A 124,145-nucleotide genomic window follows, 5' to 3' on the forward strand; every position below is an offset into this window, starting at 1 on the left:
TGCTTTCTTCCCACAAATGCTGCCAGACTTGCTGAGTTTCGCCAGCAATTTTTGTTTTTGTTACAGATTTCTATCATCCACTGTCATGGTTTCTTTTAGAGCTCTTTTATAGCCAACTATGAGGGCACATGAAGCCTAGGTTTAATATGTTCTCTGAATTATTGGTGGTAGTCTCATGCATGTGTCAAATTTGTAAATCTTGAGGTTATTTTCTCTCTACATTGCTGGCTGGCGGGACTGTGGTGTCAGCAAAACTCAGTTTCATTTTAACTAGGACTTGTCCAGTTTCACCAGAGGGTCCAGCTGCCTGTTGGTAAAATGATAACCAGCAGCTCCATGCATTTATGATCTATAGGGGATGAAAGACCTGGGGCACATTGCTGTTCAAAGCATACTGTTCACTGTATCTTACTTCAGAAAACTTCATATAAATTTGTTTTATTTTTCACCACATGGAATGCTATAAATGTTACTTTGGATGTAATTCAAGTGCAGCGTATAATAGCTCTATAATGAGTGAAGTTGCTCTTGATCAATGTCATAAGGTATTAATGTTATATATTTTCAGTTTGTTATAAAAGCAAATTCTTATTAAGTGCATACTTTCCCTGGAGCCCATTAATACTTTTGCAATGCTGTTTTTGAATAATAGTCTTCTGGCTTCACCATATTAATCTGTGCAGCATGAATTATGATCCTTCTAATATACCTTTCCAATGTTGTCCTAATAATATTCATATTATTTCCAGATTTGTTCAGGTACTAAGCCTTGGAAATTTGGGTTATTTACTATTCCTATTCCCTTCCTGGCGTACAGCTGAATTCTCATGTAATGTTTTTGACCTGAAATATTAATTCTGTGTCTGTCTGGAGATGCTACAATACTAGTTGAATATTTCCAATATTTTCTGAAAAAGTGCAGTCTTGTGTTACTAATTGCGTAATTACTTTATTGCCTTAATAGAAGACTCATCCTTGTTCAGCTCTAAAGCTGTACCTTGTTGGAGAGAAATGTTAAAGTACAGGAGGTCAAAGAACATTCTGGGGAGTGAAATCATTAATAATCATTGAGCACTTACCATGCAATTTGGAAAACTTGCAATATTTTGCTGATGAACAGGAAGGTTCATATCAACCATCAGAAGATCCCACTGCAGATGTCAAAAAGATCAGCCAAATTACAAAGATGCTAGACCAATTGTCCTCCTAGAACTTCAACAGCCCATTGATTCTAGCCATGCTAGAATCTAGCCTTAGCACACAAAGACATGGTCAGATCATATGATGCACCATTGGGCTGAATATTAACGACAAATGATTGTGCTCTCATTCATGAGTTTGCCACACTTTTATGTACTCAGTCCTGTGCATTGCTGTCCCTGGAATGTTGCCATTCACTGAATTCTCCTGTAAAGGTTTGAAAGTTAGTAGGCCCTTCTGTAACTGAAATTACTTCTTCCTCTGAGGGCACCAGAGGAAGAAGTAAACCCTCCTTAAGCTCAGAAGCTCATTGTTTTAAACCTGCAAATAGATGTGCATTACTGAGAAGGTACTCTGAAATGGCCCAACAAACAAATTGTTACAAAAGGCCTTCTTAGAACAAATGGAGATGTGCAGAAAATGCTCAGTCAATGCAACCAGGCCTCATGAATGAAATAGAAAAAAAGACAATTTTGAGTCATGAGAGCTCAATCAAATTTATTGACATTTGGCTTTTTAAAATGCTTAACAGAGTAGTGGGTAGTGCCTCTGCTCTATGTAAACCCTTCCCATGCATGATGATGGTTGGCAATAAAACGGACATGGATAGAAAGTTGGAGCCTCTACCATCACTATCCATAACTCCAGACTACAATGTTACCACAATACTCTCTGCAGTCACTTGGATTCCCGGAGTGAAACTGTAACACACCGCCAACCTTTCTAAACTCACTACTTATCTCTTGTTCATGACGCTACATTATGTATTACAGACAGTGAATTGAAAATGTATTATTATTTGTACTTTGTGGTATTTTGCCTCAGACTGAAGTGGAGGTGACTAAGTATATTTGCATGCAAGCTTTTAAAGTCCAAATCAATATTTAATTTATCTGCTATATTATTCTCATTGTTGAATTGTTTGCTCATTTAAGTCTCCAATGCCATTTTTTTCCTTCTCTACTCCAGTCTTTCAATCCAAATTTATAAGTAATTACATTCTAGTTCACTGTTTTGTAACAGTTTCAGATTTCTTACTTTTCCTTATTATATTCTTATTCTTAATGTCAACATTATAATGACTAATACCAATTCCTACAAATATGGGAAATAGGGAAATTGCAGCTAAGTAGAGTTGAGGTCCAGCCCTGTGATTCCAGACAGAAGTAAAATGTGGTGGGTGTTAGCAATCCAGTATTGTTTGAGTTCGACAGAGTAGGAAATCTCCAACTGTGCAAAAGACCATAGGTCTCCAATAACAACATGTATTTTTATAATGCTTGTAAAACAGGAGAACCTCCCAAGGTGCTGAACAAGACCATTGTTATCCAAACTTTAAGACTTTAAGTCTTAAATACCCTCAATGACTTGGCCTCCACAGTCTCTGCAGCAATGAGTTCCACAGATTCACTATCCTTTGGTTGAAAAAATTTCTCCTCCCTCAGTTCTTAAGGGTCATCCCTTCACTCCAAGGCTATGTCCTTGGGTCCAAGTCTCTCCTTCTAGTGGAAACATCCTCTCCATGTCCACTCTATCCAGGTCGCTCAGTATTCTGCAAACCACCCCCTCACCTAATCCTTCTAAATTCCACCAACTACAGACCCAGAGTCCTCAACGGCTCCTCATCTGACAAGCTCTTCATACCTAGGATCATTGTTGTGAACTTCCTCTGGATGCTCTTCAAGGCCAGCAGATCCTTCCTTATATATAGGGCCTAAAACTGCTCATGACATCCCAAATTTGGTCTGGCCAAAGCTTTATACAGCCTCAGCAGTACATCCTTGATCATGTATTCTAGCCCATTTGAAATGAATGCTAACTTTGCATTTGCCTTCCTAACTGCCAACTGAACCTGCATGTTAATCTTAAAATTAAGAATTCCAGTTATGAAGAGAGATTAAACAGACTAGTGTTCTTTTTCTTAGAGCAGAGGAGATTGAGAAGGAACATGGTTGAGCTGTATAAAATTATATGGGCATAAATAGCGTAGATAGGTAAAAAATAATCCTGAACTAGAGGTCCCAAGTTCCTTTGTGTTTCAGACTTCCAATGCCTTTCCCTGCTTAGAAAACAGTCTATACCTCTATGCTTCCTACCAGCGTGCATAACAACATACTTTCCCACATTGTATTGCATCTGCCATTTCTGTCCCCTCTCCTAGCCTGTCCAAGTCCTCCTGCTGTCTCCAGACTTCTTTAACATTACCTGTCCTTCCACTTATCTTTGCGTCATTTTCAAACTTGGCAACAAAGCCCTCAGTTCGTTCATCCAGCTCATTAATGTATAATGTGACTAGTTGTGGTTTCAACTGAACCTTGTAGAACTCTACTTATCACCGGCTGTCATCCTGAGAAAGACCCCTTTGTCCCCGCTCTCTGCCTTCTGCCTGTCAGCCAATCCTATATGCATGCCAGTGCCTTGCCCCTAACATCATGGGCTTTTATTTTTTATTATGGCACCTTGTCAAAGGCCTTCTGGAAATCCAAATTAATCACTCTACCATCTTGAGATGTTAGGTCAGATAATCAAAAGCTTGACCAAAGATGTAGATTTTTAAGGAGTTTTTTCTAAAGGAGGTGACATGAGTTGGGAAACGGAGAGGTTTAGGGAGGGAATTTCAGCACTTACAGGCCCTAGGCAGTTGAAGACACATTGGCCATTGGTGAGTGATTAAAAAAGTGGGTGCCCAGGAGGCTAGAAATGAGAAGGGCAAAGAGCTCAGAGTGTTGCAGCTTAGAATTTGAATGGGACATGAGATCCCCATTTTAAAAATGTGGAGTGCAATTATTTTAAGAAATCTTTGGAGTTAACTTAAAAATTTACCACAGTTGGTTGTAGGTCAGGTGAATTAGCTGTCATGCTACAATCCTGAGTGTTTTGTGCTGATGTTCAGATTCTTTTGGACTTTAAGGAAGAACTCAATGTTTTCTCACAGGAACATCTGAAAATTGATGATAATCAACCCAGTTTACCCTTTCACCCTTCTTTGTGACTTTATAAAAATGGTATTGGCAAAGACATGGACCAGAATTCACACAACTTCTGTGTTTAGCAACATCATGCCACAACTGGGTCAAGGTAATTAAAATAAGAGATAAAAATAATTTAATATTGAAGAGAATAATTATATCTTTGAAATGTCTTTATTAGACAAGGCATAGAGTTTAAGATCAAGGAGATTACTGTTGGAACTGTATAAAATATTGGATAGGCCACAACTAGAGTATTGTGTGCAGTTCTGGAATCCTCATTATGGGAGGGATGTGAATGCACTGGAGAGGGTGCTGAGGATATTTAACAGGATGTTGCCTGGGCTGGAGAGTTCCAGTTATGAAGAGTGATTGGATAGACTACGGTTCTTTTCCTTAGAGCAGATGAGATTGAGAGGGAACATGATTGAGATGTATAAAATTATATGGGCATAGATAGCTTAGATAAGGAAAAAAATGTCTCCCCTTAATGGAGGAATCAATGACAAGGGGCATAGATTTAAGGTAAGTCACAGAAGATTTTGCTGGTATGTGAGGAAAACTTTTCACCCAGAGAGTGATAGGAATCTAGAACAAAAGCCCCTCATAACATTTAAGAGGTATTTAGATGTGCATTTGCAATGCCAAGGCATACAAGACTATGGGCTGGAAAATAGGACGAGAAAAGTTATTTTTGACAGTGTGATGTGATGGGCTGAAAGCTGCGCTGTAGATCTCTGAGATCCTATGAACTAAGTCCACAGAAAGGTTAATGTATGACATGAGGGAGAAGTTGATTCAGTGAACTTCTGGTAGTTACTTGCAGGGCTTTGGTGAAAGAGCAAGGTAAGTGGGACTATTGGGATAGCACCATTATGATGGGCTCAATTACATCTTTCTGTGCTGCATATTTCTATGATCCAAGTTCTGTACCTTGTGTGGATTATGGAAGAGGTAATTATCTATCAGCTTTTCAAATCAGCCCAACGCATGGCAGTCAGTGTACAGGCAATGTGATTTAGAGTGAACAAGATGAATTTCAAATAAACATTTGTAATATAACCTGACGAATTGAATTCCTTGAATGCATGCTGAATCTTTGACCCAAATATTGATTAAATCAATTGAGGTTTGTAGAAAGGTGACCATGTGTGACCTGACACTTGGAATGTATAATCAAGCAATCTGTACAACATTATAAGTCATGAGAGTTAAGCTTAAGTGGTTTATAGACATGGCCAGAACACTAAGGTTAATTTATAATCTGTGATTTATGATTTCCTGGTATTTTTAAGGCATATATATTTCTGAAGCTAATCATTTTTATTCAGCTTCAAGCATGAGCCCGTGCATTGTGTCCTTGACAAAAAACACAGGGCCCATGGGACTTCAACAAAGCCTTTAAGTGCCCTGGTGGCTTTGTTGTAAAATGAACTGTCAATGCACAAGTGAGGCAAACAGACCAAGGAGATTCTCAGTATGTGCACACTGAATTAGCTGATTGAACTTAATATGATGGTAGGGATGTTATGACTCTGTGACACTGGAGATTGTGGTGGATGGGAATTCAGCAATCAAGAAGAAAGGTGAATGGGAGATTGGCTAGCCAATGTGACACATTCTTTACAAGTGGACTTGACTGAAGCCAAGAATGTTACACCCAACTCGCTAGACCAGTATGTTGATTGGCAAAAGGTACTTTTTTCTCCCAACTACAGCTGGCACAGGTCATCTCGTGCTATCCATTCTTACACTGAAGGCCTTAAGCAAACTTGAGACCGCCCATTGATTCATCATGAACTGACTGCTGGATTTGAGGCCAGAATCTCTCTGAAGTCCTGAGGAAATGCAAAGATGCTGTTTCTGATTTTTGTCAGAATTCAGCTGCAGGAGATGTTTACCTCAGTTATACTATTTGAGAGTCGGGCAGTTACCTGGATGAGGCAATAAGGTGGAGCTAGATTCATTTTGATCATGGACTACTCAAGACCACTGTCCAGTTAGGACTCAGAGTCCAATTTGGAAAGGCTGAGACATGGAGATGAAGGCAGATGGTGTCTGGGCAGAATCCTACAGATCAGGGGTCTTGAATAGAAGCAAAATACTGCAGATGCCAAAAATCTGAAACAGAGAATGCTGGGGAGTCTCAGTAGGTGGTGGCAGCATTGTGGAGAAAGAAACAAAGTTAACATTTTTTGTTCGGTACAACTCTTCTTCAGAAGAGATTCTGAAGAATAGTCATAGTGCACCTAGAATATCAACTCTGTTTCTCTCTCCTCAATGCTGCCAGACCCGCTGAACCTCTCAAGCATTCTTTTGGTGTTTGTTTTCAGTGATGGGTCTTGTTTGCTGGCTGGAGAGCCAATGAACGACCTGTGCTGCTCCTTCAGGGAAGGCCTACCAAACCATACAGCAATCAGACAGTGTTGAGGCCACTGGCTGGTCTTCCCCAGAATCAATATCCTGGGGTAGATGAGAACAGAAGACCTACCTGGTCAAACAGAGGTCAGCAGCCCTTTCTCTCAGCAGCACCATGGAGTAGGCGATTACTGCTTGATGGAAGAGCAGCCTGGCATTCTAGTACAACAGAGCACCAAGGACACGGGTGAAAGGTTTGGAAGGTGGGGACGATTCTCAGTTTGGGAGTCAAGGAGAGAAGAGTAATCTGTGCTTAGAAGCAGGGAAGACCATGGAGCAGCAATGGCACGAGTTTCTAGGGTAATTCAGGAGGTAAAAACAATGACTGCAGATGCTGGAAACCAGATTCTGGATTAGAGTGGTGCTGGAAAAGCACAGCAGTTCAGGCAGCATCCGAGGAGCAGGAAAATCAATGTTTCGGGCAAAAGCCCTTTGTCAGGAATAAAGGCAGAGTGCCTGCAGGGTAGAGAGACAAATGAGAGGAGGGTGGGAGTGGGGAGAAAGTAGCATAGAATACAATAGGTGAATTGGAGTGGGGATGGAGGTCATAGGTCAGAGAGGAGGGTGGGGGGAGGGTAGCAAAGAGTACAATGGGTGAATGGTGGTGGGGATGAAGGTGATAGGTCAGAGAGCAGGGTGGAGTGGATAGGTGGAAAGGAAGATAGGCAGGTCGGAGAAGTCATGGGGACAGTGCTGAGCTGGAAGTTTGGAACTGGGGTGAGGTGGCGGAAGGGGAAATGAGGAAACTGGTGAAGTCCACACTGATGCCCTGGGGTTGAAGTGTTTCGAGATGGAAGATGAGGCGTTCTTCCTCCAGGTGTCGGGTGGTGAGGGAGCGGCGGTGAAGGAGGCCCAGGACCTACATGTCCTGGCTGAGTGGGAGGGTGAGTTGAAATGTTGGGCCACAGGGCGGTGTTGTTGACAGGTGCGGGTGTCCCAGAGATGTTCCCTAAAGCGCTCTGCTAGGAGGTGTCCAGTCTCCACAATGTAGAGGAGACCGCATCGGGAGCAACGGATTCAATAAATAACATTGGTGGATGTGCAGGTAAAACTTTGATGGATGTGGAAGGCTCCTTTGGGGCCTTGGATGGAGGTGAGGTGGAGTGGGGGGGAGATGTGGGCACAGGTTTTGCAATTCCTGCGGTGGCAGGAAAAGGTGCCAGGATGGGAGGGTGGGTTGTAGGAGGGCGTGGACATGACCAGGCAGTCATGGAGGGAACAGTCTTTGTGGAAGGTGGAAAGGGGTGGCGAGGGAAATATATCCCTGGTGGTGGGGTCCGTTTGGACTGGTGGCGGAAATGTCGGCGGATGATTTGGTTTATGCAAAGGTTGGTAGGGTGGAAGGTGAGCACCAGGGGCGTTCTGTCCTTGTTACGGTTGGAGGAGTGGGGGTCTGAGGTGGAGATGTGGGATGTGGACAAGATGCGTTGGAGGGCATCATTAACCACGTGAGAAGGAGGTCTTTAAAGAAGGAGGCCATCTGGTGTGTTCTGTGGTGGACCTGGTCCTCCTAGGAGCATATATGGCGGAGGCAGAGGAATTGGGAATATGGGATGTCATTTTTGCAGGAGGTAGGGTGGGAAAAGGTGTAATCCAGGTAGCTGTGGGAGTTGGTGGGTTTGTAAAAAATGTCGGTGTCAAGTCGCTCGTTATTAATGGAGATGGAGAGGTCCAGGAAGGGGAGGGAGGTGTCAGAGATGGTCTAAGTAAATTTAAGGTCAGGGTGGAATGTGTTGGTGAAGGTGATGAATTGCTCAACCTCCTCGCGGGAGCACGAGGTGGCACCAATGCAGTCATCAATGTAGTGAAGGAAGGGGTGGGGAATGGTGCCAGTGTAACTATGGAAGATGGACTGTTCTACGTAGCCAGCAAAGAGACAGGCATTGCTGGGGTCCATATGGGTGCCCATGGCTACCCGTTTGGTCTGGAGGAAGTGTGAGGATTCGAAGGAGAAATTGTTAAGGGTGAGGACCAGTTCAGCCAAACGAATGAGAGTGTCGGTGGAAGGGTACTCTTGGGAACATTGGGAGAGGAAGAAACGGAGGGCTTGAAGGCCCTGGTCATGGCGGATGGAGGTACAGGGATTGGATATCCATGGTGAAGATGAGGCATTGGGGACCGGAGAAACGGAAGTCTTGGAGGAGGTGCAGGGCATGGGTGGTGTCTCGAACGTATGTGGGGAGTTCCTGGACTAGGAGGGATAGGACAGTATCGAGGTAGGTAGAGATGAGTTCAGTGGGGCAGGAGCATGCTGAGACAATGGGTCAGCCAGGGTGGTCAGGCTTGTGGATCTTGGGAAGGAGGTAGAACCAGTGCTGGGTTCCCGAACAATGAGGTTGGATGCTGTGGGTGGGAGATCTCCTGAGGTGATGAGGATCTATATGGTCTGGGAGATGATGGTTTGGTGATGGGGGGGTGGGGTCATTATCGAGGGGGCGGTAGGAGGAGGTGTCTTTGAGTTGGCATCTGACTTCAGTGGTGTAGAGGTCAGTGTGCCAGACTACCACTGCGCCCCCTTTATCCGCTGGCTTGATGGTGAGGTCGGGATTGGAGCAGCGGGATTGGAGGGCTGCGCGTTGTGAGGGTGAGAAGTTGGAGTGGGGGAGGGGGGTAGACAGGTTGAGGTGGTTAATGTCCCAGTGGCAGTTGGAAATGACGAGGTCGAGGGTGGGTAATAGGCCAGCGCGGGGTGTCCAGGTGGATGGAGTGTGTTGGAGACGGGCGAAGGGGTCCTCGGGAGTCCTGACTGTAAAAGTGAGCTCGGAGGTGGAGGTGGCGGAAGAAGTGTTCAGCGTCACAGCGTGTATTAAATTCATTGATGCGTGGGCAGAGGGGGATGAAGGTGAGTCCTTTGCTGAGGACTGATCGTTCGTCCTCAGTGAGAGGGAGGTCAGGGGGGAATGGTAAAAACTCAGCACGGCTGGGAGCTGGGATCTGATGTGGGTGTGGAGCTGGGAGTGGGAGCGCAGCCAGTAACTGGAGTGGGTGTGATGGTGGGGGGAATGGGGGTAGAGTCATGAGCAGGGGTGGTGTTCCCCTCAAGGTTCTGTAGGGCAGGGATGGTGACAGTGGGATCTGTGGGGGTCATGTCAGCAGAATGCAGGTGAGTGGCGTTGGTGGGGGCGGATGTGGTGTCGACCACGGCAGTGGTGGGGGCAGGGGCGGAAGTCACTGAGTATGTGACATCAGCGATGATGTGAGGGGCGGAAGTGATGTCACGTGTGGTGCATGAGGAATTGTGAGGGGCGGAAGTGGCTGTGGAAGCAGCCATGATGGGGGCGGAAGTGGCGTCATCAATCACCGTGGGGATGGTAGCTGCACCAGCCGCATGGCTAATGGCGTCCAAGCAGTTCCAGAGGCTGGGGGAATCTATTGGAATGTTTGAAGAGTGCTGGTTATGGAGGGGGTAGATAAAAGTTTGTTGTACTTACAGTTTTTGATGTTTGCGACAGTGTTGAAATACTGTTTGTTGAGAGTATGAATTTTCCTGAGGATATAGTACAGAGTGGGTCCTTTGCAATTCTGAGAGGGTGTGGCCCTCAGCTGAGGCAGGACTGACTGTAGAGAGGTTAGGTGCCTGCGCATTGCTGCAAGCGTGGAGCGGAGGATCTTGAAGGAGAACCGTTGCTGGTGTTTTTGAATCTGTAGTCTGTACTGTTTGTCCTGTTTGGGTCCGAACTCTGCTGGTTTAAAGGTGGTCTGGAGTCTGTGTGGGATGAGTTGGTTACGGAGGCAGGCACTTAGGAAGCAAATTTGGCTGTAGTAGTGAGTTTCTTTCAGGACATGGTTGAAGAGCTTCAGGGCAGAGGAAATGACCTGGGAGTTGCAGTGGGAGAGGGACTTCCTGAGATTCTTGTAGAGAGAGGAGGAAAACTTCTTCAAGGTAGGCATCCTTGCAAGAGGATTTGCAGTAGGGTTACAATCAACTAGGTAAAAACAATGACTGCAGATGCTAGAAACCAGATTCTGGATTAGAGTGGTGCTGGAAGAGCACAGCAGTTCAGGCAGCATCCAAGGAGCAGTAAAATTGATGTTTCGGGCAAAAGCCCTTCATCAGGAATAAAGGCAGAGAGCCTGAAGGGTGGAGAGATAAATGGGTGGAGAGATAAATGAGAGGAGAGTGGGGATGGGGAGAAAGTAGCATAGAGTACAATAGGTGATTGGAGGTGGGGATGGAGGTGATAGGTCAGAGAGGAGGGTGGGAGAGGGTAGCAAAGAGTACAATGCATGAGTGGGGGTGGGGATGAAGGTGATAGGTCAGAGAGGAGGGTGGAGTGGATAGGTGGAAAGGAAAATAGGCAGGTACGACAAGTCATGGGGACAGTGCTGAGCTGGAAGTTTGGAACTGGGGTGAGGTGGCGGAAGGGGAAATGAGGAAATTGGTGAAGTCCACATTGATGCCCTGGGATTGAAGTGTTTCGAGGCGCAAGATGAGGCCTTCTTCCTCCAGGTGTCAGGTGGTGAGGGAGTGGCTGTGAAGGAGGCCCAGGACCTACATGTCCTGGCTGAGTGGGAGGGGGAGTTGAAATGTTGGGCCACAGGACGGTGTGGTTGATTGGTGCGGATGTCCCGGAGATGTTCCCTAAAGCACTTTGCCAGGAGGCGTCCAGTCTCCCCAATGTAGAGGTAATTCCGGTGGCATTGCAGAAATCCATTCCAAGAAAAAAGAAACATACTAAGGGGAGAACAAGGCAGCAATGGCTGCAAAGGAAAAAGCTTAAAATGCTTAAAAAGCTTAAAATGTTGTGAAGATTAAATAGGAAGCCAAAGGATTTGAGAAGCCTTTAAGAGCCAGCAGAAGATAACTGAAAAAGCGATAAAGATCAGAAGTAATATGAGAATAAGCTGTCTAGTAATATAAAAGAAGATTGCAGGATTTTTTTTAGGTAACTAAAAGATGAGAGAGGCAAGAGTGGATATTGGACTGCTGAAATAGTGGAGGAACCGAATAGGTACTTTGCATCTGTTTTCACTGTAGCAAATAGCAGCAGCATACCAGAACTTGAATAGAGCCCACGACCATCAGGAAGGCGCAGGTGCTGGGGAAGCTGAATGGTCTGAAGGTGGATAAATCACCCAGACCGGATGGACTACACACTAGAGTTCTGAAGCAGATAGCTGAGGGCATTGCAGAGGCTTTGGTGGTGATCTTTCAGAATCACTGGAGTCAGAGAGGGTTCCAGACTGGAAAATGGCGAATGTAACACCTCTGTTTAAGAAGGGAGGGAGACTGTAGGCCTGTTAGGCTGACCTCAGTCATTGGTAAGATTTTAGAGCACATTGTTAAGAATTAGATTGTGGAGTACTGAGAAGTGCATGATTAAATAGGGCTGAGTTAGCATGACTTTCTCAAGGGGAAGTCATGCCTGACAAATCTATTAGCATTCTTTGAGGAGGTTAGAAAAAGCTGAGCCAGTGGACGGGATCTATTTGGATTTGCACAGAGCCTTTGACAAGTTGCTGCACAGGAGACTGCTAAATACGATAAGAAACCATGGTATTAGGGACAAAGTATTTGAAAGTTTAGAGGATTGACTGAATGGCAGAACAGAGTGAGTGGTGATAAATGAGCCTTTTTCAGGATTGCAGCAGTGACTAGTATTGAGACCACAACTATTCACGTGATGCATTAACGATCTGGACGAAGGAACTGAGGGCATTGTTGCTAAATTTACAGCTGGCAAAAAAGATAGTTGGAGGGGCAGGTAGCGTTGAGGAAGGGGGTAGGCTACAGGAGGACTTGGCAAGGTTGGGGGAGTGACAAAAAAGGGACAGATGGAATATAATGTGGGGAAGTGTGAGGTTATGCACTTTGGTGGGAAGAGTTTCTACTTTCTAAACAGGAAAAGGCTTTGGAAATCTGAAGCACAAAAAGGACTTGGGAATCCAAGTTCACAATTCTCTTAAGGTTAACATGCAGGTTCAGTTGACAATTAGGAAGGCAATGCAGTGTTAGCATTCATTTCAAAACGGAAAGAATACTAGAACAGAGATGCACAGCTGAGGCTCTGATCAGATCACATTTGGAATATTGAGAACAGCTTTGGGCTACATATCTAAAGAAGGTTGGGTTGGCATTAGAGGGTCTCCAAAGGAGGTTTACAAGAATTATCCTGGGGATGAAGGGTTTATCATATGAGGAGTGGATGAGAACTCTGAATCTGTACTTGATGGAGTTTAGAAGGATGAGGGGGATCTAACTGAAACTTACAGAATACTGAGAGGCCCAGATAGAGTGGACATGGAGAAGATGTTTCCACGAGAGACTAGGACCCAAGGGCACAGTTTTAGCCTAAGGGGATGACTCTTTAGAACTGAGATGAGGAGGAATTACGTCAGCCAGAGGATGGTTTATCTGTGTAACCCATTGCTGCAGTGGGATGCGGAGGCCAAGACATCGTGTGTCTTTAAGGCAGAGATTGTTAGTGCCTGGATTTAGTATGGGAATCATGGCTTAGCGTGAGAGATAGGAGGACAGTTTTGAGAAACATGACAGTCATGATCAAATGGTAGAAAGTATTCGATGGGCCAAATGGCCTAATTTTGCTCCCATGACTTATGGTCTAATGGCCTAAGGGTAGGCTGCTGGCTCCCTGAACAGTGTTCAGTTCCTTGATCAGACAGTGATTGCCAATGACTGAGGAACCGTTCACCCAAAAATGACCAGCTGCCCACAGGGTGGTAAGCTATCGGGAAAATCACGTGTAGCTGGGTTAATCCTGGCAGTGGTGGGATGAGAGCATAAAGTGATCTTTAATTAGACACTTGAGGGCCTCCATTGATGGCAGTGTGGGAAGGTCGATCATGGCTTTACTCTTAACTCTGATAGAGGTTGGAAGGTGGCAGGGTGTGGGATGCAACTATTAACCCACTTCATTAATTGCATTTCCTTCGAAGCTCACAGATTCCAGGGATCAAAAAATTCTTTCTGATGTTTTTAAACCTCCAATTCAGCCAAGTAAGACAAAGGAAAAGAACGAGCACAACAATACTGGAGACGTTAATGTTAATCTAGCATTGGAAACATGTGGAAAGATGTTGGGTAAACCTTTTTCAGCACAGTGGAGCAGCAATACATTGAGTCAATGTTACTTCAAGATCCTGACAATGGACATATATGGCAATGCAAATATGAGTGTACAGGTGAGTGTTTGAAAACTCAACATCTATGTGTACATGTTCATATACGCTGTATGTAAAATCTATGTGTGCGTAAATTATTTATGGTGCCTATTATAAATTAATAATTTGTGGCAGAATACCATCATTAAATATGTATATATGTGTTTATAAAACACTTCTTCATCACTCACTGCGATAACTATATGAATTTCAAACCACCAGTTCACCCTGTCCTATTCGTTCTAATATTTTTAAGACAAATGAAGCACCTTACAGAAATGTGAAATAGCCTCCAGAAAAAGCTATTTACTTGATGAAAAGAAGCTCTCTTCCATTAATGAACAAGGAGGTTTTCAAAGGCAGCGTGAGGATTTTGAGGGCTGAGCAAACAGGTGTGCAGACCAAATGCTATGAACCACACTCATCTTAAAGTCTATGATTCATTACACTTGTCTCATTATAGTTCATAGCATGCTAATAAAATGCCTAAAATGAATAAAGTTAAAACTCGCACCTAAAATGAATAAAGTTAAAACCAGATTGTGGTCCAATCGGTTTATTTGGAAGTACTAGCTTTCGGAGTGCTGCTCCTTCATCAGGTGGTTGTCGAGCAGGATCATAAGACACAGAATTCATAGCAAAACATTTCAGTGTCGTGCAACTGAAACGATAGATTGAACAAACCTAGATTGCTGTTATGTCTTTCATCTTTTAGAATGGGTTGCAGGTTTTGGTTCATTAATATGTAAATCCCAGAATTCCTTTTAAATCACATTCTCGAGATAACTTGAGGTTTAATTTAAAAAATTGACATCTCAGCTTAAACAATGCATTAAAGGTGTGAGGTTAGTGTCTGTCTGGATCCCAATCTTATATCAGACTGGTTCTATTTCCAAAGTAGGAAATTATAAAATGTTAGATGGACGGACTGCCTGCATCGTATGCTTTTTGAGCAAAATAGAATGTCAATATACTGGCAGGGAGATTTGCTAAAGCTGCTCAGTGCTCAGGAGGACTTAAACTAGTAAGGTGGGGTGGGGGCGGGGGTAGATGGGACCCGGGGAGATAGTGAATAAAGAGATCAATCTGAGACTGGTACAGTTGAGAACACAAGCGAATCAAACAGCCAGGGCAGGCAGGGACAAAGCAGAGAACAAGATAGGACTGATAAATTAAACTACTTACTTCAACGCAAGAGGCCTAACAGGGAAGGCAGATGAACTCAGGGTATGGTTAGGAACATGAGACGAGGATATCATAGCAATTGCAGAAACATGGCTCAGGGATGGGCAGGACTGGCAGCTTAATGTTCCAAGATACAAATGCTACAGGAAGGATAGAAAGGGAAGCAAGATAGGAGGGGGAGTGGCATTTTTGATAAGGGATAGCATTACAGCTGTACTGAGGGAGGATATTCCCGGAAATACATCCACAGAAGTTATTTGGGTGGAGCTGAGAAATAAGAAAGGTGTGATCACCTTATTGGGATTGCATTAAAGAACCCCTAATACTCAGAGGGAAATTGAGAAACAAATTTGTAAGGAAATCTCAGTTATCTGTAAGAATAATAGGGTGGTTATGGTAGCGGACTTTAACTTTCCAAACATAGACTGGGACTGTCATAGTGTTAAGGGTTTAGATGGAGAGGAATTTGTTAAGTATGTACAAGAAAATTTCCTGATTCAATACATGGAATGACCAACTAGAGAAGGTGCAAAAGTTGACTTACTCTTGGGAAATAAGGCAGGGCAGGTGACTGAGGTTTCAGTTGGGGAGCACGTTGGGGCCAGCGACCATAATTCTATTGGTTTTAAAATAGTGATGGGAAAGGATAGACCAGATCTAAAAGTTGAAGTTCTAAATTGGAGGAAGGCTAATTTTGATGGTATTAGGCAAGAATTTTCAAAAGCTGATTGGGGGCAGATGTTTACAGGTAAAGGTATGGCTGTGAAATGGGAATCCTTCAGAAATGAGATAACGAGAATCCAGAGAAAGTATATTCCTGTTCGGGTGGAAGGGGAAGGCTAGTAGGTGTAAGGAATGCTGGATGACTAATGAAATTAAGGGTTTGATGAAGAAAAAGAAGGAAACATATGTCAGGTATAGACAGGAGAGATCGAGTGAATCCTTAGAAGAGTATAAAGGCAGTAGGAGTATATTTAAGAGGGAAATCAGGAGGGCAAAACGGGGACATGAGATAGCTTTGGCAAATTGAGTTAAAGAGAATCCAAAGGGGTTTTACAATACATGAAAGACAAAAGAGTAACTCGGGAGAGAAAAGGACCCCCTCAAAGATCAGCAAGGCAGCCTTTATGTGGAGCCACAGAAGATGGGGGAGATACTAAAAGAATATTTTGCATCTGTGTTTACTGTGGAAAAGGACGTGGAAGATATAGGATGTAGCGAAATACTGTAGATGGTGACATCTTGAAAAATGTCCATATTACAGAGGAGGAGAAACTGGATGTCCTGAAACTAATAAAAGTGGATAAATCTCCAGGACCTGATCAGGTGTGGCCTAGAACTCTGTGGGAAGCTAGGGAAGTGATTGCTGGGCCTCTTGCTGAGATATTTGTATCATCGATAATCACAGGTGAGGTGCCAGAGAACTGGAGGTTGGCTAATGTGGTGTCACCGTTTATGAAGGATGGTAAAGACAAGCCAGGGAACTATAGACCAGTGAGCCTGATGTCAGTAGTGGGCAAGTTGTTGGAAGAAATCCTGAGGGATAGGATGTACATGAATTTTGGAAGGGCAAGGACTGATTAGGGATAGTCAACATGGCTTTGTGCTTGGGAAACCATGTCTCACAAACTTGATTGAGTTTTTTGAAGAAGTAACAAAGAGGATTGACGAGGGCAGAGCGGTAGATGTGATCTGTATGGACTTCAGTAAGGCATTCGACAAGGTTCCCCAAGGAAGACTGATTAGCAAGGTTTAATCTCATGGAATACGAGTAGAATTAGCCATTTGGATACAGAACTGGCTCAAATATGGTGGGGGTTGTTTTTCAAACTGGGAGGTTTGTGACCAGTGGTGTGCCACAAGGATCGGTGCTGGGTCCATTACTTTTCATCATTTATATAAATGATTTGGATGCGAGCATAAGAGGTACAGTTAGTAAGTTTGCAGATGACACCAAAATTGGAGGTGTAGTGGACAGCGAAGAAGGTTACCTCAGATTACAATAGGATCTTGATCAGATGGGCCAATGGGCTAAGAAGCGGCAGATGGATTTTAATTCAGATAAATGCGAGGTGCTGCATTTTGGGAAAGCAAATCTTAGCAGGACTTATACACTTAATGGCAAGGTCCTAGGGAGTGTTGCTGAACAAAGAGACCTTGGAGTGCAGGTTCATAGCTCCTTGAAAGTGGAGTCACAAGTAGATAGAATAGTGAAGAAAGCGTTTGGTATGCTTTCCTTTATCGGTCAGAGTATTGAGTACAGGAGTTGGGATGTCATGTTGTGGCTGTACAGGACATTGGTTAGGCCACTGTTGGAATATTGCGTGCAATTCTGGTCTCCTTCCTATTGGAAAGATGTTGTGAAACTGAAAGGGTTCAGAAAAGATTTACAAGGATGTTGCCAGGATTGGAGGATTTGAGCTATAGGGAAAAGTTGAATAGGCTGGGGCTGTTTTCCCTGGAGCGTCAGAAGTTGAGGGTGACTTACAGAGGTTTACAAAATTATGAGGGGCATGGATAGGGTAAATAGACAAAGTCTTTTCCCTGGTGTGTGGGAGTCCAGAACCAGAGGGCATAGGTTTAGGGTGAGGAGGGGAAAGATATAAAAGGGACCTAAGGGGCAGAGGGTGGTATGTGTATGGAATGAGCTGCCAGAGGATGTGGTGGAGGCTGGTACAATTGCAACATTTAAAAGGCATTTGGATGGGTATATGAATAGGAAGGGTTTGGAGGGATATGGGCCAAGTGCTGGAAGGTGGGACTAGTTTGGGTGGGATAACTGGTCAGCATGGACGGGTTGGACCGAAGTGTCTGATTTGTGCTGTACATCTTTATGACTCTATGACTCTGTAAGTGGCAGATGGAGTTTAATTTAGATAAATACGAGGTGCTGCATTTTGGAAAAGTAAATCTTAGCAGGACTAATGCACTTAATGGTAAGGTCCTCGGGAGTGTTACTGAACAAAGAGACCTTGGATTGCAGGTTCATAGCTCCTTGAAAGTGGAGTCGCCGGTAGATAGGGTAATGAAGAAGGTGTTTGGTATGCTTTCCTTTATTGGTCAGAGTATTGATCACAAGAGTTGGGATGTCATGTTGTGGCTGTACAGGACATTGGTTCGGCCACTGTTGGAATATTGCATGCAATTCTAGTCTCCTTCCTATAGGAAAGATGTTATGAAACCTGAAAGGGTTCAGAAAAGATTTACAAGGATGTTGCCAGGGTTGGAGGATTTGAGCTATAGGGAGAGGTTGAATAGGCTAGGGCTGTTTTCCCTGGAGTGTCAGAGGGTGAGGGTGAGGGGTGACATTATAGAGGTTTATAAAATCATGAGGGGCATGGATAGGATGGGGTGGAGGAGTCCAGAACTAGAGGGCATAGATTTAGGGTGAGAGGGGAAAGATATAAAAGAAACCGAAGGGGCAACTTTCTCATGCAGAGGGTGGTACGTGTATGGAATGAGCTGCCGGAGGAAGTGGTGGAGGCTGGTACAATTGCAACATTTAAAAGGCATCTGGATGAGTATATGAATAGGAAGCGTTCAGAGGGATATGGGCCGGGTGTTGGCAGGTGGGACTAGATTAGGTTGGGATATCTGGGCAGCATGGAAAAGTTGGACCGAAGGGTCTGTTTCCGTGTTGTACATCTCTGTGACTCTATGACAACTCTGCAAATGCAAATGCAAACGTACACATTGAATGGTAGGGCCCTGGGAAGTTTTGTTTTATTTATTCTTGGGATGAGCACATCGCAGGCTAGGCCAGCATTTATTGCCCACCCCAAATTGCCCAGATGGCAGTTAAGTGCAAACACATTGCTGTGAGTTTAAAGTCACAAGTAGGCCTGATCAGGCACGGATGGCAGATTTCCTTCCCTGAAGGACATTGGAGAACCAGATGCATTTTTCTAACAATTGACGATGGAATTATGGTCACCATTAGCCTCTTAATTCCAGATTTTTTAAAATTAAATTCAAATTGCACAGTCTGCCATGGCGGGATTCAAACCCAGGTCCCCAGATCATTCCTTGGGTCTCTAGATTAATAGTCCAGTGATCATATCCCTGGGCCACTGCCTTCCCCAACAGTGTTGCTAAACAAAGAGATTTAGGGGTGCAGGAGCATAGTTCCTTGAAAGTGGAGTCACAGGTAGATAGGGTGGTGAAGAAGGCATTTGGCACACTTGCCTTCATTGGTCAGAACATTCAGTTTCAGAGTTGGGACATCATGTTTTGGCTGTACAGGACATTAGTCAGCCACTTTTAGAATACTCCATTGAATTTTGGTCTCCCTGCTATAGCAAATGTGTTGTTAAACTTGAAAGGATTCAGAAAAGATTTGCAAGGATGTTGTCAGGATTGGATGGTTTGAGCCAAAGGGAGAGGCTGAATAGGCTGGGACTTTTTTCCCTGGAGCATCAGAAGCTGAGGGGGATCCTTGCAGAGACTTATAAAAGCAGAAGGGGTGTCGATAGAGTGAAAGCCAAGGTATTTTTCCTAGGGTAGGGCCATCCTAGAGGACATAGGTTTAAGGTGAGAGGGGAAAGATTTGAAAGTGTATTTATCCGTCCACAGAGGGGCGGCACGGTGGCTGAGTGGTTACCACTGCTGCCTCACAGCGCCAGAGACCAGGTTTAATTCCCGCCTCGGGCGACTGTGTGGGGTTTGCACATTCTCCCCGTGTCTGCATGGGTTTCCTCCAGGTGCTCCAGTTCCCCCCCACAATCCAAAGATGTGCAGGTTAGGTGAATTGGCCATGCTAAATTGCCCATAGTATTAGGTGGATTACTCAGGGGTAAACTCAGGGGTGAGTTTCTCTTCGGAGGGTTGGTGTGGAGTAGTTGGGCCAAAGGGCCTGTTTTCACACTGTAGATAATCTAAAAAAAAGGTCTGAAGGGCAACTTTTTCATGCAGAGGGTGGTGTGTGTATGGAATGAGCTGCCAGAAGAAATGATGGAGGCTAGTACAATTACGATATTTAAAAGGCATCTGAATAGGCACATGAATGGGAAGGGTTTAGAGGGATATGGGCCAAACAGGAAAATGGGACGAGATCAGTTTAGGATATCTGGTGAGGTGGACGAGTTGGATTGAATGGCCTGTTTTTGTGCAGTATGACTCTATGTCTCTATTTAAGAATTTCCATATGCAATGTTGACATTCAATCAGTTTCAATACTTTTTTTTCTAGTCAGTAATGGTTCTTTTTCATTGCATTAACAAGTATCACATTGTTGAAATCATACTTTGGCTATTAGTTACTGGCTCTAACATCCTGCAATGAGTTCCACGTACAAGTCCATCATTTGAGAACTAATAAGGGATTTGCCATCTCTGAGAAGTTCCAGGGTGATGCAAATTGTCCAACAAATTGTGCTGGTCTGCAATTCACATGGTATATCTTCTCCATTAGAAGTTGCTGGTGATTACATGTTATAAATGGATATTAAACTCACTGCAATTTTGGCAGATAACTCTCGGCCAGTATCATTGCCTTAGGCTGTAAGGATCTAAAATGGTCCAAAGAGACTTTGTTTAAGTGTAGCTAAGAGTAGCAAGAAATCAAGCAAAACAGTGAACTGCTAAAAATTGGAAATGAATAGAAAACACTCAACTTCCAGATGGAATCTTAATATAATTGATTTTACTTATCTAAGCTAAATTGAAATAGGGAAATTGTGATGAGGATGGTATCGTGGTTTTGAATGAGATCAGTGGCATTTTTATGGTCAATATGCTAATGATCTAATGAAGAAGAAAGAATAACTGGACTCCGTTCTAGGTAACCAAATTGAATATGTCGATACTCCAAAGTAATGTTGCATGTGGTGAACAATGGTCAGAATATAATTACTTTCAGTTCCAGAATAGAAAGGTAAAAGAAAAGTCAAGGATAATACTGGGAAAAAATAAAATCACATTAGAATAAACTAAAAGGAGACCTTGCATGCATTTTCTGTCAAGATAATGTGTTAAACTAAGCTCTAAATCTTCCTGCATTCTCAGCCCGAAGATATGTACAACTCACAGTGTCAGGAAGCCTTGGAAGCAATTCCTGAATCCAGTTTAGCCGGATTAAACCCTGTGCTGTTGGCACCAATCTGATCTACGCTGACTATCCAACAAATTAAGCCAACCAGTCTTTCAAGGACTCTGAGTTTCCATGGCAATCTGCACTTTCAATACATGTTGTAGTTCAAAACTAGGATTTAGTGGTGGTAACAACTCTAGTTTTATTTTCCTCCATCACATAGCTGACCAAGCATCTCTCCCACCATCATCACCTGTCAATCGCGTGTATTACAAGAATTTCCAGGTTGATACCCTCTGTGATTGGCTACACCTTGATTAGTAGGGAGATCAAGGGTTATGGGGAGAAAGCAGGAGAATGGGTTGGAGACATATCAGCCATAATCAAATGACTGAATTGACTCAATTCCCTGCATGGCTTAATTCTGGTCCTATATTTTATGGTCTTCGGGTCTATGCTCAGCATAGAAATGAGGAGAGATCTTCTGAAAAGTATTATCAAAACAATGATTTACAATAACCAAAAAATAAATGTGGATGCTGTAAATTAGAAACAAAAACAGACATTGCTGGATAAGATCAGCATGGTCTGGCAACATCTGTGGACAGAAATCAGCATTAAATATTTCAGGTCAGAACCCCAGTTCTGAAAAGGGTTATTTTACCCGAAATGTTAACTCTGATTTCTTTCCACAGGTGCTGCCAGACCTGCTGAGCTTTTCCAGCAATTTCTGTTTTATTGTTTATGATTTACAATGTCTTGTTGCATGGGACTGAAATGTGGACCTTGTGAAAAGTGAAAATCAAGGATTGGCAAGTTGTGAAATGTAGTTTTGGAGAAGTTTGCATTGACTTGGTTGGTTGGAAAGAACACAAAAATAGTGAAGAACTTTGTTTCATGGTGAAGGAGAAAAGATTATTGATGATTATCATAAAGAAAAGGCAACAAGAATAGATTGGTCATATTCAAAAGTTTAAGAAGCTTTGTAGGGAGGTGCTGGAACGAAGATTAGAGGCATGGAGACCAAGAAAGGGAGAGCAAAATAATGTCAATTTGAAATTGAAAATGGGAGGATCCTACAAACAACTGAAGAGGAAAGTCTAAGACCATAAGATGTGCAGAAAAGAGCAGAGCATCCGCCTTTTGGCAGATCGCTACCATTATTATAATTTCTCTGGGAAAGTAGTGGCTATCTCCACATTTATTTTCAGGACCTAGAAGTGTTGACACAGTTTACTATTCTGCATTAGAATATACTTGATTTGTAAGATTTCCTCATCACAAATTTCTTTTGAAAGGAAAGTTGTGCCAGGGGACTGAATGTTGCCAGATCTGCATCCCTTCCTTAAAAAGGAGACAGCATTATTAGAGTCAGAGTCATAGAGATGTACAGCACGGAAACAGACCCTTCGGTCCAACTCGTCCATGCCGACCAGATATCCTAACCCAATCTACGCCCATTTTCCAGCATTTGGCCCATATCCCTCTAAACCCTTTCTATTCATATACCAATCCAAATGCCTTTTAAATGTTGTAATTCTACCAGTCTCCACCACTTCCTCTGATAGCTCATTCCATATATGCACCTCTGTGTGAAAAAGTTGCCCCTTAGGTCCCTTTTATATCTTTTCCCTCTCACCATAAACCTATGTCCTCTAGTTCTGGACTCACCCACCCCAGGGAAAATACTTTATCTATTTACCCTATCCATGCCCCTCATAATTTTGTAAACCTCTATAAAGGTCACCCCTCAGCCTCTGACGCTCCAGGGAAAAAAGCCCCAGCATGTTCAGCCTCTCCCTATAGCTCAAATCCTCCAACCCTGGCAACATCCTTGTGAATCTTTTCTGAACCCTTTCAAGTTTCACCACATCCTTCCGATAGGAAGGAGACCAGAATTGCACGTAATATTCCAAAGTGGCCTAACCAATGTCCAGTACAGATCTGAGTGGTGCTGGAAAAGCACAGCAAGTCAGGCAGCATCCGAGGAGCAGGAAAATCAACATTTCAGGCAAAAGCCCTTCATCAGGATTCCTAATCTTGACTCTTACCTCCAGCATCTGCAGTACCCACCTCTGCAATGTCCAGTACAGCTGCAACATGATGTCCCAACTCCTATACTGAATGCTCTGACCAATAAAGAAAAGCATACCAAAAGTCTTCTTCACTATCCTATCTACTTGTGACTCTACTTTCAAGGACATATGAACCTGCACTCTAAGATCTCTTTGTTCAGCAACACTCCCAGGACCTTGCCATTAAGTCTATAAGTCCTGCTAAGATTTGCTTTTCCAAAATGCAGCACCTAAATTAAACTCCATCTGGCACTACGCAACCCATTGGCCCATCTGATCAAAATCCTGTTGTACTCTGAGATAACCATCTTCGCTGTCCACTACACCTCCAATTTTGGTGTCATCTGCAAACCTTCTAACTATATCTCCTATGTTCACATCCAAATCATTTATATAAATGACAAAAAGCAGTGGATCCAGTACCAATCCTTGTGGCACAGCACTGCTCACAGGCCTCCAATCTGAAAAGCAACCCTCCACCACCATCCTCTGTCTTCTACCTTTGAGCCAATTCTGTGTCCAAATGGCTGGTTCCCCCTGTATTCCATGGGATCTAACTTTGTTAACCAGTCTCCCATGAGGAACCTTGTCGAACACCATACTTAAGTCCACGTATGATCACATCTTCCACTCTGCCCTCATCAATCCTCTTTGTTACTTCTTCAAAGAACTCAACCAAGTTCATGAAACATGATTTCCCATGCATAAAGCCATGCTGACTATCCCTAACCAGTCCTTGCCTTTCCAAATAAGTTGGACTATAATGGAATATTTAGTCTTACTGCCGAAGTCTAGAAAGTTAAGTGAGATACCAAAAGAAATATAACAGCCTATCATATCTGTACCCAGATAGAATGTGTGACTCACTATCACACAGAGCACCAGAAGTGAATAGCATTGTTGCATTTAGAGGAAAACTCGATAAATGCATGAGGAAATTGAAAAATGGGACACAGTTATAGCATGTTGCCAGAACTGGAGGGTTTGAGCGATAGGGAGAGGCTGAATACGCTGGGCTGTTTTCCCTGGAGCATCAGAGGCTGAGGGGTGACCTTATAGAGGTTTCTCAAATCATGAGGGGTTTGGATAGGATAAATAGACAAGGTCCTTTCATTGGGGTGGGGGAGTCCAGTATGAGAGGGCATAGGTGTAGGTTGAGAGGGGAAAGATTTAAAAGGGTCCTAAGGGACTATTTTTTCACACAAAGGGTGGTGGAATGAGCTGCCAGAGGAAGTGGTGGAGGCTGGTACAATTACAATATTTAAAGGCATCTGGACGGGTAGATGAATAAGAATTGGGCGGCACAGTGGCTCAGTGGTAAGCACTGCTGCCTCGCAGCACCAGAGACCCGGGTTTGGTTCCAGTTTCGGGCCACTGTCTGTGTGGAGTCTGCACATTCTCCCTGTGTCTGCATGGGTTTCCTCCCACAGCCCAAAGATGTGCAAGTCAGGTGAATTGGCCATGCTAAATTGCCCATAGTGATAGGTGCATGAGTGGGGGAATGGGTCTGGGTGGGTTAATCTTCGGAGGGTCAGTGTGGACTTGTTAGGCTGAAGAGTCTGTTTCCGCATGTAGGGAATCTAATCTAATCTAATCAAAGAAGGGTTTAGAGGGATATGAGCCAAGTGCTGGCAAATGGGACTAGATTAATCTAGGATATCTAGTCAGCATGGACAAGTTGAACTGAAGGATCTGTTTTCGTGCTGCACATCACTTTGACTCTATTAGATAAATAATGGGGGAATGGTCAGAGAATCACAGAGTGTCAGAATACAGAAACATTGTTCGTATTTCAAGTTCAAAGATTACTTGTTGTTAATCCATGCTTCAATTAGCCAATGTACACTGTCATTTAACTCAACAAAGTTTAATATTACCTCCTTTTTTTCTGATTAAGTGCTCATATGCTCAATCTTTCTTTTCCCTGCTCCCAGCTGTCTGTTACATCTACTGCTATTGTGATTACTACTTCATAAATGCTCTACTAGCTTTCGGTTACCTGCTAGCTCTATGTTATTACCAAAACTAAGTCAAAGTGCATCCTTCCACAATGGAGTCGCAACATATTGGCTGAGAAAACACATTAGATAACAACAACTTACATTTACATGGTGCCTTTCACACAATAAAATATCCTTAGACTCATCATTGCAACATAATATCACAAAACTTTACACCCAACTATATGAGACAATATTAAGTCAGATGACCAAAAGCTTTGTCAAAGAGGTAGGTTTTAAGGAGTGTCTTAAAACAGGAAAGCAAGGAGATGAGATTTAGAGAGAGATTACTCCAATCTTGAAGCCTAGGCACCTTGAAGGCATGGCCACCAATTGCTACTCAAATGCCAGAATGAGACTTGCACAGTTATCTTGGAGAGTTGTGGAACCTGGCAATGGCCACCTCCAACAAATAAGAACCTACAATGCCCACATCCCATGAGCTAATAAAAAAACTAATCATTTCCTCTCAACATTCAATGGCATTATCACTATTAAATCCACCATTATTAACATCCTGAGGGTTAGCAATGATGACAAGTTTAACTAGAACAGCCATAAAATTGTGTAGTTTCAAGAATTGGTCAGAACTCTGCAGTTGACTAATTCATCTCCTGATTCCCTAAAGCTTGTTCACTATGGTCAAAACACAAATCAGAACTGTGATGGAATGCATAATTTCAAACAGGGCAGTGATGTGATTTAAAGCCAACTACAGGGGCCAGCAGGAGATATTAACATATATGGCACTAGTCAGAGAAAGGGAGAGATCTAAAATAAAGGACTTTATAACCAACTGGCCAGTGCAGCCACGGGAGACTCAAATGGTCATCTGTCCATTTGATGTGACAAGAGATTGGTTGATGGATTGATTAAGGCAAGATCCTGGTCCACAAGATCACTAAGTAACTAGTGTTGCTGTAAATCTGTCCCATTGCTTAAGGACCAGAAAACTGAAAATAAACTTTTTTTTGAATTAACAAAAAAGATATATATCATATTCCATAAGGATTTATGAAATATTGAGTGACTCAGTGGTTAGCACTGCTGTCTCATGATGCCAGGGATGCAGGTCCAATTCCAGCCTTGGACGACTGTGTGGAGTTCGCACATTCTCCCCATATCTGTGTGAGTTTCTGCCAGGTACTCCAGTTTCCTCCCACTGTCCATAGATGTGCAGGTTAGGTGAGTTAGCCATGGTAAATGCAGGAATAGGGTGGAGTGCTGAGTCCAGGTGGCATGTTTTTTAAAGGTTTGTGCAGTCTGGATGGGCTGAGTGGTCTCTTAATGCACTGTAGGGATTCTATAATTCTGTCTTATAGGCATAAATGACTGGACTTTAGAATCGAGGGAACAATATACAAGTTTGCTAATGACAACATTAGCTGTGCCATATTAAAAGTTATGGTGTGAAAAGCTGCAGGATGGCAGAGGTAGGCTTGCTGGTGACTGTCACAAATGCATTTCAACGCAGAAAGTATGAACCAATACATATTCAAAGGCAGTCAATCTGGAATGGTAATGGAGTATAGAAGCACTTTTTGCACCATGCGCTGTAATTCTTAATTCAGACCTCGCATTCCATTGTTATCTCCTCCTGGGTAATACTGTCTAATTTTTTCAGGATAGGCCTTCAATAAAGTCTTCAGTTAACAAGGACTTTTTGAAAAACTTTCTCTCCAATTTGCATTATATTCATTTAAAGATTAGAATCAGACCCAAAGCAACATCACTGTAGATGGAATTACCACTTCCAACCAGTCAAGCTCACCTGTTTAATTATCTACTTCTTCATTTAAATTCACATCCGGAGGGAAATATATTCATTGTCTGATCTAATAAATTGTATTCAAGTATTATCATTCAAGACTGATCTAAATTTCCTGATGGTGAATTGATAAATAAAATTGTTACTCGAAATCCCATTGGCATAAACATTAAACTCTCCCAATTAACTTTACCAGTGGTCAAAAACTAGGTCTATAATATAGAGGTAAAACTTGAAATCTAAAATGTAGAAGTAAGGTTTATATTTTTGCCAATGGGACTTATAGTAATAATCATGTAAGTGAGCTGAGCAGAAGCACGGACAGATAGAGAATAAAAAAAGACATTTGCTTCCTATGAGATCTTAATTGTATATAGCTGTAAATAAAGAATTTAAAGAAAACCTCACTACATCCTATGTCCATGTTCAAAGTAAGTAATCTAGTTCTGCCACAATTCATATAATAATATGACAATGGTCCCTAAACATATAACTTTTTTAAAAATTTGGTGATGGTGCATCACATGACTAGGCCAGCCCATTTACTGCCCATCCTGAATTGCCCTTGAGAATGCAGTGGTGAGCCATTTTCTTGAATGATCCCACCCTAGTCCATGCAATGTAGATACAACCACAGTGTTGTTAAGAAGGGAGTTCCAGGATTTTGACCCAGCAGTAATAAAGGAACGACGAGATAGTTCCAAGTCAGGATGGTGTGTGGCTTGGAGGGGAACTTGCTGATGGTGGTGTTCCACTACATTTGTTGCCCTTGTCTTTCTTGGTTGTAGAGGTTGAGGGTTTGGAAAGTGCTGTCAATGGAATCTTGGTGAGATGATGCAGTTCATCTTGTAGATTACACACATTGCTGCCTTTGTACATCGGTGGTAAAGGACATGAAAATTGAAGGTTGTTGATGGGTTACCAATAAGTGGGTTGTTTTGTCTTGAATAGTGTTGACATTCTTGAATGTTGATGGAGCTGCAGTCTATCAGGCAAACAAGGGTATTCCAATACATTGTTCCCTATTGATGGTGGATAGGCTTTAGGAAGTAGGCATGTTAGTTACTTGCTGCAGAGTTTCCAGCCTCTAACCTGCTCTTGTAGCCAGAGTATTCATGTGGCCTGTGTAGTTCAGTTTCTGGTCAATGGTAACCTCAAGAATGTTGATAGTGGGGGAATTCATTGATGGTAATACAATTAAATTCCAAATGGAAATTGTTAGAGTCTCTCTTCTTGGCAATATTTATTGGTTCACAGTTATATGACACAAATATTACCTGTCACAATTAATCAAGCCTAAATTTGTTCACACCTTGCTACACATGCATAAGGGCTACCTCAGTGTCTGGAAACGTGTCATAAGTGATGCATCAGCAAACATCACCACTTTTGTCCTTATGTTGGAGGGAAAGCCATTGATGAAGCACCTGATCCAGGACACTAAACTCAGGAACTCCTTGGATTGAAATAATTAATCCTCAACAATACCAACCATCTTCTTTGTGTTGGCAAGATTCCAAGCAAAACAGAGTTCTTCTTTGGTGGTAATCAGCAGGATATTTCTTTGCCCATGCTTGATCTGATGCCATAAGAACTTATGAGGACTCTTAAGGGCAACTCCCTTCCAACTGTATCTCGCTATGCAGCTATTTCTGCTGGATCTTTCCTGCTAATGGGACAGGATGTTCGCAAAGCTGTTGGTCTTGATACCTGGGACGTGGTCTTTAAGGTTAGTATGACAACAGGTAGTTCTCAGATAACACGAGAACTGGCAGCACGATTTGCTTATTACATCACTCATCACTCTGTTCACAATATCACGATTCCAGCTTCATTCTGTGTATGCGCTAATGTCCGTGCTAAAGTCCCCATGCCATTCTGCGCATGCGCAAATGTCAGCTGCTGACAGCAGCTTTCTGTGAGAGAAACTGTACATAGAGCAGCTTTTTGAGAGCGATACATTGAGCAGTTTCCAGGGAAAGGTACATTACTCCTAGATTATGGCTCTTTTTTGATAAAAAAAATGGAGGGACATAGTGACAAGAATATTAGCAAGAAGCATCCTGTTGATAAAAATGCAGGTGGTGAACCCAAAAGAAAGGCTATAACACTGGAAGAGAAGCTAGATGTTATAAAACATTTTGAGCGTAAGGAGAGAATATGTGATATTGCTCACTAAACAGTGTGGGATCATGTTCAAATAACGACTGAAATTAGTGAGTGACAAAATAGCCTCCTTCATTCAGCAATCATAGCACAAATTTGAGGCAGCAATAGAATCCCAAAATACGTTCTTACATGAGCCCGCTTACACACAGTTCTTACATATCTTATAATTCTATTACTATGGTGTTACATTGTTTTATCTACGGTACACAAAGATTTGAAAGGCTTCTGTCCTGAGAGACAGAGGGTGGGTTAAAATGTGCTAAATGCTGACTGCTACTTCTGATAGGATTAAGAGGGTCTGTCTGGTCTGCTTGCATAATTAAGAGGTGTTAGTCCTTTTGTCTTTTAAATTAGTAAATGTTAGTGAAAATACTAGACCTATATGCTCTAAATAAGTTAAAAATTGTACCTATACTTAATAAAAGAATACAGGATATTAAACTGATTATCACAGCTGGATTGTGAGATTTGTTTATTATTTGCTGGTATGAGTTTCATTCATTCATGCAATTTCATGGAAGCGCTGTTTTGTCAGTGAGTTTCTTAAAGTGATAATGGCCCAGATAAAAGGTATTTAACAGGTACTTAATCTATTCAGGTCCAGGAAATGCTTGGTAAGGTCTGATAAATATTATAATATTTCATGGAGACTTGATGGGGATGGTATTGTTCTGTACGCTACACTTATTCAGAGGTAAACACTGCTTGTAGCAATTGCTTGATAAGGTGGGAAAATGTAGTAATGGGTTTTGAAAAGGTTGTTTTGATTAGAAAGGGTTGTTTTAAATTTGGATAGTAAAATATACTACAGAACTGCGGTTTTATGAATGAATGAATGAAACCATGTTATAGTAAATAACAGGTTAGTAAAGGATTATGAATGAATGAACAGAAACCTGGATTAATGAATATAGCAAGCTGGTGAGTAAATTAATAAAGATAACCTACAACAAAATATCTAATAACACAATATCTCACAACAGAAATGAGGAAGTCTACCTTATGCACCATGATGACTCTCTGTCCCTGCATTAACAATATTTTTAAAATGTACTATGTTAAATTTACTTTTGTTTTGTTGATAAATATGATTTACAGAGGAACTTCGATTATTGGAAGGACACAGGCTGGTGGTATTTTGTTCGGTTAATCGAATTCTGGATAATCAAATGCCGGATAACATAGTCGAGAATCGGGACCTTGTGATCTTGCTGGATAATCGAATGCTGGATAATCGAGGTTCCTCGATATATCTTGATTCAGGCTGTGCTATTTTTTGCATTAGATTTTTGGGGATATTTGAGCAATTGTGAGTGATATTATTTGCTAGACTGCCCCTAACCCCACTGTTCCCATAGGCCCCATTGTTTATGTTATGTGATTTTCTATTAAGCAAAGTTTCGCTGAATGCAACTATGGCATTATAGGAAAACTAATTGGTATGTCAGATTGTCATTTGATTAGTCTATAAGACAGCCCTTCTGAATTTGGTTAAAAGAATCACACAACACCAGGTTATTTTTTATTCGATTCCCTACAGTGTAGAAACAGGCCCTTTGGCCAACAAGTCCGCACTGATCCTCTGAAGAGTAACCCACCCAGATCCATTTCCCTCTGACTAATACGCCCAACACTATGGGCAATTTAGCATGACCAATTCACCTAACCTGCACTTCTTTGGATTGTGGGAGGAAACCCACACAGACACAGGGAGAATGCACAAACTCCACATAGACAGTTGCCTGAAGCTGGAATTGAACCGGGGTCCCTGGCACTGTGCTAGCCACTGAGTCACCATTATAGTCCAACAGGTTTATTTGGAAGGTAAAAACAATGACTGCAGATGCTGGAAACCAGATTCTGGATCAGTGGCGCTGGAAGAGCACAGCAATTCAGGCAGCATCCGAGGACAGGCTTTTGCCCGAGGTTTATTTGGAAGCACCAGCTTTTGAACCTGTTGGACCGCTAACTTCTGACTTTGATATAAGTCCCCAGATGTTAATAAAGAGATGTTTGCAAGGTCAACAAAGCTGGGCTTGCCTTTGTCATTTACACTGCTGCATAATCAATTTGGTTTTATTCCTTTTAGGCTTTAGAGTGGATACAATTAAGAGGCTTGCTCAGTCATTTCAGAGAGCATTTAAAATTCAACCACATTGAACTGGGTATGGAGTTACATTGAGGCTAGACCAGGTATGGACAGCATACATCCTTCCCAAAAGAACATAAGTGAATCAGAGGAGTTTTTACAACAAGTGACATTATTTTGAGCCACCATTACTAAAATTATTTTTTAATTCCAGAGTTATTAGTTGAATATAATAAATTAAAATAAAATAAATTGAACTTAACTTTCAGTAGCTGCCTCAGATGTGAAAGATCATCCCTAGAGCATGTGCTCTGTATTATTAGTTCATCAAAATTGCCACTGCCCTGCTGGCACCCTCTATTATTTTATGATTATTTCTAACAAACAACACTACTGTACTTCAGAATAGTGTCCATGCAGCCTCAGGCAAGTAATGCACATGCTGATATGTTGACTTCTACATGCAATAATCACTGCTGCACACAGACCTCAGATGTCCACACAGCAGAAAAAGAAAATAGAGAAAACATTGCTTCAAAACTATTTTTCTGTGTCTTCCTTAATAAAACTTTCATTCTTGTTTTCAAAGCCTCCATGTTGTCACTTATCCTTATCTCTATAATTTCCTTCAACCCAACAAATCTCTGAGAAATTGGCACTCTTTCTTTTCCTGCCTCTTCTACATCTTCAGTTTTAAATAAATTATCATTGAAGGCTAAACTATCAATTGTCTTTACCTTAAACTCTGGTTTACCTTCCCTACACCTCATTGTCTCTCTAATTATGTTTCCTCGTTAAGGCACTCCTTATTGCCTTTCTCTTATATCAAGCCTTTGGTTATCTAATCTAATATCTCATTATATTTTTGTGTTGCCTTTAAGTACCTTTGAACATTTTATAATGTTAAAGGGGCTATGTAAATTGCTCTTTTTATTGTGTGCAAAATGCTTGAAGGAATGATGAAGAGGAGATACATTTTAATTCTTTGGCTTTAAATTGTGCTGTGCCCATTCAGCCACTTCACAGTTGGAGATTATGTTGAGACCCCAGATCCACAAAATGGTTCTGAGGGAGACAGGCCTGTATGAAATGCAACTTGTGTCAGCACCATTTAGTTCCCTTTACAAAAAGTGTTAGGTCCTAGTGGTTAAACATGACTGCCTCTTCTGACCCATCCTCACACTAGTGGGCACCTCAAAGCCAGCCATAGTGGCTTAGTCTTCTGCTTAGTCTTCTTGTTCTGATGAAGGTTAATATGGACTATTAAATTTTAGCTTCCAATATCTAACCCTATTGCAGGTGAGACTTTCTCTGGAATAAAATGATTTTAAAAGATCGAAGATAGCAGCTAGAACCATCAGACCACAGTTTGCCGCAAGTCCAGGGGACTAAATGGAATAAACAAAACTATTTGTACTAAAATGACCATTTAATCTAAATACTTTGAAGCCAGTTGACAGAATTAGCATTAAAAGTTTACAACTCCAGTTTTAATTCACACTTGTATGATAATTTCACATGCCAGGAAACAAAACACTCACCTGCCAGTTAGTCATCTTGGAAAGACAATGACATCAGACTTGGAAATGTTCAAGTAAACCATATTTCAGCAGCTGTTTTTGAGCAGCAGAACAAGAGGAAAGAAAATATGAATCTGTGGCAACAAGTGCTATAACTCACTCTCCCTGTCTCTTTTAAGCCTACTTGCGGAGCGTTTCAGAGAACACCTCTGGGACACCCGGACCAACCAACCCAACCACCCTGTGGCTCAACACTTCAACTCCCCCTCCCACTCCACCAAGGATATGCAGGTCTTTGGACTCCTCCATCACCAGACCACAACAACACGACGGTTGGAGGAAGAGCGCCTCATCTTCCGCCGAGGAACCCTCCAACCACAAGGGATGAACTCGGATTTCACCAGTTTCCTCATTTCCCCTCCCCCCACCTTGTCTCAGTCAAATCCATCGAACTCAGCACCGCCTTCCTAACCTGCAATCTTCTTCCTGACCTCTCCGACCCCACCCCACTCCGGCCTATCACCCTCACCTTGACCTCTTTCCACCTATCGCATTTCCAACGCCCCTCCCCCAAGTCCCTCCTCCCTACCTTTTATCTTAGCCTGCTGGACACACATTCCTCATTCCTGAAGAAGGGCTTATGCCCGAAATGTCGATTCTCCTGTTCCCTGGATGCTGCCTGACCTGCTGCGCTGTTCCAGCAACACATTTTCAGCTCTTTTAAGACAACACCCAGTGAAACAGCAAATCTTGGAAATAACCAAAAGAACACAAAAATGCCTACACAATCTTTGTCGCTGCTGAAAACATCAGTCACAATGAAACAACTGTGGTCTCACATTAAAAACCAAACTCTTCAAGGATGCTATGGACCATTAAACTGCATAATCTTTATTCTTCTTGTCTGTACCACACACTCTATCATTTTTTCTAAACAGAAACAGAAATTGCTGGAAAAACTCAGCAGATCTGGCAGCATCTGTGGAGGTAAAGCAGAATTAATGTTTCAGTTCCAATGACCCTTCTTTCGAACAATTCAGTTCTGTTCAGAAGAAGGGTCACTGGACCTGAAAGGTTAACTTTCCGCAGATACCTATTGAGTCTTTCCAGCAATTTGTGTTTATGTTTCAGATTTCCAGCATCCGCAGTTTTTTTGATTTTCTATCTTTCTTAAAACATATTAACTGTGTGTATGTTTTTTGACATTGCATTTTTTTTTTGTTGAGGTTAGTAGATAATAAAATTCTTCTTTCTTCCACACAAGAAAATCTTGGTAGTTACCTTCTTCATTTGGATGTAGTTAGCTTTTTTTTTGCCATGTAGTGTAGATGCTAAAAAAGAATAAAATTGTTTGTTGCTACTGTCTGAGAAGGGGTTGAAAAGAGAGGAACTGAATTCCCACTCTCAACTGATCAGAACACTATTATTTAAATTATGGAACCTGATCCTTGTGAATCCATCAGATTCAGCAGGGGAGGTTTCTTATTGTTTCCTCTCTCCCTCCCTCAATCTCATTCCATAAGGTACTGTACAAAATATAACAGCCAGTCTAAGTATGTTTTACGAAACAATTAGAGTTGATTGACACTAAAAGTTTTGCCAGTTACTTTCACTTGTAATTGAAGAATCATTGTGACGATATGAATGATGCATGATGTCAGTATTTTTTCAAGTGATATGTTAGTCTGGTCTAACACTGAACGTTTATCTGTTAATATGACATTTTTTTAAATAGTGTGTTATTAGTGCTGACTTTTGTTATCAGTCAGAAGGATTTTTGTGCTATTATATACAAAGTCAATCTGTTTGAATCCTGAAGAGTTAATCTTTTGCGAAATTTTGGTTTAGTCTGAAGGGTTGTTGCGTAGTCATTACTTATGAGAAATCTGTGCTTGTATGAAGGATTAGTTAGGACTATATGCTATGTTACAACGATGTTTACTTGGAAAGCACCCTTTGCATGTGTTTTGGGAAGCACAAAAGATATCTCAGAACACTTAAAACTAAAATGGAAACTGAGCAGAAATAAACTCAATAATGTAAACTTGCTTTCAGAGGCTTTTCACAGTCTCAAAGCCTTTTAGATTGAATGAAGTGCTTTTTGAAGTGTAGTCATTGTTGTAATATACGAAACTTGATCAGCAATTTGTGCACAGCAGGTTCTACATGTGGTTGATGGAAAACTATTAGTCAGGACATTGGGGAAAACCTGTCTGCTCTTTTCCAAGATAGCACCAATGAAATGTGAAAGCCTAGGTTTAACATCACATCTGAAAGGCGGCATATCTGACTGTGCAGAACTCTCTTTGTCAAAGAGAGTAGTACTGGAAAAGCTCAGCCGGTCAGGCAGCATTCAAGGAGCAGGAGAGTCGACGTTTTGAGCATAAGTCCTTCATCAGGAACTGTCTTTGTGCCGCACTGAAGCATCTGCCTATAATATGTTCTCAAGTTTCTGACATGGGAACAGAATCCACAGCCTTAGATTCATCAGCAGAAGTGTTTTAGTACAACCAAGGCGGATATCTGGAAAAGTGAAATTTGAATAAAAGAAGGTCAGTATCATGGGCAAAGCAACATTTTGAGAGTTAGAGGAGAGGAAAGATATCAAGACAAGATGTTTTTAATAATGATCAGCTTTAAGAGTGAAGGGAATGGGAAATTGAACTGTAATCTAAAATTAGAAGAATGGGAAAAGCTAGTTTGAACGTCCATTAGAAAATAGTAGGAATGAGACACTTAAAAACAAAATTGGCCTGTAATTAATTTCAATTATTATTCAATTAAGGCACTGACTCCCACTCCCAGTTCCCAATCCATGCTCTTTGATGTGCTGGGCAGGATTTGAGTCTCCTGAAAATGTGTTGCAAACTCCATCCTCAGAAGCAGAAGTCAGGCTGTCAAGTCAGGTAGTTCTTCAGTCAGAAACATTCCCCGATCGTCCATTGTGCTTGTGTTTGAATTGAACATCAACATAGAACCGAGTTGGTCAAGAACACTAAGCTGGCAGCAGAAGAACCTGGCTCCAATTACTTCCAACTGGCAATAACACATGAGAACGACACAGTGCAGACAATGGATAGCCATTGCTAGTGATAGTACTCACTGATAATGTCATTGTGAGGCAACCAAACATGTATTACTGGTCATCTTCCATATTGCAGGATGTGTGACAAGTGGTAAACATGAGATATTAGAATGCGTATTTGTTTTAAAATTTCTAGGGCTGGATGCTTTACAAGAATGGTTGTTGGGAAAGGTGGGCTCCCTCTGCAACCACTCCCCCCCCCCCCCCCCCCCCACCCCGACTGAGGCTGAGTGTGGATGCAATGCAGTCAATATTTCCACAAAGTGTCACCAAGGACCAGACAGTAGGTGTTCTGAGCTTGAGGTTCTGATGCTGCAATTTGTCTCTGAGGTGCCTTGTAATACACCCGACCACATCGAGTGTACCTCAGAATCCTTGTATGTTGGCCTCTGTACAACTGGAGCAGACAGAAAGAGGATGTAATGGATGCTGATGAAATAGGAGAGTTGAGAATGACTATATGTTCATTGAACAGGAGGAAATTCAGCATTAAACAGTGCTGCTGCATTAAACAGCATAAGTCAAATAGGATTCAATTGACACCCAATTCCAACAGAAGCCAGTCGGGTGAAATCATCGTTTATTGACTGTAAACGTGTTACTGTTCAAACTGCAGGTAACACTGTTTATTCTCCCAAGCAAAAGCAGATTTTTTTAAAAAAAATTGCCATCAGTCAATAAAAGTTCACATATTTGACTGCTTGAAATTTTGATGCTCCCACAATGAAGAATGATAGGGAGCTAGGGAAAGCATAGAACTCCTTCAGACAGGGTTCGAACATGGTGTGGAGCTAAGGATGAATAGCCTCTATAGTTTGGACCCCTACTTGTGGAACACTTCAGAGAACATCTCCAGGATACATGCATGAAGCAAATCCATCACCCCGTGGCTGAACACTTTAATTCCCCCTTCCAGTGCCCCAAGGACATGCAGGTCCTGGGCCTCCTTCATCACCAAACTCTTACCACCCACTGCCTGGAGGAAGAACATCTCATCTTCTGCTTTGGCACTCTCCAACTACGTGGGATCAATGTGGATTTCACCAGTTTCCTCAATTCCCCTGCCCCCATCTTATTCCACATCCAACCTTCCAACTTGGCACTGACCTCTTGACTTGTCCTGCCTGTCCATCTTCCTTCCCATCTGTCTGCTGCACCCTCCTCTCTGATCTATCACCTTCACCCCCACCTTCATCTACCTATTGCAGCTACCTTCTCACCAGCCCCACTCCCTCCCATTTATCTCTCAACCCCCTGGCCCACAAAGCCTCATTCCTCATGCAGGGCTTATGCCCGAAACATTGATTCTCCTGCTCCTCGAATGCTGCCTGACCGGCTGTGCTTTTCCAGCACCACACTCTCGACTCTAACCTCCAGCATCTGCAGTCCTCATTTTCTCCTAGTTTCATTTAGCAGCTACTGTTACTATGACAGTTGATCAGACAGGTGATGATGTAGAGAAGCAAAACACTTATGAATGTAATATTCTGTTTGTATCAATGTGGCACCTACCTGCCCTCAGATGCTTTTCTTTTTCATTTTCCTTCCACTAGCAATAATCTGAAGAGCTACTCATGGCTGCCAGTATTTGACCTGGTGAATGGTTGGTCTTTAAATATGGCACCAGTGGTGGTAATCCCAGAAGATCCCAACAGCAATGTCACTGGTGAGTACACAATCACATGGGGCATACTTAATGAGGTGAGGGTGAGATAATTCATTAGAGGTGATGGAGGGCAACATTCCAGGGAATTTCCCAAAACTGACACTTAGTTTTTGGTAAAATTCAACCCTCACTGTCAGAAAGGATCATCCTTAGATTAATTGTAATGAGTGCCAGAGATGACATGGTTTTCCAAACTTTCTGCTCTTAGCCCCAGTGGTTGACATAATTGATAAGGACATTGTTGAAGTTCTCATGCTCTTCCAGCCTGATTCAGTTCTTCTTCCTGGGCTTTGTTCTCCACCCAGCTTATTCTATGATCATTCTTCAGCATCTCCTTGCAAAGTTGTTCATTTTCTTTTTCTGCCCCTTCCAATGCTTCCCACTCATTACTGGCCAGATGTGGCACATTCTCCTTTCAAGGCTCATGATACTTTTTCTTAGAACAAAGACTGAGACTGCCGGAGAAACTGAGGAGGTCTTCTTCTGAGGTTCGGAAGAAGTTCCTCTCTCCACAGATGCTGTAGGACCTGTTGAGTTCCTCTGGCTCTCTCTGTTTGTTTCAGATTTGCAGCATCCAATACTTTTCTTAGAATGTAGCTTAATTTTGGTTTGTCCAATCCATGTTTAGGACTCCGGTCCTGCATTTGCCATTGGATGTCACTGTGCTTCCAAAATATGAATTGGTCAGTCTGTCCCAACTTGCTTCAATTTACCGCAATGTTATGTCCTGGAATGATCTCTTTCTTTATAAATGTCTTAGTGCATTGTCTTCCTGCAGTTGAACGTAAGCCCACATCCCAGCACCTTCTTTTATGACTGTATGGATACATTTTGCAAGTTTGCCTCATTTCGTGTCATGGCCGGAGTGGGATACTATTGATGGCTCGCCCACCCACCTTTGACTCCTCTGAGTACACACTCACTGACCAGGGAGTAACAGTCTGGAGAGAGCGCAAGCCATTCAAATGTTCTTCTGCACATTTCCAGTCATCTAGCTTTTTAAAAATTGTGTAATGGTCGCTCCCTGATCCCAGTCAATATTCCCGACGAATTGAAGATATTTCCTGTCGGTATCCTGTCTTCCAGCACATTTCACTGATAGAACCTTTGAAAGTGTTCAACAGAGTCACCTCGGAAGGACCAATTAAATCAAAAAAATAGTAGAAGCTGGCTTAGTCCCTGAGAGGGAAGGGAGCGTGTTGACAGATCGAGGTGAGGGAGGTGGATGAGGGGGATCATTAACCCTAGCACAGATCAGTTGGGCTGAATGGCCGATTTCTGTGCTGTGAAATACTATTTTTGTAACAGTCTCGTACACACGCATCCGGGCAAATGGAGCGCAAAGTGCCCGTCAGTCTCAGAGCCAAGTATAAAAGCGGTGGCTGATTGAACATGTGGAGGCGCCACATTATCTCCTCAACATCACCGCGGCCGCGGCTCCAGAGGAGCGACCCTGAAGAGTTTTTATGGAGAAGCAACAGGTAAGGCGTGAGAGGTCTCAGGGAGCTGGTTCCAGAGCAGGCAGAGGGGCAAGTCCCAGAAAGCGGACAGTCGCCTGAGGTCAGGGCTAACTAAACCGTGGGGGCGGCGTACACAAGTCTGTCTGGACATGCAGAATGAAGCATGGAATCCGCTTCAGAATTGGAGCTGCCACCAGCGAGGAAATCTCCAACGGGCTTTCAATGACTGGTGCCTGTGCTATTGGGATTCAGGGAATTCACCTGCACCATGTATAAAATAGGTGGAGTTGAAAGGGTTGTCTTAACAGCAGTCAGTTTTTTGCTCATATATTTGCTCCGGCTTGATCTGCCTGTATGACTTTTTCTCTCTTTTTTTCTGGGCTGTGTAGAAGTTGTGAAAAAGGGTTATTTCCCCCTGATCACTCACCCTGCGGGAGTAAGTGTACATCCTCCACATTGGAACTCAGGGTCGAATTTATTATGTAAGGCTCGGACTGTCTTATATAAGGCGAGTGGAAAGAAGTCAGGGGTAGCGTTCATCTGAGGGAGGTGAGAGTGAGCTGTACGCGCTGAACACTCCTGAGCAGGGACACTTATCGACCGCTTTTCCCAAGTAAATGATGAATATCAGTACAACCTAATCAGTAGTGGGTTCATCTTGTTCAGTAATGTTTGACTCTTTTTTCAAAGAATCAGGAGCAAGCGTCCATTCTTAGTGAAGGTTCGTAACAATAGCTCGAGAGTGTTTCTGAGGACTCAATTAATTTCTTCCACAGTTACATATTTTTGTGTATAACGGGCTCTAGTTTAATGTTTTGCTGGGGGGGAGGTGGTATTGTCTTTGTGCTTGCACACAACCTGTGGAGTTGGCGTTGAAGATTTTTCTTGTGTATTGGAGAGTGGGAGTAAGGAATCTTCATTAACCATGTATATTCTGGGGACGGACTGTCTGTGGTTTTATACTAGTCTTTGTGTGCAGGCGCGCTGTCTGAAGCAATGTGTTTCAGGGACTCTTGGTTTGATGGTGTTCTGTTTGTGTATTGCGGGCTCTTTATGGTTTAATGTTTTTGTGTCGTGTGGGTTCTGTTGTCTGTTGTATTGGATTTTTTTTTGAACGTCTTTGTGTAATTTGTGTTCTGTTTCTGCTTTGCTGATTTACGTGGTTAGAGGGGCGGCGGCTGTGATTTTCTGATATATTGGTGAAATGGGTTCTGTTGGTGAGGTTTTCATCCCATGTTGGGGGTTGTATCTTTGTGTATTTTGCGGTTTAATTATGCGCTTGTGTCTTGGAAATGATGTGGCTGTTCAGAAAAGGCTGTGCTCACGTTTCAGTCAGACCCCTAACAACATCCATGGTTTCTTTCCAATACTAGTACCCTAAGAAAAAAAAGTATTCATATGTTCCATTCAGTGTTTCACTAAATCTGAACTGTAGTTGTTAGGAATCGGTGGTCCCTATTTGACTTGCATAGATTCAATGGAAAGAGATACTTAATAAATTTTTGACTGTCAGTTTGCCTATTGCAGAGAAGTTAATTTTAAAATGTTTCTTGTCAGAACTGATAAACATCGCATCTTCACGCATTCTTGAATGAAATCTATTGTGTTTGCATTCCACTTTCAAAGGTTTGTCATTAGCTGTAAAGATCATTGGATTGTCCTGAGATCATGAAAAGTCATGTACTATGAAATCCATTGTGACTCAGTTCTACACAATTCTCATCGTGGGCAGCTTTCATTGATACCTTGCCAGTTTGATTATTTTTCTCTTTCTCGCTGGATATTTTCATTTCTTTCTTGCAGTGTACTGCAATTGTGTGGCAAACAACTGCAATGGAAAATATCAGATTTAGGCAGCTTGTCAAACCTGTGAGCTGGTAAATGCTGGTTGATCAGTGAAGTTATGGCTCCAAGGTCTGTCTAATGAGAGAAAAGTGGACAAGATCTTCCTATATTTAGTCTCTGATTATATTTCACCTGGAACTCTTCTCATTATACATTTCTGAAGTGCTCAATGTCTTTCATGGATGAGGGACATCCGTCAATGTAGAGAGAGAGAGATACTGGAGAAACTGGAATTGTTCTACTTAGAACAAAGGAGGTAAGAAAAGGCTGAAGAGAAGAGAAGGCACAGGCCTTCCAGATACTGGTAAGGGTAGAAACTGCTCATTGGATTGCCATGTAAGATTGCAGCACCTTTCACAAGAGGCCAGCAGCATGCATGTTAAATTTGTGCCAGCTCTTTGACAGAATTGTGCAAACCTGCATCCCAACTTTTTCGCTATAGCCTCACAAATTAGTCATCTTCAAATCCATTGCAAATATCCTGCGGAAGTTCCCAAAGAACTTCATTCCATTGCTCTTTGAGGTATTATTCTTGATCTTAAAAACTGTTGGTATGAAAAATCCTTATCTCCCCTCTAGTTCATTTGCCAACTGTTTTTGAACTATGACTTTTATTTACTGACTCAACTACAAGTGGAAACAATTTGTGCCTATTTGCTGTTTCAAAACCTCACACTTTCCAAGGACTTAATGAGGTATTTTCTTCACTTTCTCTGTTCTAAGGAGAACAATGTCAGCTTCTCCAATGTCTCAAAAGAACGGAAGCCTTGATCTTATTCTAGTAATCCTTCTCTAACCCCTCTCCAATGCTCTGACACCCTTCTTAAAAAGATAGTGCCCAAGCTTGGTCACAATTCTGAAGCATAATCCACAAGGCTAAGGCCCAGTCAGAGATTTGTAAAAACAACAGTCCCTGTGATAGCCTCTTGTTCTAGTGTCGTATTTACAAAGTTTCCCATTTGTTTTCATACCCACCTCACCATCTTGCCCTGCCACCAGCAAGTACTGTATATGTGAAGACATTCATGTCCCTTTGCTAATGCAAGTGCTCACATAGTAACATTTAAATTATGCTGCCATCGCAAAGTGCACCTTAGTACTTCTCATCACTGAAAGACACTGGCTGTGCCCAGGTTACTAATCACAATCAACTCTCTAGTTGCATGTCCTGCTAAATCTGCTGCTGCTTTGCTCACTTTTTTACTACAATGGCGTGTTTTGTATCAGCCACAAACTTTGGAATTGTAGGTTTTGCGCATAACATCAGATCATGGATATACAGAAAAGTTATGGTCTCAATACCACCCCCTAGGGGACATTACGGTAAACTTCTCTCCAGTCAGCAAAATACTGGTTCATCACGATTCTCTGCCTTCTATCCCTCAAGTAAATTGCCTACTCACGGTAGCACCAGCCATTTAATTCCACTCTAAAAGAGAAAAATAATCACTCTAAAAGATCAGAGTGTTTTTGTGATAGACTCGCAATGCTGAACATTGGGCCAATGGCATGTACATTTATTTATGAAGTAAGGAAATACACGTTCGACAGTGTGTGTTTTACTCTCACTGTAACCAAATTTGTAAACAATCCTAGAGTTTTCATTGCACCCCCACCTCCAACGGCACAGCTCTGACAAGACTTTGTCCAAGGAGAAAGTGAGGACTGCAGATGCTGGAGATCAGAGCTGAAAATGTGTTGCTGAAAAAGCGCAGCAGGTCAGGCAGCATCCAAGGAGCAGGAGAATCGACGTTTCGGGCATGAGCCTTTCTTCAGGAAGACTTTGTCCAAAAGCACATTTTTTTTTTATCACTAATTCACAAAAGTTTTCAAAGAAAATTAAACTCAATCCTTAAAACAAAATGTCTTCACGATTTTTTCTACCGAACTATTCTCAGTCGTATTCAGGTAATTAGGCATGGATCATCCCAAAGAGAGGGTAACACTGCCCGTGAGAGACAAGTTAAAAAACACCCAATAACCAGGTTATAAGCCAACAGGTTTATTTGGCAGTACAAGCTTTCGGAGCACTGCTCCTTCATCAGGTAGGTAGTGGGGCAGGATCATAGGGCACAGAATTGATAGTAAAAGATCAGAGTGTCATACACTTTGATGCGACGTATTGAACAGACCTAAATTGCTGTTAAGTATTTAATAACTTAGAATGGGGACGCAGGTTTCGATTCATTAATATGTAAAGAGACTGAGAGCCGCGGGTCACTTGTTAATTCCCCACCAAAAGTGTCTTAGATAAAGAGTGTCACCACGACATGGTTTCCAGAGCAGTATTTTACAGGAGACCCGTCTCTAGACTAAACATGCAACCGTTTGAGTCAACATTATCATCAGGAAGTTACGTTACACATTAGAGGCACTTAACGAAAATACTCACGAATATGGGAATGACCTCCCGTGGGTAGCAATGCCCGGTTAATGCACAAGAGCTTTGCAGAAAGCCCATTAACACGAGAACGCAAAGCAATTTGAAGAGATCTGAGTGATAGCATGTAGACAAGCATGATCGTTATAAATGGAGCCGTTCTTGATGATAATGCTTAATTACTTTGGCACTTAGGCTTTGTAATTGTAGCAGCACTATTACAGACAGGGCCAGGAGACAGGATAGAGCGAGGTGATAGTCCAAAGTTGATTTTCAGCGCGAAAGAAGCTCTCGGCTTCCTTCGCATTTGTTAATGTTAACGCTGTCGTGAATTTTCCTGTCAATCACAAAACTACATGAGGATCCGCATTTCTCACTTTTTTTTCCTGACCCACATAGAAATGCCAGTATTTTGGTATCTACTATCACCCCACCGCACTTGAGTTTTGCAAATGAGATACTAATAAGCTTTTGCCGATGTGGCTTCGAGCTGTTGGGGGAAAAATAAGCAGGAGATTAACCAGAGAATAATCACTTTGTGAATAAAAAGGAGCTGACGTGAGATAATTCAGAGACCTTCATCAATTTATTTCGTTGCGTTTGCAGCCAAATGAGCTGGACTCCCTCCATCCTTGAGTGACCCGGGATGAGTGAGGTGGCGGTGATTGTGCGAGGCAAAGATGCAGCAAATGGCTCGAGATTAGGGAATCCCCCCGAGGGGAAAGATGGGATTTTTCGTTGCCCTGGGTTGAAAGGGCAGAGTTTCCTGTCACGTCTCATCTTTTAGCCAGGCCAGTTTCGAGGCAACCCGTAATAAAGTCGATGGTTTAGCTGCAAATGGCAGAGACCATCAGCACCATCAACTTAACGAGGGTTGAGGCATTGGGCATGTTTCTGTTTGCCTTCTGTAAACGGCGAGGATAAATCATGCCAAGTAGAACACGACTTTATTGTGTGCATTGCAAGTACTGAGCGAGATCCTGCGCCAAATCTGTCATCCGTGTGTCTGCCGGTGATTTATTTGGAACACTTTGACCTTGATCGGCATCTGTTTGAACTTGCTTCGTCAGTTCGGCTGCTAACTTTGCACTTGCTACATTTGATGTTATTACACCCTGGAGAAGGAAGCACATCTGACTATTGACCCGATTGTATTAATATTCATCATCTCCTTGCGTTAAACATGAGGTGCTCACTCTCATCTCCCCCGGGCTGAAAGGGATTGATCGAATTTCCCTGTGAACCCCCACACCGTGGCCTAGAGCCCATTGGAATTGTGGCAGCACCTCCTGCGATGGGCTCAAACCACAGATTTTCCTGTTCTGTGCACACTCGAGGGCTCAGCTGGCTCCAGCTCCCATACCCAAGGACCTGTCTGAGTCAGTACTTTGCTGAAGAAAGCTTTTCCCTGGACTGGGTCCGTCTGATCTCCCAAGTAAAACTGATTAGCAACACCCAAGGACTGGAAACACAATCCATGAGTGAAAGGGTGGGCGCCCTCCATGAGGGAAAAAAGAACATAATACATTGGGAAGGTAGACGGGAGAGGGAAAAAGAAATGGCTGGGATTCAAAGATCGCTGCAAACAAAGAGAGGGAAATATTAAACAAGCCATGAGGAGAAAGATGAATACATCTCTGTTCAAAAGGATGAACAGTTACATTATGAATACATTTAATCTAGGAGTGCACTGTTAAATAGGAACAAAACTCAGCATGTCTCTATACAGCAGAGAAGAAAGCAGAAGCACAAATGGAAATCAAGAGTTCAAATGGATAATTTTCATAAATGAAACAGCTATTCGGTGTTCTGAAGAAGGGTCACTGGGCCTGAAATGTTAAATCTGCTTTCGCTGCTGCCAGACCTACTGAGCTTTTCCAGCAATTTCTGTTTTTACAGCTAATTAATGTAACAATCTGTATTCCCATTATTGTAACAGCTTTAATGTTGCCTGTTTTATTTCTTCATGCTCCCTGAGCTGCTGCAATAGCAGGGGTGCCCGGAGTCTCAACGCAACAGTCTTAGGGAAAGGATCTTTACCGAATTGTGTATCTTTAACGACTCCTGACTGTTTCTTTCCTCTTGTTACATTCAGTGCGTGGTCGGATGATATGGCACAGTGATAATGTCCTACCTGTGGGCTCGAAGGTCCAGGTTTAAGCCCCACCAGCCCCAGCCACAGAAAGAGGAGTCGGTCTCTCAGCCGATCTAACCTGCCCTGCCATTAAATAGATCATTATTGATGGAACACTTCACAGCCTTTTACCCACCATCTCCCTATAACTCTTTACTCCACTTAATAAGATATCTATCAATCTTTACATTAAACATAGATTGAGCTTCCACGCTTCTTTGGGTTAGAAAATTCCAAAGGTCCACAACTGAGGAATTAGTAATTCTCTTCATCTTATATCTAAGTGACATCCACCATTTTCAAAAAAAGGTGACTTCCGGCCCTCCACTTTATAAACATTATCGGAAATAGGAATACTAGCACACTTACTATTGCCCAATCATGCATGGAAAGCACCGGAGGGAACTTTATCCTGCAGAACTCCAATATTTCTGTTTAGGGATACTTCAATCATAGAGTTAGAAAGATGTACAGCACAGAAATAGACCCTTCAGTCCAACTCATCCATGCTGACCCAGTATCCTCCATAGACCTAGTCCTATTTGCCAGCACTTGGCCTATATCCCTCTAAACCCTTCCTATTCCTAAACCCATCCAGATGCCTTTTACATGTTGTCATTGTACCCACCTCCACCATTTCTTCTGGGATTTCATTCCATACACACACCACCCTCTGTGTGAAACAGTTGTTCCTTATTTTTCCCCTCTCATCTTAAACCCATGCCCTCTACCTTTGGACTCCCTTACCCTGGGAAAAAAGATCTTGGCTATTCACCTTACCCATGCCCTTCATGATTTATAAACCTCTATAAGGTCCCCCCCATAGCTTCTGATGCTCCAGGGAAAATAGCCTCAGCCTGTTCAGCAACTCCATATAGCTCAAACCTTTCAACTGACAATATCCTCATAAACCTTTTATGCACCCTTTCAAGTTTAACAACACCTTTCTTATAGCAGGGAGTCCAGAATTGAATGCAGTATTCCAAAATTGGCCTAACCAAAGTTCTGTACAGTCGCAACATGACATCCCAACTCTTATACTCAATGCTCTGCCCAATGGCAAGTACCTGTATACCAAATGGTTTCTTCACCACCCTGTCTACCTGCAAAACCACAATCAAGGAACTATGAACCTGCACCCCAAGGTTTATTTATTCAACAACACTCCCAGGATTCTACCATTATGTGTTTAAATCTTGTCCTGATTTGTCTTACCAAAATGCAAACCCTCACATTTATATAAATTAAACTCCATCTGTCACTTCGCATCCCAACTGATCAAAGTTCCATTGCATCATGAGATAACCTTCACCAGGCAAAAGTGAGGACTGCAGATGCTGAAACAAGAGCTTAGATTAGAGTGGTGCTGGAAAAGCACAGCAGGTCAGGCAGCATCTGAGGAGCAGGAAAATCAATGTTTCAGACAAAAGCCCTTCATCAGGAATCAGATAACCTTCACTGTCCACTACACCATCAATTTTGGTGTTATCTGCAAATGTACTAACTATTCCTCCGATATTTATATCCAAATCATTTCTATTAATGACAAAAAGCAGTGGACCCAACAAAGATCCTTGTGGTACACCACTGGTCACAGGCTTCCAGTCTGAAAAACAACCCATTCCTGATGAAGTGCTTATGCCTGAAACGTTGATTCTCCTGCTCCTCGGATGCTGCCTGACCTACTGTGCTTTTCCAGTACCACACTCTCAACTCTGATCTCCAGCATCTGCAGTCCTCACTTTCTCCTCCCTGAAAAACAACCCTCCACCACTACCCCCTGTCTCCTACCTTCAAGCAAATTTTGCATCCAAATGGCTAGTTCTCCCTGGATTCCATGTGAGGTAAACTTACTAACCAGTCTACCATGCAAAACCTTGTTGAGAATCTTGCTGAAGTCTTTGTGGACAACATCTACCATTTTGCTCTCATCAATCTGCTTTGTCACTTCTTCAAAAAACTCAATCAAGTTAGTGAGACATGATTTCCCATGCACAAAGCCATGTTGACTATCTCTAATCAATTCTTGCCTTTTCAAATACATGAAAATCCTATCCTTCAGAATCTCTCCAATGCTTTACTCACCACTGACCTCAGGCTCACCAGTTTATTGTTCCATGGCTTTTCCTTACCATCTTTCTTAAATAATGGCACCACATTAGCCACCCTTCCATTTTACTGCACTCGCTCATGGCTATCGATGATACAAGTATCTCAGCAAGGGGTGCAACAATCACTTTCCTAGTTTCCCACAAAGTTCTAGGATACACCAGATCAGGTCCTTTATGTGTTCATCCCAAATCACTTTTCTCTTTTCAAGGTCTTAAGTCGCAAATTTCTAATATTTCCCATTACTTCAGATTGTTATGATTAAGTCACCAGCAATATGGCTTAAGGTCAAATTATTGAGTAAATGAGATTTTAAAATATACACGTCATTTCAATGATTTAAAATATAATAATGCATTTACCTTCAACAAAATCACTAGAATAATCCAGAAAGAGCACCTGAAAACAATTGTAATTGTGAGAATAGTACCTTCTGTCATAGGATTCATGTCATTGCCAATTGCTAATTGCTCTTGACTCTAGTCACCTACATTTGAGAGTCTGGCAGCTCCTATCAGCTGAGCTTGGGTAAGGTTGGCTGATTTCTTTTTCTAAAGGACTTCAGTGAATTAGTGAACCAGAAAGATTTTTTACAGCGGTTACATTTGTCAGGATCACATTGTTGAGACTAGCTTACCATTCAAGATTTATTAATTGAATTTTAAATTCTACCAGCTAGTGTTATGAAATTTCAACCAACTAGCCCAGAGATTCACCTGAGTGCATGGCTTACTAGTGCAGTGATGTTACCGCTATGCCAGCATCTCCCACATATTAACTTCTGAAACACACTGTAGAATACAAGGTAGGAACATTCCATATCATCTCAATGCAGTGCAAACATCTGATATAATCTTAAATTACTCAAATTGCAAGAAGTGTCTGATTATTGCTATGAATGAAACATTGAAAGGTTCAATGGTATTATTTCAAAGTTGGTAAGGGAAACTCCTCACAGTGTCCTAGCCAATATTTATTCCTGAATCAAAAAGACAAAAATAGATTATTTGATCAACATTATAATGGTTGTGTGTGAGCCTGTGCACAAGTTGGCTATTGTATTTCTAATATAGTACTAACTGGTTGTGAACAAATTTGAGGTATATTGAGCTCACAAAAACACTATAAATGCAAGTCCATCTTTTACTGAAAGAAGATGATTTTCTCATGCAAATTGGCAGCTTGTGGTATGAAAAATAATTCAACCTTACTTTAATTGGACACTTTTATCTTCAAAACTGCTGAATATGACTTGCTTGGACTTCAGTGTGCTGCTTATAAATGCATAAGAATCTGAACTTATCACGAGACTAAGAATCTTTTATAGCTCTTCATCTTAGCATTGCTGTGACTAATGGCATCATACAACTTAATTTTAACACATGTTCCATCAGCGTAGGAACCTCAACTGAAATGGCTTTAAGATAAAACAAAATAGCATGCATATTTAATGAAACAACATGCAAGATACTTATCGTAAAGGCAATGGTATTTTGATTTAAAGTACTGTAACTATATGAAAAGAAATTCTTTAGTGGGCAGAAAACACAGAGGGGAGAAAGGAAATTTCTCTAACTGGAAGGACAGGGTATGTGATATTTCACATGTGTTTGGGTTACAATCTGTATTAATGCATAGAATCCCTACAGTGTGGAAACAGGCCATTTAGTCGAAGAAGTCCACAACCACCTTCCAAAGAGTATCCCATCCAGACCCATTCCTCGACCATTTCCCCTGACTAATGCACCTAACCTACACATCCCTTAACACTATTGGCAATTTAGCATGGCCAATTCACCTAACCTGCACATCTTTGAACTGTGGGAGGAAACCGGAGCACCTAGAGGAAACCCACACAGACATGATGAGTACATGCAACTCCACACAGACAGTTACCTGAGGCTGGAATCAAACCTGGCTCCCTGGCAATGTGAGGCAGCAGTGTTAACCACTGAGCCACCGTGCCTGTTGGGATCTATCTCAGTTACTATGTATCTCAATGGTCTGGACTGATGAAATTTGGACAACTTCACCCATTGGAACATTGCAATTTGTGTGTGCATGAAAACGTTACCCCTCAGGCCCTTCTTAAATCTTTCCCTTCTTGCCTTAAAACTATGCCCTCTAGTTTTGAACATCCCCACTCTCAGAAAAAGGCATTGACTATTCACCCTATTCATGCCACCCATGATTTTATAAACCACTATAAGGACCCCCTCAGACTCTGAAGCTCCAGTCCATTCAGCTTTTCTCTATAGCTCAAACCTTCAAATCCTAGAAACATTCTCTTAAATCTTTTCTGCAGGGCATTCAAGATGGCGGCAATCTGAATAGATCAGCCTTGCTGAGCTCTGCACCCCAACCCATATTTTTTAATTACCCCCAACTTGCCTTTTTTTGGAAAAAAAATATTGTTAAATGGTAACACAACTGTTTAAATCCTTTTTTGAATGTGTGAGACTGACTAAGCGGTAGCAAACAGCCAAGTCTCAACACTCGGGACAGTTGACGATATTGGGTGGGCCCAAGACTGCAACTGGGGAAGCAGATGCAGCTCCCGTCAGCTGTGAAAGAAATGTCTACATAGCAGAACATTATGGAGGAACTCTGAGCAATCTGACAACTGAACCAGGAGATGAGGGAAGAGACTTGTAATCAACTGGAGCCCATCTCAGCCAAGCTGCAAAAGCAAGAGGAGGAGTTGGAAGGACTCAGGAAGTGAGTTGAAGAGGTTGAGTGGTGGACTGCAATGTCAGAGACTGAGGTTAAGCCCTCGGCAGGGTTGATCCAGGCCCTTGAGAAACAGGTTCGGGCCTTAACTGAACAAGTCGATAACCTGTAAAATAGAGGCTGGAGAAAGAATATCTGGGTTGTTGGCCTGCTGGAGGGAGTTCAAGATGGGCAGACAGCAAGTTTTTTTGAAGACTGATTGCCACAATCTCTTGGCTGGGATGCCGAGGCAGACCCGGTGAAGGTTGACAGAGCTCACTGGGTTGCGGTGCACAGATTTGGTCAGGGTCAGCACCCCTGTCCAGTTCTGATATGATTTCAATGCTACAGGGACAAGCAGAGAGTTGTGGAAACTTCTAGAAGGTAGGGTAGTGATCCGCAGGCCCTGACCTATCAGGGAATTAAGACAGTGTTTTTCCAGGACCTTTCTGTGGCAGTGATCCATAAGAGGAAATCATTTGATGGTGGTAAGAGAAGGTTAAATGACCTCGGTATTCAATATTCTATGAGATACTCAGCGATGCTTCGTATTACTTAAGAGGAAACTGTGCAGTCGTTTGATTCCTTGGAGCAGGCCAAAAACCTTTTGGACACTTTAAAATAATGTAGATGTATTTATGGACATGGACATTAGTGTCGAGTTTTCTTTTTGTCTTGCTTTTATTTCTTGCACTTCCAAAGAAGCTGTTGTTGGTAGGGTTTTTTTTCTCTCTGAACTGGAGTGGTATTGATATATTGAGGGGGGTGGACAGACTGCTCACTATTTTTGTTATACTTTGTCTTTACAATGTCCTTTGTTTGGTTTCTTCCATTGCTTGGGTTTGGGGTGTGGCTTAAGCTGGAAGGGGTCTGTCAGGGTGGCATAGGTCAATTATGGAACATGTTCCTCTGGACTTTCTTACAAACATAGTGCACCAGAAAACAGCAATTTATATAAGACATGGCAGCCCTTTTTGAATTATTTGGAAGCAGATCTGTCTGCCATTTTAATTAGGGCTCTTGTCCAGCCGTGGTGGTTTGGTTTAATAAGCCTAATGCCCTGAGAGGAAGAATTTTGAGCAAACGTGGGTTTAGTAATTGATGCTCTCAAAGGTTGAGAGCTGAGGTCTTGCTACATGTTATTGATGTGTAATGAGCGTAGTTGTAAGTTCGTTTGTAAACTAGTATAGTAGTTTGTTTATTGTTTATTGTTGTTTTTTTAAAAATGTTATAATTTCATGTTTTTGTAATTTTATAATTTTGTAAAGAAAATTTTTTTCAATTCAAAAATAATTTTTTTTAAAAATTTCTGCACCCTCTGAAGAGGACCAAAACTGTACATAGTATTTCAAGTGTGGTCTCACTAACATCTTGTATAATTGTAACAAGAGTTTCCTATTTTTAAACTCCAATACCCTAGGCAACTTCCACTTGCCATCATAATTACTTGCTGAATCTGCATGCCAACATTTTGTTTCATGCACAAGAACACCCTGATCCTACTGTGTTTTTTTGAGGTCTTTCTCCACTCAAATATAGTCTGCTTTTTGATTTTTCCTACAAAGTGCATGACCACACACTTTCCTATATTAAACTCCATCTGCTAGGTTTTACCCACGCACTCAATCTATTTATATCCCATTGCAGATTCCTCATGTCCTCATCACAACATGCCCCCACCCATTTCTATCTCAATTATTTCTTCTTATTACTTACATAATTAAAATGGTGTTGGATCTTGGCAAGATGGCGGCGATTCTGTGGGACTGCTGTGGACAGCTCTGCCTAACAGCCAAGGCATAACCGGTGTTTTTTTCCATCCCTGGCCAACTTATGTGGTGGAATTATTAGTTTAAAACCTTACAGAACACATATTTGTTAATATTTGGGAGTGGGAAGGATGCCAAAGGGAAAAGGAGCAAGCAAACAGCAGCAGGAAAGACACTCCCCTGCAGCACCTACAACACCAGAGACTGCAGCAGCAGCAGCCACTCCTGAACTCCCCAGGGACCTGACAGACTCACAGGAATTGGCTGCGACGATGGAGAGACTTACCTTGAAAGTTGGGGCTGCGATTGAGGAGATCCGTGGGGAGATTCGTGCCCAGGTCCAACCTATTGCATCCATGCTGCAGAAGCACAAGCAGGAGATCCAGGGCCTCGGGGAGAGGCTGGAGGAGGTGGAGGGTCGAACTAAGGCCTCAGAAGCTGCAATGGAGTCTTCATCCAGTCAGATCCAGGTGCTGGAGCAAGAGTTGCGGGCCTTGCGAAACCATATCGACAACCTCGAAAATTGAGGTCGGAGGATAAATCTCCGAATTGTCGGGCTCCCTGAAGGTTAGGGATTTCATCCAGAAGAAGACTACGCTTTTCACTAAGCCCTATAAGCCCGATACAGAGAGGTTGTTGTTACTCTCCACAAGCACCCTTTCGGTTAGTGCCCTCTATTGCCTGCTGGGTGGCAGGGCTTGGCAGGATATTAACCGGTCTGGGAGCAAGACCTGGGAGTGGAGATCTCTTCTGAAACATGGGTGAACATATGGGAGAATACTCGAAAGATCTCAATCTGTAATAGGACATGCGCTACGCAGTTAAAAGTTCTGCACAGGGCTCATCTGGCACCAGACCATCTGGCGAAGTTTTAAAAAGGGGCATCTTCAGTGTAAATGTAAAATAAGGTACTCTTAACCATTGCTTCTGGACGTGCCACAGGCACTTTGTTTATTGGAGCGCTGTGGCAGGAGAGATAGGGAGGGTATTGAGGACTGAAGTCAAAGTAGACCTGATATCTCTCCTCTTAGGTCTACTGAATTTACCTTCTTTAGACGGGAATGGGAAGAAACTATTTAATATTCTTGCATACTGTGCATGGAAGAATATTCTGATGAACTGGGTGTCTGAGAACCCACCGGGCTTGCTGGGATGGCAGAAATTAATTATGGAGCACATTCCCTTGGACCTTTTTACAAACATGGTGCACCACACAACAGACCATTTTTATAAGACATGGCAGCCCTACTTGAGTTATTTGGATATAGATTTATCAGTTATCTTAATTGGGCGTTTTGTTTAACCAGGATGGTTAGATTTGTCAAGCCCTGGGCCCTGGAGGGTTCTCCCGGGTTAACACGGGTATATATACAATACTCCGTTCCTTTGTTTGGGAGCCTTGCGCCGAGCATAGCTGTTCTGTATTTTGTGGTATTTTTTGCTTTTCTTTTTTTTGGTGTTGCTTTGCACAGTGTTAGGGTTTGCTTTGTATTATAGAGTGGGTTAGTAGTAGCTGAAAATGTGTTGCTGGAAAAGCGCAGCAGGTCAGGCAGCATCCAAGGAACAGGAGAATCGACGTTTCGGGCATAAGCCCTTCTTCAGGAATCATTCCTGAAGAAGGGCTTATGCCCGAAACGTCGATTCTCCTGTTCTTTGGATGCTGCCTGACCTGCTGCGCTTTTCCAGCAACACATTTTCAGCTCTGATCTCCAGCATCTGCAGTCCTCACTTTCTCCTCCTAGGTTAGTAGTTAGTAGATAGTAGTTGTATTGTAATTTGTGTTTTTTTTTCTTTGTATTATACTGATATGTGATTTTTTTTTCAATAATTTTATATATTAGTAAAGTTAAAAAAAGTTGCTAATAAATATATTTACAAAAAAAAGGTGTTGGATTATGACCAACATTTAATGTATTTTCATAAATACAAGTGACAATAAATTACTATTCTATTCTGCCCCTCCTTTAAGTTTGTAATATAGATAGTAAATAATTGAGGCCGCAGGACTGATCCTTGAGGCACTCCACTTGTTATATCTTTTCAACCTGAAGAAGAACCATTACTCCTAACTGTCTGTCTTCTGTGTGTTAATCAGTCTTCAATTCAAGCTAATACATTACCTCAACTTTTGTGAGAAGATTTGTAGTTCGGGTGCTCGTTGTTGTGATTCTGTTCGCCGAGCTGGGAATTTGTGTTGCAGACGTTTTGTCCCCTGTCTAGGTGACATCCTCAGTGCTTGGGAGCCTCTTGTGAAGCGCTTCTGTGATCTTTCCTCCGGCATTTATAGTGGTTTGAATCTGTTGCTTCCGGTTGTCAGTTCCAGCTGTCCGTTGCAGTGGTCGGTATATTGGGTCCAGATCGATGTGCTTATTGATTGAATCTGTGGATGAGTGCCATGCCTCTAGGAATTCCCTAGCTGTTCTCTGTTTGCCCTGTCCTATAATACTAGTGTTGTCCCAGTCGAATTCATGTTGCTTGTCATCTGTGTGTGTGGCTACTAAGGATAGCTGGTCGTGTCAATTTGTGGCTAGTTGGTGTTCATGGATGCGGATCGTTAGCTGTCTTCCTGTTTGTCCTATGTAGTGTTTTGTGCAGTCCTTGCATGGGATTTTGTAACTACATTGGTTTTGCTCATGCTGGGTATTGGGTCCTTGGTTCTGGTGAGTTGTTGTCTGAGAGTGGCTGTTGTTTTGTGTGCTGTTATGGGTCCTAGTGGTCGCAGTAGTCTGGCTGTCAGTTCGGAAATACTTTTGATGTATGGTAACGTGACTAGTCCTTTGGGTTGTGGCATGTCCTCGTTCCGTTGTCTTTCCCTTAGGCATCTGTTGATGAAATTGCGGGAGTATCTGTTTTTGGCGAATACATTGTATAGGTGTTCTTCTTCCTCTTTTTGCAGTTCTGGTGTACAAAAGGGCCACAACACACTGCAGTACACCAGAACTGCAAAAAGAGGAAGAAGAACACCTATACAATCTATTCGCCAAAAACGGATACCCCCCGCAATTTCATCAACAGATGCCTAAGGGAAAGACAACGGAACGAGGACATGCCACAACCCAAAGGACTAGCCACGTTACCATACATCATGAGCATTTCCGAACTGACAGCCAGACTACTGCGACCACTAGGACTCATAACAGCACACAAAACAACAGCCACTCTCAGACAACAACTCACCAGAACCAAGGACCCGATACCCAGCATGAGCAAAACCAATGTAGTGTACAAAATCCCATGCAAGGACTGCACAAAACACTACATAAGACAAACAGGAAGACAGCTAACGAATCGCATCCATGAACACCAACTAGCCACGAAACGACACGACCAGCTATCCTTAGTAGCCACACACGCAGATGACAAGCAACATGAATTCGACTGGGACAACACTACTATTATAGGACAGGCCAAACAGAGAACAGCCAGGGAATTCCTAGAGGCATGGCACTCATCCACAGATTCAATCAATAAGCACATCGATCTGGACCCAATATACCGGCCACTGCAACGGACAGCTGAAACTGACAACTGGAAGCGACAGATTCAAACCACTATAAATGCCGGAGGAAAGATCACAGAAGCGCTTCACAAGAGGCTCCCAAGCACTGAGGATGTCACCTAGACAGGGGACAAAATGTCTGCAACACAAATTCCTTGCTCGGCGAACAGAACCACAACAATACATTACCTTCCAACCACCCCCGACCCCTCACCAACCAACTACTGTGTGCTCCTTTCTTGTGCAATAACCAGGTTATTGAATGCCATCTGGAAATCCAAACACATGTCTAACAGTTCTCCTTTAACAATTTTGCTTGCAATATCCTCAAAGAGCACTTGCAAATTTGTCCACAATAATTTTCATTTCGCAAAACAATCTCAACTCTGTTGGTTGAATTAAGCTTTCTCCAAATGTCTTGCTATTGCTCCCTTACTAATGGACTCTAGCGTTATCCCATTGATAGATGTTAGGCTGAGCAGCTGATTTCTGTCTCCTTCCTTTCTTGAATTGGGCTTTTAATTAATTTAATTAATTAATGGTTTTTCAATCAAATTTCCTATCAGTTTCTTTACTCAATATGTAAAGAATCTTTCCATAAATCTCTGTTTGATTATTTGAATCTAAACATTTTGCAATTGGCAATCCCCAAGCACAGCATTTATGTCTTCTGTTTTTACTGCGTTGGTCTATATTTTGAAGTTTAATTGAGCTTCTGATCATAAAAGTATACACTATTTATTATTATTTCTTAAGAAATCAGGGTGAAAAGCCCAAAGTACAAAACACCACCATAACATATTTGAAGGATATTGTGAAACTTGAAAGCGTTCAGAAAGGATTTACAAGGATGTTGCCAGGGTTGGAGATTTGAGCTATAGGGAGAGATTAAATAGGCTGGGGCTGTTTTCCCTGGAGCGTCGGAGGCTGAGAGGTGACCATATAGCGGTTTATAAAGTCATGAGGGGCATGACATAGTACAAAACACCACCATAACATATTTGAAGGATATTGTGAAACTTGAAAGCGTTCAGAAAGGATTTACAAGGATGTTGCCAGGGTTGGAGATTTGAGCTATAGGGAGAGATTAAATAGGCTGGGGCTGTTTTCCCTGGAGCGTCGGAGGCTGAGAGGTGACCATATAGCGGTTTATAAAGTCATGAGGGGCATGGATAGGATAAATGGGCAAAGTCTTTTCCCTGGGGTGGGGTAGTCCAGAACTAGAGGTCTTAGGTTTAGGATGAGAGGGGAAAGAGATAAAAGAGACCCAAGGGGCAACATTTTCATGCAGAGGGTGGTATGTGTATGGAATGAGCTGCCAGAAGAAGAGATGGAGGCTAGTACGATTGCAACATTTAAAAGGCATCTGGATGCGTAAATGAATAGGAAGGGTTGAGAAGGATATGGGCCGTGTGCTGGCAGATGGGACTAGATTGGTTCGGGACAGTTCGTCGTCATGGACAAGTTGGACCGAAGGGTCTGTTTCCGTGCTGTACATCTCTATGACTCTATTTGGAAACAGGCATCAGAACATAACAGAGAAGTGAGATAAACCTAGATAATAAAAGATTATTAGTCTAGGGAAAAATGAAGATTTCCATAGCTTTGGGGCCCTAGATCAAAAAGAAATTGGAGAAGAAGACAGTGACAGCTTTTACTTTTCACATATACATGATATAGGTTCAATCAGGAAGATATGGGATGAAGTATTTAGTGTTTAAAAGGAACAAGGCAGGAAGTTCAGAGGAGCAGTAATTATAGCAACATTAACAAAGAGAAAGGTAAAGGGTTAATGGAACAGTATAAAAGGAAAGTAGTGACCTTGAATGTAAATTTTGTAGAAGGTCATACAAGGACAACATATCCAGAAGTATTTGGATTTATTTATGGAAGCTATCTTTTCAGCATCATACAGAAATGGTGAGAAGACCTCTAGAAAGCATATCCCACCTTGAAAAGAATTAGAATTGAAAGTGATGTCTCAGAAATTAGTTTAATAATTAGAAAAATGAGGACAAAGTTAAAAATCACCGGCTCCTCCACATCATGGAAAAATGAGGGCTGAATGACAAACATTTGTCTTGATCACCAATCATAATCCTGAATCACTTAAGGGCATCAAATTCCAATGCATGTTTTCTCAAAGAGGACTTATACAGTTAAACAAATGATAGTGGATTTAAATTCAGTCATTATCTGAGAGAAAAAGAGAGAACCTGGAATGTCACATCTGGTGAGATGTCAAGGAACCTTCAAGGGGATAGATTTAAGAGAGAAAATGTACTACAAGGTGAATGTAATCTTGTGGGAGTTATTTCAGATTGTGACCATAGTAGAAGAAAAGGCAGAGGTCTGGGTGATCTATGGGTTCCCCTTTCAAAAATATACAAGAAAATGTGTTAAAAGTCAGTAGTGTATTGGTCTGTGTGTCCTAATGAAGACGTTGTACGAGGGAGCTGAGAAGGTTACAGTCACCACCACCTGCTAGTCACTCTGCATTGCAGATAAAGGGCTCTCTCATTCTGAGTGCTAGAAGCCAGCCAGTTATTGAAACAGAAATAGGCCCAAAGCATTTTTAATAATCTGCAATGTCAAGTATCCCAAAATTGACTGTTCAACTATTAATGATCCACTATTATTCCCATGAACAACCCAAAGAGACTTTGTATTTTTAAACTTTATTTTGGTTTCTTATTTCTAATTTGTGTGTGCACTGTTACTTTTCTCACGCTTAGTAACAAATAAACTCACTCTTTGTTAACTCAATTAAGCCTGGTTAAATTGGCTTCTTTTAAAACATAAGTTTATCTGGTTTGGAAGACAGGTATTCACAAGGATGGGGACCCTTTGAGAATTAACCTTGTTGGGACCAACTTGAGGAGACAGGTGAATAAAGGGAAGCCGGTTCATCCTTCCTCAACTGGAAACTGGAATATCCCATCTGAATCTATAATAACTGAAGAAACCTTATCCAGGATCTGATCATGACAAATTGGGACCTTGTCTGGTAAAAACTTCAGCCTTGCCAGTAGAAAAAGCGTGATGCTGAAAATTGAGGTTACTTGGAATAGTGATTTCAACAGAAAGCATATTAAAAGATCTATACAAATTTTGATGAGCAAGAATCTGAAAAACTCTATCATTGTCAATGTTTGAAAATCAACAGAAGCAGTAAAGTGAATTTGGGGGAATAAGGGTTGGATATTCAACTGATTGATAATATTGTAACACAATTACCTTTTTCTATAATATAAAGAAGATGTAAACCAAATGCCCATACGTTAAAATAGCTACAAAATAATATGAATACCATTGAGAAGGAATTTATCAAGCAAGTCATTTTTCTCTACAGAGATTGTTTTGGATTATAGTTCAAAGGAATTTAAAATGAATTGCTGTAGAATTCTGTTTCATAAAGTGACAAGTAGCAAAGAAGAACAGCCAATAGACAGACTAGACTGCAATATTGTTTTCTGCCCTGTTTAATTCCCTAGTGACTACTTCATGTCTCATCCCACACTATTACCTTCTTAAATAATAGTTCATATGCAAAGTCCCCTCAGCAACTCGCTTATTTTGATGGTTGATTATGGAATCTCTACTCCAGGATAAACACTAAAGTGTATTGGATATGTCTGTGGAGTAGTTTATAAGTATTTTTCCGACACCCACATAAAGTAAGAAAAGCAAAATAATATTTGTAGATATTCTGGACAGTACTTCAATATTTTAGAACATAATCAATTAGTATAATGTATCCTCTTGTAGATGGTACACACTAAGGTGTGTGTATATTGAACTTTCCATTACTGTATTTGCATCTGCTTTGCTTTAATTTCTATTTACAATATAAGAAAATATATTATAGTTTTTCACTTTAACTGGAGATAGAGCTAGTTCCTGTTAATAACAATGATTATCAGAAGGAAGGAATAAATCAAAGGATTATCTGACTGTCACCTATTCTTATGCAACTTACAGAAACAGTTCTGAAGTGGTACAATTCTGGGAGAAGATAACTCATTCCTCCCTTGGTAGTGGTTAGCCTGTGGCCTGGAAGACCAGCAGAAAATAGAAGGGAAAAAATATATTTAAAGGGGGAAATCTCCAATTACAACTATAAGGATTCTGGGTAATCCAAGATGGAGGACAGAAAATCGTTGTGGCCCTTAGAATTGCTGTGAGAGGAAACCGGAGTACCCGGACGAAACCCACACAGACAGTTGCCTGAGGCAGGAATTGAACCCAGGTCTCTGGCGCTGTGAGGCAGCAGTGCTAACCACTGTGCCGCCCGAATGTTACCACCCTGGTGCCAGGAACAAGGATGTTTCAGAGAGGGTGCAGAATGTTCTCAAAGGGGAGAGGGACCAGCAGGAGGTTGTTGTACACATTAGAACCAATGATATAGGAAGGGAAAAGGATGAGATTCTGAAGGGAGAATGTAGGAAGTTAGGCAGGAATTTAAAAAGGAGGTCCCCGAGGGTAACAATATCTGGATACTCCCAGTGCTACAAACTAGTGAAGGTAAGAATAGGACAATAGGGCAAATGAATGAGTGGCTGAGGAGCTGGTGCAAGGGAGAAGGGTTCACATTTTTGGAATCTTTTCTGGGGTAGAAGTGACATATCTAGGAAGGAAAGGTTGCACCTGAATTGGAAGACTAATATACTGGCAGGGAGGTTTGCTAGGGTTGCTCAGGAGGATTTAAACTGTAATGTTGGTGGGGCGAGGGCAGGGAGATAGTGAGGAAAGAGATCAGTTTGAGACTGGTACAGTTGGCAAAGAGCAAGTCACACAGTCAGGGCAGGCAAGGACAAAGTAGAGAACAAATAGGACTGATAAAATTAAACTGCATTCATTTCAATGCAACAGGTCTAACAGTGAAGGCAGGTGAACTCAGGGCTAGGTTAGGAACATGGGACTGGGATATCATTGCAATTACTGAAACGTGGCTCAGGGATGGATAGCACTGGCAGCTTAATGTGCCAGGATACAAGTGCTATAAGAAGGATAGAAAGGGGGGCAACAGAGGCAGTAGAGTGGCATTTTTGATAAAAGATAACATGATTGTACTTTAAGAGGATATTCCTGGGAATACACCCAGGGAAGTTATTTGGTGGAACTGAGAAAAATGAAAGAGATGATTATCTTATTCAGATTTCCCCCCAATACTCAGTGGGAAATTAAGAACAAATTTGTAAGGATATCGCAGTTATCTGTAAGAATAATAGGGTGGTAATGGTAGGGGAATTTAATTTTCCAAACATAGACTGCCATAGTGTTAAGGTTTTAGATGGAGAGGAATTTGTTAAGTGTGCACAAGAAAATTTTCTGATTCAGTATGTGGATGTACCGACTAGAGAAAGTGCAAAACTTGAGCTACTCTTGGGAAATAAGGCAGGGCAGGTGACTGAGGTGTTAGTGGGAGAGCACTTTGGGGCCAGTGACCATAATTCTATTAGTTTTAAAATAGTGATGGAAAGAATAGACAAGATCTAAAAGTTAAAGTTCTAAATTGGGGGAAGGCCAAGTTTGAAGGTATTAGGTAAGAACTTACAAAAGCTGACCGGGGGCAGATGTTTGCAGGTAAAGGGATGGTTGGAAATGGGATCCCCTTCAGAAATGGGATAACGAGAGTCCAGAGACAGTATATTCCTGTTAGGGTGAAAAGAAAGGCTGGGAGGTGTAGGGAATGTGGAATGACTAGAGACATTGAGGTTTTGGTCAAGAAAAAGAAGGAAACATATGTCAGGTATAGAAAGCAGAGATTGAGTGATTCCTTTGAGTATGAGGGAATTGATGTATACTTAAGAGAGAAATCAGGAGGACAGAATGGGGACATGAGATAGTTTTAACAAATAGGGTTGAGGAGAATCCAAAGGGATTCTTTAAATATATTAAGGACAAAAGGGTAACCAGGGAGATGATAGGAAGATCAGCAGGGCAGTCTATGTGTGGAACCGCAGGAAATGGGGAGATACTAAATGAATATTTTGCATCATTGTTTACTGTGGAGGAGGACATGGAAGATATAGAATGTGGAGAAATAGATGGTGACATCTTGAAAAATGTCAATATTACAGAGGGGGAGGTGCGGGATGTCTTGAAACATATAAAGGTGGATAAATGACCAGGACCTGATCAGGTGTACCCTGGAACTCTGTAGGAAGCTGGGGAAGTGATTGCTGGGCCACTTGCTGTGATACTTGTATCATCGATTGTCATGAGTGACATGCTGGAAGACTGGAGGTTGGCTAATGTGGTGCCACTTTTAAGAAATATGGTAAGGAAAAGCCGGGAACTGTAGATCAGTGAGCCTGGTATTGGTGGTGGGCAAGCTGTTGGAGGGAATCCCAAGAGACAGGATGTACATGTATTTGGAAAGGCAAGAACTAATTAGGGATACTCAACATGGCATTGTGCATGGGAAATAATGTCTCACAAACTTGATTAAGTTTTTTGAAGAAGTAATGAGGAGGATTGATGAGGGCAGAGTAGTGGACATAAACTATATGGACTTCAGTAAGGTGTTTGACAAGGTTCCTCATGGTAGACTGCTTAGCAAGGTTAGATCACACAGAATTGTGGGAAAACTAGCCATTTGGATATAGAACTGGCTCAAAGCTAGAAGACAGAGGGTAGTTGTGGAGAGTTGCTTTTCAGACTGGAGGTCTGTGACCAATGGTGTGCCACAAGGAGTGGTGCTGGGTCCACTTCTTTTCTTCATTTATATAAATGATTTGGATATGAACATAGGAGGTATTGTTAGTAAGTTTGCAGATGACACCAAAATTGTAGGTATAGTGGACAGTGAAGAAGGTTTTCTCAGATTACAACGGGATCTTGATCAGATGGGCCATTGGGCCAAGAAGTGGCAGATGGAGTTTAATTTTGATAAATGTGAGGGGCTGCATTTTGGAAAGGCAAATCAGGGCAGAACTTGTACATTTAATGGTAAGGTCGTAGGGAGGGTTGTCGAACAAAAAGACCTTGATGCAAGTTCATAATTCCTTGAAAGTAGAGTCGCAGGTAGACAGGATAGTGAAGAAGGTATTTTATACTTAATTTCCAGCTGTCTCCCTGTTACCTGCATTCCTGCATTACCTGGACTGGAGTTGTTGAAGAAGGTTGCTCACTACTCTATTATGGGCATGCAGGTCATGATACTGTATAAACTGCTGCTCATTAAGATTTCTGACATCATCCTCTTTAACTGTAAGAGGCTACAGGGCCTTTTTGGTCTCGTGTAACAAAGGAAAACCACTTACTGTTTTAACTGGAAGAGTTTCTTATAATTGAAGATTGAGGCACTCAATGATGAGAATTCTTGATTGAGAAGTGTCCATAGATTTTCAATTATTAGGAATTCCTTGTGTTGAAGAGCTACTTGTAGCATACCTTTAATCTTAAATATTATGCCACATGAATCATGTAGTACGCTAATGTCGGCTATAGGCAAAGTATAGCTGATGACTTATAACTTGCCAAAGTTCTGAACCAAAGCTCACAACTGATGTTACAGTGACACTCATTCCAGTGTCTAAATTGAAATTTGAGAGATGATCATTGACATATATTTTCACAAGCAGATATATAAGGTCCAGATCATTTGTTTCGCCTCTCATCACTTGTTTTTTTTTCTATTACAGACAACTATGCTTTATTCACCACTTTTTGTGGGTAACAATTTGATTTCTTGCTTTTCTGAAATGCTTTCCCAATGTGCACATTTTTTGCAAGTAATCTATTGTGTAACAGAAAAAAACATTCATGTTTAATAGCTGGACACTGGACAATGCCTGTCTGTGTGAGTGTTTGTTGCTCCATATTACTGACAAGGACGTTTAGTGTCTGGTGCTTATCCTACTCACTATACTGGCTTCTCAAACATGTTGCTTTGAACCATAAGAAAGAAATCTGATTGCCTGTGCCAAAGTTAATGTTCTCTTCTTAGGATTAATCAGTGTCATTTCTGAACTTCTGATTCATTCATCATATTCTCTACCGTGAATCAAAATAATTTCTTCGGACTGTAAGAAAAATCAGACAGACTCATCAAGAATTTTGACAATAATTCTGTCATTTATGAATTATGATTTGAAGTCACCACTGTTGCATTTCTCCATTAATCAGTAGATATCATTAATGAAATCATCTAATATTCCCTGACACTGACCTCTTCTCATACCTCTTACTATTGTAAAAGTTTTATTAGGTCCGGAGTTTGAAGAACTTCTCAAAGGCTTTCAGTACCCATTCAAATTTTTTATTTTCTTCTATGCTTTGGCAAGTTATAAGTCATCAGCTATACTTTAGATTGCTTATAGAAGTGTACTTATATATTTAGCCTCTGATTTTGTATCTAAGTTGGAAGCTACTTATATCTCAGAAATTGTTTTCTCCAAGATCTCCAATTTGGTTTCATATTGCCCATCACTGAAATTAAGTCAATTTGCAATATTATTTCTGATGCATGTCTTACAAGTGCATCTATATACTCACCATGTCCTCTTAATGTGATGATATATTTGCTTGTTAAAAAGACTTTTATTTTGCAGTAATAGCAGTCTTTCTGCTCTTTGCTGCCATATTTCAGGGTTTTTTTGTGATCTGTAGCCAAGATGGAGGATTTCCAGCCTTTCTGGGTAGAATGAAGGATTCACACCTCTTCTGCACTTTCACTGTTCGCAGTGTTAAGAAACAGTTTGTGCTTTAATCACTATCTTACTGACTGATTGCTGCTCCTCGCATTTTAAATAAATGGTTCTCCCCTTTGTTGTAGCTCTTATGAAGAATCACCCACCTTTTCCATGGCCTGAAGGAAATCTGTTGTTGTGGTTCTGTTCGCCGAGCTGGGAATTTCTGGTGACGTTTCATCCCCTGTCTACGTGACATCCTCAGTGCTTGGGAGCCTCCTGTGTAACGCTTCTGTGATCTTCCTCCGGCATTTATAGTGGTTTGAGTCTGCCGCTTGCGGTTGTCAGTTCCAGCTGTCCGCTGCAGTGGTTGGTATATAGGGTCCAGGTCAATGTGCTTATTGATTGAATTTGTGGATGAGTGCCATGCCTCTAGGAATTCCCTGCCTGTTCTCTGTTTGGCTTGGCCTATAATAGTAGTGTTGTCCCAGTCGAATTCATGTTGCTTGTCATCTGCGTGTGTGGCTACTAAGGATAGCTGGTCATGTCGTTTCATGGCTAGTTGGTGTTCATGGATGTGGATCGTTAGCTGTCTTCCTGTTTGTCCTATGTAGTGTTTTGTGCAGTCCTTGCATGGGATTTTGTACACTACATTGGTTTTGCTCATGCTGGGTATCAGGTCATTTGTCCTGGTGAGTTGTTATCTGAGTGTGACCGTTGGTTTGTGTGCTGTTATGAGTCCGAGTGGTCGCAGTAGTCTGGCTGTCAGTTTGGAAATGCTCTTGATGTATGGTAGTGTGGCTAGTCCTTTGGGTTGAGGCATGCCCTCGTCCATTGTCTTTCCCTTAGGCATCTGTTGATGAAATTGCGGGGGTATCCGTTTTTGGCGAATACATTGTACAGGTGTTCCTCTTCCTCTTTTTGCAGTTCTGGTGTACTGCAGTGTGTTGTGGCCCTTTTGAACAGTGTCCTGATGCAACTTCGTTTGTGTGTGTTGGGGTGGTTGCTTTCGTAGTTCAGGACTTGGACTGTGTGTGTGGCTTTCCTGTATACCTTTGTGGTGAATTCTCCGTTAGGTGTTCTCATTACCATCACGTCTAGGAATGGGAGTTGGTTGTCCTTTTCTTCCTCTTTAGTGAATCGGATTCCTGTGAGTGTGGCGTTGATGATCCGGTGTGTGTTCTCTATTTCTGTGTTTTTAATGATTACAAAGGTGTCATCTACATATCTGACCCAGAGTTTGGGTTGAATTTGCGGTACGACTGTTTGTTCTAACCTTTGCATTACCGCTTCTGCTATGAGTCCAGAGATGGGTGAGCTCATGGGTGTGCCATTAATTTGTTCATATATTTGGTTGTTGAATGTGAAGTGTGTTGTGAGGCACAGGTCCAGTAGTTTGAGTATGCAGTCTTTGTTGATAGGTTCAACGTCCTGTTATCTGTTCTGTATGTCCAGCAGGTTGGCTATTGTTTCTCTGGCTAGGGTTTTGTTGATAGAGGTGAACAGTGCCTTTACATCGAATGAGACCATGGTTTCTTCCTTGTCTATGTGTATATTTCTGATGATGTCCAAGAATTCCTGTGTTGATTGTATATTGTGTCTGGATCCACTGATCAGGTGTTTCAGTTTCTGCTGTAGTTCTTTGGCCAGTTTGTGTGCTGGTGTTTCTGGTAGTGATACTATGGGTCTGAGTGGGATGTCTGGTTTGTGCACTTTAGGTAGTCCATAGAATCTGGGGGTGTTGTTGCTTTCAGGTTTCATTCTTTGTAGGTCAAACCTAGTTATCTGTCCCTTTTTTTTGTAGATTCCTCAGTGTGTTGTTTATCCTATTGGTGAGCTGTGGAGTGGGGTCAAACTCCTTCTTTTGGTAGGTGTTGGTATCTGCAAGTAGTTGTTGTGCTTTTTGGATATACTCTGCTTTGTCCAGGATGACCGTCATTCTGCCTTTGTCTGCTGGTAATATGATTATGTCCTTATCCTTTCTTAGTGATTTTAGTGCTTCCCTCTCCTTGATGTTGAGGTTATGTGTTTGTCTTTTCCTTGTTATAAGAGGTACAATACTTTGTCTCACTGTTTGTTGTGCCTCTTCTGTCAGTCCATTGTTCCTGAGTGTGCACTCATCCACAGATTCAATCAATAAGCACATTGACCTGGATCCTATATACCGACCACTGAAAAGGACAGCTGGAATTGACAACCAGAAGCAGCAGATTCAAGCCACTACAAATGCCGGAGGAAAGATCACAGAAGCGCTTCACAGGAGGCTCCCAAGCACTGAGGATGTCACCTAGACAGGGGACTAAACGTCTGCACCAGAAATTCCCAGCTCGGTGAACAGAACCACAACAACAAGCACCCGAGCTACAAATCTTCGCACAAACTCTGAAGGAAATCTACCAAACCTTTGGTCCAAACCAGGTCTGCTTTTAATCTGCTCAATATTGTTACTTTAACTGCAGGGTCTGCAATATCCTCAATTCAATAACCTTGGATTACTATTTATTTCATGGCGCTTAATTTCCCTTTCTTTAGCTATCCCTCATGGTTCCTGCTCAGTATGGACGCACTGCTCAATCTGAGTTGCAAGCAGATTTTTTAACTTCTCACTTTCTGAGCCTACATTATTGTGCCATTTTCTAAGTTTTAATAATCATTAAGACATAGAATGTGAATATTTCTGTTACTAAATTATAATTTTTATTTCTTCGGTCTGCCAAGGAAGAAGACCATAATAAAAAGGAGCAGGAGTAGGCCAATCTGTCCACCAAGTCTGCTTTGCCATTCAAAAAAAACCATGGAGATCCAATGGTGGCCTAAACTCCACATTCCTGTCTTTGCCAACCCTCTTAATTCTTTTGTCCATCAAAGAATATCTGCCTTAGTCCTGAATATATCCAGCCTCAAATAGTGACAACTCTCAGAAACCAAGACTGCAAGAAACTACAGGGAGTTGTGAACACAGTTGAGTCCTTCACACAAAGCAACCTTCCATCCATTGTCTCCATTAACACTTGCCTTGAAAAAGCAATCAACATAATCAAAGACCCCTCCCAAACTGATTATAGTCTCTTTCTCCCCTTCCATCAGGCAGAAGATATAACAGTTTGAATACATGTATGAACAGATTCAAGAACAGCTTCTTCCCCATTGTTATTAGTCTTTTGAACAGACCTTGCAAACGTTAAAGTTGATCTCTGTCTCTGTGACTGTAACACTGTATTCTGCACTCTGTTCTGCCACCCTCATGCACTTTGCATGGTACCATCTGCCTGTATGGCATGCAAAGCAACACTTTTCACTGTACCTCAATACATATGACTACACTAAATCAAACATCCTTTTCGCCATCTTAAATAGGGCATGTCTGTTGAGAAATTCTATTCCCTCATTCTAAACTCACCATATATGGAAACATTCTCTTTGTTTCTACCCTGCCAACCCCTTCGGAATCATAAATATTTCAATAATGTCACCTCTTCTAAACTTCAATCAGCACGGGCCAAGTCTGTTCAACTTTTGAATCCTTCTTTTAAGGTATTAGCCTAATATTTATTTTCTGAACTAATTCTAAAGCAAGCATATACATTTTTTTTAAGGGGACTAGAACTGCACATAGTGTTCTAGGTGCGGTCTCAATAATGCCTGGGTCTCAATAATATAGCTGGGCAAGAATTTGCTATTTTTGGACTTTATCCCTCTTCAATAAAGGATAAAATTGCATTTGCAATACTCATCATTTTCAGTACCAAAATGCTAACATTTTGTCCTTCATGTACAAAGACCTCTGGATTCCCGTGGTCTCTTTCCTTTTAAAAAAGATTTTTTTCTATTCTTACTGCCAAAGTGAATAACCTTACAGCTTTTTGTATTATCCCCCATCTTTCAAAGTTTTGCCACTCACATAATCTATATGTATTCTTTGGCAGGCTCTTTGTGTTTTCTCACAATGTACTTTCTTCTGATATGTCTTTCTCACATCAGTAAGTTTGACTACAATATAGTAGTTTATTTCACATAAGTCATTAGTATAGATTGTAAATAGTTGAGTTTGTAGCACTGATCCCTGCTGCACTCTGCTAGGTACAGTTTGCTAACTCAAAGGTGATCTATTTGTCCTGACTCTGTTTTAAGTTAGTCAATCCTCTGTCCATGTTAATGTATCACCCCAAGACTATGAGCTCGCATCTTCTTATACCACCATTATTCTATTCTACTTAGTAAGGGTCAAAGACAACTTTATTGAAATAAGCAGTCAATCTTTACAATTATTTCCCAGAAGTAATTGTCTAAAATTATTGAACTCACTGTTGAACCAGAAGGCTACAGAATGTTAATGCACAAGACAAGGTGCTGCTCCCTGAATTTGTGCTCATTTTCATTGGAACACTGTAGAGTCCAAGGGTGGAAAGGTCAGTTTGGGATCTAGGGTGGAGAATTGGATGCCTAGCATCTTGCTTGCTGATTGAATGGTGGGAATGTTTGGGTCTCCTATTAAGGAAGAAGCAGGGAGCACTCAGACCCTCCAAGTTGAGATGGAGGTGCAGAAAAATTAGATATCCACAGAAATCAGTTAAGGGCAGGAAGTTGAAAGCTTTTGAAGTGATCTAGAAAGGCAGGTGGACATAAGTAGGAAGAGATAGGAAAATGGGAAAAAATAAAGACTTGAGGTAGAGAGAATGACAGTGGGCAGGGACAAGTTGAAACAATGTGTCAACCAGGATATTTCTGTTTGTAGATTTTGGAAAGGTGGCAGAAGCAATCTGTTCAGGGCTGGGGGACTGTGAAGTTGGAGGCAATGGAGGTAAGATGAGATCAGCGACAGTCCTGAAAACAACATTTTGATGTTCAGAAATTGGGTCATGGATCAGGAGAGGTAGGAGTAAATATCAGAGAGTTAGTGGTCAGCAACTGCTAGGTCAAGATCAATACATCTGACAATAATTACGCCACTTTCATCAACAGGTTTGATAATGTTAGGGTTGAACCTGAGAGAACAAAGTGTTGCCATTTCTGAGGGAGTGAGGTTGGAATGAATCAGGGCAACAGCAGAATTATTGACATACCAATAGTTCTCGATGAAAATATCTGGAGAGAGTTACAGGCCAGATGGAAGAGTCCAGGTGGAGGGAGATTGTTGAAGATGGGTAAAAACCCTGACTTCCTGAGTTTTTCCAGCAAGTTATGTAAAATTTGTTTGACTAGTAGTAATTAACATTTCTTTCCATTCTTGAGCATGTGACACACTCCTACACTAGATGCCCAAACATTACATATGCACGTCCATCAGATAGACAGCCAGCTGCACTGAAATTTCTCTAGGCTTTGCATCAATCTACTTAGGTGTTGATTCACCAATGAATCATGCAGTACGTCATATATGAGCCATTACACAGTAACAGCCATATCACCATGGGTGATCAATTTATCAAACAGTAATACTACTGATGCAGAAACTAAATCCTGATTATCATTGCTAATCAGTGTCACAGATATTGAATATTAAAGTGCAGGTTTTCTCAAGCTTTTAAATTCTGGCTATTCTCTAGTAGGCGAATGAAATATATTTCATGTCTTTTATTATTCTAAACCTGTTTTTCTCTTTATTATTTTTCTTCCTTCGCTCAAAGACATTAACATCTTGCTGAGTTCAATGCTTATCCCATTGATATTAAACTCAGGCAATCAATTCTCATACCAGCATGTTATTCTTTCATAAGAAACAATCAAACCAAAACCTCATATACTCTATATCCACTTCCTTCAAAGTGGAATGGATAATTATGGGGGGGAGAACTTAAGGCCTTGTTTTTTTGGATGTGGCAATTATAATGGGCAACTGCTGTGGCCTGTTTTGTTGACGTAGGCAGCATACAGGATAGTGATGCTCACTTATCAACAAGCTTGTGCCAAGAAGCCCGAAATGAAGTGTGCTGTTGACTGGGTATATACTCAGCAGACGGTCCACCAACCTAGGTGGCTAACACAATGTATTGCAATCCTACACTCCTTAAAGGGTTGCTCTTAATGAGGAGGTACATGCAGTCTAATTAAGAAGGCATGGAGGCTCAGTGAGTGGGTGGTACAGTGGCTCAGTGGTTAGCACTGTTGCCTCACAGTGCCAGGACCCAGGTTCAATTCCACTCTCAGGTGACTGTCTCTGTGAGGTTTGCAAATTTTCCCCATGTCACAGAGTCACAGAGATGTTTAGCATGGAAACAACGGTCCAACTCGTCCTAAATAAATCTACAGATGTCCTAAATAAATCTACTCCCATTTGCCAGCACTTGGCCTTTATCCCTCTAAACCCTTCCCATCCAGATCCCTTTTAAATGTTAAAATTGCATCAGCCTCCAACACTTCTTCTGGCAGCTCATTCGATACACGCACCACCCTCTACATGCCCCTTAGGTCACTTTTAAATCTTTTCCCTCTCACTGTAAGCCTATGCCCTCTAGTTTAGGACTTCCCACATTCCAGGGAAAAGACCTTGTGTATTTACCCTATCCATGTCCCTCATGATTTTAAAAACCTCCTTAAGGTCATCCCTCAGCCTCTGACCTTCCAGGGAAAATAGCCCCAGCCTATTCAGCATCTCCCTATAGCTCAAACCCTCCAAACCTGGCAACATCCTTGTAAATCTTTTCTGGACCCTTTCAAGTTTCACAACATCCTTATTAGAGCAGGGAGACCAGAACTGCATGCAGTATCTGGATGGGTTTCCTCCCGGTGTTCCGGTTTCCTCCCATAATCCATAGATGGCCATGCTAGATTATCCATTGTGTCCAGGAATGCTCAAGCTAGGTGGATTAACCATGGGAAATGTATGGTTACAAGGATAGGGTAGGGGGGTGTGACTGGGTGGGATTCTTTTTGGAGGGTCAGTATGGACCAAAAGGCTGCTTCCACACTGCAGGTATTCTATGATTCTAAAGGCTTCGATGAAAGTCAGAGGTCAGACACTCCTGCATCCTTTGAATCCATTGGAGGAGACAGTGCTTCACAATACCGGGACCAGCAGTCACTGTAACTCTTGCGTTTGAGTTGCTGAAAATATTAAGAATGATGGTGTGTTTCTATCATCAGCCCCTTCTCAAATGTCGCTGCAGCGTGGTTTGCAGAGTAACTGGGGAGCTCTGGCAGACATGTACCTGGCACAACTCCAAATAAAAATTAGTGCTTTGGCAATATGTTGCTCTGCTTTAGAATTTTACCTTTATTTTCTACTGCAAGCACTAATATCAGAGAAATATATACATGTTGACTATTCTAGGTTTCCTATGAGATCCCTGAAAATTGAACCAAATGGCTTTGAGTCATGCTTCCATGCATGGAACAGTGAGCTGGCGGTAATAACGTATTTATAGCTATGGTAAGGGAGTGCAAGGGGTAACCCATTAGCAATGTAAATTATGTTAGAAGACAAAGGAACTGTTGGAATTTTACTACATTCTGTCATTGGAATTTACTTCCTTTCTTATTTTTTTTCTATGTACTTTCGATGGCAAACCATAGAGCAATATCACTTTTGTTTTGTTTATTATTTTCTCCATATCCCTTTGTGCACTGACAGTGGGGGCTGTCTGGCAACATGTAATAACCAAGCTGTAAAATATAACTATCTTCCACTCTCTACATATTGCTGGGGTGTTCACCCTGCCTTTATTGGAAAGGGACTGCTGTTTTGGTCTAAAGTTCTAACTCCTGTTGTTAGAAGTTATTTTAAAATAAACTCTGAAGACTGCTGTCAGAGTAAATAGAATTGACTTTGTGTTTGTTGAAAAGATGGACTGTGTATGAATCAACCTGCATATCCTCCCAGTGGTGTCAAAGATGCTCTGAAGGATCATGATGCTGAGCCATAAAGTTTTAGATTGTTCAATGACTTGCCCCTGGCCTAACTAGATAAACTAACTAGATTCACAGGCACAGCAAAAGAAAAGTTGCTACCAAAACCTTAATATTTCTAAGCTAAGAAAGAATAATATCAGCCAGTGTCCACATTCCAAACTGCTACCTAGAGTCATGCTAGAAACAAATGCAAGTGGATAATAGTTTAGGAAGTGATTCAGAATTTAGGAATATAGAACTGCAAAGCCAGGCAGGCCATTTTGCCCTTCAAGAATGATCATCTATTCATTTAGAATGTGGACTGAACTCTACATTCTATCTGACCCCCTCCCCTAGTGTTTGCCTTCCTTGTCTACTAAAAGTCTAACTCTGCCTTGAATAAGTTCAATGACAAAGACTCAACAACTTTCTGTGGAAGAGAATTCCACAGATTAACAAGCTCCGCGAAATAAATTCTCCAGACCTCTGTTTAAAAAGCACCTTTTATTCTTATTTTGTTTTTCCTAATTTTGATAACCTGCAAAAGGGAAGCAGCCTCCTATTATCCACCCTATTGAGTACCCTTAGAATCTTACATGTTTCAATAAGATCATCTCTCATTTGTCTAAATTCCAGTGGGTACAGGCACAGCATGTCCTACATTTCCTTATAGAATAACCCCCTCATCCAGCAATGAGTAAACTGAATCTATTTTGAACTGCTTCAAATGCAATCCTAACATATTGCTAATATATTATTATGTTACCCCCTACATCATGTGTTCTTATCTTGCTTAATAACATTTGATGTGGCACTACATGAAATACCTTTCGGAAATTCAAACATATCACATCTACCAGTTCTGCTTTGTTCAACTTGCACGTAATTTTCTCAAAAAGAAAACTCTAGTGAATTAGTTAAACATAATTTCCCTTTCACAAAACCATGCTGACTCTGACTACATTATGATTTTCTAAACATCCTGCTATAAGCTCTGTAATGAGAGATTCAAGCAATTTCCTAATGACAGACATTAACTGAACTAGCCATTTATTTTCCTGTTTTCTGGATCTCTCCTTTCTTAAATAAAATTGTAACATTGGCTATTTTCCAATCACTTAGGATCCATCAGATTCCAGAAACATTTTTAAGATTATAAGCATTGTATCTACTGTTTCTGACTTTATCTGGTTCTCAGGGTTTGTTAGCCTTTAGTTTCCCCAGCACCTTTCTTTGGTTATGCTGCTATCATGCTTAGGAAGGTTGAACTAAGGCTTTCAGAGGAGTATCCATAAAACCTATCTGAATCACTTGCAATGAAATGGTCTCCGGGCATGATTGATAGGAAGTTACTCAATCATTTCACTCCTAGATGATATAATGTATCACTACATGCAATGATAAAAGTTGGTGTATTTAATCCACTTTTTAATTTAGAGAATCCATCTCAACATAAATGAAATACTGCCTTTTATATTGTACATTGTATTGGAAGTTTGCCTGTTATCAATATTCTAATTCACTTGTTCTCTTTTATGGCTGCTGGTTTTTATTAATTGCAAATTGATGATATCAGATCCAGCATATTTAAAGAGAACTGTTAGCTCCCATTATTGATAGTTAGATTTGCAATTGATTTTCATGTTAAATTTTTATGCATGAACACTCAGGAGAAGTGTAATAATCTTGGCATATTATTATTTTATAGGCTTAATTTTTTATAAGTGATTCTGTAATTTGCAATGGGTGGTAATCAACTACTGATATTATAAAGCAGTAAAATTGATGTTGCTGAAAATGTGTTGCTGGAAAAGCGCAGCAGGTCAGGCAGCATCCAAGGAACAGGAGAATCGACGTTTCGGGCATAAGCCCTTCTTCAGGAATGAGGAAAGTGTGTCCAGCAGGCTAAGATAAAAGGTAGGGAGGAGGGACTTGGGGGAGGGGCTTTGGAAATGCAATAGGTGGAGGGAGGTCAAGGTGAGGGTGATAGGCCGGAGTGGGGTGGGGGCGGAGAGGTCAGGAAGATGATTGCAGGTTAGGAAGGCGTTGCTGAGTTCGAGTTGATGTTAAGTATTTTTCCTTTTCCCAATTTGGGAACATTTAAATTAGAATATCCAACTATCTGTGGAAGAATGAGTTTATTTGCTATTTGATATATGAAAAATTAATTTCATTATTCAAATTGCATTTTAGACTCGATAATGACAAAATCATGTGTTATCTATGTATCAATAAATATCTTATGTGAAGTTAAATCTTACATGCTATTCATAAGTCTTACTTCCCGATGCCTTTAGTTTTACTCTCAATCTTGATAAGATTTACCATTGTAAATTGTAATGTCAACATTTATCGTTCAATTTATAGAATCTGGTCACTAAAAGTGGCTGTGCAGAACATGTTTCTTAAGTTGCTCTTCCAATTCCAGTACCTTCTTGTTTACTAAGGGAAAAATACTTGTATTCGTCAACCAGCCATTGGTAATGTTGAAGCAATTCACTCTTGGATAAACATCTTTCTTTGAAAGTTATGGAAACATACTATCGTATTTAGGGAGGTTCAATTTAAGCTCTTTATTCAGAAATTATTCCATTCAATTCTTAACTTATACTTTTGTTGCCATTAGAAACAAGGCAAATTTATGTCACAGGAGGAAACCATTTGGCCATATGTGTTTATGTTGGTAGAAAAGCTCTTGGTTGCCCTCCAAGTATTTTTAAAAATGTAATGAGTATTTCTTTCTTTACCAACATTTCAGGCAGAGCTCCAGATCCTTACCACTAACTGGGTGAAAAGAAATGCTCAACTCTCTTCTAATCTGTTTACCAGTTATTTTAAATCTATGTTCACTGGTCACTGGTCTCTCTGCTCATGGAAATAGATCCTTCCTATTTAGGATCTTCCTATCTTAGGCCCCTCATAATATTACACACCTCAATTAAATCTCATGTCAGCCACCACTGTTCCAAAGAATGCATGTCTAATCTTGCCTCAAATTAAATTTCTCCATTCCTAGCAACATTTTCATAAATTTTCTCCATACCATCTAGTGTGATTCCGGCCCCTCATTATTCTAGCAGAGCTAAAGTGATAATTCTATTTTCAAATATGAGCTTGGATGTCCTGTGATTAGTGCCCAAGGTTTGATAGGATGGTACTTCTGTTCACTGAGCATAGCAAGTGCTGATTCCATTTTAACTGAGATAACTGCTGAGATCAGTCCTTAACTGTATAATGTCAACAATCTTCAAGTGTTGAAACAACTTCCAATTGGAAGCTTCCCCACTCAAAGGCAGGAAACCACATTCAGCTTAAATTAAAGAGATAGACATTACCCAAAGACATTTCGCTATCAAATACAGCAAGTGGTCTTATGGAAGTGTGAGTAGCATCAATGTCCATTCTGCTTTTAAATCCCTCCTAAGACTTGTTGGTCAATGAAATTGTGTTCATAACACAGCCAAGCAGTTATGTATCAATCTTCCAACACACACAACTGACAGGCATGTATAAATCCTTCCAACACACACAGCTGACAGGCATGTAGTACGAATGGAAGACATTCTTGTTCAGTTGTGTCATGGAAATAAAATTGGAATCTCTACCATTACAATGCATAACCAGTCCACACAATGCATGCAACAATGCACGTTGCCACAGAAACGTGGATTCTCTGCGTGAACTGCAACACATTACCATGAGACAACAAGCTCTGTTTTATACACAATCTCAAAAGTTTGTTTGGAAAATCAAAGCTTACTTCAGATTTGTTGAGAAAATTCAGAAAGGTTCTTGTAAGACCTCAGCAAAAGGAAGTCATAGTTTTTTGGAAAAGGTTATCAGAGGGCACCATTGCAGTAGGTTCTGATCCAATGGAAGGAGATAACCAAAGCACTCCGTGCAAATTTTGTGACTCTCTAAGCTTTGTCTTTTGGTGCAGGATGAAACTTATTAGCTTAAGCAAGGTACCAGGAGTTGCCCCACCGTCCAAGAAAGCACTGTGTTATGAGTGTTTATCCAGTTCTAGTCACTTCTCTTGATATGTTAAAGGACATTAGTTGTTTACCAACAAGGAATGACATGGGACAGAATTTTCTGCTTTCACTAGTAGTGAACATGGAGGCAGGATGAGCTTTAATTGGATAAGTTGGTTACGGACTTGAATGCTACCACCTTCCTAACTCCATCAGAACTATATTCTGGGCTGGAAGCCCCACAGTCAACTTTCTGGCTGTGCCACCAATTAAGACCACGTGTGCAATTAATGGTCACTAGTAAAAGGCCACATCATGGCTGCAAGTAACTCAGCTAAAAGCATGCCTGATGATGATGATGGGGTGTGCACCACATGTCAAACTGTGTCCTCTTATCACCTTGGCGTGTCAGTAATTCCTCAGTCAAAGGCAACCAGCGCCCATTCGAGGGATCGATATTGGGAGGGTGGGCCTGATTAAAGCCACTACCAGTCTCTGATTGGCTGGTAGCTCTCACACAGCAGGAGCTCTATCCCCAGAGTCATGATTCCAAGGGAAGATCGACTGGCAGTCTCACCATGACCTGACTGACATATGGTTTGGTGAGCCTTCTAGAAAAGAAGCACCACAGATCTCCCAGCACACTCCAGCTGGCAAGTCAGACCCTCAATACCAGAAGAAGATTCTGCCCACATTGGATCTTGCACAAATTTAGCTCTCAGAAAGCCTCATAGCAAGCCATATGAAATGGCTTAAATCTGGTAGGCCTCATGTTGTCATTTAGATGTTAGCTATCATGGTAACTGAAGGTTTTTCATCTTTTCTGCTTTCTCATTGTAGGATAAGAGCAACAAAAGTATCAATCTAGGTGGCAGCATTCACTTAGCTAGGTCCAAACCTTCAATCTACTACAAGGAGGAGGCCCATGCATGTAGTGGGGAGTAATAAGAATATGTGTATTTGTGTTAATTATGGGCATTTCTACCTGTTGCATCCATTATTCACTTCAGTAAGCTGTACACTTTTGAGAGTGATGCTGTCAGCTATTCCTCATGATACTATTCTGACTTCTTCCCATATAACGTTACCGCCCACCCCCCCTCCAACTACCACCATCCAGCCCTCCAGCCAAAGTCAGTGAACAGAGAACAAAAACAACCTGTTGTTGAGGAAAAGATATCCCATTAAAATACCAGACAGTTTGTCTTAAATCTCCATTAGGTTTTTTTTTAAATAACACCTTGCCATTTAACCTCATGACAGTTTTCAAGAAAATAATTTGTTTTCACAGTAATTCCCTGTTAAACATACTCCACAAAGTTAAGTCCAGTGAAAATGCACTTTAGTACTCACTAGCAGTCAACCATCCAGGCAAAATGTGAGGACTGCAGATGCTGAAAATCAGAGTCTACATTAGAGTGGTGCTGGAAAAGCACAGCAAGTCAGGCAGCATCCAAGGTGCAGGAAACTCGCGTTTCGGGCAAGAGCCCTTTATCAGGAATGAAGGCAGGGAGCCTCCAGGGTGGAGAGATAAATGGGAGGGGGGTGGGTCTGGGGAGAAGGTAGTAAAGAGTACAATAGGTGGATGGGGGTGGGGATGAAGGTGATAGGTCAGAGAGGAGGGTGGGAGAAGATAGCAAAGAGAACCATCCTACCACCGAAAGTAAACAACTGGTGGTTTTAAAAATGCCTATATTAAAATTGTTCTTTCTCACAATCCCTCTCTGTTACTTCTCCTCTTGTCTTTATCCAATATTTATTTCCTTTTCCATTTCTCTTTCTGTTACTGATTTGACAGCAACCCACCCACTCTAATTTACCATCCTTTCTACATTCTTAAATTTTGTTGGTGGAGCAGGAACCAGTAGACATATAATTTTTAGAGTTTGGATTTTAAGATATGTCATATGGGGTTGGTTGCTTTTCTGAAGGGCTTAAAAAGCTAATAACTATGTCAGACAGTCCTTCCAGAAAAGTGGCCTAATCCAAACTGTATCAGAGTAGGGAACCCTACAAAGATGATGGAAGATTGTTTAGACTGTGGTTTACAACAGTGGGGGCGGGGGTAAACACCTTGGGCCATAAACCTATTATGTTTTTATTTGGTATAAATTAAGGATTCATTTTGTCTTAGAAAATCCACAGATTAAAATTTGGGACAATTTGGAGGAGACCTGACCAGGATCAGAAGCGAATACAGTATCTTGATTGAAAAAGGAGAGAAGAAAAATTCATGGAAAGCACGGTTCCCTCAATAGACTCATTCAGTCTATGTAACTTCCAGAAGAGGAGAATATAACTGGAACCATTCATTACCAACTGAAAACACATTGGAAGTTGAAATCCTGACCCTCTCTTATCAGGGCACAAAAGAGAACTTTCTGAACATGAGTAAATCAAAATTTCCTATTATCTATTTTTGATTATAAACACAATGCACATTCCCACAAAGATACAATTACATTTAAAATTCTTAATAAACTTTGTTGATCGATAATTATTTGTGCTTAGAAGTCAACAGTAGTACTGATTTAACATCACACTGGAGGACTTTACAATGTTTTATTTTACAATAGTTCCTGATGAGTATTACAGATGAGACTAACACCCAAACAAAATGAAGTTTTTATTTGTTTATTGTATGCTGATTTAATATATCTTGCTCCAATACCATTTTCTTAATGTCAAAAATGATTAGTGTCTGCAGCAGCAATTTGTGTCTTTAACATATCTAAGCATTTCAAACTGCTTCACAGAGGCATAATAATTATAGAATGAATGTTCAACCAAAGGAGGAAATATCAGATAAGGTCAATCCTAACAAGGATTTTAAAGAAGAAAAGAGAGATGGAAATGAGTTCAAGAAGAGAATTGAGATTAGGCAGGTTGACCAATTGTGACATGAAGTGAAGTGAAGGACTCCAATAAGGCCAGTGTTAAGGCCATTTCTATGAATGCAAGTAGTTACTGACATAGGTTCGGTGAAGACAGTTGAGTGTTTAAATTAGATTAGATCCAAATGAAAATAGCCCAGTTGAACAATACAAAGGAGGAGTGGTGTTGGGGGAGGATGATGAGGCCGAACATATTAAAAGCAACAGGGAGACTGAAAATGCTGAGGATGAATAATGTCTATGGTTACTGCCATGAACATTATCATTTGTGACTTGGCTATATAGGGGGAGTATTTATTGCTTAGTTGTAATTGACAATATGGCATGTCATTTTGTTTCCTAATTTTTCTCTCTTTGATATTTGAGTCATGTTGGATGATGATTTCACTGCTGCACACTAGCCTTGGATAACATGCTGAAGCTGTCACTCTCCATCTAAACTTAACACAGAATAATGTAGGATGGGTTTCCTGATTTTTATCTCCTTCACCTTCATTCTCTAGTAAAAACCTTGTCCTAATTCAGTACCTGTTCCGATGATCCACATATTGCTGGAACTGCTTATATAGAGAGCAGTTTGTAATACTTCACGGCATTAACATTAATGCTGTTTTGAGTGTTTCATTAGCATGGAAGTGTTCTTTTGTAGTTGTCAGTGCTCCAAAAGGTTTTTTTGATATTACCATTAATTCAAAAATAACTTATTTCAATTCCTTTGTGATCCGGCATACCGAGATTTTGTTTATCAAGCACTTGTTATCTACATTGCTATTTTTCTTTCATCTATCTAGTTCAAGCTGACTCACTCCCTGCTGTGGAACATTTATCGCTGACTTTCTACCTGAATGTTGTAGGTGCATATAACTTTTAACAGTAGCTCATCTACAATGGCAATTCCTAACAAGACCACTTCTCTATCTCCAACAAAACAGAATCAAACCATCTCCTCATGATGTTCAATGGCATTATTATCACTGAATCTCCCACCATAAACATCCTTAGAGGTGACCATTGATAAGAAATTAAATTGGAACAGCCGTACAAATAGTGTGGCTACAAAGTCACGGGCTAGAAATTTAACTCCTCCAAACTTCCCAGAGTCTGTCCACAATCGACAAGGTACAAGTGTGAGAGAAAACTCTCCATTTCTCCATTAGTGTGGCTCCAACAATACTCAAGATGTTTGACAGGATGCAAGAGAAAGCAGTCTACATGATTGTCAACCCATTGCACCCCTTGAATATTTACTCCCTCTGCTACTGGCACACAGTGGTGCAGGTGCACAGTAGTAACTCACCAAATTTCCAATGGACCCATCCAAACCCACACCTCTATTTTTCTAGAAGGATAAGAATAGCAGATAGATTGGAACACCACCACCTGCATTGTCATCCCCAAGCCACTTACCATCTTGACGTAAAACTATATCGCTGTTTCTTCATTATTGTTGGTTCAAAATCCTCAAATTTCCTCTGTATCAGCACTTGGGGTGTATTCACACCACATGAACTGGAGCAGTTCAAGAAGCTGGCTCACCATCACTTCCTCAAGCAAATTAGGTGTGGGCAATTAACATAGGCCTTACCAGTGAAGCCCACAACTCAAAAGCAAAGAAACACAAAAACCTTTGTGCTTTCTTTGGCTGGAAACCCAGAAACCCCTGTGGAGTTTCAGTCTGCCAGGATTCCTTGTGCCATTTCATTAACCAGGAAAATCTGCGATTCTTTTGCATACAGAATGTGACAAAATCAGAAAGAATAATGGATATATCTTTAGATGATTTTAGATACAAAATGCACTTTCCTTTTTCCAGGATGGAGCCCAGAGCCTGTTAAAATCATATTCATAATATTCTGTAGATAGTGGATGACCCAGGTTGCTAATCTGATTACATTTCTTCGCATTATTGTCAGGGATTTTAGCCTGGAAAAGTTGTGCTCTGCTAATCCTCAAGTGATTCCACACGTAGAACACATCATGGAATCTTTGGATTATTTAACTGATTTATTTAAAAAGATATATACTGAATGTATATATTTTGATATCCTTTGTTCATTGTTTTCATTGAATGTTGAGTTTTCAGTTTGTTTTTTAAATTGAAACATGGGAATATCACTCCACCCACATATAAACAACACATTGAGACATTTATAACAGACTGTTTCCTCTAAAAGTCTCACAGAATATTGGATAGTAACAAATATACTCATTAAGACGATAATGTAAGCCACAGTGAAATGATATTATCCTAATTCTTGTTTAAGTATTTGAATTATGAGTAACTCACTTGTTTTATGTTTGATTATTTTTAAATAAAAATGATCATTACTCTTAGAGTAAATATAAATGCCTGATATTAAGCAATAATTTCAGATTATACTTAAAGGGTAATATACTAAAATAAAAAAAGTGTACTGGTTAGCGCTATGGCACACTGACAACATATAGCATGTACTACAGCAAAATGTAATTAAGCTCCAGTCTGCATACCAAAAACCTGCTTCATTGCATCAAACATACCAGCAATGGAAACAAGCAACATGATCCATCTCGCCTCTGGAAGTATTTGTATGCCTCAAAAGTCTCCTCTCATTCTACTCTCCACATCTCAGTCTTGCTGCATATCTTTCTAGTCTGTTTTCTTTCATGTATTTTTCTAATTTCCTTTTGCGAGCATATGGAATATTTGCCTCAATCAGTTCCTATGGTAACAAGTTCCACATTTTGTTTTATTCAGGCTAAACTAGCAATTATTGCCCATCCCTAATTGCACAGAGGCAGTTAAGGATTAACCACATTTCTGTAGGTCTGATGTCATATGTAGGCCAGATCAGTTAAGGACATCAGTTTCCTTCCTGAAGGACATTACAGGCAGTTCCTGTGTTGTAAAAGGGTTCCGTTCCTGAGTCTGTTCCATAGTTGATTTGTTTACAAGTCAGAACACAATGTAGAACAATATAAAGCAGCCGTTTTTAAGTACAGGAAATATTCAGATGTCAAATATTTAAAAGTACACCCCTGTATGGTATTGTGTTCGCAAGTAAGAAGCTTGTATATTGGGGACACTTCAGTCGTGAACTCGATGAGTTTTTCTGACACGAAAATAGAAATTGCTGGAAAAACTCAGCAGATCTGACAGCATCTGTGAAAATAAATTAGAGTTAATGTTTTAGGTCCAGTGATCCTCCATCAGGACATTCTGTTTTTGTTTCTGATTTCCAGCATCTGCAGTTCTTTTGGTTTTTTCCTGACACTTGGCAATTAATTCATCATCAACTCTTAATTACAGATTTGTAATGAATTCAGACTTCACCATCTGCCATGGCAGGATTTGAATTCCTATCCTCAGCACATTACATGGATCTCTGGACTAATAGTTGAGTGGCAATATCACTAGGCCATTACCTCCCACTAATTCTAACCACTGAGGAATGAAATGTCTGAGATTCAACTCAGATATGATATTAGGGGCCATAACTACAAGATAATTACTAAGTAGAAATATTCACTCTGGCTACCTTGTTCCACCCATTCTTAATTTTAAAAATTTCTATCAGGCATTCTCTAAGACTTCTCTTTTCTAAAATTTGAAAGCTGAGCCATTTTAATTATGTCCAATAGCTATAATCTGCCAGTTCTCAATCCACTTACTCAAGTGCTTTATGTCCTCTTTCCAAAATGAAGAGCAGACCTATGCGTTTCTCCCCATTTGTGGCTTGACCAGTGTCCTATACACTGTACAACAACTTTTATATTCTCTGGGGCCATGCAGGGGGGTTAGTTTAGCTCAATTGGCTGGACAGCTGGAGTGATAGCAACAGCATGGATTCAATTCCCACACTGGCTGATGTTACCATGAAAAAAATCACCTTCTCAACCTGTCTGCTCACCTGAAGCATGGTGATCCTCAGGTTAAATCACCACCAGTCACCTCTCTCTAATGAGAAGGCAGCTCTATGGTCTGGTAAGTCTATGACAACATTTTACTTTTGAATTCTATCATCCTAGAAATTCATTTGCAGTGAATTGTTAGCATTTATAATTGCGTTGCTAAATTGCAATGCTGTTTTTACGTTATTTGTTCAGCTTTTACCCTAGAACTGTCTATTCTTCAACATCATTGAAGGTGCAGATGATATTTCCAATTTCCTGCCCAAAGTATGTTAAGCTGAAGTGCTTTCCTTATGAATGCAGGTTTGGCTGTTCCTCTATGATAATCTATTATTTTCATACTTACAAGTAGGTGGCTTTTGAAATGACACAGAAAAATAGTTTTGAGAAAACAAAGAAGTGGAAAGAGACATTAGCAAAGGGAGAATACACACAAATACCGTTTGACCGTCTCTAGTATCCCATGTGACAGATACAGCCTCTCGCCTTTAGCCTTGCCCATCATTGTGTCTGACTACCCAGTTTTAAGGTGACTGTATGGATAAGATTTTCAACTGATCTTTTCTCTTTACAGATGCAACAGCTTTATTTCACTGGATCATTCTCCATGAGATAAAACAAATGATTGGTCCTGCCAAGCTATAGATGAAGTTACAATGGCTCTGCTGGCTGAGGGCAGATTGGATGGACAGCACAAGATCTGCACTTGCACCACTGGGGGTGTGGAGACTCACACCAACAAAGGAATCTTTTACCAAAAAGTCAAACTGCTTCAACCAGATGAAGATGTCTGCTATGTCCCCCAACTCAATGACAGACTTCGGTATGCGATCATTAATGTTGGAGGCATTAAGTATAAGATGCCATGGATTATACTTGACCAGATCCCATTAACACGTCTAGGCAAACTCAAAGAATGTAGTGGTTATGATGAAATCATGGACATCTGTGATGACTATGATGTAACCCACAATGAATTTTTCTTTGACCGCAATCCTTGTGCCTTCAGAACTATCATGACTTTCCTGACAGCTGGAAAACTAAGACTCCTCAGAGAAATGTGTGCTCTCTCCTTTCAGGAAGAGTTGGTTTACTGGGGCATTGAGGATGAAAACTTGGAATGGTGTTGTCGCCGTAAACTGTATCAGAAAGTCGAGGATCTAGAGGAACTGAAGAGGGATTATGAAGTGTTACTTACTGAAGAATCACAGGGTGCCTTTGATGACACGACTCGCTTGGGTCACTGCATGAAGAACCTCAGGGACATGGTGGAAAATCCCGATTCAGGGATACCAGGAAAGCTCTTTGCTTGCCTTTCTGTTATATTTGTGACAATCACTACAATAAGTCTCTGTATCAGTACCATGCCTGATCTGAGAGAAGAGGAGGAGCGGGTGAGTTAACATTCAGCTTTATCTATGCTGTAAGATGACAATTTTAACTTGTTTGATCTTTCATAAATGTTTCAAATAATTCTGAGTACAAAGTTCAATCATTCTCTTGACAAAATAATCATCTCTACCTATTCTGGATTATTTATTGACTTCTATCATGACTCCATTGGCAGTTTAGTTGACTATGATCTATCACAGATTGTTACTGTGCATAAGACAACCATTTGACCCATCATTTCTGCACTGGCTTTCTGAACATTTTATCTAGTGCTTAATCTCCTGCCTTTTTCCTATACCTTGGCGCATTGTTTCTTTCAAATAACCATCCAATGCACTCTTGAATGCCTCAGTTGAATTTGCTTCCACCAACCTTCAGGTCAGTGCATTCCATACCTTAACTCACATTGTGAAAAGGTGGTTCTCTCTTACCTGCCATTCCCACAATTCCCTTTCCTGCCTCTGCACTTGTACTTTTTTCAGGTCTGATGGCAGCTTATTAAGCTAAAACATTAACTCTGTTCCTCTCACCACAGATGCTGTCAGATCTACTGAATTTCTCCAGAATTTCTACTATTGTTTTAGATTTTCAGCAATTGCAATTTTTTGCTTCACTTTCAACATCTGTATGTTGCTTGGTACTTTAGTCCTTCTGTGTGGAACTCACACCTTGCATGATTTAATCTGAGAGATCTTTTTAAAGTAACAGATTGACAGCTGTATCTTTATTGAAGACTTGTATCTGGTCTGGAAATTAGGAGTAGGTCCATGAAGCTTTGTAGAATTGGAATAATAGCCGAAAGATGCATGTTGGAAATTTCTATTTAGCTGTGCCTTAACACACTAATCAGTCTGAAGCAACAAGGGGTCTGGAACTAATCAGAAAGGTCCTATAGCCAATTAGCAACATCTTTATGCAGTCAATTTAATGTTAAGGATTAGTGCAGAAGTATTTTGACATTTGAGAATGGTAGTAATTTTAATTACTGTAAATGCTCAGATGTGATAAGCATTTTGCAGTTATCTGTTTAATATTCAATAGATTTGCCTGTGGATTTATATTCTGAGCTCTACTTTGGTAGAACCTTTATTCCTCTACCTAAGACAGGCAGATCACAATGCAATGCTGTGATGGATTCTAGCAAATCAATGTACAATGATAATAACAACTTGCATCTATGTAGCATCATTAGCATAATAAAATGTTCCAAAGAGATTAACAGAACCAATTTCAAAGAAAATAATTGATAATGAGATACAAAAAGAAAACATTTGGACACATTAGGAAAAGGATTGAAATATCACTGAAGTTTACAAAAAAAATTCCAAACCTTTAGGCTTTGTTGGTTGTAAGTACAGCCACCAAGAGCAGAATTTTTGGATGTGCCAGAATTTGAAGAATGGGGAGATCTAGCCTTGCTGGTTAAGGAGAGATTAGGGTATGGAGTGATCTGAAAATTATGATGAGGGTTCTAGTCTCCCAGTCTTCCTACACATATCTGGACAGTGGCCAAGTAGGGTAAACATTTGTTCAGATGTGTGTGATATACCTTTAAGGGATATGTTCATGATATCATCACCATATTATGATAGGTGACCTGATGGTATAAAGCTCTCAGTCTCCATTTCACTAAGCTCAGTTCTCTTGTAATGTGACACACTGAGGAAAGAGTGATACAGTACATCTGAATTGCTTAGCTTAAGCCCAGATGTAGAAATATGTAAATACCAGGAGCTAGATTAAAAGTTCAAATTCTATACTATGTGATCCATATTTACATTATAGGAGTTAATGTAGGTATCACAGCATTTTGGTGGCAGATCATCAATGCATCTCACAACATCACATCGAGGCACATCTATGGAACGGATATCCAAAACCCAATAAAAATATCCAACCTAAAAACCCTAAAAGAATCTTAGATAAATTCAGAAAACACATGTCTTTCTTAGTTTTTGTTCTCCAACTTCCGTCATTTCACACTATTATTAGAGATTCCATTTTGTTAGCCATGGACTCACCTCTTTATTGTGTGACTTGAGGAAGCTTAAGCTGATTTGAAAACAAAGGATTGAATAGGAAATCTGATTCAATGTTATACCTGAATAATTCTGCACAACTTTCTTACTAAACTTGTTTCAGAAAAGTTTGAATATCTTCAGAAAATATACTCACGAGTGTCAGTTTCTTTCTGAGATTAATTCAGTTGATTTAAATTGACTGCAGCTGTGGAATCAATTCAATATATTTAAATCTTAGAAAAACCAAGTGTCTTCTGATTTAATTAAATTTCCCTGTGAGTATTACATAATCTGTAAAAACAACTAAGCAAAATTCCGGGGGTACCAATGCTCCATGTGTATAGAAAATCTATTGTGCTAATGTACTATTTAAATCCCCAAAGTTCAGTAGAATATTTTTCTCCATGATATATATAAAACAAAACACATTTCCACAATATGTTTATCTCTACTCATCTTTGGTAAGTTAATCTCCATAAATGCCTTTGGGCAGGTCATCCCTGCATTCAAATTGAGAAGAACCAATTGCAGTTTTGTTGCTACTTTGGGCAAAAGTAACAGGGAAAAAAAAAATATTTTGTGGGAGGCCAAATACAGGCAAATAATTGCTTTGATACTGAACTGGTGACACTGCAATAACAACTTTAAAAATAATTCATGCTGAAGGAACATCAGCACATTTGCAAGTTGTGACAGTATGTGACTTGGAGGTGCTGGGTTCTCAAATGCTTACTACCCTCTGTTTTTATTGCTGGTAGAGATCACAACAGGTATGGGAGCTGCTGTCAAAGGAACCTTGGTGAGATGGTGCAGTGCCTCTTGTGGATGTTACACACTGCAGCCATAAATCATCAATGTTGGAATGAGTGAATGCTTGTGGATATGTTGCCAATCAAGGGGGCTGTTTTGCTCTCGATAGTGTCAAAGAATTCGTGATTTTTTGGAGCTGTCCTCATCTAGAATATCCCATCACACCCTAGATTTTTATCTGTTAAAGGTTTATGGAATCCAGAGATGAATTACCTGCTCTCAAACCTGCTATAGATACAGTAGTCATGTGGCTAATTCAATTAAGTCTCTGGTCAATGATAAATGCCAGGATATTAGTAGCAGAATCAGCACTGGTAATTGGTGTTGAAAATCATGTGGAGGTCAACAGTCTTTCTCTTGTTGGAGTTGGTTGTCTTGAATATTTCATTTCATTTTAAACTCCAAGCCTAAATTTTGTCCAAATCTAGTTGCATATGAACACGGACTGAATCAGCATGTGAAGAGTTGTGAGTGGAATTAAACACGAAACTATCATCAATGAACATTCCATTTCTGATCTTATCAAGGAGGAAAGCTCAATGATGAAGAAGCTGAAGATGGCTGAGACTAGAATTCTGCCCTGAGGAAGTTGTGCAGCAATATCCTAGGTTCTGCCCTCCGACAGCCATTACCCTTTGTGCTAGATATAAGTCCAATCATTAATTAGGTTGTCATCTCAGTTTCAGGCATGTACGTTACTTTTCCTGGCATGCTGTCTAGCACTCTCGATTCAGACAGAGTTGGTCCCAGGCTTGAAGTTAATTGCAGAGTGAGGAATATGCCAACCACATGACTCCAATTAGTGTAGAGTTCCCTCCTTGATTCCCAATTACTTCAATTTTGTAGAGCTCATTGATGTCAAGGACAACCACTTTTATCTCACCTCTGGAGTTTAACTCTTTCGTCGAAGTTTAGAGCAAGACTGGAATGAGATATGATTGGGGTGTTTCTGATGGAACCCAACTGAGATTTAATGAGAAGATGTTTGTTGAGTAAATTCTGTTTGAAAGCACTGATGGCAATATCTCTATTATCCAGAGTTGCTTAATGGGGTGATAATTAGCTGGTTTTGTGAAGACAGGACATACTTGGGACTTCTCCACTTTGTTGAATAGATGCCAATGTTTTAGCTGTATTAACATAGTTAGACTAGAAACACAGTTCATTGTGGAACAAAGCTTCCAGTACCACAGCTGGATTGTTATCAAGGTCAAGATTGAATTGACTGAGGACTACCTTCTATGAAAGTGAGGCATTCCAATGAGGCCAAGATGAATCAATTATTTGGCTTTTCTGACTGAAAATCTTTGCAAATACTTCATTGTGATTTGGAAATGAAAAGCACTTGATTTACCTTACTTTGCCTTTCCAGAGTAATGTATCTGAAAAGTTTGAACATGAGGTTAAGCAAGCTATTTTGCTCTGTTGCAATGTAGTGGTGACATGGGTGGTATTTTCCACTAACAGTGTGCTGCTGTCAGTCCAAGAAGACATTCTGTCTACTATACAATTGAGTAATGTCATATATGACTACAACCTGTAGCATCAAGGCTTGGCATATTCCTCACTCTGCAATTGCCATCATGCTTGGGACCAACACTGTCTGAATAGAGAGTGTTAGACAGCACACAGGGAAAAGTAACATGCATTCCTGGAACTAAGATGACAACTTGATGAAGCTGTCATGTGGGACTACATGCATACAAAACAGTGATTCAGCACATAATAGTCAAAGCTAAATAATCCTACAACCAATGGAGCAGATTAAAAGCTTTGCAGTCCTGCCACATCCAGTCATGAATGGTGATGGACAAGCAAAGAAACAATGTGAAAAGGCCATTTAGCCCATTGTGTCTGCACCAACTGTCTGATGGGGTCATAACTCAGTAACACTTCCATGCTTTCTTCCCGTAAGCCTGCAGAGAATTACTTTTATGATAATAATCCAAACCTTCCTTGGTATCTCAATTGACGACTGCTTCCATCGCACGCTCCGGCTGTACTTTCCAAATCTTAACCACTTAGTGCGTAAAAAAGATTTTCTTCTTGTTGCTATTGCTGCTTTTGCCAGTTATTTGAAATCTGAAATGTCTTGTTCCCAATCCTTCCACAATGAAAACTTTTCTTTTCTCCTATGTAGACGAGAGTGTGGTGCTGGAAAAGCACAGCAGGGCAGGCAACATCCGAGGAGCAGGAGAATCGACGTTTCGGGCATAAGCCCTTCGTCTCCTACGTCCTCTGTCCAAATCTCCGTGAATTTGAATATCTCTATTAAACCTCCTATAAACCTGGTCTTCTCGAAGGAAAATATTTCCATGTTCTTCAGTGTATGTTTCTGAAGCTCCTCACCCACGAACCATTCCCATAAAATTTTCCTGCATTCTAATGAATGCCTTCAGATCCTTCCAAATCACAAGTTTAATGTAAATTTCTTACAATTGTACTCTATGCTCTTATTAAGAATGCCTGAGGTGCTAAATGTTTTATCAACTGTTCATGCAATCTGCCCTGTCACCTTGAATAACTTATGAACATATATACCCAGGTGCCTCTACTATCACAGCCCCTTTAGAATTGTGTCCTTTATTTTAAACTGCCTCTGTGTTCTTCCAACAACCAATAAACCACAAATTTTATACCTTTTAAAATTCAATTTCCTCTATCATCTGCCTGTCCACTTCATCAACTGATGTCCTTTTGAAGTTCATCACCATCCTCATCACAGTTCAAATGGTCTTGAAGTTTGTATCATCCACAAATTTTGAAACTGCCTTCCATACTAAGGTCTAGGTTGTTCATATATTTTAGGAAAAGCAAGAAACCCAACCAGTGTTCCCTTTTTCTTCTTTTGTGCGGACCTCAAGGTGCATGTGCAGCAGTAACAACTTCCACAACTGAAATTCTATACTGCAAATGGGATTGGCATGGCAACATTGTGGACCCTCGCAGCAATGTGTCTATGTGCATTCACACAACAGAGGAATGTCAGATTCAAAACCAACCCTGGGAACTCCATTACAAACCTTTCTCCAATCCTAAAGAAAATCTATTAACTCTTACACCATTTCCTATCACTCACGCTATTTTGTATCTGTGTTGCCACTGTCCATTTTTATTCCACAACTTTAACTTTATTCACAAATTGCATGTATGGACTTCATCAAATGCCTGGTTTGTCCCTCTTGTTGGTTCTCCCTCAACTTGTTACAGACTTAGTCTGGAGGTTCTATCCTTTAGGAATCAATCGGTTTGGTCAGTTATGATGTTACTAAGCCACTGTTGATGGTGGACCTTGAAGGAGTTTACATTAGAGTACATGCTGTGCCCTTGCATGGAGGAGCACTGATTCATCAGCCTAGGGAGAATAGTAGACAATAATCAGTAGATAGTTCTCCCGTCCATATTTGACCGCATGTTGTAACACCTCCTGGGGCCCAGATGTCGAGGACTCCCAAAGCTATATCTTCTGACTTATACCACTATGGTGCTACATCTGGTGAGACAGTCCTGTCCGTGTGTTGGCATACAGCCAAGGAGGGTGGTAGGTCTCTGGAACATTGGCGGTAGAGAAAAGCTTTACAAGTATGTCTATCAGGCATGTGCTCAACTAATCTACATTCCTCCATCTTTGGCGCAACCCCAGATGTTAATGAGGAGGACATTGCAGATTACATCAGGCTGATTTGTGCCATTGTCATGCCTGAATCAGTGCCAGTCTGTGGTGGATGGTTAACTGGTTTTATTGTTACTATAGTTTTGACTCAACTTTATACACTGCTTTGAGATACTGAAATATCCACAGCACTTCACAGGAATTTATCAAATAAGCTTTGACAATGAACCACATAAAGACAGGTGGCCAAAAGCTTGATCAAGAGAGGTCCGATTTGAGAAGCAACTTTAAAGAGGTGAGAGAAGTGGATAGTTGACAATGTTTAGTGAGTGAGTTCCAGAGCTTTGGATTCAAGCAGCGGAAAGTACAGATGTCAACGCAAAAGCAAAGATAATCAGGAACAACAAGAGGCCAAAACTGGAGATGTACAGAGAGCTCTGAAGGATTCAGAGCTTAAGAAGACTGTAGAAATTCAATAGGATAAGGCCATGGAGGGATTTAAAAATCAGCATGAGAATCTGTCAATAAATATGGCCGGCACAGTTTTGGATGAGCTGAGGTCTGGAGAGTGAGGCTGATAAGAGAGCTTAAGTCAAATGCACAGGCAACAAAGGATAGAGGAAGGTCTCAGGAGCAGACAAACCAAGGCAATGGTTGGTAACAGACAATATTGGATTGTGCTAAAAGGTCAGTGAAGGTGGTAAAGCAAGCTTGCCAAGGAGAATACCATCTGTCTGTAGCCATTTAACAGCCAATTTTCTGGCCTCTCAGGAGCAGGAAGTTTCCAGAACTTTGAAGCAGAGGTATGTCTTATTATGTTAGGATTTGTGTAACTTTGATGACCGTCTAGCTTGGTGGCAAGTAAGGGGCCATTGGCAATCAACCACATTTGGGGTATAGGACAACTAGGAGGATATAAAAATAAGTGGAAATGGAAGTGCGTGTGTGCATGTGTGTGTGCACGTGTGTGTAGCAGATCTTCCTGATTATGAAGCATTCATCCTTTTAATGATGAATTTTCAGTTATGATATGCGAATATTTTACATAAGAGTAAACAAATCTGTGTTGTGAAATGCAGAGTTTGGAGATGATATTAATTTTTATTCATTACTTGACACTTATAGATTTTAGAATTGTGATCATTACTGACCATGTATGAAGATTTGCAGTGTGATGCTTATCAAGGATTAATCTGTTTGGTAGTGAAATTCAGATAGTTAATCTACAAAAAAAAACTTGATTTCTCTTTATCTGAAATTATTACCTCCTGACAGATCCTTGAAATTTAAATCACTGACTGTTCTCATTACTGGCAGAAGATGGTTTAAGCCTGCTGATGCCATAGCTTCCCCTCACAAAAAATGCATTTTGATTAGAATGACCCCCTGTAAAGCTGAGATAAATAAGCTTGCTAATTATTTGAACCTCTTTCACAGCTATATGGTAGAAAATCATTCCTAGTCAATCAGCTCTAACAAGCATGCCTCTGTTTTAGAATACTGATTATTTGAATGTTATTTTTAAACCCGTCAGAATAGTAAATGAAAGCAAATATCACAGCACAGCCTCTTGCTTTGTAAGTTTTAGAGATAGGATTTCTTTTTAAATCAATGAACTGTGATCTGGAATGCATTGCTTGAAAGAGAAACACAAGGCAATGCAACGGACCGTAATCTGTCAGTCCAATTGTGGTGTTGCCCAGCAATCAGAGAACAAGCAAGGAACCCCCATCACTTCCAGAGGGTAGACACTGGTATGAAATCTAGCAGCCCCCAAATTGAAGGACCTTGGAAAAGACCCAGCTGCTGTGATCTGCCAGCACCTCTGAGGCTGACGCCTCTTCAGTGTTTGTCGTGACCACCAAGACTGGTGTCAGTTCATGGTTATGCAGGAGATCAAGGAGTGAAGGCCAGTGAGTGGGTATCACCAGAGAGAGGGATGTGGTTTGGGGGAACTGAGGCAAAGACAGTGTGCAGCTTTCACTGTCCTGCCCCTTCCTGATGCCAGTTCCCTCGAGTGTCTCATAATGAGGAGCCATTAGCAGGTCGAGCAGCATCCAAGGAGCAGAAAAATCGACATTTTGGGAAAAAGCCCTTCATCAAGAATAAAGGGCTTTTGCCCAAAACATCGATTTTCCTGCTCCAGGGATGCTGCCTGACCTGCTGTGCTTTTCCAGCACCACTCTAATCTTGACTCCAATCTCCAGCATCTGCAGTACCCACTTCTGCCATGAGGAGTGATTAGTCCTGGGTGTATTTCCGTGCTGTACATCTCTATGACTCTATAACAAGAGAGAAAGTCTGCAAATGTTGTCCCTAATGTTCTTGCACTTTCCTCTTTGGTTGAGCATAGTAGCCTCCCATATTCAATTTCAAACTGTATAGCATAATCATTTATGCTGTCTTTGTCAACAAAATTAACATTGTTGAGCCCTCCACACCATGGACAGTTTTGCATTTACCATTGACCAGAAACTTAACTGGGCCAGTCATATGGAGAGTGATTCACCTCCTAACTCCCCAGTCCACCATCTACAAGATACAAGTCCAGAATGTCATGGATAAATGCCCAGAAACTGCTGGTAACTATAAGCGATAAAGTGCTTCCAGCTGATCAGTTAAAAAAGAAACCGGTATATAATAAAGGAAAATTAGAATTACACACCAATTAAAAACAGGATCTCTGAATAAATTCCTTCAAAAGCTCATTAAATGAAAGAACTGTAACAGATCTCAATGCTCAGATACTCAAATTAATGAAAGAAATCATGAATGATTAAAAGTTAATAGAGTCATAATGACACAGAATGAGGCCATTCTACTTTCCATTGAGGGAGTGCAAATGGAAGTTCAGCAGAAAAACCCAGTGGCCAATGTTTTCTTATGAGAAGATATTGGTGAAGCTGGGCCTGTATTCTCCAGAGTTTGACAGAAAAGAGATCATTGAAAGTTACAAACTTCTGCTGGGTCATGACTGGGTGTAAATAGATCCATTCTCTGCCTGGGAAATCGAAAACCAAGAAACATAATCTCTGGATAAGCCATTTGATCAAGATGAGGAATTCTCTAATGCCATTTGCCAGCACTTGGCCCATATCCCTCCAAACCCTTCCTTTCATGTACCCATCCAGATGCCTTTTAAATGTTGCAATTGTACCAGCCTCCACCACTTTCTCTGACAGTTCATTCCATACATGCACCACCCTCTGCGTGAAAAAGTTGCCCCTTAAGTCCCTTTAAAATTTTTCCTCTCTCACTCTGAACCTATGCCCTCTAGTTCTGAACTCAATCAATCTCTATCCATCCATGTTCATTACCCAAACCACACCCCCTGCACTTGCCCTGTATGGGTTACTCCCAACACAACCAACCCATTTTCAACTATTCACTCTTCCCAAGAACACCCATTCAGCAATTGCTTGTTCCCTGACTTAATATCGGCTTTGACTGCTTCCCTTTTCTCCCTCTCTCTCTCAGCAACATATTTTATGTATTTTACAAACTCCTCTCCCCCCAACCACACCCCTGTTGTCAGCATAAATACCATTTTTTAGCAGCTGCTTTCAGTTCTGACTAAGCATCAAAGGACTGGAATCTCTGTTTTGCTCTCCACAGATGTTGCCAGACCTGCTGAATTTCTTCAGCACTTCCTGTCTTTATATCCATCTGCAATATCATATCGTCTTCACAGCATACTTTCCTTCTTATTTTTGTGTCAGTTGCAAGTATTAGCCACCATGCCTTCAATCCCCTCATCTAAGTTATTGTTGTGAATTGTGAAATGCAAATGCCCAGCACAGACACTTGCAGGACTCCACTGGTTATATCCTGCCAACCAGGTGACTCATTTATACAATTTTCTGCTTGCCATCCAGTCTTCTCTGCAAGCTAAAATGTTGTTCCTTGCAGTATGACCTCCTACAATGCAGCACTTTACAGTCATAGAGTCCCACCTGCCAGCAACCAGCCCATATCCCTCCAACCCCTTCCTATTCATATACCCATCCAGATGCCTTTTAAATGTTGCAATCATACTAGCCTCCACCACTTCCTCTGGCAGTTCATTCCATACACATACCACCCTCTGTGTGAAAAAGTTGCCCCTTAGGTGTCTCTTATATCTTTCCCCTCTCACCCTAAAACTATATCTTCTAGTTCTGGACTCCCCCACCTCAGAGAAGAGACTTTGTCTATTTATCCTATCCATGCCCCTCATGATTTTATTAACCTCTATAAGGTCACCACAGCCTATTCAATCTCTCCCTAATGCTCAAATCCTCCAACGCTGGCAAATTCCTTGTAAACCTTTTCTGAACCCTTTCAGGTTTCCAATAAGAAGGAGACCAGATTTGAATGCAAAATTCCAAAAGTGGCCTGACAATGTCTTGTACAGCCACAACATGACCTACCAACTCTTGTACTCATAAAGGAAAGCATACCAAATGCCTTCTTCACTATCCTATCTACCTACGGCTCCAATTTCAAGGAGCTATGAATCTGTACTCCAAGATTTCTTTGTTCAGCAACACTCCCCAGGACCTTACCATTAAGATCCTATCAGATTGAATGGATTAGTTGGAAAGACAGTTAGAGGCAATGAGGAATTTACAAAAGCAAGGGGATATGATGGATGGCAGTCATAGGAAAGGAAAAAAGTTGCAGATACAGTCACATAGATGGGTTAACTCTAGGAAAGGTAAGAGAGGTAGGCAGCTAGTGCAGCAGTCTTCTCTGGCTATCCACATTTCAAACAGTTACGCTGTTTTGGAAAATGTGGGGGGTAATGGATTCTCAGGGGAATGTATCACAAACACTCAAGTTTCTAGTATCGAGACTGGCTCTGATGCAATGAGGGGTGCGTTGGGTTCCAAGAGAGCAATTGTGTTAGGAGACTTTCTAGTCCGAGGCACAGATAGACATTTCTGTGTCCAGCAGCAAAAAATCAGAATGGTGTGTTTCTTCTCTGGTACCAGGATCAAGGATGTCTCAGAGAGGGTGCAGAATGTTCTTAAGGGGGTGAGGGACCAGCAGGAGGTCATTGTACACATTGGAACCAATGACATAGGAAGGGAAAAGGATGAGATTCTGAAGGGGGAATATAGAGATTTAGGCAGGAACTTAAAAAGGTGATCCTCGAGAGTAGTAATATCTGGATTACTCCTGGTGCTGTGAGTTAGTGAGGGTAGGAATAGGAGGATAGAGCAGATGAATGCAAGGCTGAGGAGCTGGTGTATGGGAGAAGGATTCACATTTTTGGATCATTGGAGTCTCTTCCAGGATAGAAGAGACCTGCAAGATGGACGGACTGCACCTGAATTGGAAGGGGACTAATATACTGGCAGGGAGATTTGCTAGAGCTGGTCAGGAGGATTTAAACTATTAAGGTGGGGGGGTGGGACCCAGGGTGATAGCGAGAAGAGAGATCAATCTGAGACTGGTTACAGTTGAGAAAAGAAGCGAGTCAAACAGTCAGGGCTGGCAGTGACAAAGCGGAGCACTTAGTCAAAGGCTTTTTGGAAAAGCAAGTACAGTAGATCTACTGGCTGCCCTTTATCCACAGTGCATCTTACTCTTTCAAAGAACTCCCATAAATTGGTTAAACAAGATTTTCGTTTCACAAAAGCCACACTGACTTGTCCCAATTTTGTTTTGAAATAGAAGGTATATATCCAGAAATACTCTTACACACAACTGAGTTTTGTTTTTCCTGTCACCAAATCACCTTTGTATTTTTTATTCATCTGTTAACCACCACCAATAAATCATCCATGTCCTTCAACTGATTAATTTTCAACCAAAGCCTGTTAATGGCACTGACTGAGTTTTTAAAGTGATCAGTTACTGCTGCCTTAATAATCAATTCTAGTAACTTCCCATGACACACACTAGACAATGGGTTATAGTTTCCTTCCCTTCTTGAACAGAGGGGTTAGACGTGTAACCTTCAGTCTGATGGAAACTGTCCAGAATCTAGTGAATTCTGGAAAATTAATTAATTTCAGGGAAACTGAAATTATGACCTCCAACAATGGAGAGAAGGGAATCAGGGATTCAAAAGAACATTTTGTCAGCTAATTTGGACCTAAATTTAGTGCACAATAACTGGTTTCTAATTGCCCTTAACAGTGACAGGACAACATTTCATTAACATTTTTGATGGTTGACGTTCACTGCTCTAGACAGTGGCTGAAGTTATAAAATTAATGATTCCAGGTACTAAATATATTCTTCCTATTAATTTGAAATTTTGTTACCTTTTTCAAAACATCAACTTTTTCATTTGATTGTGAATCTGCAGACAATGCTGATTTGATTTCATTCATTATTGTCACAAGAACCTAGGTACAGTGAAAAGCTCTATTTTGTATGCAGTACAGGCAGATCACACCATACAAAGTGTATTAGGATAATAGAACAGAGTGAAGAATATAATGTTACTGCTGCAGAGAAGGTGCACAAGGAGCGAGATTAACATCAAGTTTAAAATTTGAGAGGTCCAGTCAGAAATCTAATAACAGCAGGGAAGAAGCTGTTCTTGAATATTTTGGTATGTGGATTTAAACTTCTGTATCTTCCGCCCAATGGAAGAGGTTGGAAGCAATTATAACTGGAGCAGGAGGGGTCTTTGATTATGTTGGCTGCCTTCCTGAGGCATCAGGAAGTATAGATGGAGCCAACAGAAACTGTTTAAGTAACATACAAAGATATTTAAATAATTGTTCAATCAGCTTTGCTTTCTTAAGTGCTATTTTGGTTATGATATTATTTATAACTATTAATTATATTCATACTAATATTTACCTTTCGCTTCCATACTTTCTAAATGTCTGTAAACTTATAATTCTCTTGTTGACTCAGCACAATCTTAATATAAAAATCCATCTGTATGAGAAAACATGGCAGCCAAGTTTGTTGATGGACAGGAAGAAAAGGGTTGAGGGCTTAGTATTGGGTCTACTTCTGATCTTAGTGCTTCCTGGTTGTACTCATCTTAATCTCAGTAATTGCTGAAGGCACAAAACTCGGGAATTGCAAACTACAAAGAGTACAGCATAAAAGGCTTCAGGAATACACAAGCAAATTAAGCAATGGGCTACATAGGTGGCAAACACACTTTAATATGGAAAATGAGTGCACAGTACATCTTAGACTAGAAACTAAGGAATTGGAGTGTGCGCTCAAAGAAAAGATGCTGAAGTCTGTTGTTAAACAGAAAAGCTAGAGTTGCAGATGGCAATTCCTGAAAATGAAACTGCAGGCAGGTAAACTCATGAGAAAGATTAACAGCACCTTGGCTTTTATAACAAGTACAAAAAAAAATTAACCATTAGCTCCCCTTTCCTAATATTCAATTTTGTGATGCACCATCAAACTTTGATGGTTGCACCTGTGAAATACGGTGGGACCTTTCTACTACATTAAAAAGGGGCTATATAAATGCAATTTGTTATATGGAGTACAAAAGTAAGGAAACATGAATAAATTTACATGGGGCCCAGGTTCAGTCACTGTTGATCCTCACAGTTTCCTATGAACATAATAATAGAAACATCAATGACGCCAGTGAAAAGGGGAGAGATTTTGAAATACTGGATGATTTTCACTGATAGAGTGAGAGCAGGATGAATGAAAGCTTTTAGAACTACGTAGGGTCTTGATTGGCTAATTGTGAAAGTGGTTTCCTCAGGTTAGAAAGGCATCAACTTAAACTGCCACTTAAACTTGAAGCAGAGGAAAGATTTTTAGGGAAATTAAGTAAACATTTGATTAAACTAATGAATACGCCAATATCAAAATAGATCAATGCAGTGCTGAAGATTTTGATTATTCTCATGGACAACCTACATAAAATCAATGCCATTCTTCTATGCTGAGAAACGAAGTGACTCCTAACCTGAGGTGCTCTTCTCAGTTGGAGAGTTAGCTATCTGGAAATGAACTGAGCCAGAAATGTCTGAGGTTCTGTGGTGTGCTGGCTTAACTGAGACACCAACTGATGTAACATTATAAAGTAACCTTGGTATTAAGGAAAGAGAATAGAAGAAAATCATTTCAGGTTCCTGCTTCAGATTACTCCACAATAACCTTTGCTGCAAACAGAGTGATTCGCAATTCTGTCTGGGCTGCTTCCACTCCACTGTGTAACTTTATAGGTGGGCAGCAAAAACAAAATTTATTTTCATTGCGCATTTTGTGAAGGACAGACAGTGAAACAGGCAGGGATGGCTCTAACCACTGTCAGGCTCAGGGAGTGATGTTTCCCTCTGACTGCTTAAACTTTCTGTGTCTCAACTCCTCATTGAACATTCACGTTTTCGGGTGAGGGTAATCAGTGGATATCAAAGATACCCCAACGTCAACACAATCAGGAAAGGAGATGAGAAAAATGGATTATAGAACTCCTAGAAACAAGGATTCCAATAAATTTGTTTGAGAAAATATTGCTTTTCATAAACTATTGTCGGTTTGGATTATTTAATACTTAGTTCCCACTGTAAATATCAGACTAATGGATATAATTACCAGATACATGCTTGTGACCTGACCTTTTAAAGCATGGAATCATCTTAGCTGTTTTCTAGTCCTCTAGTAAGATGTTTCTTATGAGTTTTGCACAAATTTCCAATGCTCCTGTATGCACTTTCACCCTAATTTCTCTCAGTTCTCCCAGATGCATTTCATATTGACTTATTGATTTATGAACCTTTGAGTACTCCAATATCAGAACCATCAGGTCACAGCTAATTATTCTTTTCATAACCTGCGTTGCCTGATCTACTATTTTAATACTCGCAAGGGGAGCATCCTGTATAATCAAAGTCATTGTACAAAAATCACAACTTCTGTCAATAGCAATACTTCATCAGCTCTGAAACCATTTTAGTGCAGTTTATTTTTCCAAATAGTATAATAAATAGCTGCATCTCTATACGAGAAGCAATCTGAGAGCGCAGTTCCCAGTTTAACTACCAATAAGGAAGAGAATTGTTCAAGAAAGAAAAGTCTTGTAATGAGTCCCTAGTTTCTGTTTTGTTCAATTACTTGATCCACTCCACATTCAAGTGACCAAAACTTTCTGAAAGTGTTTCCATGATTGGTTTGTGGATCCTTATTCAAAGAAAAAAATATTCTTTCCATAGAGGAAGTTCAATGGAGAGTCACCTGATAAATAGTGGCAATGCTTCAATTAAGTTTGTATTCACCGGTTTTGAAAAGAAAGAAATGATTGTATTGAAGCTTACAAAATTCTTACAGATTAGATATAGATGGGATGTTCCCCCTGATTGTAGAACCAGGAGGCTTAATCTCAGCAGAAGGGGTAGGCTATTTAAAACTAAGACATGGAAGAACTTCTTAACTCAGAGGCTGGTGAGCCTTTGGAAGTCTCTATCCCAGAAGCTTAATCACTGAGCAGGTTGAAGACAAAATTTGATAGGTTTCTGGAGACATTAAGACTTAGGGAGATAGTGCAGGGAAGTGGCATTGAGGAAATGATCAGGCACGATCTAGATTTGTGGGATAGGTTTGGCCTACTCCTGGTCTTATGTTCCTTGGCTACCTTGCAGAGAGGATTTTTTTACAGTGCAAGTCAGGCAGCGAATACTGGAAAAGCTGCTCCACCATGAAAGGCAGTACAGTCAAACACTAATGTATTTTCACTGTGCAAATGTTATGGCCTTTTTGCAGCACTGGTTACTGGATTGCAGGTGGTAAGCTCAATTCTGCACATGATCCCACCATCCACTTGCAGGATGATCAGCCATGATCACATTGAATGGTGGAGCAGGCTCAAAGGGCTGAATGGTCTATTCCTGTTCCTATTTTCTGTGACACTGTACACTATCTAACCACTAACTCAGCAGAGATCAACAAACCCCAATGCTGACCGAGAATTAAACTTAGGACCTTAATTGTACTGTATAGCTCAGTAGCATACAATGAGGCACATTCACCCAACAAGCCAATGGGGAAGCATCATAATCTGCTAATCAATCAAAAATCAATAAGTAATGGAAAGTTTTAACACCTTCACCATTAGGTACATAATTATTTTGATTTTCTTCTTTGTTTTTCTAGGGTGAATGCTCCCAAAAGTGCTACAACATCTTTGTCCTAGAAACCGTCTGTGTTGCCTGGTTTTCATTAGAGTTCCTGCTGCGATTTATCCAAGCACAGAGTAAATGTATGTTTCTGAGGACTCCTCTGAACATCATCGACATAATGGCCCTTTTGCCTTATTACATCAGCCTGATTATAGATGCGCTTTCAATCGATGGGAAGCCAAGTGGATCTGCAAACCTGGATTTGGAAAAGATCGGGCTGGTCCTTCGGATTCTGCGTGCTCTGAGGATTTTGTATGTGATGAGGTTGGTTCGTCATTCTCTTGGGCTTCAGACTCTAGGACTCACAGTCCAACGTTGCACAAGGGAATTTGGTCTCCTTCTGCTCTTTCTCTGCGTGGCCATGGCACTCTTCTCTCCTCTGGTATTTTTGGCAGAGAGTGAACTGGGTGCCAAACATGACTTCACCAGCATCCCGAGCAGCTATTGGTGGGCAGTGATCTCGATGACGACTGTGGGTTACGGAGACATGGTCCCACGGAGTATCCCTGGGCAAGTAGTAGCTTTGAGTAGCATCCTGAGTGGCATTCTCCTCATGGCCTTCCCAGTTACCTCGATCTTTCACACTTTCTCACGCTCGTACATGGAACTGAAAGATCAGCAGCAGCGCATTTCAAACAACAAAGTCCTGCTGAAAGGGGATCCTAAATCCCAGAACAGTGACAGCTCTCAGGAAACAGACATCTCATTTCCAACAGATCTTGGAGACTCTTCACTTCAGAAAGACAGAAGAATAATCATGCAGAAGGTTGAATAACATTAATCGAGGGACCTCCAGCTCTTTTCAAATAGCAGGCTGACTACCAACTCCAAACAAAAAATGTTGCTGAAACAGATGTTTATCTGACTGAATTATTATTGTGTTTGATGTGCTAATATGGCTGACCCAATGGCTAAATTGAAGAGAGAATAGGATTACCCATTTGTGATGCTGAATTTGACATAGGAGTAAGCCCTACTGAGCAACTCACTTTTAAATGTCTGGCTTGAGGAGCTTCAAGTTGAAAATCAAATTATGCTCAAGTATTTGGCAGTTAAAAGTCCCAATAAACAGTGATTTTGCTGGCACAGTGCATGTTCTCATATTCTACTTTTTTTTAATTCTAGCGGGTGCATTCTATAATTCACTTAATTAATCAAGACAGAGGCATCCCAACATATTGCCATTTTATTTGGAGGTGGAAATTAATTTGAATTCATGATATATTAAAATACCCACATTTTCAAATTACAGATTGAAGCAGCCTTCTTTCTTCTTGTCAAATAATGGCTACAAAAGGGGAAGATTTGATGAATATGCTGTGAATGATCAAATCTGCTGCTGATGTGTTTATTTTAGGAATATGTGTTAAAATAGGCAATTCAAAGCTTGAATAACAAATTTTCCTAAAACTTCACGAAGTTTCATGGGAACCAATTATGAGGAAGCTTTCTGCTTGCAATGAGATATTTGGAAAACTTAACTAAATGCTAGCAGCTGGAATCTGGGTGATGGAATAACTTAGCACTTTGAAATAAATTTCCAAAGAATTCACTCCCCAACACAATTGAGAGAATCATTAGCACAAGGATCAATGTACTAAATTAATGGTATTTGAAAATTTTTAATTGTTAAAATAAATATCCATAAAATCATGAACACCACAGACAGATTGGAGATCTGGGCTAGAAGATCAATCTGCATACAGCTCACAGAAGGAAGATCAGGGGTAGGGTCTCTTAAACCTACTCCACCATTCATGGCAGATCTGTGTTGTGTCTTCTGGCTGTCATTTTACTCCCAGATGGTTGGAATAATCATAATTCAGGCTTGGAGAGGTCACTCTTGTTGTCATTAATCCAACTTGACATGCTGCGTATTTAGAAGACTGCCATTTTAAAAATGTTTTTGTAGGTTTTGTCTACTTCCTAGTGAAACTCCTGGCTCACTTCAAGGGTAAAAGGTAGACATAGGCATTTGCACCATCTAAAATGTGCTTTTAATGTTATCAACAGCAAAGAATATATCTTATTGTTCACTCCACTTGTCACTTCTGGCATTACATTTGCTAAAAAGAATCCTTTGCTCTGACAGTACTGGCATGAGGAGAAAGTGAGGTCTGCAGATGCTGGAGATCAGAGCTGAAAATGTGTTGCTGGAACAGCGCAGCAGGTCGGCAGCATCCAGGGAACAGGAGAATCGACATTTCGGGCATAAGCCCTTCTTCAGGAAGGCATGACCCTGAGTGTTGGAATAGGGTAGTGATCCCTCTTTATGCCTTATAGAGCCATAGAGTAACACAGCATGGAAACAGACTCATCGGTCCAATATGTCCATGCCATCGAGGTTTCCCAAACTACATTAGTCCCATTTGTCTGCATTTGGCTCACATCCCTCTAAACCTTTCCTATTCATGTACCTGTCTAAGTGTCATTTAAATGTTGTAACTGTATTTGCATCTACCATTTCCTCCTGGTAGTTCATTCCATATACGTCCTACCCTCTGTGTGAAAAAGTTGCCCCTCAGGTCCCTTTTAAATCTTTCACCTCTCACTTTAAACTTATTTCTTCCAGTTTTCCACTCCCCTAACCTAGAGAAAAGACCTTTGCTTGTTCACCTTATCTTGGCCTCATAATTTTATAAACCTCTATACGGTGACCCCCTCAACCTCCGACACTGCAGGGGAAAGAGTCCCAGCCTATCCAGCTTCTCCTTATAATTCAAACCCTCCAGTCCTGGTACTTAGTCACCAATGATGTTACTTATCCAACCCTTTGGCAAACAGTTTATTTCTCTCAATTGGAGATCTCTTTGAAGCTATCCTTTGATGGAGTCATAGAGTCCGACAGCACGGAGACAGGCGTGTTGGCCCATACTGGTCCATGCTGACTAAAATGTCCATCTACACTAACCCCATTTCATTTCACTTGGCTCATATCCTTCCAAGGAGAAAGTGAAGACTGCAGATGCTGGAGATCAGAGTTTAAAAATGTTTGCTGGAATAGCGCAGCAGGTCAGGCAGCATCAAAGGAGAAGGCGAATCGACGTTTCGGGCATAAGCCCTTCTGAATGCTCGAAACATCTGAATGCTGCGCTTTTCCAGCAACACATTTTTAAGCTCATATCCTTCTAAACCTTTCCTATCCATGTATTTGTCCAAATGCCTTTTAAATGTTTTTAATGTACCTGCCTCAACCACTTCTTCTTTAGTTTGTATTTTAAGTGGGTGGGACAGGGTGAATCATTGATTTAATTTCTGGGTCAATGTTGATGTGAATCTGAAACCTTCAAATCAACCATCTGTTTCATTTAAAACTCTGGGTACATTTATACCAGATTTTCTTTGGCAAGTGGACTCTGACTGGAAGAGGTGTTGCCATGGAGAATGCAACAGTTAATGACAACTGCTGAGCTTTATGTGAATGTTAAACCAGAAAGGTTATTTCTGATCGGTTAAGGCATTGCCCTGAGAAATGAACCACAGAATGGCTGTCACCTATTTTGTTAAGTAGAAGCAGGTACGGTGTGTACAGGGAAGAACAGCTTTCTGTAAAGGAGGATCGCAGATCGTAAGAACAGTGTGGAATCTGTTGGTGGAGCTATGAAACGGCAAGAGACAGCAGACATTAGTTGGAGTTATTTATATGCCACCAAATAAAAGTGGTAATGTAGTACATTGTATAGATCAAAAGATGAGAGAAGCACGTAGTATGGACAACACAGTTACCAAAAGTGACTTCAATCTGCATAAACTTTAGATAAATCAATTGTGCACTAAAGCTGTGGAGGGGAAGATCTGGAGTATGTTAGGAGTGATTTTCTAGAGCACTATATTGGGGACCCAACTAGAGGACATGCCATTCTAAATCCAGTATTATGTAATGATGAAGGGCTAATTCACAGTCTTTTTGTAAAAGAATCTTTAGAGACAAATGAGCACAATCTGATAGAATTTTCATTTTTTTGAAAGTGGTGGTTCATTCTGAAGCAAGGGTGTTACATTTGAATGAAGGAAATTATGAAGGCATGAGGTACAACTTGGCTGAGGCGGATTGGGAAAATACATTACAAGGCATGACTGTTCGTTGATATGTTTAAAGAACTATTGCCTAACTTAGAGCAACTACACATTCTTTCAAGGTGCAACAATCTTTCAACATGGCTAACAAGGAAAATTCAGGTTTGTACAAGATTAAGAGAAAAGGCCCATAAAGTTATCAGGAACAGTTCCAATTCTGCAGATTGGGAGATTTTTAGAACATACCCAAAAAACTGATAAAGAAAGGAAGAACATTACTGCAAGCTGTCAAAACAAGAACATAAAAATATGTAAAAGCTTCTATAGATATCTAAAAGGAAATATTTGATTAAAATGAATGCGTTTCTAATACAGGCATAATCAGGATAATTTATAATAGAGCATAGAGGAATGGTAGAGAAGCTAAATTATTACCTTCTATCTGTTTACACTAATAATGACACAAGAAATAGACAGTAGGCAATAGGTGCAGGAGTAGGCCATTCCGCCCTTCGAGCCTGCACCGCCATTCAATATGATCATGGCTGATCATCCTTAATCAGTATTCTGTTCCTGCCTTTTCTCTGAAGACCCAAGTGGTTAGGGAGAATGAAGAGTTGAAGGAAATTTCCAATAGTAAGATAATTGCTGCAGAATTATAGTGGAGAAATCCAGGAAAGTTGATATATCCCCAGAACCTGATGGTCTAAATTCAAGAGCTTTGAAGGAGGTGGCTGTAGACCTAGTCAACACATTGGTAATTATCTTCCAAAATTTTATAGATTCTGAAATGATCCTGCAGATTGGAAAGTAGACAATGTCACCCTAGTATTTCAGAAGAGATCAAGAGAAAACACAGGGAATTATAGACCTGTTACAGTCTTACAACAGTATTAAGGATAATAAAGGACAGGATAAGCAGACATTTTGATGATAATGATCTGATTGCAGGTGGTCAGCATAGACTTGCAAATGGGAAATTGTATTTACAGAACTTGGAATTTGTTGAAGTTGTTGCTAACAAAATTGAAAACGGGGAGCCCATGAACATAGTATACTCAGATTTTCAGAAGGGTTTTGATAAATTCCCCCCCCCCCGCCCCTCAGAAGGCTGTCATGAATTAAGAAATGGCTAATAGATGAAACAAAGAGTAAATAGGCAATTCTTATATTGGCAAGCTGTGACCAATAGGGTACCACAAGGATCTATTCTAGGGCTTATGCCCAAAACATCGATTCTCCTGTTCCCTGGATGCTGCCTGACCTGCTGCGCTTTTCCAGCAACACATTTTCAGATCTATTCTAGGGCCCCAGTTGTTCACAATGATTTAGGGGTGGGAACTAAATGTAATATTTACAAATTTGCATATTTCCAGATGTTACAAAGCTACGTAGGAATCTAAAAATGTGACGTTATTCATTTTGAAAGGAGAAGCTGATGTACAGAGTGTTTTTTAAATGCTAAGAGGTTGGAAAGTGTAGGTGTACAAAGGGACATAGAAATGCTGTCAAGAGGTCACTCAAGGCTAACGTTCAGGGGCAGCAAGCTATTATAGAGTCATAGAGATTAACAGCATGGAAACGCTCCATTCAGTCCAACTTGTCCATGTCGACCAGATATACTAATCTAGTCCTATTTGCCAGCAGTTGGCCCGTCTTCCTCTCTGTCTTTCCTATTCATATACCCATCCAGATGCCATTTAAATGTTGTAATTGTACCAGCCTCGACCACTTCCTCTGGCAGTTCATTCCATACATGCACCATCCTCTGCGTGAAAAGGGTGCCCCTTAAGTCCCTTTTGAATCTTTCCCCTCTCACTGTAATTCCACTCCTTAGGGCCTGTTTGAGAGCTGCTGGCTCAGTCAGATGGCTAGCAGTTCTGCAATAATGCCTTTAGAGCCGGAAGGAGCTGTGGATAATAGACAGACCCAAACGGAGATCTACACTGGAGCTGGACAGCAAGTTAAGTGAGAGGGAGATTTCAGAAAGGTCAGGGTTTTAGGATTGCCAATGGATGGGGTGCTGCATTTGAGCAGCCAGGAAAGGGTGAATGAGAAAGTAATATCTCGGGGCTATCACTGATGGATGCAAAAGAAGTTGGCACTGCCTCCCCACCCAGTCCAACATCAGACCTGCACAGCATAAGTTGTCAATCTTCACATCTGGGATGGGCCTCTCCCTGCTGACAGGGGCAGGATAACGCCCTTAAGTGACCATTGATGGGACCTTAATAGGCCCAAGGGTCAGTGGACTGCCCAACACCTTGACTAGGCTTCACAATGTAGTCCTGTAGAATGCCATGTACTGGATGTTGTGTGCATCCCCTGCTTTTGAGCCCAGAGTGACAGTGTAAACATCAGCCCCCATTGTACCATTTCTGTCTCCAGAGATGCCGCCAGCCTCACTGAGTCTTTCTGGCAGTTTTTTTGTTTTTAATCCCATCTGTCTTAGATTTGTCCACTAATTACATCTGTGTCCTTCTGGAACTTATTGTTCCCATTCACACAATTTACTACACCTCCTAACTTAGTAGTAGCTTCAATATATAACTATTTTTCTATATAAGTCATTGATAGGTATGATGAAAAATGAAAGTACAAATCACTGAGAAACCTTTCTTGTAATATCCTACTAATTGTAGAACAAATCTTTATTCTTAGGTTATTTTAAACATCATAATCAATTACCAACCTGCATCACACTTCAATGTACACATCTTGGCTAATTTCCTTGTGCAGGAACTTATTTAATGCCTTCTGAAAACCCATGAAGACAACATTTGTCAGACTTTCCTTCATCCACCATGCCAATAAGATTCACAAACATTCAACTAGGTCATCCTGACATGACCTATCCAGACACTCATTCTTTTCTTCATTTTCATCTCTTTTATTTTATTAAATCCACTCCTGCTCTGTGGAAATAAGTGTTCCTGAAATCTTACCCTGTTGTATCTTTATCCTTGAGACATCAGTTAGAATCTAACCCAAACTGATAGGGTGAAAGTCTCTCTCTAATCTAATAAAGTTGTATCAATTTCAACCAAGTCTCCCTAATGACCAGAGTTTCAAAGCCTAAAGCACTCAAATGGCACAAAGTAACAATTTTGGCGAGATAGTGATTGTAGTGTTATTAAATGTAAGAACATTTAATTCAAATAAACTTCTTGTTGAAGAAATTTAAGCTTAGCTAAGTTCTATTCTTTATTGGAATAATAAATATTTCTCGAAGACTGCCAAAATGTTGAACTGCAAATAACTTTCTACATTTTCAAAAGCCCCTATTTTCTAAAGGTTTTAGTAATTAATTAGCTCCTCACAATTGCACCAGTCCCTGTACACATCCATCCTCCATGACAAAGGCCTCCGAGCCCTCCATTTCTTTCTCTCCTGCCGACCCAACCAGTACCCTTTCACTGACATGGTCATTCGATCGGCTGAACTAGTCCTCACCCTCAACAATTTCTCCTTCAAATCCTCACACATCCTCTTGACCAAAGGGGTAGCCATGGGCACTCGCATGGGCCCCAGCTATGCCTGCCTCTTCATCAGGTATGTGGAACAGTCCACTTTCTACAGCTACACTGGCACCATTCCCCACATTTTCCTCCGCTATATTGATGATTGTATCGGTGCCATTTTGTGCTCCCATGAGGAGGTTGAACAGTTCATCAACTTTGCAAACACCTTCTACCCCGACCTCAAGTTTAGGGTGGACCATCTCAGACATCTCCCTCCACTTCCTGAACCTCTCCAACTCCGTTTCTGGTGATTGACTCAACATGGACATCCAGACCAAACCCACCGACTCCCACAGCTACGTGGACTACACCTCCTCCCACCCTGCGTCCAGTAAAAAACGCTATCCCTTACTCCCAATTCCTCCGCTTCTACCGCATCTGCTCCCAGGAGGAACAATTCCACCATAGAACATCACAGGACCACAATTTTCCCTCCCACATGGTCGACAATGCACTCCAGCACATCCCCTCCACTTCCCGCACCTCTGCCCTTGAACTCCACCCCTCCAATCGCAACAAGGACAGAACCCACCAGTTCCATTCCACCAACCTCCAGATACAACACATCATCCTCTGCCATTTCTGCCACCTAAAAACAGACCCCTCCACCAAGGATATATTTCTGTCCAACCCCTATTGTGTTCCACAGAGACCATTCCTTCCACCGCAGGAATTGCACCCACACCGTCACCCTGCCCCCCCCCACCTCCCTCCAAGACCCCAAAGAATCCTTCCACATCTGCCAATCAGTACTTCCACACGTGTCATCTACTGTGTCAATTGCTCTTGATGTGGTCTCCTCTATATTGGGGAGACAGGATGCCAACTTGCAGAATGTTTCACAGAACATCTCTGGGACACATGTGCTAAACGATCCCACTGGCCTGTGACTGAACACTTTAACTCCCTCCCCCACATCAAGGACATGCAAGTCCTGGGCTTCCTCCACCGCTAAACTCTAGCCACCTGACGCCTGGAGGAAGAACACCTCGTCTTCCGCCTTAAGACCCTCCAACCGCACGAGATCAATGTTGATTTCACCACTTTCCTCATTTCCCCTCCCCCCACTTTAGCCCAGATCCAACCTTCCAACTCGGCACCACCCTCTTGAACTGTCCTACCTGTCCATCTTCCTTCCTATCTATCTACTCCACCCTCCCTTCTGACCCATCAGCATTAGCACCCCTTCCTTCATCTACCTATCGCATTCCCAGTTATGCCCATACCTTCCTATTTATCTCTCAGCCCCCTTGGGCCACTCCCTCATTCCTGACGAAGAGTTCATGCTTGAAACATGAACTCTCCTGCTCCTTGGTTGCTGTCTGATCGGCTGTGCTTTAGTAGCACCACACTTTGCAACTCTGATTTCCAGCATCTGCAGTCCTCACCTTTTCCTATTTGCACCTTTTGCCAAGGTCAATTGCTCATAAATGGATTGCATTACCATTGGAAAAGTTATAAATACAGGAAAGCCCTTTGGAGTTGCCGGTGAACAGCTCCCTTCCTTTCTTTCAAGTTGGTTCAGTAATAGCACTCTTATGCTGAGTCACAATATCAAGCATTCAACAGGATTTGTGGACCAGACTTTTGTTGTGTTGAAAGCTACCTAAACAACAACATATGTTAACTTACTGTTTCTTAGAGGAAACAAAACATTCCTTTTATCCTTAAAATTGAATTCACGCACACATATATTTCCTTAAGAACTCTCTTTTGGCTTCTCCCATCTTACTTGGACTTGCCAGAAAGCTAGTAGATCACTTTTGTCCATTTCCTTCTGTCAGTCACCTATTCGATTTCAATTCAGCTGTATTTAAGATTCTCATCACCAAATCTTTCTTCCTCACCTCCCTGGTTGACTCCCATCTCTCACCTCAACACACTTGTTCTTCTTCTCTCTCTCTCTTTCATAAATGCTGTCCATACCATTTTAATCCTTCTCAGCTATTTTCTTCAATTCTGTCATAATCTTCACTGACCCTTTTAAGTGTGGCTCCTCATTTCTTCCCTTCTCATCACTCCACACATCAATTTCAACATATACATCTCATTAAATATCTAGTTGTCATTCGTCTTATCTTCATCGAGAATATACTGCCTCAATAACATCCCTGGTGAAATGCTTCCCTTTCAGTGAGGGAAAGAAATGTCATTCTAGGCAACATATAATGGAAAACTAGTAATGGGAAACATTGATAAACATTCAACCTGGTAAAATGTCACTCTGAAATTAAAGAGTGATCAAAGCAGTCAAATGTATAATTCTATATTTTGAATAATTGATAATAATTACTCCATTTGTTTAGTCAGTCTGAGATATTGTTGACACTTATAGTCAATATGACTCCATTAAGAAAATTGATATACTTTCAAGTAAACTCATAATAACACTTGCGTTTAGGTGACACAGTGGCTCAGTGGTTAGCACCACTGCCTCATAGCACCAGAGACCCAGGTTCAATTCCAGCCTCAGGTGACTGTCTGTGTGGAGTTTGCACATTCTCCGTGGGTTTCCTCCGGGTGCTCCGGTTTCCTCCCACAGTCCAAAGATGTGCAGGTTAGGTGAACTGGCCATGGTAAATTGCCCATAGTGTTAGGTGCATTAGTCAGGGGTAAATGTAGGGGAATGGGTCTGGGTGGGTTACTCGAGAGTTAGTGTGGACCTGAAGGGCCTCTTTCCACACTGTAGGGATTCTAATAAAAATTTACGGAGTCCTATTAACAGAGTAAAGGATCCCAAGATACTTCAAAGGAATGACTACCAATCAGAATTTGACATCATACCCAACAGGGAGATTATTGGGGGGATTACTAAAATCTTGGTCAGTGAAATAGGTTATGATAAGTGCTTTAAAGGAAAAGAGAAGCAGAGAGGGTTATAGATGGAATTCCAGAACTTTACAACCAAAGCAACTGAAAAAGCAGCCAGTAGAGGGAAGAAAATGTATTACTCTTTAAATTTACTCCCTTTGAATTGTGACATGTATATCACACCAGTGCAAAAATGTTCTCATTTTGTTCGGGAGAAATGTTTCAATTGAATAAGAACAAGATTCTTTACCAGAGTGTTTAAAAGGAGTCTGTGGAATCCTACACATGTTTATCAAACAGAACATTAATACCAATGTTATTCTTTAACATTCAAAACATTGTTGTTATAACTTAATGGATATTTTTCTCCACAATTTAAGGTAAGAGGTAATTACTAACTCCAGAGAATATTACATAACTGGCTTCTGTGAAAATTAATGGCTAGAGTTTTGTAATAATGCTATCTGATTAGTTGCTAAACCACTCTTAAATCTTTTAAATTTCTTTTTTTTTTGAATAGTGATTTAATTTTAATTGTGACAATGTGTACGTGGCAGCTGGAGAGAGCTGGTTACCATTTAGATGCTGAAACACATTGCAGAAACACGCAGGATGACTGAAATAGAGGACTTGTTAATTAAATTATTCTTCAATCATCTGTCTATCATTTCTTCATGAAACCTATGTAATTCTGTCACAAGTGGTGGCTTGTTTTTTGGTATGAACTGTCTATTACCCATACATGTGTTATGTAACAGATACCAGAGCTCAGACTAAAATATAAACTTTCAGTTCAGACTGAGCTGGTACAAAGACTCCTATGCACCAGCCTTGTAATAAATTTCTTGGCAAAGAGGGTTACCTCAGATTACAACAGAATCTGGAGCAGATGGGCCAATGGGCTGAGGAGTGGCAGATGGAGTTTAATTCAGATAAATGCAAGGTGCTGCATTTTGGGAAAGCAAATCTTAGCAGGACTTATACACTTAATGGTAAGATCCTTGGGAGTGTTGCTGAACAAAGAGACCTTGGAGTGCAGGTTCATAGCTCCTTGAAAGTGGAGTTGCAGGTAGATAGGATAGGATAGTGAAGAAGGCGTTTGGTATGATTTCCTTTGTATTGAGTATTGAGTACAAGAGTTGGGAGGTCATGTTGAGGCTGTACAGGACATTGGTTGGAATATTGCGTGCAATTCTGGTCTCCTTCCTATCGGAAAGATGTTGTGAAATTTGAAAGGGTTCAGAAAAGATTTACAAGGATGTTGCCAGAGTTGGAGGATTTGAGCTACAGGGAGAGGCTGAACAGGCTGGGGCTGTTTTCCTTGGAGCGTCGGAGGCTGAGGGGTGACCTTATAGAGGTTTACAAAATTATGAGGGGCATGGATAGGATAAATAGACAGTCTTTTCCCTAGGGTTGGGGTGTCCAGAACTAGAGGGCATACAAACGGGTGAGAGGGGAAAGGTACAAAAGAGACCTAAGGGGCAACTTTTTCACGCAGAGGGTGGTACGTGTATGGAATGAGCTGTCAGAGGATGTGGTGGAGGTTGGTACAATTGCAACATTTAAGAGGCATTTGGATGAGTATATGAATAGGAAGGGTTTGGAGGGATATGGGCCGGATGCTGGCAGGTGGGACTAGATTGGGTTGGGATATCTGGTTGGCATGGACAGGTTGGACCAAAGGGTCTGTTTCCATGCTGTACATCTCTATGACTCTATGACTGTGGATGTTGCTGGGAATACATTTCAGGAATCAAACTAATGCTATATGACTCAAATGATATAAAGTGAAAAAAAGTGGAATAAATACAGAAGGATTAAAATTGGTACAAAACACTAACTTGGTAACAAGCCCATTTAACATAAGTTAAAGACTTTTTCTCTCTCTAGAATCCTCACTGCCAAGGAAGCAGCCATTTGGCTCACAATGCCTGCGCTGGCAGTTTTAAAGAAGTTGTGCTTTGTTCCCACATCCTCCTGATTTTTTGTCTTAAACCCTATGAGTCAAGTACTGTCTACCTCCTTTTTGAACTTGCTGATCTCTTTCAAGCAAAGTAATCCAAATTCTAAAATTCACTGAGCAAAGATTTTCCCATCACCCCTCAACCTTCACCCAAATCTTTAAAAGCTACGACCTCTGATTATTCACTCACTTCCCAGAATATCTTTTTCTGTCCCACTATATCAAAGCCTCTCATCATCTTGAAAACCTCCAATAAATCACCTCTTTTCAATTTCTAAGGAGAACAATTCAAACTATTCCCAATATCTCTTCATAACTGATGCACCCCATCCCGAACAACATCTTGGTAAATGTTGTCTGCACCCTTTTGAAAAGTTTTACATCTCTCCTGGACTGTGTTGGACAGATTTGACCCAATACCCCTTTGTATTTGATACAAAAGCATTGAGGTTATACAATCTCTTTGAAAAACAAAATTAGGTTCCAGCTGGAGTACTTTGTTCTATTCTTGGCTCCGCAATTTAGGAAGGATATTAAGCCTTAGAGAGCACAACCACATACATTGCAATGGAATTTTTTTTCACTACAGAGGGTTAGAGAGGCTGGGCCATTAGTAGATTCTAGAGGGAGATAAGACGGACTTTTACGCGATAATCAAGGGATATTGGGAAAAGGTAGAAAAGTAGAATTGAGGATTGTCAGATCAGTCATGATCTAATTGAATGAAGCAGACAGACAGGCTGGCTGGCTTGATTCTCCTCCTATGTCTTACGAGGATTAGCCCAAACAGCCTGCTCTTTCCCCATAGTCCTGTTCGTCCTCTTTAGGCAGATCCAAGTCCAAGTCCATTTTGAAAGTTATTCCTGATTCTGCTTTCACCACCTTCTCAGTCAATGAATTCCAGGTCACAAGAACTCACTGCATTAAAAACATTTCCTCCCATTACTGGCTCTGTTACTGATCATAAATTTGAGATAACTTGTTGTTGAGCCTCCTTACACCAGAGACCATTCCTCCTTATTTATTTGTGAATTTGACACCTTTATTTACACTCCTTCTAATGTAATGAAAAATCCCAGCTTAAGTTCCTCCATATCCTTAAAGTCTCTCATCCAGGCTTCAAGAACTTGATATCCTTCCCAAGTGTGGAGCGCTGAATTCAACAAAATATTATAACTGTGTCTTAATCTGTGTTCTATAATTGTTTAGTGCAACTTGCTTTTGTACTCCACATCTTTTTAATAAAGCCAAAGATCCCAATTTTTTTTAAATAGCCTTCTAAACTTACCCCGCCATTTTAAAGATTGTGCCTGTACACTTGCAGATCGCTTGGTTCCTTGGTTTATTTTAAAATTGTACTATTCTATTCTATTGCCTCTCTTCATTCTTCCTACAAAAATGTTTTTCTTCACACTTGTCTGGGTTTGATTTCACATGCCATGCATCTGTCCATTTCACTAGTCTGTGTCTCCCTGAAATGTTACTATGATGCCCGTTGTTTACTGCATTTAAGTTTGTGCCATCTGTAAACTTTGAAATTATGCCTTGCATACAGTTCTTTAATATATATCAAAAAAACCAGTGTCTTAACATTAACCCTAATAAACATTACTGCCTATTTTCTTTCAGTCTGAAATAGAACCTTACACCTCTGTTCTCTATAATTTATCAAATTTTGTACCTCTATAGCCACTGTCCCTTTAATCACCTAGACTTCAATTTTGCTTTAGTAAGTCTTTAAAGTAGTTTTGTGTCAAACAACATTTGAGCATCCATATACATGACATCAATCAGGTTACCCTCATCAATACTCTACAGTATTTTACCAAAGAACTCCATCAATTTAGACGAACACATTTTGCCTTTAACAGACTTTTATGTAAGTGTGTGTTTTAGAAAGATTATGTTCCACGTATATAAACAAAACCATGAGTATGATTTGCCATTTAATTATATTTCAGTTCGAGTCAATGGATGTATTCACACACATTCATATATATGCATTTCCATGCGTAAAATTTTTAAAGACTATATTACATTATCCAAGTTCTGTAAATAGTATTTTTAAAAATGTCTTCACTCAATATGAGCATCACTGTTGAGGCCAACATTTATTGACCATCAATAATTGCCCTCAAAAAGTTGTTTGTGAGCTGCCATCTTGAATCACTGGAGTCCATATGGTATAGTTACACCAAGTACTGTTAGGGAGGGAGCTCTAGGATTTTGAACCAGGGATGGTGAAGAAACAACAATATGCTTCCAAGTCAAGATGTTGTATGCCTTGGAGGGGAACTTGTAGTTGGTGATGTTCCCATGCATGTGTCTTTCTAGATGGCTGAAGTTGTGGATTTGGAAGGTGCTGTTGATGGAGCCTTGGTGAGTTACAACAGCGTATTTTGTAGATGGGACATGCAGCTGCCACCGTATCTGTGGTGGAGGGAATGGGTGTTTAAGGTAGCAGACCATATGCCAGTCGGTGTGCCAGTCAAGCAGCTGCTTTGTCCTGGTTAGTGTCAAGCTTTATGAGTGTTGATGGAGCTACACTCATCCAGGCAAGTGAGGAGTATTCCATCATACTCCTGACATGTGCCTTATAGATTATGAATAGGTTTTAGTGAGTTAGGTGGTGAGTCACTCACTGCAGAAATCCCACCTTCTCACCAACATATTGATATGGGATGTTCAGATTAGGATCTGGTAAATAATAACCCCTACAATGTTAATAGTGAGAGATCCATCAGTGACAATGCCACAACATGTCAATGGGAGATGGTTAGATTCTCCCTTGTTGGAGATAGTCATTGGTTATTTGGCACAAGTGTTCCTTGTCATTTGTAGGTTTCTTGAGAATGTCTTGGGACTGAGATGATTCCCACTCACTACAGATTATACCTCCCTAATCTGGAACCTGCTATATTTCTGCATACATTGGACTCTCAGAAAGTAGAATGTTATGAAGTTGAAGGAGTGTCCTGTATCTTTAAGAGAGAGTGAGACCAACTGCCTCTTTGTCAAAGGTAGCTTTTTCATATGAAACATCTTCGCAGCAAAAGACCAAAGATGACCCAGGGAGATCTTCAGCCAGAGGGAGACAAGACATCAATGACAGCCGGTGTGGTTTTGAAATTAAGTTGATGTAATTTTAGTTAGGGCTTTTATTGGAACGGTATATTGTTGTAAAGTTGGAGGCAGATAACAAACATTGCAGAGAAAGGAGGCTTAGAGTTGTAAATAGTTGTTGTTTAATGTTCATTTTTAGAGTTAAAGAATACTATTTAAAAAAAAACATCAATTTAGAGGGTGAGTGTTCTCAGTCACTCAGACTTTAATGGATTATGGGGCGAGGTAAGTTTTTCTGGGTGTTTGGTTTAATTAGCAGAAGGGTTCACCACCATGTTATAACAGGAGGATAGTTGGCTGTAAGAGTGATAGAGTAGCTGAAATTGTTATATCAGGTAAAAGTTCATCAATGTTCTCTAAAGTTATTGTTTCTTTTATGTTGTACAGCACTTTTAAACATGTTTAAAAGCTCCCATCCTGACCCTGACACCTGACCTCCCAAATCTCCTGCAAATTCTTCAGTCTGGCAAATGCCCAGACCCGAAGTTGCCAGAATAGAGGTACAATCTGTTTCTGCTTCTGATAGCATGGCTGAGAACACAAAATGCAATCAATGACTCTCAATAAATGTAAAATAAGATTTAAACTCTGTCTCTGAATTTTATTATTTTGTATTTGGTAAGTTTTAAGTTAATTTTAATTCTTACATAAAATACTTGCATCTATTTGCAAATGTATAACATTAAAATAACTGCAATTATTTCAATGTATAAATAAGCAACAATATCAACATCTATGTTATTAAATATAGATACTTCACATCCAATCAACTATTTTGTGAAAAATCAATGTGAGCAATGTGAAATTGCATCAAGCGAATAGCAACACAACTTTTTTTTGCAAGGACCACTTATGCCAAATTTAATGCTTCAGAAATTCAATTTATCTGCAAGTTCTCTACCCAAATGACACCAACTCTATGCAAATGATCGCTGTTAAATATGGTGTGATATGCACCAGGATTTTATACACAGAAATGAACACTATGTACAAAGCAAAACCTTTTCATTTATGGTGGTGTTGCAAACGGTGAGGCAGAGGTTATGGTCACTCTCTTTCTTATCTGTGCAGAGTTCACGTTACTGTTTCTCTCCTCCAATTCATTATTTGGAGATGCTGGTATTGGACTGGAGTGTACAAAATTAGAAATCACACAACACCAGGTTATTGCCCAACAGGTTTATTTGGAAACACTAGCTTTCAGAGCGCTGGCCCTTCATCAGGTGATTGTCATCTATCAACCACCAGATGAAGGAGCAGCGCTCGGAAAACTAGTGCTTCCAAATAAACCTGTTGGACTATAACCTGGTGTTGTGAGATTTTTTAACTCTTGCTCATTGGTCTCTTTACTATCCAATTTCTCACCTGTTAATTTTCATTTCCTTTTCAATTTGAGGATGGAGAGCGCCATGGCAGGGAAAAGGCTCCCAAAGGATCCTGGTTGTATTTGGACTGCAAAGTACTAGGAAAATATGACCCTCGTTGTTGCTTCTTTTTCCCAATCATTTGTGTTCCTCATAGTGCATGTGACAACATTGTAACTATCCCATTATTTACCATGTCCAATCCAACTGTTGTGTCTATCTCTTTGAATGGCTCACTTGACCCTGGTTATCCTCTCTACCTTTGCCCTGCTGTCACTCACATCTGACTTGGTAGCCACTATAGAATCATACAGCACAGAAACAGGCCCTTTGGCCCAACTTGTCTATGCTGACCAGGTTTCCTAAACTGAACAAGTTCCGTTTGTCTGTGTTTCGCCCCTATCCCTCTAAACCTTTCCTATGCTTGTACCTATCCAAATGTCTTTTAAATGTTATAATTCACCTGCCTATACCACTTCCTCTTACAGCTCATTCCATATATGCACCACCCTCTGTGTCAAAAGGTTGCCAGTCAGGTTCTTTTAAATCTTTCCCCTCTCACCTTAAATCTATGTCCTCGAGCTCTGGACTTCCTTATACTGGGGAAAAGACTTTGGCTCTTCACCTTATCTATGCCCCTCATGACTTTATAAACCTGTACAAAGTCTGCCCTCAGCCTCCAACACTTCAGGGAAAAAAAAAGTCCCAGCCTATCTAGTCTTTCCTTATAATTCAAACCTTCCAATCTCAATAACATACATGTAAATATTTTTTACCCTTTCCAGTTTTTAATAACTGCCTTCCTCTAACATGGTGCGTAGAATTGTGCACAGTACTCCAAATATGGTCTTGCCCAACTGTAACATGACATCCCAACTCCTTTATTCAATGTTCTGACTGATGAAGGCAAGCATGCCAAACACCTCCTTCACCACCCTGACTACCTGTGACACCACTTTCAAGGAATTATGTACCTGCACCCCTATGTCTTTCTGTTCAACAATACTCCCCAGGGCCCTACCATTAACTGTGTAAGTTCTGCCTTGGTTTGTCTTACCAAAATGCACCACTCTGCATTTATCTGACTTAAATTACATCTGCCATTCCTTGGCTCACTGGCCCAGTTGATAAGATCCTGTTGTATTCTTAAATAAGCTTTTTCACTGTTAACTATACCACCAATTTTGGTGTCATCTGCAGACTTACTCACAATGCCCTCTATATTCTTATTCAAATCATTTGTATGAATGACAAACAACAGTGGACCCAACACTGATCCTTGTAGCATACTGCTGGTCATAGGCCTCCAGTGTGAACAACTCTCTACCACCATCCTCTGTCTCCGACCATCAAGACAATTTTGCATCCAATTGACCAGCTCTTCCCAGATCCCACGTGATCTTACATTACTAACCAGTTTCCCCTGCTGTACCTTGTCGAAGACCTTGATAAAGTCCATGTTGGCAAGGTCTACCACTCAACCTTCATCTACCTGCTTGGTCATCTCTTCAAAAAACTCTCATCAAATCTGAGAGACAAGATTTCACCTCCGCAAAGCTATGCTGACTCTTCCTAATCCTATCTCCCACTTGCTTTCCTTTCCAACAGATACTCAGACTCTAAGCACTATTGACCTTCCTTTGCATTCCATGCAATCTTTCAACTTGCTTTCTTTAAAAATATAATGCCCACTTACAATGGGACAAAATGCTTGACTACCTTTCACTGTGTTTGTGCATTGCCAGCTGCATCTCACAGCATACAATGTCATACAGTCAGAGTCATACAGCACAGAAACAGACCCTTCAGTCCAACCAGTCTATGCCAAACATAATCCCAAACTAAACTAGTCCCATCCACCTGCTCCTGGCTCATATCCCTCCAAACCTTTCCTTCTCATGTACTTATCCAAATGCCTTTTAAATGTTGTAATTGTATCACATCCACCACTTCCTCAGGAAGTCCATTCCATTTGTGAACCACCCTCTGTGTAAAATATTTGCTCAAGTCTTTTTTAAAATCTCTTTCTTCTCACCTTAAAAACGTGCCCCCTAGTGATACAAACTTCAAAGAATTATGTACCTGAACCCCTCGGTCCCCCTGTTCTACAACACTACCCTAACTTAATTTGTATAAGGTCTACCCTTATTTGTTGTACCAAAATGCAATACCTCGCATTTATCCAGATTGAACTCCATCTGCCATTTTTCAGCTCATTGACCCATCTGATCAAGATCCTTTTGTAATCTTACAAAACATTCTTCACTGTCTATTATACCACTAATTTTGGTGTCGTCCCCAAACTTACTAATCGTATCCTCTACATTTTCATCCAAATGACAAACTAAAGAGGATTCAGAACCGATCCCTGTAGAACACTGCTGGTGACAGGGATCCAGTCCGAACATGATTAGCAGTGACCATTTGTCGGGTGCAGATAATCAATTGCCCTCAAAATTCAATTTTTATTCTAATTAGCTATTTTAAATTTGAAAAAAACTTCAGCTTTGAAACGTATATCAATTACCATTTCTTCCTTCCACAATTGAAAGTTTAAAACTTCCAATTTTGTTTGTTTTTTTTCACAACCTCTTCACTGCAACTTTTATCGCAGTAAAGTTCTGAGCGTTTGTCCAATTGGTTTTCAACATTATTAGCAGGAAATTATTGCCGGAAGTGCTGCGAGTTGAGGAAAAATATCCCATTAATATAAATGACCATATGGTACTGATTCAATCTGAAAAATGAGGTTCATATTGAGCTTGTACAGATCTTAAATTCAAGCAAAAATGTTTGAAGAATCAAGTAGCATTTAATGAAACTATTAAAACTAAAGTGCGAACTTAATAACCAAAGTAGTTTATTGTAAAATATATAGCATTTTACTGTTTGAATTTTAATTTAATGTCAGTTGCTGTGAAAAATGATCACTTGAAAATTATACTCAGAAGGAATTCCGAACAACATGAGAATCTAGTGGCCAAATTAAACAATAGTGATTCATCTTATGAATAAAAACCACTAGATGTTACAGTGTGCACTTTTGAAAATATTTATCATAGCATAACCTGCAATGCTAACAGGCATTTAAATTAACTTTTCAGTCAAATGCATGCCCCAACATGGCAAATTTTTGTGTTTGTTGACCTCCTTTGGTGGTAGAGTCTAGAATATATGCAATATTCTGCTCAAGCAAGGTTTGAGTGTTTAACATAATTGGGACAAAACCTTGAAGGGAATGTTGGAGGTGGGAGATGGAAAATTCAGGAAGGGGGTGTGGGATGGGGCAGAAATAGGTGGAGAGATGGAGTCAAGAGAGGCAAGGGTTTAGAGAAAGGCAAGGGGAGGGGCTAAATTTATGCAATACTTGCTCTATTACAATTAGGATTCTTGGTTCTGTGTTCACCATCATAAAATTCTATTCAGTGGTAGGAAAGTGAGATGGGGAGATCCAAGTTGGTGCAAGTGAAGCATAGGGTTACTATTCATACCTTGATCTGTTATTAGTAGGGAACAAATTGTGAAGCTACAAGGTAAACTCATCAGCTGTGAGTTCCCACAAAACTAATTCAGGACATTCACTTCATGCAGAAATACCAATTCCCTATGCTACAGGAATTATAGAAAGCCTTGGCTTTTATAATAGCGCTATTCAAATCCCAAGGTACCTCAGAGCACTTGGAGATTTTCTTTCAGTTTGAATGAATGATTCTAGTTTTAAGCTTTAACAATGTGGCTAGAATCTTTGTAAAACATATTGGTGCAATAAGGTTGTTACAAGCTGATTGGCTCTGCAAAACACAAATGAGATATTTTTGACTCCAAGATCTCACTTACTTTGCCTCCAGAGGCATAACTGGTAATACAATCCTTATGATGGTTTATCCCAAAAGGACTTGGATACTTTTCAAAGAAATAAGCTTTGTATGTGGGGAATTTACTAGAGAATAGGTTATCATCCTACTACTAAAAACCTTTCCTTCATGTTAAACCTGTGCTCAGCATAACTTTGATCAGTCAGATCCTTTAGAATCCTAGCCAAATTGAATACTTGATCCAACTGTTTCACTGTGATGCATGAAGTATCATTATACCAATTTAAATTTCCTGTTGCAATTTACTTTCCAGCCTTTTTCTTCAAGTGTCATGTTAGATACTAGAATCCCAATCTGGAATCTGTACTTGGGCTTTCATGAAGAGTAACATCTCCTGTTCCAGCTCATTTGCTGCTGAAATCCTCATTCAAGCCTTCACTACCTCCAGATGTGACTATTCCAATGATCTCCTGCTTGGCCTCCTATCTTCTACATTCTATAAATTTAAGTTCAACCAAAGTTCTGCTTGCCCTTTTCCTAATGTACTTCAAATCGCAACCATTCACCACCCAGCATTTACTGACCTTATAAGCTCTTAGTGCAGCAAGTCCTAATTTAAAAAGCTGCATCCTTATTTCAACTGCTTCCATGGTCTAGCCCCTCTCGTTATCTGATCTCCTCCAACCTTACAATCCTCTGAGAAATGTTTCCTCTAGTTTTGGTTGCTACTCATCCCTATTTTAATCACCACTATTCAGGTTGTAACATCTCCTCGCTAAATCTTCTTTCACACTCTACTCTCCTTGAAAGTTATTCTTAAATCCCTACCTGTGCCCAGGTTTTGAGTTCTGTTTTGTCATGTGCCTTAGTATCTTTCTGATAATGCTGGTGAATTGCCTTGGAATGCTGCAATGTTGAAGGTGCTGTATAAATGAAGTTGGCGTTATTGCCGAATGCAAGTATGGTTGGCCCTTTACAAGAACAATCATAAAGAACAAATCTATAGTCTCACTATATCCAGCACATAGGAACCAATGTGGTCAAATACCATGATTTTGTGATGATGACAGCAAAGTGCTCTTTGTCATCACTTCACTGAACTGATAGCAACATCTGGAGTTGCACATGCAGAACAGCACACAAATCCCAAAGTTGTTGTTAGGGATTCTACACTTTGGAGGATCCTCACACTGCAATCAATGGAAGTCAATTAAATTCACAAACACTTCAACTTTTATATGCTTAGACTCAATGTAACAAACTAGAAAATTTGCACCACACCCAAGATCATTAGCTTTTTGTGGCAATTCTCACCACAGACCATTCTTCACATTGAGATAGAAAATGACAAAAGTGGGACATTCGGCCCTTCCAACCCACTCTACCATTCAATATGATGGCTGAACATCCAATTCAGTATCTGTTCCTTTCTTTCCATAACCTTGACCCCTGTAGCCCTAAGAGCTGGATGAAACTCCTTCTTAAAAACATTTGATGATTTGGTCTCAACCATTTTCATGGCATAGAATTCCACAGGCTCGCAACTCTCTAGGTGAAGCAATTTCTCATCCCAGTCCTCAATGGCCTACCCTGTATTCTTAGACTGTGACCCATTGTTTGGACTCACCAGTCATCAAGAACGTCTTTCTTACCCTTTCTAGTTCTTGTTAGAGTTTTATAGGTTTCCATGAGATTCACCCTAAACTCCAGTGAATATAGTCAAAACCAATCCAATTGCTCTTCATACCTCAGGCTTGCCATTCCAGGAATCAGTCTGGTAAACCTTTGTTGCATTCCCTCAATAACCAAAACATCCTTCCTTCGATAAGGAAGCCAAAACTGCAGACAATACTCTGGGTGCAGTCTTACGAAGACCCTATATAAATGAAGCAAGACACCCCTGCTCCTGTATTCTAATCCTCTCACTATGAAGGCCAACTTACTATTTACCATCTTCACCACCTGCTACACTGAAGACTTACTTTCGATGCCTGGTGTATAAGGATATCTAGGTCTCATTGCACCCCCTCTTTTCCTAATCTTTCACCATTTAGATCATAATTTCCTTCCTGTTTTTGCTACCGTAGTGGATAACTTCACATTTATCCATATAATATTTCATCTGCCATGCATTCGCCCATTCACTGATCAAATTACACTGAAAAATCTCTGTATCCTTTTCACAGTTCACCCTCACACCAGGTTGTGTATCTGCAGATTTGGAGATATTACATTCAGTTCGCTCATCATAAGTCATTACTGTGATTATTACAGTGAATAGCTGGGGTCCAAGCAATGAACTGTGTAATACCCCAGCCACTGACTGTCACTCAGAAAAAGATATATTTATTTCCTGTTTTGTGTCTGCCAAATAGTTTTCTATTCACATCAGTACACTGCTCCCAGTCCCATGCATTTTAATTTTAGATGTTAATCTCTTCTATGTAATTTTACTGAAAGCCTTCTGAAAGTCCATTAAACCATATCCAACTCCCCCCCTATCGAATCTACTAGTTACAACATCAAAATCCAAGCGGATTTGTCAACCATGATTTCCACCTCATAAATCCATGTTGACTGCACAATTCTGTCACTATTTTCCAATTGTTTTGCATTATAATGGACTCCAGCACCTTCCCTACGTCCAATGTCAGGTTAACTGGTTTAAAATTCCATTTACAGCAGCATGGTGGCTCATCGGTTAGCATTGCTGCCCCCCAGTGCCAGGTTCGATTCCACCTTCAGATGACTGTCTGTATGGAGTTTGCACATTCACCCTGTGTCTGTGTGGGTTTCCTCCCACAGTTCAAAGGTATGCAAGTGGATTGGCTATGCTAAATCACGCATAGTGTCCAGGGATGTGCAGGCTAGGTGGTTTAATCATGGGAAATGCGAGCTTATAGGAGATACAGCGTCCCATCCAGACCGACACTTCGGAGAGGTGACATAGAATTCCTACAGTGTGGAAGAAGGTCAATCAGCCTATGATTTTTCTCTCTACTTCCTTTTTTAAATGGTGGGATTACATTATCTACTTTTCAATCCAAAGGAACTACTCCATAGTATGAAATATTGAAAGATGAGGAAAGCATCCATTTCTGGGAACACTTCCCAGAATATCAGTTGCCTTTAAACCCACCAGTTTTCCCAACACCATTTTCCTACTGATACT

The 124,145-nt window shown here is 40.8% G+C and overlaps 1 protein-coding gene across 1 annotated transcript; it reads left to right on the top strand.

The window, feature by feature from the left end:
- The first annotated feature begins 40,833 nt into the window (after positions 1 to 40,833).
- Positions 40,834 to 101,597, top strand: kcng2 (potassium voltage-gated channel, subfamily G, member 2). The gene is made up of 3 exons (XM_087985829.1): positions 40,834 to 40,854; positions 82,995 to 83,814; positions 100,334 to 101,597. Exons 2-3 carry the CDS (start codon positions 83,077 to 83,079, stop codon positions 101,132 to 101,134), a joined length of 1,539 nt encoding a protein of 512 aa, XP_087841955.1. The 5' UTR covers positions 40,834 to 40,854; positions 82,995 to 83,076; the 3' UTR covers positions 101,135 to 101,597.
- The last annotated feature ends 22,548 nt before the right edge of the window (positions 101,598 to 124,145 follow it).

The sequence above is a fragment of the Chiloscyllium plagiosum genome, unplaced genomic scaffold (assembly GCF_037043375.1).
Source record: "Chiloscyllium plagiosum isolate Xiang-an unplaced genomic scaffold, Cpla_swu_hap1 HiC_scaffold_4, whole genome shotgun sequence".
Lineage (NCBI taxonomy): Eukaryota > Metazoa > Chordata > Chondrichthyes > Orectolobiformes > Hemiscylliidae > Chiloscyllium > Chiloscyllium plagiosum.

What these genes read in the sequence shown, in the direction of transcription:
- kcng2 (XM_087985829.1), top strand. Translation starts at nt 83,077, where the DNA reads ATGGCTCTGCTGGCTGAGGGCAGATTGGATGGACAGCACAAGATCTGC. An exon ending in TGAGAGAAGAGGAGGAGCGG is followed by an intron (nt 83,815 to 100,333) that starts GTGAGTTAACAT and finishes TTGTTTTTCTAG; the next exon opens with GGTGAATGCTCCCAAAAGTG.